This window comes from Dama dama, chromosome 21, assembly GCF_033118175.1.
Source record: "Dama dama isolate Ldn47 chromosome 21, ASM3311817v1, whole genome shotgun sequence".
NCBI classification, from domain to species: domain Eukaryota; kingdom Metazoa; phylum Chordata; class Mammalia; order Artiodactyla; family Cervidae; genus Dama; species Dama dama.
In genome coordinates, this window is record NC_083701.1 from 37,190,674 (window position 1) to 37,334,852 (window position 144,179).

The following is a 144,179-nucleotide window of genomic DNA, read 5'->3' on the forward strand; positions in this document are numbered from 1 at the left end:
ATCTCAATGTAGTTTTGTTGAGGGACCTGCTCTAATGAATAGGTAGAATAATTTGTGAGTGTATGTGTGTTAGTCACTCAGTCGTGTGCAACTCTGTGACCCCGCGGACTGTAATCCGCCAGGCTCTTCTGTTAATGAAATTCTCCAGGCAAGAATACTGGAGTGGGTAGCCATTCCCTTCTCCAGGGGATCTTCCCAACCCAGGAATCAAACCCACATCTCTTGCACAGTGGGCAGATTGTTTACCGTCTGAGCCACCAGGGAAGCCCTGAAAAATCTGTAAAGAGAAGAGCAAATAGTTGCATATCAGTGGGAGTCTTCTCTTTACACTCAGTCGGTAACTTGCTTACAGAGTGTTCTCTTGCACTTTGGACCTGTATACCCAATACCATCCTCTCCATTGGGTGCATCTTACCAACACCTCAGGTCTCAAACAAGTACCCCGTTGCTCTATCTTGAAACCTGGGTGTCATTCTTGGTTTTTTTTTTTTTGTAGAAATTTGCTAAGGGAATATTTATTAAGAACATACTTCCACTTTTGTCCATTTGTATTCTACTATACCACTATTTTTTCTCAGTTTTACATCATTTTAATGTTTTTTAATTCACATATTTAAGGTACATAATTTGATGAGTTTGGACATTGGTGTATACTGGGCTTATTCCTGAATCCAACTTTTCCCTTACCCTCCACACCCAATCAAACACCACTTCCAGTTAATTCTGTCTCCTCGGTGTTGCTCTGATCTGTCCAGTTCTCTTCACCTCCACAGTTGCCACTCTAAGGTATATAAGGAATCAGGAACTCTTCTCTTCTAAGGAGCTCCTAGCATTCATTCTGCTATCACTTATCGTAAATGTCTGAAAAACATTCAATGTGTTAAGATACAAATTGTTTTGTTGTGGTAAGACCACTTAAGATCTTCCCTCTTAATAGATTTTAAGTGTAAGATAAAGTATTGTTATCTCCAGGCAAAATGTTGTACAGCAGATTGTCTAGAACATCTTCTTTGTGTGTGTGATCATATTGTATTTTTTAAAAGAATAATTTATTTTTAATTGAAGGATAATTGCTTTACAATATTGTCTTGGTTTCTGCCATACATCAACATGCATCAGATATAGGTATACATTACATATGTACCCTCCCTCTCGAATCTCCCTCCCACCTCCCATTCTACTCCACCCCTCTAGATTGTCACAAAGTTGGGGTTTAAGTTTCCTGAGTCATCCAGCAAATTTCCACTGCTATCCATTTTACATACGGTAGTGTGTATGTTTCCATACTACTCTCTCCATTTATCCTACCCTCTGCTTCCTCTCCTGCGTCCATTCTGACGCAGTCTATTCTGAATGTCTGCATCTCCACTGCCGCCCTGCCAATAGATTCATCGGTACCTAGAAGGTCTTGTTTTACTGAAACTTCATACCTGTTGATTAGGAATCGTTTTCTTAACCAGGGTACATAATCTATTGGCTTTCTTGGATCCATCATCAAATTGCTTGGCAATTTTTACAAAGGCCCTAATTTTTGCCAAGTGAAAATGATTGATATCTAAGCTTCTAAAACTATTGAAAACTTCTTACTCTTCCACAAAATATTCACACCCCTAATTTGGCATAGTAATATTAACACTGTAAGACCCCTCAAAAAAAAATCGGGGGAGGTCATATCCTCATGGCAAGTTGTGGAAGATGGCTACCTTATATTAGTGAGTGATTTGACCAAGCGGGCAAGGTTATTTCAGTTTTATTAATTCACTCATTAATCTTACTGAACATATGTGTATACCAGGCACCATTGGGGTAGAGACATGGGACAAATACCCCACCAATGAGGAGCACACAGTCTTGTAGTGGAGACAGATTTGAAAACCAGATGATTTAGGCAGTGAACTGCTAAGAATCAAGCAAGGTGGTCTGGAGACACTGAGGAGGGACATTCTGTGGAGCCTGGGAAGTCTTCCCAGATCTGGAATGTAAAGAAGATCTGGATTTGAGATCCAGAGCTGCCTGCAAATCAAGCCCTTTTCCCATTTCAGCTAAGAATGTAATCAATGTGGCAGGCACTGGATTTTTAAAAATCTCCTTATTTTAATTTGCATTTCCCTGGCTGTCAGTCAGGTTGAGCACCTTTTTACATTTATTGACAATGTGTATTTTCTATGTATTATCTATTTTTACCATTTGTGAGAAATCTTAATGTTGAAAATAAACTCTGTGACAGATACAGGACTTGTCTGATGCTGATTGTAGGATGGATTTTGTAAGTCCTACACTCATCTCCTGACAAAAATTAGGATCAGGATGTTTTCCTAACCATCCCCCTTGCCGCTTCCTGCCAGCATCTGCCTTCTCTCTGATAACTAGGCTTCCTCTTCTAGCCTGGTGGCTGCTGAAGGTCAGCTGGACACGATGGAATCTGTACGTGCATACACTGTCGTCGTCTTTAACTGCACAGTTTCTGCTTCTTTCAAAACGAGGGGAGAAAGTCTATACAGATGGGCAGAGGGAGTTATGTGTAGGCTTGCAAATGTGAGCGCTGTCTGACAAAATGCATTTTTGAGTGTGCAAGTCTTAGAAAATGAGGTCCAATTTCATATCTGGTTTGTGAGAAATATCTATAGATAAAATACTGTATGGATTTTTAGAATGCTCTCATTCATGAATTAGAAAGTGCACTGCCTTCAACCTCAGAAGTCAGTGTTTCATCCCAATTAATCCTGAGGACTCAACCATCCTGTGGTCTTCTTGCCTGATGGCAGCCAGAAGGACTGTGTCTGGTGCTCTCACCTCTCGATGGCCAGAGGGCAAAGCTGCTGAGATGTAGGGGAAGGAATGTCCAGGACTTGGGAGTCAAAGGCTCTTGGGTGGGAGTCTTGGCTCTGCTCTCTATCAGCTGTGTTTTGTTAAACAATTCTCTTCAACCCTCTGGACCTTGGTTTTCTTATGTGCAAAATGTGGAGTACTTTGTAGGTTGTAGAGTTAGTTTAAGGATCAAATAACATGATTGCTGGGGCTTCCCTAGTGGCTAGTGGTAAAGAATCCACCTTCCAGTGTAGGAGATATGGGTTCTATCCGTGGATCAGGAAGATCCCCTGGAGAAGGAGATGGCAACCCACTCCAGTATTCTTGCCTGGAGAATCCCATGGACAGAGGAGCCATAGGGTCGCAGAGAATCGGACATGACTGAGTGACTGAACATGGGCAACACAGTTGCGTTACACGTTAAGTATGCAGGTATTCCTTTTCACTCTTCTTTCTTCTCTTGAGCACACCATACACGTAGCCAAGCAAAGGGCTTTGGCGGTGGTTGGTGCTTGATACTTGTGTACTGCTTGATCCATACAGTAGCAGTTCTCAAAGTATAGTCTCCTGGCCAGCAACATCCTACCACTTGTCAGACATGCAAAAACCTGGACCTACTCCATCAGAAACTGTTGTGGGCTCAGCAGTGTTTGACTAATGCTCATTAAAATTTGAGAACCACTGGAAGTCTCCTGCCTGCCGTGGTCATTAACAGTACAAGATTTGGGAAAAAGGAAAAAATAGTGTGTGTGTTTTAATAATACAAAAGCTATTTAAAGTCCTAGAAGGGGACTTTCATCTAATGTCAGATTGTCTTTAAAATAGTGAATAAAATGTTACAAGCAGGAGTGCTGTTTCCTGTTACCATTTGGTGGAAAGCACCCAGGTTTAGCTTAATGCAGGATTTGAGATAAGCTCTCTGGACTTGGATGATCACTTAACTTGAGCAGATAACTTCTTGCCCTCTTTTCTGTTCTTTTTCTGATAAATATTAATGACAGAACTTATAAACTAATGGTTGCTACACTAACTACTCAGCTCTGGGAGATGCAACATGGTATTTTGCCATGCTATTATTTCTGATTAAATATATTTTAATTTAAAGGCACATCCATTTGTCTGTGTTCCTAACCACAATGATTAAACATAATAGGCACATTAACATACTTCTGGGTATCAGTGAAAATCTTGATACTCTATATGCACCAGGAAGCTCACTCCTACAACTAACAGTGTAATCAAAGTGGCCAGCCTTTTTCAAGCTTGTTTCTCATACATCTTAATTGTACCTTTTTATTATATAATAGCAGACATTAATGAATAATTGTACCTACTGTATATAATGAGTGTTTTGTGTTATTAAATATTCCTAAGCTGCTTATGAGAAATGAGTCAGTACTCATCACTGTACCATCTGATGGTCATTATGAGCTTTGATTTTTGAGTGCCCTTTGCTTTTGGGAAGGAACTCTTTTAATTGTTTAAAGTACAACTGATTCTATATGCCAAATACATTCCTTAGGGCAGGACCTGATACTTAAGGATCAAAGAATTTCAACACACTTAAACATGAATGATCATTAAGAATAAAACAATTTAAGGGATACAAACTTCATTTTACACTTGAAGAAGTAGATAGCTTCCTTTTTAGAGAACTGCAAAATGGGACAGAAGGGAGGAGTCTTTGGTCAGTTAAAGAATAAAGAACAAGGAACAGAAAAATAGAAAATATCTAATTGGCTGGGGCCACAGAGTCACCCTTGTGAGAAGGGTGAGAAGACCCAGGTTGGCTTGGTGGTTGGTGGACTGAGTGTGTATATTCATTTATTTCTTCCTTTTGCTGTGCTGGGTCTTCGCTGCCGTGCAGGCCTTTCTCTAGCTGCAGGGAGCGGAGGCTGCTCTAGTTGCGATGCGCGGGCTTCTCGTTGCAGAGTGGGCTTCAGTATTTGTGGCACAAGGGCTCCGTGGTGTGGCTCCTGGGCTCTGGAGCACAGGCTCAATAGTTGTGGCACATGGGCTTAGTTGCTCTGCGGCATGTGGAATCTTCCCAAACTAGGGATCAAACCTGTGTCCCCTGCATTGGCAGACAGATTCTTAGCCACTAAGCCCCCAAGGAAGTCCTGGGATGAGTATATATTGCATTTCTGGTCAAATGGCACATTTGCAGGGACCAGAAAGTATCTGGTTTTGGTTTCCTGACTTAGTATTCCTGGCAGGAGGGGCTCCATCTTGGGCCAAGAAATTTATTGATGGAGTAAGTGCAAATTGCTAACAAAGGTGACACTATTAAGTTAGTATTACCTATTATACACTGAGTCTAGTAGGTGCTAGGGAGCTGACTGAAATCACCTACTTTGATTCATAGATAAACATTATGAGGCAGATTTTATTGTTCCCATTTTACAGATACCAAAACTATCCTTGAGGGTCCCAAATGGACATATGATATTTGGTGCTGGCATAGCCAATGAATATAGGGATGACCCAGAAGAAAGTGTGTGGCTGGTTTCATAAAACCGCATCTGAGGAAGTGGTGGGCCTAATGTAAAGCCTTCATAAGTTTTTCCTTCTGACTTCAAATCCTCGGTTACGCTGAGCTGTTTGCCACGCCTCACTGGTGCACTGTATGTGTCTAAGCTCGCCCCTGGGATGGGGAGACAGATAGGAAACCCTGCTGCGGTGAGCTGGAAAGGAGAGCTGGGGTTTCCCAGGGCACAGGGCACTGGTCAGTGTACTGAACACACAGGCAGCAGGAAAACTCCTGAGAGCTTGGAGTAGAAGAGCAAATATTAATAGTTTCAAGTGCTTCCTTTAGAATTTACTGAGGTAGTCTTTGGAAGTCAACACAAATATGGGTAGATTAATAGTCTGAGTGAAGCAATGAAGACTTAAAAATACCATCTGCTAGGATCTTTTCTGGTTAGTACTACCCCTTTTGTGAAGGAAAAAATGGACATGATTATTAGGGGGAAAAATGGAAAGATCTTAGAAATATTCAAAGCTGTGGTGGCTTAGATGGTAAAGAATCTGCCTGCCATGCAGGAGACCTGGGTTTGATCTCTGGGTCAGGAAGATGCCCCCGAGAAGGGAATGGCTACCCACTCCAGTAGTATTCTTGCCTGGAGAATCCCATGGACAGAAGAGCCTGGTGGAATGTGGTCCATGGGATCACAGAGTTGGACATGACTGAATGACTAACACTTTCAATGGAAGAAAGTCAAATTGTAAAAGTAAGGAAATGTTGGGGAATGTTCATAGTGCACACTGAGAAATAAAAAAAATGATTAATTCCTCACATTACTTGTATCCTGACAAAACCAGTTGGATGTATTTAACACCTGGGTCAGGAAGATTCCCCTGGAGAAGGGAATGGCAACGTAATCCAGTATTCTTGCCTGGGGAATCCTATGAACAGAGGAACCTGTGAACTATAGTCCATAGTGCCACAAAGAGTTGGACACAACTGAGCAACTAAAACCAAGCACCACCAAATCTTTTATTTGAAGTGCAAATATATTTCATTCTTTGGTGCTTTCCTGTGTTGAGATTTATTTTCCAAATTCTTGTTTGGTGTCAGTGGATCTATGAGTGATGATAGACGCAAGTGATCTGCGTTTTTCCTTTTGAATAATGTGCGGATTTGTAGGTGTCTAACCTCTCCTAACTTTTAAAAAATTATTTCATTTTGGCTGTGTCGGGTCTTAGTTGCAGCACGCAGGATCTTCATTGTGGTAGGCTTCTCTATAGTTGTGGTGTGTGGGTTCTGGAGCATGTGGGCTCTATAGTTGTGGGTTAGTTGCCCTGAGGCCTGTAGGATCCCAGTTCCCTGACCAGGGATCAAACCTGCGTTCCCTGAAGTGGAAGGTGGATTCTCGACCACTGGACCACTAGGGAAGTCCCAAATTATTAATTTTTTAAGGCCTCACTGGGCAGCATGTGGGATCTTAGTTAACCTATCCTAACTTTTATTTGGCCCAGTTATCTGATAAAACTGCTTTTCAAGTGCCACGTCTGGTTCTCAGGTAATGGGGCTGATCATCTGTTACCTCCACAAAGATGCTATGTTTGAACATCTTCTTGGCTTTTATCACCTTATAAGCAGCTACCTGATCTCTAGGCATTTGTTCTAGTGGTCAGAAGAGATTGTTAAGATGTGCTTAGAACATGAGACAGAGGATGAGATGGCTGGATGGTATCACCGACTCAATGGACATGAGTTTGAGCAAGCTCCAGTAGATGTTGAAAGACAGGGAAGCATGGGGTGCTGCAGTCCACGGGGTTGCAAAGAGTCAGACACGACTGAACGACTGAACAACAGAACATGAGAAAACTGGACTTTGGGCTTCTTCTCGCCTTTGCTTCTCCTTTTCCAGCACTAGGGTCATGACACTTACTTACCAGATTCTTTCCTTTCAAATACGTGCTCTAAGTGGCAGGACTGAACTAAAGCCCTTCATTGCTTTTCTGTAACCAAATAACATCATGAATTCCATTGAATATTCAGCATTGTTCTTGATATTTCATGAACGAATTTGCTTGGGGTAAGAAAAGACTTGTATTGGGTTGGCCACAAAGTTGACTTGGGTTTTTTTCTGTAAGATACGTAATGGAAAAAACCTGAAGGATATTTTTGGCCAACCCAACACATCATCACTGTAGTCCTCTTCCACTGAATTTATCTCTGCCAACACGTCTTCTCTCAAATCCTTCTCAAAGGTGGGGCTAATACTCTTCACCACAGTAAGTGAACAGCTTTATCAATCACTGGCTGACCAAATCTCAGGCCCTCATTTTTGTGTTAATTCTACTATATTCTCACCTCCTTTAGGTCAGTGTTAATTCTACTGACCTAAATCAGACTTGGGATTCAAGACAATACCAAGGCAATTTTATGGGATACTGAGATCAAGGGTCAAAAGAACATGATGATTTATATCTAAATCTTTTAGGCTTCTATTTGCGATTTCTGGGTTAATCCTAGAGATCAGGTTCAAACATACACCCACAGCAGCTTCATGTATAATGTGCCTCTTACTCCAAAATACCAAGCAAGTTTGCATTTAAAAGCTAAACATTTATTATTAATATTTAGTATTTTTTAGGATTCAAAAATAAACATGTAAATACCTTACTAAAAGTTATGAAATTTTACATACATTTAACATTTAGGATTTTAAGTACATTTTCCAGAACTTTTTTTTTAAAAATTGGGAGTATAGTTGCTTTACAATGTTGTATTAATTTCTGCTCTGAATCAGCTATATATATACATAAATCCCCTCCCTCTTAAGACCTCGCTCCCAACCCCCGACCCCAGCCCTCTGGATCATCACACAGCCCTGAGCTGAGCTCCCTGTGCTAGCTACACTTTACACATGGCAGCAGCAGCAGCAGCCGTCAATCCCAATCTCCCAATCTGTCCCACCCGCCCCCACCCCATCTGTGTCCACAAGTCCATTCTCTACATCTGCGTCTCTACTCCTGCCCTGGAAATAGGTGCACCATTTTCTAGAGTCCACATACATGCGTTAATATATTTATGTTTTTCTTTCTGACCGACTTAATTTTGTATGACAGACTCTAGGTCTATCCACAGCTCTACAAATGACCTTACTCCATTCCTTTTTATGGTTGCGTAATATTCCATTACACACACACACACACACACACACACACACACACACCCCATCTTCTTTATCCATTCATCTCTTGTTGGACATTCAGGTTGTCTCCATATCCTCGCTCTTGTAAGTAGTGCTACAAATGAACATTGAGGTGTATGTGTCCTTCTGAATGATGGTTTTCTCAGGGTATATATGGGATTGCTGGGTTATGTTGTAGTTCTATTTTTAGTTTTTTTTAAGGAACCCCCATGCTGTTTTCCATAGCGACTATATCAATTTACATTCCCACCAACAGTGCATGAGGGTTCCCTTTTCTCCACACCCTCTCCAGCATTTGTTTGTAGATTTTTTGATGATCGGCATTCTGACTGGTAAGAGTTGCATTTTTCTAATAATTAGGGATATTGAGCATGTTTTCATGTGCTTCTTCACCATCTCTATGTCTTCTTTGGAGAGATATTTATGTCTTCCACCTATTTTTCTGAGTGGGTTTTTTTTTTTTTTTTATATTGACCTGCATGAGCTGTTTATATATTTTGGAGATAAAGCCTTTGTCCACTGCTTTGTTTGCAAATGTTTTCTCCCATTCTGAGGGTTGTCTTTTCATCTTGTTTATGGTTTATTGTGGAAAAATCTTTTAATTAGGTCCCATTTATATTTTTATTTTCATCACTCTAGGGGGTGAGTTGAAAAAAGATCTTGCTGTGGTTTATGTCGGAGTGTTTTTCCTGTTTTCCTCTTAAGAGTTTTATAGTGTCCAGTCTTACATTTAGGTCTTTGATCCATTTTGAGTTTATTTTTGTGTATGGTGTTAGGTAGTGTTCTAGTTTCATCCTTTTACATGCAGCTCTCCCAGTCTCCCCAGCACCACTTATTGAAGAGGCTGTCTTTTCTCCATTGTATATTCTCACCTCCTTTATTATAGGTACATGGGCTTATCTCTGGGCTTCCGATCCTGCACCACTGATCTATATTTCTGTTTTTGTGCCAGTTACACTGTCTTGATTACTGTAGCTTTGTAGTATAGTTTGAAGTCAGGGTGCCTGATTTCCTCCAGTTCAGTTTTTCTTTCTCAAGATCCTTTTGGCTATTTGGGATCTTCTGTATTTCCATACAAATGGTAAAATTTTTTGTTCTAGTTCTTATGAAGGATGCCATTGGTAATTTGATAGGAATTGCATTGATTCTGTAGATTGCTTTGGGTGGTGGAGTCTTTTCACAATACCGATTCTCCCAATTCAAGAACACGGTATAAATAAATAATACTTAGTATTTTAACATTCAAAATAAATATATAAACACATTTCTAAAAGTTATGCAACTTTGAAATACATCTAACATTTAGGATTTTAAGTACATTATTCAGAACTTCTGATAGGCTTCCATAGTTGCATCTACTGAGTAGCACTCAGGAACTTATGGAAATGGGCTCACGGAACCCACACTGTTACCCTGAATTTCATCATATTTTCTGCCTTTTCATAGCTGATAAGTACGACAGTGTGGAATAATGCTAGTCAATATGCTGAAATGAAAAAGCATAATATGTAGAGTCATAGCTGGGACTCTCTTACAAATATTTACAACTTTTCGGCTACATAACCTTAGGCAAGTCAACCTGCAGGAAATCTTTCATAGGGACCTTATAAGACTCTAATGAGATAAAGAAGTTCTTTGTAAAGCAAATGTCACATTCTCTACTAAAAATCACATTTCAGTGTAGAGAAGGAGGTCCGTTAAGTGTGGCCTTTTATATTCACAGAGAGAGAGACTCAGTGATTACCACTGAAGAACAACCTATGACCTATGGCATAATTCCTTTATAAAGAGCCTTTAGTGGGATCTTACTGTATTTTTAAAATTTGAGACACACGAATTAAATTTTTTTCCCAGCTCCTCCAATTAGTAAAAGCTAACATGGCCAAAGCAGTTTCTCTGTGCCAGATACTATCCTAAGCACTTAAAGTAAATAAGTTCATTTCCTCCTTAGATCTGCCCTGTGAGGTTGGCGCTATGGTTCTGCCCATTTTACAGGGGGGCACAGATATAGCGAAGAATCCACAATCAATCACAACCACAGGCAAAATTTCATCCATACTATTGTGTTAATCAGTTTTCACTGCATTCTATACATTTTGATATTTTCTCTTACTCCCATATATCAGACCCCTATTGAGAGAATATCAGTCCCTACTCCGATATTTCAGACTCCTATGAGAGACTCCTAAGTACTTCTCCAGTACTTGGGGAAAGAAGGAAATGTTGGACACAGATAATTCATAAACCTGGGATAATCAAACACAGCCTGATGAATTGTTACACTCTCTTGGCAGATATGCCACGTCCACAGTGCCTGTGATATTGCAGACACGAGTCTACATATTCTTCCAAAGTCTGGAGTGGGTAGGTGGGGGCTGTGCGTGTAACCAGAAGCCCAGGGAGCTGCTCACCATGACTCTTGAAATAGTTATTGTGTGAAAAGGACACATTGAATATTTTCCAGATTTCCCAACCACACAGTCTTCACCCTAGCTTTTGGCTTCAGCCACCGTAATCTGTGGTTTGGACATGAATCTGGAGTCGGTAATTGTTCTAGCATTCTGTGCTAGTGTTCTGTTCTGTGTTCTGTTCCTGGGGGATTTGCTAGGAGAGGAATCATCTGAGTTGATAAATCTGTTAATACCTAGAGCCAATAACTCTGCGCATTAGGTTTGTGGGGGTCTTTGATACCTTAGCTCACAATAGGAGTGACCAATTTGGGATTTAAAGGCACTGTGGCAGCTTCCTGGGAAGCTGTTCTTCTAGAGAAGCCCTTTTTATTATTCCTCATAGGCTGCTTGCTGACGCATCAAGCCAGTGAGGCCAGCAGCCAGTATGGCTTCAAAGGCTGCAAGTTCTATTTGGATCAAGTTTGTTCAAGTATAAGTTTATTTAAGCTGCTTGTACCTAGGCCGGAGAAAGCAATGTCACCCCACTCCAGTACTCTTGCCTGGAGAGTCCCGTGGATGGAGGAGCCTTGTAGGCTGCAGTTCATGGGGTCGCTAAGAGTTGGACGTGACTGAGCAACTTCACTTTCACTTTTCACTTTCATGCATTGGAGAAGGAAATGGCAACCCACTCCAGTGTTCTTGCCTGGAGAATCCCAGGGACAGGGGAGTCTGGTGGGCTGCCGTCTATGGGGTCGCACAGAGTCGGACACGACTGAAGTGATTTAGCAGCAGCAGTACCTAAGCAGCAGGGGCTACAGTAACATACCGATTTCTCTGGCCCACAATGGTCAAAAAACTAACTGCAAAGTGCCCGTGCAGGAGATTTACTTCAACTTGACGTTTTCCTTGAAAACAGGAAGGGACTTAAAACCTGGGATAAGGCACTAATACAGTTAATGACACGGGTTGATCCCTGAGTCGGGAAGATCCCCTGGATAAGGAAATAATAGCAACCTGTCCCAGTATTCCTGCCTGGGAAATCCCATGGACAGAGGAGCCTGGCGGGCTACAGTCCATAGGGTTGCAAAGAGTTGGACATGACTGAGTGCATATACAATGAAGGCAATGAGCAGAGCCAAGAATCTTATTTTGCAAAATTACTTGAAAGGCCCAAGGTGAAAGAAACATAGAAAAAAATAATGGTGCAGCACTGTGTCCTTCTGCCAGGTGGATTCTTTGAGCACTGTGCTGTCCCCCGCCCATTTCTATTATTAATTTTTCATCAGATCTTTCAACACCATCACCATCAAAAAATTCCACATAACTCAAGACAGTAATTTACTCTTAAAGGAAACACACCTGCAACTTTATTAATAACCAACTTTTTTTTTTATTAGAGCAGATACAGTTGTGAAAACTGTACATTATACATTTTGGTTTCAAGGATTATAAATAACGGAACTCGCAGGTAGGGAGTTCTTTTTCACAGCAAGAAACTTTAAATAAACAAAGTCATGTTTTATTAAGTACATTGGCAGACTTCATGTGCTGTCCAAAATGTAGAGTACAGTATAACAACCCATTAGAAAGAGCCTTTCATGTAAAATACAGCTGTGCACATTTTAGAAAAATACCAACAATTTGAGCTTTGTTTTAAAAAAGCTTATAAATCATACATATATTTATAAATGGAACCAACATGCTCACTTTATAAACATATCCTTTATTATCTGTTACCCATTATTTCCAAAGCATTACACATTTGAAATAAACACTTAAGATTAAATATTTTATTTCATTTTTTTTAAAAAAAATCAGCTTTCCCAGCATCAAGAGCTATGGGGTTAGGAAGGAGCAGTGAGAGTGTGGAGACCGACACAGGAACTGAAACGTTTCTTGGGTAAAAATGTACTTCCTAGATTTAAAAGTCAAAGCAAAATGTAAAAAATAAATATACAAGTTGTAATTTTCATTTGCTCTCTTTCTGCTTTCTTCTTTATTCCATATTGGTCACACCCAGGAGTTTCAACATATTGTACTTCTGCAAAAAACACCACTGGGTTACTACCCTGCAGGTGACATTCAGCCCACATCTGTGCTAACATATGACTTCTCTCTTCTGCATCGAAACGGGAGCAAATAAGGTAAGAAAAATCTGATTAAACCATGCAGATCATGAAAATACTTAGGAATAGCTCCCTCTCCTTAATATTTTACCAAGATTGAATGGATAACTTTCCTCCCCTGATTTTCTTTTTAAATAATTATATAAAGCCCACATAGTTTCTCTAAATAAGCATGCTTCTGAGTAATAAAGAATAAATTATAAAACAGCAAAAAAATCCGTTTATGTCAGAACAACAAAGGACTGCAAAAGACAGATACTTAAAAATTGTCTACGCCTTTAAAGTGTGAAATAAAATTACAAAAGGACTTTGAAAAACACGAAAGGCATAAAATTGAGAAGCACTGATTGAACAAAGCTTTATGCTCTACCTGAATGTATTCAATGAAAATTTGTAAGTTGTGGGAAAAAAAAAAAGAGAAGAGCAGTTATTAATAGCATCTTGCTTAACTTTCATGGGAATTAACATAGCCACTGACAAGATTTTATTTGGTTGTTAAAGTACGTCAGCAATGAAACTGAATCCTTTGAACACTGATTACTGCAACCCATGCAACATTTTGACTATACTTCTTAGAATTCTGTTGTCTTTCAGCTTTTAAAATTTAGCACCTCTGAAGTGCATAAATAAATTCATCTCAGTAGTGTTAAAAATGTTTAAGTGATTTCTTAGGTATAATGCCTTCAAATTGCTAAATTTTAAATAGCCTTTTACAGGTTTAGGAAGACTAAACATGATACGAAGAATGATGTATTGCTATAAAATAAACACATTTTCTCTAGAGTTCTGTTGTTTTCTTTTCCTCGAGATGCGACACGTGTGCCTCCTCCGGCCAGGACCGCACGCTGTAGGTGACCACACATCAGATTTAAGTAAACAGCAGAAATGAACAGAACCGTGCACAAGCCGACAAAACCTTCTCTCCCGGGACGTTCCAGGAGATGAGAAAGCAGCAGGTCGTGGCATAAGACTGGTGAGTGATGCTGCTGCCTACTTCCTCTACTGAGACAGGAGTGAATGTTGGAACCATGGCCGCAGCAACACAATCCTCCAACCGCATTCCTAGGGCGGTCGTTTGTTTCCCCAGCTCCCTACTAGCAACGTCAGATGGTAAAATAGTAAGGCAGCTGTTGACTTCCGTCAAAAAAAAGAAAAAAAAAAAAAAAAAGCAGCTCCATATATCTCCAGTTTAGTCACACTCTGCTAGGACAGATGGAGTAGCCACTGCCAAGAACTTCGCCGGATGGGGCTGCTTCAGCAGATGTTAAGAAAGAATGATTATTAAGTTTTGCTCTCCAACATGGTTGACTGCTTCAGCTCCCAGAGGACCCCATAGCCACAACGCCTTCCCAGGGGGGACTGGACAGGTCCTCCGGCTGAATTTTCCATCTTTCTCTCTCTCTCTCTTGTGAGCCCATCCTAATTCCAAGCCTCCTTCCCTGTGTCTGAGTCTGCCTGGAGTGTGCCATTTAAAGGGCTGATGACACCACTGCAGAGGACCGTGGGCTCACACCACTAGTTGTCATGACTTCACCGAAGGGTCAAAACAGTGATATCATTAAGTAACTATGTTGAATCACATTCAGGCGCAGCCAAAATTAAATTGAAGGACAATGCACGGTTGTTAAAAAAAAAAAAAAAAAAAAAAAGTAAATCTGAATAGGGGAAAAGAATGTGATAGATTGCGATTTTATATAGAAATTAAGGCTATTCTTACCTTTCCTAATTCCAATCAAGTTAGAAAGTGAACAAAAAGAATGGCCAACCCGATATTCAACAGCATGACGAGGATGATCATGATTGAATTAGGGCCCTGGAAATGAAACAGAACAAAATAGAAAATTCTAAGTGTTACTTTCCCACGTTAACAGCAACAGTTAAATTAGCTCACAAAATCAATTACCAAAAATACTTAAAAAGACACAACACAGCTGCAGGTCCACATAGTCAAAGTTATGGTTTTTCTAGTAGTCATGTACAGGTGTGAGTTGGACCATAAAGAAGGCTGAGTGCCTAAGAATTGATGCTTTCAAACTGTGGTGCTGGAGAAAACTCTTGAGAGAGTCCCTTGGACAGCAAGGAGATCAAACCAGTCAATCCTAAAGGAAATCAGCCCTGAGTATTCATTGGAAGGACTGATGTTGAAGTTCCAATACTTTGGCCATCTGATGTGAAGAGGTGACTCATTAGAAAAGGCCCTCACGTTGGGAAAGATTGAGGACAGGAGGAGAAGAGGTTGGGAGAGGATGAGATGGTTAGATAGCATCACTAACTCAATGGACCTGAGTCTGAGCAAACTCCAGCAGACAGTGAAGGACAAGGAAGCCTGGCATGCTGCCATCCAAAGGGGTTGCAAAAAATTGGACATGACTTAGTGTGTGAACAACAACAACACAGTTGCAGTAAATAAAGCATGAATAATGACAACAGTTCTAAAAGATATAAACTAAAAATAGCTATGTTGTATTTAGATGGAGTCATCTCTGAACTTTCACAGAAAAATGAATCTAGTATTGATTAAACCTAAAAAATGACTTAAAAAATAATTGACTTCACCTTAAAACACTGGGCAACAGTCTGGGTGAGACAGCTCACCATAATGGGTTTAAAACTGATGGGAATTAAAGATGCATTTTTGTTAGGTAGGGTGTAATGATTTCTAGGAAGAAATCATTTCCTTATCAAGGCAGCTGGAAACAGGAGAGTGAAATCTGAAGGATGGTGAGGCTGCTCTGGCAAAGTTCAGGAAAAACTCAGGAGGAGGTTCTTTGACTCTTGTTTTCTCTGGTCTTCTTTTTGGATACCATCCCTTCCTTAAGGTAAAAACTACAAGTGGGAAATTGAACCCTTTCGTTAAATTACTGTGTAAGATCTTTTTTTAATTTCTCTGCTCACAGCCACAGTATTTCAGAAATCAAGTTATATTTTAACAAATCACAGAATCCTATTTTGGTAAGTACCACTATAATAAATACCACACAGTCTAAAGTGCCACAAATTTACTTTTTTAAAAATACAAAACAAAACCGTTGTATGACCCATCTGTTTAGATCTGGTTGTGCTTGGCTATCTTTACTATAAAGAGGCATTCTTGGTATTAACTATTAAAATAGTGTCTAATTCTTAAGTGGCATTGAAAGTGCTCTAAAACTTGCCTTATAAGGGAGGTGGGGTAGGTAGTTTTATTCTCATTTTACGGACGAGGAACCAGTTGTACTATAGTTGATTATCCTACAGTGAAACTGTGTCAGTCTTCAGATGCTGTAATGATGTGATTTGTGGAGGGTGGTGAGTAAGGGAGGCTGGAACTGCCAATGGTTAGTGCTCATCTCACGGGGTCCAGGGCTTGAGTCCCATGTCCTTCAAGGAGGCCTCTTTTCTGGATGAGGCCACATCCTCCCTGGTAGAGGTCAGAGTGTCTCCTCTTTCTGTGTCCTAACACTTCACACCTTACTGTCCTTTCTTGTTAACTGCCATCTTTTCCCCCAGACTGAGTCCCACAGGGGTCCTCCTTGTTCACCACTATGTACTCACACATAAGGGCTGTCCAGTTCATCCAGACAACCAGTATTTAATGAGAACCCACCTTCCACTTTTCCAATACTATGGATGTGGTGGCTGAACACTGTATTAAATGAAGAACAGGGTGATTCATAAAATCAGGGTGGCAGAGAAGAGGAATAAAAATGGGTGTTATAGAGGGATTCTTAGAAGAAAAAGCCTAGTTCCTACACTCCAAGCAAACGGGAGGAAAATAATTCTTCACAGTGATTATTAGTTCCATTTTACAAACCTCCAAAAAGGTAAGTGTCTTGCCCAAGGTTACTCAGCCAGTTTGAATAAATTAGAACTGAGATTAAGTAACTTTGGTCTGTTCACTTCAGAACTACATGTTCTTCATCTCTATTAAAGTCACAGGCCTTAGTTTAAAAATAATTTACCATCAACTTCTTTAAACTGGAATTTTCATCTATATCCTATAGTATCAGAAAAACATCAGTTCTTGATAATGACCAATGGGTCTTTTAGAATAGTTGTGTTCTAAATTAATAGCAGAGTACTAACCTGTGTAACTCCTCAATTATGGTTAGCTTACAACATATAAATAATGTAGGGAAACTCTTAGAAAATAATTGATGATCTTTCAACATTATTACTCAGGCCAGAGATTACGGAAATGCTATTAATATACATACTGAATAGACTTTGCTCACTGAATGTGTTTAGATTTTCTTAGGAATCTGTTAAGAATTCTGGGATCCTTTCACCTCTTTTGGATTAGTGGATTTCATTTCATAATTCCTCAAGATAGTGAGTGATAATGAAAGAAGACAAGGGAAAGTAACGTCAAACCAATATGATGCAAAGTTCAGTGACTTACAAGGGACCCTGAGAAAGCAGAATGATAGAGAAAGTACCTTCAGTAATGGTGTGCCTGGACCTTTCACTCCCACTCTGAGTCTTTAAAAGGTTCCATGAATTTATCTAACTTTTTGAATTCGTCAGTATTTTGGGTTTGTGTATATTTATACAGACATAATTTCTATTGAATAAGTATTTCTCCCATATATATTCTAATATACACATATATTTATCCTACCAGTATAGCTCCACTTATAAAGCTATTTTTAGAGATGACTCAGTTTAGATAAGAGTAAACAGGCAATAAAAGGCTCAAACAGCCAGGTAAAAAAATTAAATTCTGGGACACTATGTTTAACAGGTGGATATCAAGACATGACCTCTGTGCTCATCAGACACCTGGGCTGGGTACAGAGTGGAAAGCTTTAAGGTGAAGCCTCATAAATATGACTGCAGTGGCCAGTTGTAGCTTAAAATAGCAAAAAGAAAAAAAGTCAGCCTTGCTTTTGAAGACTGACTGAGACAGGTGTAATACAAGAAGCAGGGCAGAGTACAAGTCTTGATTAGAAGAAACTTTCAGGCAGTTAGAAACTAATGTACAGGAAGTCAAACTATGGAAAGAAGTTCTAACTCAAGAATTTTTTTCTTCAAGAGACTATCACTCATTTAAAATTATGAAGAATTTTCTGAAGAGTTAGTACAATTTGATAAACTTCAAGCTTCTCCAAAAACATGAAAAAAGCAAAAGTTAGTTACATGTGTTTACTGTGTGTGTGTGGTTCAAACCTGATCTAACATGGCTGCCTTAGGTTTTATAACAATTCAGAAAAAACATTGGTAAATCTCAAACTTGGAAGCTGATCAGTGTAACTGCTAAGAGAAAAGTGTGGGCTGTTTTCAGGAGTTGAGTCTCCTAACTAGAAGACCCCTCACTAGTCTCTTTGATCATAAGGTTCTCAAGGTATCTCCTTATTGCCTTCTACCCAAGTTGCCATATTGCAAAAATCCTACAAAAATCTTGGCATCACATAGAATGTACTTTCCTGGGACATGAGTCCTCGTGCAACCACTGCCCACAGGAGTCACAGACTGGAAGAAGGTTGTAAAGTAATCCCTGCTGTGGCTCCCCTTCTCCCACGTGTTAGCCTGTGTCCCCGAAGATTCTATTTCTAGGAATCAATACCCAGGGTGATCCTGAGGATGGATCAAAACCTACTGGAAAATATTTATGAACTGTTTATGCGCCAACTAGTGTTGAGGTGAACTTAATAACAGTCAGCGCTTTCTGAATATCTACCCTATGCGAGGCACTAAGACCTTTACAAGGATCAACTTACAACCACTGATATTAATCTTCACAACCCTTGATACAGGTACAGATGAAGAAACTAAGTCACAGAACAGGTTAAGAAACTTGCGTAAAAGTCAAAGAGCTGGTAAGTAACACAGCTGGGATTTGACCCTGTGTTGTCTGGCATAAGAGGCCACACCCTTAGCTAGTAGCCTACACTCTCAGGAAGCTGGCTGACTACAATTCTGAAAATTGTTTGGTGATTCTGACTCAAAGTGGACCTCTCACACTGTCTCACAAAGAGGAACTCAGTCTGGTTTCCCCTCTAAGGTCTGCTTTAGTGTGAGTGTTTCTGCGAGTTTCCAAGTTGTTATTTGTAAACTTCTAACTTACACACTGTCTTAATTTCAAAATTGTATGTAGTGCTCTTTTGTTTTAAAGGTCATTCACTGACTACCTTTAGGATGATTCTGTCACGTTCCTAACTCCCTGTGAAGAAAACAGTTACCAGGGGTGTGAAAGGCAGCTTTCTGTTATCAAGGAAGGGAAGGTTAATTGTTAAACTCTTTACAGAGTGAGAGAGTGAAGTTGCTCAGTCATGTCCGACTCTTTGCGACCCCATGGACTGTAGCGTACCAGGCTTCTCCGTCCATGGGATTTTCCAGGCAAGAGTACTGGAGGGGGTTGTCATTTCTTTCTCCAGAGGATGCTCCTGACCCACAGGGATCGAATCCCGGTCTCCCACATTGTAGGCAGACGCTTTACCGTCTGAGCCACCAGGTGCCAATTCAGCCCTGACTTCCAGCTCCTAACAGAGGTACAGAGCTGCTGGCCGCCTCCTATCCTGGGGTGTCCAAGGGAACCCTAGAGACCAGCCTGCAGAGCTACACGATGCCTGGCTAACTCCCAGAAGCCGAATGTTCTGCACATCCACGAAACAGATGCTGTTTCTAAACAAGAAGGCGCTAATTCACCAAACATACCAATCAGTAACAGTTTATTACAGGTAAGAACTAGGTAACTCACCTAATGTGAGGGACACTGGGGCATAAACTTTCCCTTAGGGAGTTCTTAAAATCAACTGAACCCCACTAATGGGTATCCAAAAGGTATAAACGATATAGCCTTGTATTGTCTGAATTTTCCTCTTGTAAATTAAGCAAACTAATGCCAATTTATATGGGAAGCTTGACTAACCCTATGGATAAATGCTGAAAGCCAAAAGAGAAGTTATCACATTTAACAAACTCAGTAGTGATAACATTAACACATATTTAGTATCAGAATACTGATATATCAATGTTAAAAAAATGCTTACTGAACAGTGAGTCTCAAAACTACTGTTTTGAAAACCACGTATCTATATAAAAGCTTGACTCTTGGAAAGTTAATCATGTTAATTTGATTAATTTAGATAATTAAAAAGGTGAGAATTTAAATAAGGTGGGAACCCATGTTAATAGATATTAGCAAAATAAACCTAAGAAATTTCAAACATAAAAGTTAGTTGAAAAATGAATTTCAATGTTAACCCTATGAGTAGACTGAACAGACAAAAGTAAACTGATGGTTATATTCTCATTGGCCAAAATATTAATCTACACCTTTACGCAAATATGTCTCAGAAATTACTAGTCAATACTGGGTCAACTGTGGCTTCTTCCCTAAATTACAATCTTTTCCAAAGCCATATGACCAGGTCAACAATTTAATAGAATTTTAAACCTTACTGAATAAGGATATTGATATCTATCAATGAGAGCTTTCTGGTTGAATTAATAGAAACAGTAAATGGTCAAGACTCATAATAAAACGAGCATCTATGAGAAAACTGAAATTTTAGGAAGATTTACTCTCTGAGGAATTAGAAAACCAAAGTAACTTTCTTAACCAATTGAAAATTTTCACTTATACAGGAGAGAAATAGTTCTTAAAAGCCTGGCTATTGAATAAAATCCAAACTAAACATTTATGAGAATAATTCACAATAGCCAGAAAAGACGTTTTGTTGAAAGATGCTGACTGTCGTTGGGGTGGAATCTAAAGGTAAATTAAGAACTTAGCAAACGGCAGTGGAACTCTCCTCCTGGTTAGAGCACAACGGCCGGCCTCTGGGCCAAGGTGCATGATTCGTTCCCAGCCCCAGTAGTCAGCTGCTGTTACAGGCTGCCCGTTTGTGTCCCCTGCCCCAAAATTCACACAATGAAGCCCTAAGCCCTGGAGGATGGACCTTGGGGAGGTGATCGGGTCGTGAGGTTGGAGCCCTTTGACGGTATTTGTTTCCCCTTTTTTAGCCCTGCGAGGACTCAGGGAGAAGGTGGCCCATGGTCCATGGACCAGGCAGCGGGTTCTCACCAGACCTCAGATCTGCTGGTGCCTTGATCTTGGGACCACTCAGCCTCCAGAACTGTGACAAATAAACGTTTGATTTTTAAACCACACAGTTCAAGGTATATAGTTTTTTGTTACCACAGCTGGAGCTGATAAGACAGCTCCCATGAAGCTTACCACCACATGCTGGTAAAGGCTTGTGAAAGTGGAGCTGGGACAAGGTGGTCACGTGAGCCCACCTGTAGGAAGCCTGAGGGAGGCCGCGTGAACATGGAGGAAATGCTGCGCGGAGAGCCCCTGGTGGCTAGGCCACTGGTGCTAATAAACGCTACCCTTCAGAGCCCTGGGCTCCTTGTCTTCAAGGCGCCGATCTCCCCTGATGCCACCCAGAAGAACCCAGAGGAGCAGAGGGACAGGGAACCACGTCTCGTACAACTTACTGAATTGGCTTCTTTTTCCAAAGCAGGGCGCGCATCACTGCTCGCTGGGTTCTTTGGTATAGCAAGTTCAGACTTCTTAGCTTTTGGCTCAGCTTTGCTTTCTTTGGCAACTGGTTTTGTCACAGATTTAGGGGGACTCCACTTGTTGGGTGACGGCTTGTGCACCAGTGCCGAGGAAGACTGGCTCGACCCCTCCTCCTCCGTGTCCTCCGGAGGGTGCTGGGGGGCGTTCAGTTTCACGTAGTAGCCGTGGTACTGAGTGTGCAGCTCCCCGTTACTGGGGTTGGGGATGTGGTGGCGGCCAGAGTACTTGGAGGAGGGCACGACCGCCCCCACCTCCTTCGGGGGCGCCTTGGAGGTCAAGGGCTTGTTGACAGCGGCCGTCACCTTCTCCTCAGCCGCGCTGCGTTTGTCCTGGTTGAGTCTCGCCCCTGAACTGGGGTTCTGCTTCCTTGCGGGCTTTGGGGAGGGAGAGCGGCCTTCTCTGGGACTTGGCTCAGGAGACTCTGGGGGTGTGGTGCCTTTGCGGTAGAAGTGAGGCGATTCCTTTGGTGTGGGGGGCTTTTCCGGGACCTTGTCTTCGGGCTTTTCTTTAGCATCTACACCTTCCTGAAATCTCTGTTTGATATAATCTGGGCCTGGGGAGAAAGTGGACAACAGAACGGGAGGTGATAAAATGAAAATAAGGCATAAAGGCTTATTCCTCTCATGGCTGCAAACATATATATATATTTGCTAAATCAACTTAGCCTTTCCTCTTTTTCTTTAAAATGTATTTATAGGGCTTTGACTACGCACAAGGTGGTTTCATGCCCTGGGAGAAAGATTAAGGTGATATGTACTTGCCTGGAGAATCCTATGAACAGAGGAGCCTGGCAGGCTACGGTCCACAAGGTCGCACAGATTCGGACACTACTTAGCACACGCACACACATATGTACCATTAATTTACACTATTTTGATAGCCATAAAAGTGAAACAGTCCTGATTTCCCATGTAATTGTACTGTTCCCTCCGGCTGGCAGAATTCATATGGATGGAGCGCTGCTGACAGCACCATAATTAATCTGCACATTCAAATTACATGGTATAACTAAAATACAAAGTATATGCTCATATACAAAAATAAACTGACTTGTATGCTTAATATTTAATATATTAGAACACTTAAATATATTAAAAGAATGTTTAATAAAGCATCAACACTGGAGGAGAACATGCAAATAACCATAATGACCCTTCATCAAAGGAGCATTTACACCGCCCAGTTAGAAACAAACACCGAAGTGTAGGTTACACTTCACAGGATAACTTACTCAGAGGCCCTTCAGAGTCTGGCTTTTCATCGGCCTTGTTTCTGCAGGCATCAGAGTTAAGACAAGCCAGTTGTCTTTGGCTCTGCAGTCTCAAGACTTTTTCCCTGAGTACTTTAGAATTGTTTAACAATCACATGTTATTTTTTATAAAAAGAGAATCCTGTTTTTAAAAAGGGACCCTGGTGCATTGTTATTTTATGGGCAGGTTTTGGGGGAGAGTAAGGAGAACTTGCACCACAAGACTGTCCCACCAGCTGTGAGCGCTTCAGGAGGCCAGCATCCAGAGAAGGGAGTCTCTGCAGACCTCAGATGTGCTCCAAGGCGACGCCCTTCTGCCAAGGCACTCTCCCCTTCCCCAGCAGCCTCCCCTGTACAGCCTTTGGCCACCGCTTCACCCAGCCACCATTTCTCATCAAAGGAAATCAAATCAAGGTCACCCAGTCCAACTGGCCTTCTTCTCTGCAAATGGGAGGTAGCTGACTGTATCACCTCTGGAGTATCCAAGGGAGAACTCACCCACCAACTTGCTTACAGGGACTGACCAGCTCTTGTCAACTCCAGAGCACTGCCTCTCTTAACTTCCCTTCCTGCCTCCATGCCCAGCCCTCACCCCAGGTGGGGCTGAAAGACAATTATCCTTGATTGTTAAAAGTGCATACTACTTCCATCAACAGATGAATGGATAAAGGAGAGGTTTAGACACACAAAACTGACAAAAGAATGAAATTTTGCCATTTATGGCCACATGGATGGACTCGGAGGGCATGATGCTAAGTGAAATAAGTCAGAGAAAGACAAATACCATATGTTATCCCTTATATGTGGAATAAAAAAATTTGACATATAAGGGATAGCATTTGTCTTTCTCTGACTAATTTCACTTAGCATCATGAATGTGGGAAACTAGCAGACTCACAGGTATAGAGAACAATCTTGTGGTTACCAGTGGGGAGGAAGGGACAGGCAGTGCAGGGGTGGGGGAGTGGGCGATACAAACTATAGGTGGTTAAGACAGGCTCAAGGATGTACTGTACACCAAGGAGAACATAGCTAATATCTTGGAATAACTGTAAATGGAAAATAACCTTTAAAAATTGTATAAAAATAAATTTAAAAAAATAAAAAACCTACTACCAACTAGTCACTGCTCTTCCTGTGACGATCTGAATAATTATTTATTGTGAGATGGCCATTTATTATACAAGGTGTTTTCCGAAGTGTTAAGCCTCACCAACATCCTAGCAAGTGGGCATTATCCTGATTTTACTGATATAGAAACAGCTGCAGTGGCTGAAAAACCCAAAGTCACACAGCTCCTGTGGATCCTTAATATATTATATTACATGTTGCGTGATATTTTGTCTTAAGCCCAGAAACGAGAATTCCCGAGGACCCACATTTATAGGTTGCACTAAGGGACAAAAGCATAAGAGTTCTATCTCATAGTCCATCCTGCAGAAGATAAAGCCGCCACTCAGCGTTCAAACTTCCCAAACAGGTCAAGATCACATGCCGACAGTCGAGATTTCCTTTCTAAACTTAAGGTTAAGTACCCTCTTTACAAAACTTGGCAATTTTCTTTTAAATCCACTAACTATGGCAGGATGAATTCTTGGCACAGAGAAAGGTATCCTGCTTGGCTAGCCCATCCCTTCTCCAGGCGAATCTTCCCGGCCCAGGAATTGAACCAGGGTCTCCTGCACTGCAGGCAGACTCTTTACCAACGGAGCTATCAGGGAAGCCCGAAGAAAAAGAGGCAACTGCAATTATTCAAAAGGTGCCGTTTTTCTTTCCAGCTCCTTCCTTGGGGCTCTGACTAGACCATTACCACCAAGAGAAAGATGTGTTAGCAGCAGCCCTGGAAGGAGATGTTTTTCAACAGGCTTGCCCTGACTTTCAAAAACCCACAAAGAGAATTTACCCTGGTTTTTGACGGAGAAGTCCCTCATCTACTGCAGATGAGGGACTTTAATTTTACACAACACCCCCTCCGCAGTATGATGGCATGTTTTCTCTCACCCTTCAATGCCACATTTCATCAGACTTTGGTTTCACTTGTGCTTCACTTTCATTCAATTTTAGAGCATGACTGAAATACCCATCTAGGCATAGTTGTAAGTGTTCCGTGCAAAGGTTAATTAGTGGTCAAGACACTTAAAGCCAATGGATTTTCCCTTTAAAGTCACCTAACTCTGAAACACAAATTATAAAGTACTTTCAATGTCTTCAATCTAAGGGGTAAGTGCAAAAGTTATTTTTGCAGATCTTTCTATCTTAAGGCATATGAAAAGCTAATGTCTGACTTAAATACACACACCAAAAAGAACAGGAACAAAATAGACTCTGGCAGACATGGCTAGTTATACATTCTTAAAGTTGGGAGAAGAGAGTCACAGAACCACAGGAAATAAAGCTGTCACAAAGCCCACATGCTTCAATTTGAAAATGTGAGACTGGAATGGCGACACTTAAAAGAGTTTAGGGTTTATCTGGGTAACCACTGGTCTCACCTGCGTCTACTGTGGAAAGCAGAGGAGAAGCTGAAATGGGGACTGCTTTGACAGGTCCCAGCAACGTGACAGCTGCCAGCAAAGGATGAGACTGCTTAAATGCTAACAGCGGCAAGAGGTGGTTTATTTTGGAGGAAACTCAGTCAATTCAGTGATAGTGGGTCCCAGGAAAAGAATTTTTGTAAAAAAAGTGATATGCTTTAGTTATCTGGAAAAAGAACAAAGACCTATAATACCTGAATACAAAGCCTAGTTTCAAATGTTCTTTGTAAAAAGTAAATAGATCTCCCCCTACCTCTTAATTTATGCCATTAAATAGGCCAGGCTGAGACTGATCTGGCTCTTGGAGGATTCTGTATCAATGGGCTTACAAAGCTATATTGTGGATTCCACTGAATGTATTTACTATGCTTATTAACTCTTAAATACCAATCTAGCCAACTTCTTTAGATCTGTAGACCTCTCATGCATTGCTTCTTATCTTAAATGTCTTCAGAAAGGCATTTTTTACTTGTGCCCATCTTCTCAGATATGGTTTTCAGGCGTATTCATTCAGTTTTATCTACAGGGCTTCTGACGATACTCAGAATCTGTTGAGCTCAAAGAATTTCCTAGCACCACCTTTCAGATTAAAAACAAACAAACAAAAACCTCCAAGCTTTACTACCCATTAAAAATTGGCTGGATGAGAGAATAAACGTACTTCAAAGCAGTGTTCCTCATGTGCTGCCTAGCAGAGGCATGTGAGGTGCGATTCCCAGAGAATTTAGTAAGTCCTAATTGAAGCCTAGAAATCTTGAGGTTTAATAAATGCTCCAGGTAACTCTAATGTAGCCAGAGCTGGCATTTAGAAGCATGGCAAGTTTGGGATGGACATGTACACACTGCTATATTTAAAGCAGATAACCAACAAGGAACTACTGTAGCACACAGGGAACTCTGCTCAATGTTCTGTAATAACGTACATGGGAAAATAATTTGAAAAAGAAGAGACACATGTATAACTGAATCACTTAGGTGTGCACTTGAAACTAATACACCGTTGATCAACTATACTCCAATATAAAATTAAAATAAAAATAAATGAGAAAAAGAGACATCAGGGTGAGAGACCCTGAAATAAAGACTTCTGATTCCACACACACACAAAAAAAATTTGAACAGTATGGCCAGAAGTATGCTGACGAGAGCCAGACCTAACTCCAGCCTTCCTCACCTGCATCCAGCTGGAAATGGTTCCAACATGGCATAGTCAACTGGGGACTGGCCAGCTAAATGAGGATATAGACATAGATTTTGCAGAGTAAGATGAAGTGCTTTTAAAACAAAATATTTAACATAACGTGGAGGGCAGAAGTTTTTCCTGGACAATTTTCTTGGAAGGCACATGGTGTGCCTGCTACTTGCTCTGTGTAGTAATGTGTGTCCGCGCTGTGATGCCAGCACCATAAAGCTGATTAGATGCAGCGGTTCATTAAAAAGATGGGTCAGAATATCGCCAGGGAGGAAATGATGACAAGTGTTAAGAGTTGTTGCAGTCAGCACTTTGGTCTGTTCTTATAGATGGTATTTCTGAGTCCTTAAGGGGTGTTTCTGGGAAGAAGTCAGAGACAGGTCACCTGCTAACTGACGTGCCACACAACACAAAACACCAACGCTGAGCACACGTCAGGCCCCCACACCACACTCACGAGAGGCTATGAGCTACAGTTGGCATGGAGGCTCTGAACAGATACAGCACGTGGAAAACAGCGGGGCGTTCAGCTAGTTCTTCACAGGTGAGCCTCGGTGACATGGTGGGGGGCACCACAAAGACCCCCCGGGGCAGTGCACATGCTTTGTAGCAACATCAGAAGTCACTACATGGAAATTAGATATTTTTGAGGAGGACTGTCAATCACTAAAAGAAGACCAGATTAAAAGGTTTTTAAAAAATTATACAACTGATGGCAGATCACTATTCTATGTGGAAAGAATGCCACTTTCCCACAGGACTTTAGGGTCCCATCCATTACTGTACTGCAACTACTGAGAACACAACCACAGCACTCTGGTCTGCAAGTCGTAGGACACTCAGCCCAGGGCTGTGCACATGGCGGGCTTTCAGTGCCCGTGTGTGTTGAATGGGATACAGTGGGATACACAGGTGGTAATAACCAGAAGTCCCATGCATTGCTAATTTTTCATCAACTAGTAGATTATTCCATTTCCCTTTCTCTATGAAAAAACATTATTCCAAATTTTGGGTCTGTAAAGTGAGTTTAGAAGTTATCTATCCCAGGAAACTTTTTTTTTTCTTAACAAAAAGTACATATTAATAATGTGTGTTAGTGTGTCTGGCTCTTTGTGACCCCATGGACTGTAGCCTGCCAGGCTCCTCTGTCAGTGGGATTCCACAGGCAAAAGAATATGGAATTGTTGCTATTTCCTACTCCAAGGCATAGACAATTCTTAGGATGTCTAATTCATACCAGAAGTGTGAGCTTAGTTGACACTGTCTCAAAATAACCTATACCAAAAGACTTCACTTGAAGCAATCAACATATTCTATGCATGTGTGTGTAACATACATGCTCTTATACCATGAGCGCTTGTGTTTCCTTGCCCTCACAAATTCAGATGTTGAGGCCCTAACCCCCAGTGTGATGTTACTTGGTGGTGGCGCCTTGGGGAGATAGTTTATCTCATAAGGGGAGACTCTCATGAGTCTCATGGACTTAATGTTCTTATAAAATCTGGAAGAGACACCAGAGTTCTCGTCCTCCAGGTTCATGGACTAGGGAAACGCTGTCTGCCAGCTGGGAAGAATCACCTGAACCCAATCATGTTAGCATCCAGATCTTGGAATTCCAGCTTCCAGAACTAAGAAAAATAAATGTCTGTTATGTAAGCCACCATGTCCATTGTATTTTGTTGTAGCAGCCCAAGTCGACTAATAAACATGCTTAAACCCAGGAAGATGAAGCTTGTGAGGCTGTTGCTTGGGTCACCTCCCAAGAGGGCTCTACATAATATAGTCACCTATACTATGTATATATAATATACTCTACGTAAGTATAGTCTACATAATATAGTCACATTCGATTTTTCCACCCATGACCAGTCACTCCCACAACTGATAAACATCACTTGAAATAAAAAACAAAATAAGGCATCTTGATGGAAAGGAAACTGAAACAGTGGGGGAAAAGAGCCATACACAGAGTTTCCCAATTACCCTTCGCCATGTCCAGCTCCCCACCACCTCCTCTGTGACCATCCCAAGTCCTGTCTCGGCTTTCCTGGCTCAGAAAGCCAGTTTCATCAGCCCTTTGAAGCCGCGCCATCCCTCAGGGCCGACTCCCATCGCCGAGGCTCACAAGACTGATGTGTGACACCAGAAGACCGATTCATCAGTTCACAATGAGCGAGGTAAATGTCACAAAGGCCGGGACCAGCACTGATGCCACCAGGGCATGCTCTCCCCACTGGCAGACCTCCATGAGAAGCTTGACCAAAATTAGAAGGTTACTGGTGACGGTGGAATCAAGACAGAGGCATGAGATGAATCAAGAATCCAATGGCATCAGGCTGAGCACGCCTGTTGCATCCATTTCCTCACTCGGATGATCTTGCCAATAGAGCCATACACGGCTGGCTACCTCTCCCTGCGTCCTTCCCCATAACAAAACGTCCCTGCCAGTGCAACAATACTCCAAGGTTCTGGCCACAGCATCGCTCTCCTCTGGATAGCGTTCGAATGGACACTGCCTATTTTTGCCTCTGTGACTTTTTGTTTTAATACTACTTTGGGTGACCAACTCTTGGTAAGTTCTAATACACTAAATCAGGTTACAAGGAAATCCTGCTGAACCACAGACATACTACCTATCACGAATGATCACTTTATACATTCCTGTGCTGTCTCAAGGGCTCATTTTAACCCTCAGTTGTTGCTGTTCAGTTGCTAAGTCATGGCCGACTCTGCTACCCCATGGACAGCAGCACGCCAAGCCTCCCTGTCCCTCAACCACCTCCCGGAGTTCGCCCAAGTTCATGTCCATTTAACTCTCAGAGGGCAATCTTATTTCTAAGTTCTGGGGTTATGACTCACTGTGTCACTCTTACTCATGGCAATTTAGATTTCTGTGTGTGAATGCAATTATCTACACACACGTTCACATGCATCCATCTGAATGCTTTTTATTGTTATAACCAAGCCCTTTGAATGATAAAGCTATCCCGCATGACCACATTTTAAAATATTTATTTATTTGCCTGCACCAGGTCTTAGTTGCCGGGATGTGGGATCTAGTTCCTCGACCAGGATCGAACCCAGGCCCCCTGCATTGGGAGCACAGAGTCTTAACCACTGGACCACCAGGGAAGTCCCTTTTCTGTAGTTTTTAATTGAACTGTAGAATAATAAAGATTTAAGCTAAAAAGTATAAAATTGAATTAAGATGGGAAACTTCTGAAAATACTGCCAGCTCCTGAAAAGAGGTAACTTACCATTAAAGTTCAAAATATTAGCTATAACAGACATCCTTTTTTCCAAGGGTTAACAACTTCTATGCACAACACATCCATTCCCAACAAAGGAAACATTTGTATCTGGGATATGTAAATGAAATGTGCAGTCTGACTCAGAAAAAGTACTTGAAAGCCCTTTCAGAAATGTCTATCCGATTTGATCACCCTGTGAAGAATGCACAGTGGAAAGCATGAGTTATGCTCCCTTGAGAAGATCAATAATACTCAGTAAAGAAAAGGCTTTTTATACAGTTGCCGAAGGTAGTGCTGGCTGTGGGTCAAAGGGGATTGCTGCCGACCCCCTTAGCTCCTGTCTCAAATAGACCCCTTGTCATCTCGTGCTACTCTGATGTATTCATTACTGAGGGACAACTGGCTTGTGTGACGCCGTTTTAGCTACCAAAGGGTGGAATGGCATTTTCTCACAATATTTCCCCCCCTCCTCCAATGCTTTCACGTCACAAAAGGCTTTTAAAAACCTCTTAGTCTGAAAAATTGAGATGACCTCCCCTATCACTTACCTTCTGTTAACACCTACTGGCAATCTCAGGGACCCCATCCCCAGTGAGGAGTGAACAAGGGAACCGAGAAATCACCATCTGCAGACAATAGCGAGTTTGTTTGCTTCCACAGCAGCTCAAGGCCAGGGCTGCTTCATGAAGCTGCTTTGTCTCCTGACTGCCCAGCTGCTCCCAAGAGCATCACTGCTGCAAAGGGACAAGGGGCCCCCCCTGGGTGGCTGAACCCCCTCTTCAGCTCTCACACCCTACAACAAGAAGTTCCCAACGTGCTTAGGTCCAGGGATGTGGGAATTTCCAGAGAAGCCTTTATTCCTACCCCCCAAAATGGAAAATTTCCCTTTCCTAATAAAACAAGTATGCATGAAATGATTTCAGTCGACCCACGGATGGGACACAAATGAAAATAAAACACAACAACAAAGGATGCACATGAAAGAAAACATCCATCGCCACTGGTTTCTCCCTTGAACCAAGTACAGAACTAGTTTCTCTATAGTAACTCAATCACTCTGCAACTGAACCCAGGCCTGTCCCAAAGCGCTCTCATAAAAACAGTCTTGTTAACAAGACTGTCTTTTACTGTCTTTTGCCTTTTACTGTCTTCACCCTTTACAGAAAAAAAAAATCCTGTCCTTTTTTCTCATTCACTCATGCAACTTTCTAGTCAACTTTCTAGCTTTCACATGGAAGCTTGCTCTTCTGTACACTGTGACTTACCTTGTTCATGTAGTCACACGGATGCCATGTGGGTTTCAGTATTTTATCACCCTCACTGGAACCAAACAGGTATTGGACCCACGTGTTGTGCAGGGTGCTAGTTATCCAGCTTGATTAACAGAAACCAATGTGGAAAAACTCTTCACCAAGAAAACAAATTTTGATACTTAGAAATTAAGAACATTTCTTTTAGTCTCTTTGCCTGGAAACCTGTTGATCCCTTGAATCAACAGGAAGTTGTTTCTAAAACAATGGAGAAACAACAAAATGGCAATAGCCACCTTTTCCTAGAACACATATTAAACATATCCCTATAACATCCTATATTAAAGAAAGGGATGGAAACAGTTTACTAGGAAAGCTCTAAGGAGTGATTAAATATTTAAACCTACTGTAAATTATCTCTTTACTGCTATGGTATAATGTTTGAGAGGCAGATGATCTGGGGTGATTTTGTGTGCGTGGTTGTCCCTTTCATTTCTTCTATCATGACATACATTCTCCTCTTAGTCTGTGCAGAGGCAACTATCTTTAAGTGGTGCATTTCTTTACATCCTTTGAGGTGTATTAAAAAAAATAGTACTTACTGGTTTCTTTGCTAATGTGATTGTTACAGATGCCTGATTTTGAGGTATTTGTTTTAGCACCTGTGATGGACCCGAACACACTAACACAATTTCTTAGATCCTTCTTTTAGATTCTCATCTTGTTTATGCTAGCAGTTGCAAGTTTGCTGCTCTGGGTGGGAGGGGAGAAGGCGAGGGAGACGCTCTGGGGAAGAACAAGCCAGAACTCCAGCACCAACACTCAAGACTTCAGACATGTGTTACTCTAACTTCCCAATTTTTCTGCAATCCTGCTGAAATTCAGGGGGCACAGATCTTCAGACTATAAAGAAAAGCAGGCGAAAGGAAACCAGAGGCCACGTTCCGAGCTCCCCACCCCCTCCTATCGCAGCAGGTCCTACCTGCTCCTACCCGCCCCCACCTCCCCACCCCCGACCAACAGCATCGCAGGTCCCACCTGGCTGGTAGAAGTCAGGCGACAGCTCTCGGGCCACAGCTCTCGCGATGTCACACTCCTGGCGGGCGGCCAGCGCGGCCTGGTCTGCGGCGTCGGCTTTGGCTCTCGCGTGGGCGGTCCTACGGGAGCACAGAGGGTGGGTCAGCAAGGGCGGCGCCCTGGTCATCACACAGGACCCGCCAATGGTCTACGGAGCAGGCGGGGCGGGGAAGCAATGCTCACGGTGACCCCGGCCCCACACCTGCCACAGGAAGTTCCGCACTCATTCCACTGTGGGACCTCAAGGATAAAAAGGGTGGATGAACACCTGCGAGTTGCCTTGATCTTTCTTGCAAGGCTGACGAATGTATATGGAAGTTATGCGCAGCTTAAGGCAAAGCTTGCTGTTCAAACCGTACAGGATCAAATCCCCTACTGACTTTGGCCGGGGGTGGGGTTCTCCTTTTCTGTCTCCCAACCATGGAGAACAGGACTGGATCATGCGAATTAGTATACAGCCCATGGATTTCATTTCTCTGGTAGAGTCAATATAATGATTTGAGCAAAAAAGATCTGCCCAGTGGTGTGCTAGTAAAGAAGCTCTCCTGGGGGGGCAAAATAGTAAAACTCTGATCTGTAGCATCGAATGACTGCTTGTTTTAAAAGTTTAAAAAAAAAATTTTTTTTTTTTTTTTTTGTCCATGCTACACACAATGTGGGATCTTAGCTCCTCCACCGGAGATTAAACTCCAGCCCCCTGCACTGGAAGTGAGGAGTCTTAACCACTGGACCACCAAGGAAGTGCCAGCGCTGATTGATTTCTGCGGTGTATTGAAGGACATGCTCCCAGCACGGCCAGGTCATGCTATCAGTGTGATTTGCTGAATGTGTAGTTGGGAGCAGATCTACACCGTGGGCTCCCCTCTGGGCCTGCCGGGACAACATGCCCAGGAGGGTTCCAAGAAGCCCATTTAGTTGCTTTTTAGGCACATTTCTTGTGTGAAACAAAAAAGGAGAGAAGTGGCACTGCAGAGGAGGAAAGGGGTCTACCGCTTTCAGTCTACTGCCTTCTCCCTGGCCTGATTCCTTACCCACTGAAACCTCTGCTCTTTCTAGAGGACTAGGGCTGGGAGGAAGGAAGCAGGGGTTCCTCCCAGCCCTAGTGGGCCTCCCTGTAGCAAGACACTTGGAGACTGACATCTGCCTGCCCAAGAAGAGGGGCTTGGAGGCTGAGATTGGGTCAGCCACTTCCAAAGGAGATCTTGTCCAATTGGTATTTAGATGACCCTGGGCACCTACTTCTTATAATTTTATAAACTTCCTATTTTCTTTTATTAGTGCTAGGCAGGGCTATAATAACTAGTAGTAAAAGCTTAAGAAGAGTCTAAAAGAGGTGACTGCACTCATTTCAGAGAGAGCAGGAGAGGAAATGTTGGGAAATGGCATTGTGTCCTAGCCGGGGAGGACAGGGTCTGACCTGAGGACCTGGGGCTAAACGCTGGAGGCCCCATTCTCCAATTCCCTTCTCTAACTCCCTGCTCTCAGGCAGGGGCCCATTTCACTCCTACTTAGGACCTAGCTGAGCTTGGAGGCTTGCTGTACTATAATGTTAAGTGTCATGGAGATTTTTATTTTAGGGATTTTTTTTTCTTAATTTTGGTCCTCTACTATATTCCTACCCCTTCGTGTATCACAGCCTTGTCGTGGGGAAAGGGCTTGCATAACTCAATGAAGCCACGGGCCATGCTGTGCAGAGTCACCCAGGATGGACGGGTCATAGTGAAGAGTTCTGACAACAGGTGGTCCACTGGAGGAGGAAATGGCAACCCACTCTAGTATTCTTGCCTGGAGAACGCCATGGACAGTAGGAAAATGCAAGAAGATAAGACCTTGAGCCTCCAGGTTAGAAAGTGTGCAATATGCTACAGGGGAAGAGTGGAGGGCAATTACTAATAGCTTCAGTAAGAATGAATCGGCTGGGCCAAAATGGAAATAACACTCAGATGTGGATAAGTCTGGTGCTGAAAGTAAAGTCCAATGCTGTAAAGAGCAATATCGCATAGGAACCGGGAATGGTAGGTCCATGAATCAAGGTAAATTGGGCATGGTCAAGCAGGATATGGCAAAGACTGAACATTGACATCTTAGGAATCAGTGAACTAAAATGGACAGGAATGGGTGAATTTAATTCAGATGACCATTGTATCTACTTCTGTGATCAAGAATTCCTTAGAAGAAATGGCTTCAAGCTAGGCTTCAGCAGTGTTTGAACAGAGAATTTCCAAATGTACAACCTGGTTTTCAAAGAGGCAGAGGAACCACAAAATCAAACTGCCAACTTTCAGTGGATCATGGAGAAAGCAAAGGCGTTTCAGAAAAAATCTATTTCTGTTTCATTGACTACACTAAAGGCTTTGAATGTGTGGACCACAACAAACTGCAGAAAATTCTTCAAGAGATGTGAGTACCACACGATCTTATCTGTCTCTTAACTTGTAAGCAGGTCAAAAAGCAACAGTAAGAACCAGACATGGAACAATGGACTAGTTCAAAATTGGGAAAGGAGTATGACAAGGCTGTATACTGTCATGTCACCCTGCTTATTAAACTTATATGCAGAGCATATCATGCAAAATGCCAAGCTGGATGAATCACAAGCTGGAATCCAGACTGCCAGGAGAAATATCAACAACCTCAGATATGCAGATGGTACCACTCTAATGGCAGAAAGTGAAGAGGAATTAAAGAACCTCCTGATGGGGGTGAAAAAAGAGACCACAAAAGCTGGTCTGAAGCTCACCATTAAAAGACCAAGATCCTGACATCAGGTCCCATCACTTCATGGCAAACAGAAGGAGAAAAAGTGGAAGCAGTGACAGATTTTCTTTTCTTGGGCTCCAAAATCACTGTGGACTGTGACTGCAGCCACGGAAGTAAAAGATGGTTGCTCCTTGGAAGGAAAGCTATGGCAAACCTAGACAGTGTATTATAAGGCAGAGATTATCACTTTGCGGACAGAGGTCTGTATAGTCAAAGCTATGGTTTTTCAGTAGTCGTGTACAGATGTGAGAGTTGGACCATAAAGAAAGCTGAGTGTCAAATTGATGCTTTAAACTGTGGTGCTGAAGAAGACTCTTGAGAGTCCTGTGGACTGTAAGGCGATCAAACCAGTCAACCCTGAATATTCACTGGAAAGACTATTGCTGAGGCTGAAGCGCCAATATTTTGGCCAACTGATGGGAAGAGCCGATTCATTGGAAAAGACCCAGATGCTGGGAAAGATTGAGGAAGAGGAGAAGGGGGCGGCAGAGAATGAAGATGGTTGGATAGCATCACCAACTCAATGGACATGAGTTTGAACAAACTCCAGCAGACAGTGGAGGACAGAGGAGAGCTATCGTTGTGCTATATAGCCCATGGGTTGCAAAGAGCTGGGCATGACTTAAGGACTAAATAACAGCAACACCATATTCCCAAGGCACAGAACACTGCTTGGCACATAGTATTTATTGAGGGATCATTTCATAAAGAAAAGAATGAAGGATATTTTCTTAGGAACAGCTGGGTAGTCACTTAAAAATGAACGGATTAACAAAACTACAGAGACAGTAAATAGGTCAGCAGTTTCCAAGGGTTCAGGGTGAAAGCAGGTGAGGGATGAACAAGTGGATCACACAGAATACTTAGGGGGCTGAAACTATTCTGGATAATCCTCTAATTGGGGGGGGGGGGAATACACGCATCATGCTCTTGTCATAACCCACTGAACTGTACAAAGAATGAACCCTAGCATACAGTACAGACTTTATAGTTAATATTAACATATCCGTATGGGTTCCTCAATTGTATCAAATGTACCCACTACTGTAAGATGTTAGTAACAAGGGGAATTGGGTGTGGATGTGGGCAGAGGAGGTATATAGAAACTCTGTAGTTCCTGCTCAATTTTTTCTGTATACTTAAAACTGCTCTAAAAAATAAAGTGTATGAATTAAAATTGAATAAATCAAATTCATCAGAATGATTATTTATGAATTACAGAGGGTATTTTAGATGATCCCTGTTGACAGGGAATGGCGACAAGATCAAGAAGGTTAGGACATATTCCTAAAAACCCCCATGAGGAAGCCAACACTGATGAGGCTTTAGGTCCATGTGTTGGGCCTGAGACTCAGTGGATGCCCTCTCTTATGCTCTTTCAGTTTCTCAGAACCTCAACTCTTTTTTGTCCCCAGAATTATTTTCCATTTTATCTGCTATAGTTAGCTCAAGCCTAATTATGTCTAGGTACCATAATTAATGAAGCCACAAGAGTACAGTTATCCTGCCCTATAATAAAATCTGCTAGCCTTTCAATGATAAACTTACAAAACTCAAGTAATATTTATTCTGACTCAATCACAACCCACCACCATGGAGTCAAATAAATGGTGGAAGTATTTCCACCACTTCTGACAGTACGCTAAACTGGAAAACAGACAAACACAGCTTAACCTTTCTGTAAATATATTTTGGAAGCACTGCATCAGCGAAGCCTTAACCCTTTACTACTAGTTCTTTCCTGTAAGACCAGACAAGGGTGGTGGTGGGGGGGGGGAGCTTTTCCACAGAGTGCCCCTCCCCGTGTCAGTGCTTCTGCATGACTGCTATGATGGTCAAAACCAGAGTCAAGCCTGAAACCAGGTGTGTGCCCAGGAGCTTCTGGTAATCCTGGACCTGATAACGAGAAATAGAAGAGAGGGACTTCCGTGGTGGTCCAGTGGTTAAGAATCCACCTGCCAATGCAGGGGACATGGGTTCAATCCCTGGTCAGGGAAGATCCTACATGCCATGAGCAACTAAGCCCATGCATCACAACTTCCGTGTGCCCGGAGCCCGTGCTCTGCAACAAAAGGAGCCACTGCACACTGCGCGGTAATGAAGAACAGCAACCCCCCCCTCCACCCGCCATCGCAACTAGAGAAAGACCACACACAGCAACGAAGACCCAGTTTAGCTAAAAATAAATAAGTAATTTTTCAAAAGTAGTAGAAGAGAACAGGAAGCCATCTGAGTTTGCGGCCACCAAAAGCACTGTGGGGTCAGGCCATTGATACATCTTGATTTTGTCCAGGGGAAAAATCTGGGCTTGACCCAAGTTCACGTGATTCATGTGTTCCAATCCCAGGCTCAGTTCTCGAGCAACACACGATCCCTTTAGTCAGTAAGACACGGCAAAATGCCATCGTTCGTGGGTTGGTGGTGGGGGGTTGGTGCTGGGAGAGAAGACAGGTGGAAACTACTCAAAGTGGATGCCCGGCTGCTCCCAGGTGGCTGTTCATGTGCAACACATACACAAAAAGAAGGAGCATGCACGCATGCCCAAGAAGCTTTTGTTTACTCCAAAGACTGCTGACACCCATCAATCTTCAGACCCTCAGGAATCTCCTAATACTATCACCATCATCTATACTTTCTCGTATCAAATGCAGCAAAAAGTAAGGGGAAAGACCATCTCTCAGGCATCAGCGGCTGACTTAGTTTTTGGGTCCTACTTTTACCAATAAACCAGTTTGAACATGTAGAGAGTTACTATTTTGGGGTGAAGAGCTACGGAGAGTTCTGGGTCACTGGCATACTGGTACAGCAGGTAAGTGACCCTCACCCAGACGTAAGCTCTGCAAAGGTCACTTGTGAGCAGCCCAAACAGTAACAGTGGAAGTTCTGAACGCCAGGCATCATTGCACTCAGACCTTCATGACAACTTGCTGCTTTCCAATCAGTAGCAGTGTTAGTCGCTCAGTCATGTCCGACTCTCAGTGACCCCATGGATTACAGCCAACCAGGCTCATGGAATTCTTTAGGCAATACTGGAGTGGGTTTCCATGTCCTTCTCCAGGGGATCTTCAGGGATTGAACCTGAGTCTCCTGCACTTGCAGGTGGGTTCTTTACCGTCTCAGCCACCGGGGAATTTGATGAGAATTTTTTTTTCTTTAGAGACTAAAATACGTGTTTCATGAACTTTCAAGTCATCTTACTCAGAACAAAACAATCTGGTTTTCTCAGTTTTTCTTAAACGTTATAATGTTTTTACAAAGAAAAAAAAAAAAAAAAAGAAAAGCACATAGACAATACATGGAACACGCCCAGCACATGCACCTACTACTAATAAGGTACATGCAGGTCCCTTAGACAACTGTTCCAACTTCGTTCCATCTTTTATACACCTATTCACTGATGTAGCAGATAAAGATTTTAATCTAGAATCAACCAGGATTTGGCTAAAGGTAAAACTGTATAAGGATTTCCCTGGTGGCTCAGAGGGTAAAGCATCTGCCTGCAATGCAGGAGACCCGGGTTCAATCCCTAGGTCAGGAAGATCCCCTGGAGAAGGAAATGGCAACCCACTCCAGCATTATTGCCTAGAGAATCCCATGGATGGAGGATTCTGGTAGGCTACAGTCCATGGGGTCGCAAAGAGTCAGAAACGACTGAGTGACTTCACTTCACTTCAAAACTGTATACAGTACTTATAGTTTTCTATTTCTACTGTTTACATTTTCTTCCCAACAATAAACTGCTTTGAAAAAAAAAATGCTGATTTTGATGTGTCTTAAAATTTGTGATGTTCAAAGTGAAGTTTCCTGATCTGACTCTGAAAATTTGATGGCGGAGGCTGTCATCTGATTGGTTCAGGAGCTACACATGTAATCTGCTTTGATTGCCACACACTTACAGAAAATTATTAGCAGTATTTAAAAACCAGAGTAATTGAGGGACTCCTCTGGTGGCCCAGTGGTTAGGAATCCAGCTACCAGTGCAGGAGACAGGGTTCGATCCCTGGTCTGGGAACTAAGATCCACATGCCGTGGGGCAACTAAGCCCATGCGCTGCAACTACCGAGCCCACGCACCCTAGAGCCCAAGCTCCGTGACAAGAGGAGCCGCTACAATGAGAAGCCCGCATGCCACTGCGAGTGAGCAGCCACCGCTCGCCACAACTAGAGAAAATCTGCAGCCATGAAGACCCTGTGCACCTCAACAAAGACCCGGTACAGCCCAAAATTTTTTTAAATGTTAAAAAAAAAAAAAAAGCAATTGTACATAAGACTCCAGATCTTAGTTAATGGCAACTCTATTTCTCCAGCTGCTCAAGCCCAGACCCTGTAAGTCATCCCTGTTGCCTCCCTTTCTCTCATGGGCCACATCCACGGTCAGCAAAGGCGGCTGGCAGGACCTTCAACACACGCCTGACCCCACCACGTCTACGTCTTGTCACTGCTCCTGGCTGGGTCGCATCTCACAGGTTCCTGCAAAGGCAGAACTGATCTCCCTGCGTCTGTCCCTGCAGTCCACCATTCCACTTCCCTTTTGGTTCCCTTGAAACTGCCTGACAACCACCACCAGTCTTTCCTGGGTTATAGCATCACGTGCAAGAAAATGCCAACAAATGACCAGTTAGCCTTCCTTTTGGGCTGTGACATTATTCACTTATGACAGCTAGCCTTGCAAAATCCAGTTATCCTGTGTATACAGTGTAGTCCTTCTAAAGAAGAAATCAGTGTGTTAAGCAAGGAATACTCTTGACATGAACAAGAAATCGGTGTTTCCACAGCTCTCAGCTGAAAAGCAAAGGCGTGATGTCTAAGTTCCTGTATCTGAAAGCACCTGTATTCTCAGTATCGATGTGCTTCTCCACTCAGACCAACTCGACGGGATGCAGCATATACGCCTGCTAAGGCACAGGTGGGGCCCTGAGCTGCCCCTCCTGACTTCTAACTTCCAGTCTTTCACACACAGACCTATTCACTGGCATAGCTGCTGATGGTTTTAATCTGCAATGGGCAGAGTCAGCAAAAGCGCCTCAGTAAATGTGGTTTGGAAAGACTTCTTCTGATGAGTCCAATCTTTACATCATTAGTTCTTGAATGTTAATTTTCTTCCAAAGTTGCCTTTTTCTTTTGTAAAAGGCAGGACCAGGAATAGTAACTTCAAGACTGTATTCTTAGGTCCTGGTTTAGAACAACTGACAGCATCAGCAAATAGTTCTCTCTTTTGCCAGGGCAGTTCATTCCTTCCTTTCCTAAAGGCATTATCAAGTTATATAGATAGAAAATGTAGCTTAAGGCATGTGCTATCGCCATTGAAATGTGGCATTTGATATTTCAAGGGCCCAAAGTCTTGCAGAGGTATGATGACACGGGCTTTGAAAGCGTGGGTAGCCAGAGACCAGGCTGAGGCCAATCTAGTCACAGATGGTTCCCGTACATGAGATCATAAGTTTTATACCACATTACATTAGTGGCCTTAGAGATGCCGCCACAGAAGCATAATTCATATCAAGCCCTTGGCTTTTATCAAGTGGAGATAGGAGGATGAACCAAGATACCCAAGATAGCCTATGAACCAAAATTCATATGAATAATGTGAAATGTTGTCCACTACGTGTATCACTATCATGTTCTTAAAGATCTAGGCAATGTATTTCCTCTTAAATTTAGTGCCAGGAAAAATCTGGTCTCTGATGCCATACTGGTGTGCTTCCTTGCATCATACAATGAGAACCACATTATCTATTGTTTCTCTTTTTGTTACAGCTACTGGGAAACCTGGAATAAAATTATCGTCAATCTATGTGTATGGTTATCTTCTCTAACGACATGGCTTAACATTCCCTGGTGTCAGGAATGCTCTTATATATGTGACTTATAAGGTGGTGAAGGTGAAGTCGCTCAGTCGTGTCTGACTCTTTGCGACCCCACGGACTAGCCTACCGTAATGCCCTGCAAATACTTTTTGGAGACTGGCCGGATATTGAAGAAAGATTACTGAATCAATAAGCTCTTATACTCAGTTTTCTGAACTCCAGTTCCTGACAGTGTGTGAATGCTTAGGGACATATGTGATTTACCTGGGGACAAAATAGCCAACCATGCAGTTTCTTTTACAGACTTTTTTCTATATCCAGAACATTTTCAAGCTTGGAAAATAAGTCCTCATTCTTAAGTACATTACAGGCTCTATTCCCTAACATTTTATCAAACTTAATAAGCTTAAAGGTTATATTCTCCAGACAGGCCAGGCCAAAAGCACATTTCTAATCCTCGGCTGGAATAAGCTAAATAGTTGGCTATCTTCTACTTTATTCTGGGATTTATAAAATTTATCCAAAATTTACCTTGCCGTGTAATTTACACATTAAGAAAAATCTGGTGTAAAAACAAATTTAAGGGATGTTTTATTCTTGAAATAATGTTTAGAGAAAAGTCCTTTTAATGAGTGTTATTCTACAGTTCAAACACATTACACTAAATAAGACTAAAACTTCATTTTATGGGAGAAAATATTTGCTAATCATTTATCTGATACTTGGATAGTATCCAGAATATATAAAGAACTCTTACCACTTATATAGTAAGAACAACAATTAAAAAATGGGCAAAGGACCTGAACAGACATTTCTGCAAAGATACACGAATGGCCAGTAAGCACATGAAAAGGTGTTCAACAACACTAATCATAAGGGAGATATAAATCAAAACCACAGTGAGATACTACCTCATACCCACTAGGATGGCTACTATTGAAAAAAAACCACTCAAGGTAGCAAGTATTGGCAAGTAAGCAGAGAACTTATAAAGCTGGTGCACTGTTGGTGGGGAGGCAAAGTGGTGCAACTGCTGAAGAAAAGAGTATGGTAGTTCCCCCCACAATGAAAAATATAATTGCCATATGATCCACCAATTCAACTTCTTGGTATATACCACCCCAAAATTGAAAGCGGGGTCTCAAAGAGATATCTGTACAGCCATATTCATAGGGGCATTATTCACAAGAGCCAAAAGGTAGAAACAACCCAAGTGTGCATCAATGAAAGAAGGGATAAATGAAACATAGCCTAATTGTATGTGGAGTGTAATGTGTGTGGGCTGAGGCATGTCCAACTCTTTGTGACCCCCTGGACTGCAGCCTGCCAGGACCCTCTGTCTATGGAATTTTCCAGCCAAGATTATTTGAGTGGGTTGCCACTTCAGACTCCAGGGGATCTTTCTGACCCAGGGATCAAACCTGAGTCTCCTGCCCTGGTAGGTGGATTCTTTACCACTGAGCCACCTGGGAAGCCCCACACGGAATGATGCTGTGTGTGTGTTAGTCACTCAGTCGTGTCTGACTCTCTGTGACCTCATGGACTGTAGCCTGCCAGGCTCCTCTGTCCATGGGATACTCCTGGCAAGAATACTGGAGTGGGCTGTCAGAATGTCAACCTTAAAAAGGAAGGAATTTCTGATGCGTGCCATATCATGGATGAACCTTCCATGGAACTTAGTGCTAAATGAAATAAGCTAGTCACAAGAGGACAAACTTTGTATGATTCCATTCCCAGGAGGAACCTAGAAGAGTCAACCTCCTAGAGTCACAAAGTAGAAGGGTGGTTGCCAGAGGCTGGAGGACGGAGAACGGGGAGTTGTTATTTAATGGGTATAAAGTTTAGTTCTGGAAAATGAAACAGTTCTGGAGATTGGCCGCATAGCACTGTGAATGCACTTAACACAGCTGAACTGTACATGCAAAAATGGTTAAGACAGTAAATTTTATGTTATCTGTATTCTACAATGAAAAAGCATCTAAAAAAAAAATCACCCATGAATAAGTATTTCCAGAACATTCTATGTATTCAGAGAAGAGAAGAAAAGACCAAAGGTTGGGTCATCAGACGAGACATTGCTTCACTAAGCCTGGCTGGGGTGAGCTGGAGAAGCTATGTCAAGCGAGGGGAATGGCGCTAAGAAAAGGAAGAGCCAAAGGCAAGAAGTGTCAGGAACTTTGAAATATGCAGGCAGCCTCCATATTTGTTTTGCTAGCTCTTACCATAAAGCCTGACACAGCGGCTATCCTCAAATACTGGTGGAATAAATAAATAGGCAAAGGGGCTTCCCTGGTGGTCTAGTGGTTAAAAATCTGCCCTGCAATGCAGATTGTAGGGGACGCGGGTTTGCTCCCTGGGCTTCGCTGGTGGCTCAGATGGTAAAGAATCTGCCTGCAATGCGGGAGACCTGGGTTTGATCCCTGGCTTGGGAAGATCCCCTGGAGAAGGAAATGGCAACCCATTCCAGTATTCTTGCCTGGAGAATCCTATGGACATTCATGTCAACGTATGGCAAAACCACTACAATATTGTAAAGTAATTAGCCTCCAATTAAAATTTAAAAAAAAGGATACTATAGACAGAGGAGCCTGGCGGGCCACAGTCCGTAAGGTCACGAAGAGTTGGACACACTTCCGACTAACACTTTCACTTTCACAGGGAACTAAGGTCCAACATGCCACAGAGCAACTAAGCCCACACACCAGAACTAGAGAGTCTGTGGGCTGCAGTGACAGATCCCACATGCTGCAACTAAGATCTGAGACAGCTAAATAAATATATAAATACTTTAAAAAATAAATAGGTAAGAAGGAGAGAAACCTAAAAGATAACCCCAAGGTTTCCAACTTGGTATGCAGATGAACAGCTTTACTACACAGAGACGTTGTATAGGTGGGAAGGACAGACAGTTTGAAAGGGGATACCTTCAAGCAGGATTTTACATGACCTAAGCATTTCAAGTTGGAAATGAAGGGCTGCAATGCAAAGTTGAGGGTCAAGGTGAGCAACAACAATGTGGGCCACATGATCACAGATGGTGGAGGAGTCCATCAAATGAGTAAGTCAAAAAGCAAAGAACCAAGGATGGAGACAAAATGTCCCAAGGACCTGCTGGAGTAAATGAAGTGAGAGGCAGTGGCGTATAGGTAGAAGGTGAACTTCCAACAGAACCCTTAAAATTTCCTGTTCTTGGGTAAGACCTGTGCTCCTCTTAGGAATGAAGTGGGCCACATCTGAATTTGTCTGAGGCAGCTGCACTGGCTGGCTGATTTGGAGGCAGCTGAAATGAGCCAGCATGGTTTAGAGTCTGAGCAAGGGGTCGTCTGTCAACCTTGCTCTGTGCTGGAGAAAGGTGACGGTAGGTTTGTTAAGAACCCCCAAGACGGCAGTTCTAACAGGAAGGCCAGGGGACATCCTGGGTGCCCCAGCAGTTAAGACTCTGAGCTTCCACTCCAAGTGGTGCAGGTTTGATCCCTGGTCAGGGAACCAAGATCCCACATGCTGAGCAGTGTGGTCAAAAAAATTTTAACAAGAAGACCACTGCAGAAACCAGTCCAAAGAGGGTCAGTGAGGAAGGAAGAGAGGAAGCAGGTGTGAGCCACATGCTGGTGACTTCTGACCCAGAAAGGAAGGAGGAAATTTGGACGGTAGCCAGGGGGATTAGCTAGGCTAAGGGAAAAGGCACTTTACTTGTATCCATGACAGCAGATCCTGTTGGAAGGTGGGAAGAAAGATGCTCAGAGAACAGGAGAAAATGAAGACGCTTTGAGAAGGTGACAACTGTTGGAGTCGGGTCTTAGATGAAGAAAAATAAAAGAAACAGGAAAAAAAATGATGGGTTGATTCAGTGTTTTAAAATTATTTAAAGGATCCTAAGCTTGCAGCCTGATCCAGTATTCCTGCCTAGAAAGTTCCATGGACAGAGGAGTCTACTGGCAAAGAGTCGGACACGACTGAGCGCACACACAGCACAGCAAGCCTGAAAGAGGCAGACAGTGTGGACTTGGGAAACCAGACAGACCTGGGTTTAAACCCGCTGATCACATCCTAGCTGCGTCACTTTCGCCTCACTTTCCTTACCTGTATAATGGCGATGATACTACCTGGTACAGTTGTTAGGGTCAAAACTGAGTTCTATAAAGTACTGAGGACTCATGCAGAGAGGGCATTTAGTTGATAAATGGCCATTATTAGTCTCTGGCTGAAATGCAAGGCTGGTAGGGAAAATCTGGGTGCTTAGAGAGGTGAAGATTTGGAATCAGCATTGTAAAAAAGTTCTAAGAAAGGAAAACTGGAATTGCGACATAGGACTGGGAGGATCTGATTTTAGGCTGACATGATTTTGCATCTCTCTCTCTGGCCGGGGTCTCTTTTCCAGGAGAAGCAGAGAAGGAAGAAGGGGGCCCTTGAGGCAGGGCAGAGACCTGAGCAAGGAGGATGGAGATGAACCCACCTCAGAGCTCTGGGAAGCGAGGAAGGGTACACTGCCAGTGGGAGACTCTGGACCACATGAAATACGGAGGGTTAAGTTAGGAACCACTGACCAATGTGAAGGCAATCAGAAAACTGTAAAGTCATATAAACGCACACTATTATTATAGTTTTAGGTGCTTTTCAGTTGCTTAAAATAAGGCTTCTTTCCTATGACCAATTTCATAGAAATGGCCTTGTTTTGACTAAATCTCACTTACTATTGAAAGGGGTGGGCTTCCCAGGGGACACTAGTGATAAAGAACCCATCTGCCAATGCAGGTAGACCTAAGAGACACAGGCTGGATCCCCGGATTGGGACGATCCCCTGGAGGAGGGCACAGCAACTCACTCCAGTATTCTTGCCTGGACAACCCCAGGGACGGAGGAGACTCATGGGCTACGGCTCCTAGGATCGCAGAGAGGTGTACATGACTGAAGTAACTTGGCATGAATGTACTGAAAGGTGTATCTCTTTAGTTCAAGTTATCAGGCTTTTAGTCACAAAAGGTGGGTCAAACGATTTCAAAATGGATGCATATTCGGTAAAATGAAATCAGATATAATCATGACCACATTTCTTTTTAGTGTTGTAATAGAAACATCTGGGTGTGCCTAAAAAGAACTTCAAAACCTTTGGGATCTGAGCAGACCCTGTGAGTAGTGATGAGAACCGTCAGGTCAAGGCTGTTTGTATTTCCATGTCAGGGTTGTTATGCTTTTTGCCCTTTACCAATAGTCACTGTGGTGATAGATTAAAAGTATGACTAAGAACTAGAGCAATGTAAGACTATCTAGTGGTCAAAACACATGCTGGCAGCTAGCAGAGTTCAGCCGAGTGACTAATGGACCCCAGTGAAGGGTCACGGGCAGACCTAATTTCCTCTTCATGGGGCAGACGCCCACTGGGTGTGCACGTACTGGTGCTAACATGGTCCCATTTCATAAATACTTAATCATGAAAGAAAAAAAGCAAACATTATTCATGCCTTTAAAATGACACAAACTAGAACTCTTAGTTGAAACACAGTCTCTTAAGTAGTAAGATACCCATTTTATAAATTACCTAAAATGGCTCTCTAAAGATAACCAAATCAACCAGTTACACTTTGATCTGTCTAGACCTGCCAAGATAGTAACCAGTAAAGGCATCAGTTCCTCTGTTGGGCATGGGGCGCTGAATATGAACTTGCTCGGAACTGGCTCTGCAAACCATTCTGCATCTGAAGTTCTGTCATATTCAAAATATGGGTTTGGAAGTTGTCGGGTTTAGGACACCACTGCTTTTCTTTTCCAGGAATGACAAAGTAACAGGAGTATAGTTATTCTCTCAGCAAACCAGTTTAACTCACTTAAGCTTTCCTAGCAGGAATGTTTCCTTGTAGGAACATTTGTAGGAACAGTAACTCAGCGACTCCACTGATTTCACACCTAATCTGCAGACAGGACACATTCCATAGTTCCATTTTTAAAAAGATACAAATGAACTTGTCTACAAAACAGAAACAGAGTTACAGATGTAGACAACAGGTGGAGGGTTACCCTAGTAAGGTGGAGGGAGGGATAAATTGGAAGACTATGGATATACACTACTATGTACAGAACAATAACCAGTAAGAACTTGCTGTACATAAGAAAGGTGTCCTCAGTCACTAAGTCGTGTCTGACTCTGTGACCCCATGCACTGTAGCCCATCAGGCTTCTCTGTCTATTGGAGAGGGTTTCCATTTTCTCCCCTAGGGATCTTCCCAACCCAGGGACCAAACCCAGGTCTCCTGCCTTGGCAGGTGGATTCTTTACCACTGAGCTGCCTGGGAAGCCACGGGGAACTCTCTATGATTCCCTGTAATGCCAAGATGGGAGAAGAATCTCAAAAAGAGTGGATGTATGTGTAACTGATTCACTGTGCTGCACATATGAAACTAACACAACATTATAAACCAACTATACTTCAATAAAAAAAATTTTTTTTTTAAAGAAAAATAAAATCCTTGACTGCCTTCACTTCAAATTTTCAGTCTTTTGTTGCAACAGATATTGGGGACACTAATGTAATGAGCACAAAGGATTTACTTGACTTACGTTAACCTTCTAGTTTTGAGGAGATGACTCTTGACAGTTCTGCTTTGCCAGACAGATTAAAAACCACAGTTAGAACTGGAAGGGCCTTGGAGAGACCATGAAGTCCTTCCCCTGTGGTCAGATGATGACTCTCCCTTCTGTAGGAATTTAAAACTCAGAGAGACCAAGCAACAAACTCAAAGTCACATAGCGATCCAGTGGGAGGAACGGGCAGAGACTGGGTCTCCAAAGGTTTAGGGCAAAGCTGGGTAGCTATGCTGTGGAGAGAGATTTCTGTACTGCTGTCTACAGATATTGTTGTAGCAAATGTCCATGATCTAGTTCATCTTCAAGTTATAAACTTTCCTTTCTGCTATAAATATTCCTTCATACCCACAGTTCTTATAGTCATGCTTTCTCTTTATTTGAGTCTACTGCCCTCCTTATTTCTCTATTATCTTTAATATTAATAGATTTTTGACTTGTACTGAAAAATGCAGATGAGGCGCTTTCTTCTCCTACATATTTTTTAAACCAGTTTTGGCTGACTTTCAAGTGAAATGCAGCTTAGAAAACATCTTACTAAAGACTAGGGGGGAAAATTGGCTTTCATCAAGGTTATTCTTCAGCAGGAACATTTAGGTGGTGTTAAAAATACTGCAGATTCATCTAACTCATAGTTGCCTTCCCCAAACCACCAACTTAGTAATTAACGCCTCCAAGTTTAAAAGGAAATATCAGAAGATCATCTAGCTCCTCCTGAATTCTTAAAAAGTTTTCTTCTTTTCCTTATTTTTCCTTGTGGGAATCTTAAAAAAAAATGTGATTTTATCTGTTTTTAAGCATCTGGCTGTGTTAAACCACGAACAGAAAACTTGCATCCCATACTCAATGGATAAGATAATAGCTTACTTACCCCAGGAAACTGGGAAAAATGGTGGCTGGAACAAATATATGAACCAGGATGGCTGCCTTTCTGCTCAGTACCTTTAAATAACACTTGGTGTAATTTGGACTGGGTTGGGGTGGGGTGGGGCAAGGGCGGTTTTGAAGATGAACACATGTATGTTGAGACAAACAAAACTGTGTGCTTCTCCTTCATTAGAGACAGTGGTGGAAATGCAAGGCAGAATTCAAACAAATTAAGGAAAAGGGTCATGTTACATTCTGGCTCAAATAATAGGAATCTTTTCCTTCATTCTTGACAGACTGTCAATGAGCTGCCTCAATAAAATATCCTTGTGGGACTTATAATACTTGGATTATTCTTGACCAAGAGTCTGCTGTTGGCTTGAGTTTCTGCTCTAGACACTTTCTGATGAACTTTTACCCTTTACTTTTCCTCACAGTGGAATTAATGGACTGCGGGGCCTGGGAGGCGATGCCATGCAGGCCGGTGGGATGGATGAACCGCTGCAGTCACTGGGGAATGTGGGGTTGCCTTCCTGGATCCATTCCTTAGTGACAGATGCACTGATCCCAACGGAAGCACCCCTCACCAGTCTGAAATTCAGACTGAGTCTCCAGAATGTTAAGAAGAATTCCAAGCACAGAGGGGACACTGCACATGCTAAGAACAAGGCAGAAAAATGAGGCTCTGAGCCCCAAACAGGGGCTTCCCTGGTGGCTCAGACGGTAAAGAATCTGCCTGCAATATGGGGGATCCAGGTTCCATCCCTGGGTTTAGGAAGATCTCCTGGAGAAGGGAAGGGTTACCTGTTCCAGTATTCTTGCCTGGAGAATTCTATGGACAGAGGAGCTTGGTGGGCTACGGTCCATGGGGTCTCACCGAGTCAGACGTGACTGAGCAACTTTCACTTCACTTGGCACTTAGGAAGGGGTTTTCTCTGAGGCCTAAGAATTCAGTCTACTGTCATCTTGTAAGGGAGAAAGCAGACTGAACTCGGGAGGGATAGGAAGAATTACCCACCAAACCCTAAAGTCTGCCCGCCCCCTGGCTGAGAGTGGCCCAGTGTCAGCACGAAGGTCCTGGGCCTTCCCCGCTGCTTCTCAGCTCTGACAGTTACTGTTTACCTCCCAGAATGGGCTACATTTTCCAGGTCAGATTTCCTGAATGTGCTAAGTATCAGGCAGTGGGAGGAGGACTGCAGACAGTTTTTTTTTTTTTTTCCCTTTCAGTAGTTTCAGCAGAATCACAGAATCTACTTAGAATGACAACAGACTTGATGACTGAAGGATGGGCCCTTGTCTTACCGGTGCTAGGCAGTAGAAGCATGAGAAATCCACTTTTACCTGACGGCCGAGAACCTTGGAGCCTTCAGAGACTCTGGAGGATTCTGGTGGAAACCCGTAAAGTATGTTTATAATTCTGGACCCCAATGGACTGAAATGGACACAGTGGGGGAAGAGGCTTCCCATTCTTCACTCTGCTCTGACATGAATGAGATGGGGCAGAAAAAAAATAAAAACCCTCTTTATAGCTTCATGTGCAAACCCTTTGGGTTGACCAGTTACCCTGAAAACGTACAGGACATCAAGGAAAGAGGAGGCTAATGAGAGCTGGTCATCAAGTCTAGAGCAAGCCCATCCCGAAAATGTCTCCATTCCTTAGAAGGATGTGGGGATGCCTCTGCCCTCAGTTTCTCCCAACGAAGAACTGGAATTGTCTGGAAAGTGTCATCTGTTCCAGAGTAAGGAGGAGAGGTAAGGATTAGCATCTTTCCATGCAAGATAAGGAAGCTTGAAGCTGGTGAGTGAATTGCTGCTCCGTGACTGTTCCTGGGAGCTTTTACTGACAACACTCATGTCCTGCTGTCCCATGTCTTTCTACTGACATGTCTCCAGGTTTCAGATCACGTGTGAATTTGTGCTCTCTAAAATAACCGCTCCTGGCCCGTCTCCTTTCAAGGCTGTCCAAATTCTCATTTCATGATCAGCTCCTAATGTCTGCTACAGCAAACAAAACCTCAATGTACTCAATGATCTACAAATGTCCAGAAATGCCTTCAAATTATTTGCCATTCCAGGCAACACCCCTAAGTCTACTTAACTCTAAATTCATTTTTCTTCTCCTACTTATTACATTGTCCATGTCACCATCCTGCTCTGACCCTTCTGTAACTCTGGTGGTGAAATGAAAGTTTTTTTTCCCCCTTCAATTTCTCTCTGGCAGGTGATCACTGCTGGCAACAGTTAATTGTAAATAGGAAACTTCTCTGCAATGTTTTTCTTAGACGTCACAACAGCAGCAGCTCAAACGGGTGAGCCTGTACAGTCAGACAAAATAAAAAAGGTTCTCATGCTCAGAGAACAGACTCTGTATGATTTCAATATCTTTAGACCATCAAATTTTTGCACCTGGTCTTAGGTCCCTGGATATGTTCTAGGGGTCTCCTAGTTTTAGTCTAGGGGAACTTGAGGAGAATTTCTATCCTGCTTGTTGTGTGAAAACTGTATAAATCTTAATTACGCTGAATTGGTTCACTGCGCTTTTCAGGTTTCTACTTCTACTTCTCCGTATGTTCATTCTATTAGTTTTTGAGAGTTTGATATTGAAACTCCAACTAAAAATCTTAACTTATCTACCTTAAAAAACTGTAATATATATAGTTGAACTATATATAACCTTGTTCTGTATTTTCCAAGTCTCATGTAAATGTGTTATCATATTTTCATAATTAAAATAATAATAATAAATTTTTACAAAGGTTCACATGCTCATCTGAGAGAGAAGGGTCTCTGTTACCCCCTGAACTCTGAGACACTACAGTAAGTCACCGCAGTCACACATTTTAACATGATAAATAACTTTTTGCTATTTAATTTTTAAAATATCTCTTCCATAGTGCTGGCATAATTTCAGAAACCAGCTTATCAACCATGGTTCTCAAGGTCTGAAATTTAGATGCTATCAGATGATGAATTCCTCATATCACTAAAAAAGTAGTGTTAAACGTCTGCTGGATAGGTTTAACGTGACAGTTAATTTGGGGGGAAGAATACAAAAATATAATATACATACATTTCAGTTATGTGTATACTGATTGCATGGGCTATGAAATGTCTATCCGCACCAGCAAACGTTAACCACTGTTGAGCATCTTTTTTGGCTTGTTCTCAAAGCAAGTATCTATCTAACTATACTTACTCTCCTATAATGAAATGTGTCTTTGGTGTTGTTCAATCTCAGGGAACATGACAGGTGGAATCAAGAAAGACTAAAAATCAATCAAACAAACAAAAAAATTCAGGAATGAATAACTGAACCAAAATATTTGCTAAAACACTTGTACTGACCACTATCACTGCTCTGGTAAACCAGTAAAGACAGGGCTGTTCATCATATTTTCAAGTTATAATTGCATTATGTGCAGCACCAGGCTCAAATAAGGCTTTATTATATAGTTATTATGTAATTCAATTCATGGGCTAAAATCATCTGTGCCTGGAAAACCTAGCTGCAATGGTTTTGTTCTTGACTTTCAATAAGATGTCACTATAGGGGAATTCAGGGACAAGATTTTAATTCTGAAATAATAATATAACACATTTGGAACAGCATTCTAGGCTGCTGAGTGTTTTCATCAGCCCTTTCTTTTGGACTCTGCACATTTACGCTGACCTGAAACTGAAGTTTTGAAGCAGGATCCCAGGGTGTCCTGTCTGCTGTTGTTATCTGAGCCTGCACAATCCATCTCAAAAGCCCATTTTCCCGTCCCTTAGCCATCTCCTGGCAGAGAGCCCCGTGCCCTGCCATTTGCCACTTGTTCTGGGCTATTTTAATTCTGGACAAGCTGTGGTAGTAGGCTATATTTAAATTGGCCTGCTCTGTGCAGAAACATGGCAAATTCACGTGGCACCTTTTCCCTTCTCGACATAATCCAACTGTGCTTTGGCTCCAAACTAGCTGCATGAGTCTGTGTCCTACACGCGGGCTTCACTCCCGCTCCCAGAGTCCAAGGTGTTTACCACCAGAAAGGTGCAGGTGAGGGGGGAGCTTCTGGGGGAAGGGAGGAGTTGGCTAGGACCCAAGGAGCAGTCACCCAAAACTCTTAATTGAGACACATGAACAATAATGAAAGAAAAAGGAAAGAGGCCTCCAGCTCCTGCCTGCATGCTCCTGGGATATTTGCAGAATGATTTCTCAAAGGCCAAGCTGCAGATACGAATTTTTATAAAACAAAATGGATCTACTCAACGAGCCTTAAGAGAAACCGCGTGCCCATAAAAAGCCAGCTTTCTCAGGTTTCTGAGCTTTTAGGGAAGCCCAGTGGACATTCTAAGAAACACTTGGTTCTAACCTGTCCCTCCTGACTGGCCCCATTCCCATCCTGTCCACGGTCTATGCACTTCTGCGCTAGACAGAAGGCATATGTCCTTACTAGAGTCAAGCTCTTGCTTCAGAGAAGAACAAGCCAGAAAAGCCCCCTTAAAATCACTGAAAATTAAATAAAATGTAAAACCTTTCCAGAGAACTGCTCTTGAGGTTCTGTAAACTTTCACAGCTCAAAACTACCCGAAAGCCAGAATCTACTATGAAGACTCTGAAGACAGTTAACTTTTAAGGGAATATTTTACAAGTCTAGGACATCTGCCTTGAGACCTTAATGGACCAATGCTGTACTAACATACTCATTTTGCTGACAGTGGAATTAAAATCTAGACTAGTTAAAAGAGCCCTTCATCTAGATGGCCTAGGGAGCTCAAGTACAGAAACCAGAATTTCTGCCTATTTACTTTTGAGATGTTTACTTTAACCACTTGGGCCATTAGACTTCACCTGTGGTCAGCTGAGATTTTACTTGCTTTTTTGCTGAACAAACTTGACTATCCAAGCAGGTAATAAATAAACAGACTTGGCCTCTCTTTTCTGGAATAAGCAAGAAAACCGTCTTAGAAATGTCATGTTAAAAAAGTATTCACCCACACAGACTTGTGAATTAATGGGAAACCATTTTTAAACGTCTCTAACAAAGGAGGGGCCCTCTGGTAGACTATTTGGTTATATACAGTCAGGGCTACAAGTTTTCAAATTTATCTACACAGTTGCAAAACAGAGAAGAAGAAAAGGGATCAAAACAAGAGATGCTTGTTTTTACTAGAAGGCACACAAGTGTTACTGAATACCATTATGCTCTGAATATCATGGAAACACAACTCAAAATAAATCCCATATTACCCTGAGCGCTCTAAGCTTCTGGAGAGCTAGTTCCCAATTACAATAGACAAAATGCCATTTTCTTTCTCAAAGGAATTCCCCCAGGCTCCCTAGTATTCTTTCAGGTAATAAAATAACCTAATATCTTCTTACTTTTTCCCTTTTCCTAAAATACTGTTCAAACTCATTCTTAAAGGCAATACAGCAATGGAAAAAAAAATGTGAGGGACTCTTCACCACAACTACACACAACTACTCAGAATAAATCATGCATTTATGAGTCAGGATCAAGGACCTGCCATGGAAACGCTGCCAAGGGGAGTATAATTTTGGCTACATCACAACAGATAATGGGAGCATAATGTCCCTAAAGGACCCTCAAAGCCTTTAATGTGATGGCTCTTACAGTCATTAAGACTTTCTTCACATAACCAGCTCTCCCTGCTCTGAGAACAGAGGGAAGCAAAAAAGCTCTTGATGAGATACCTTCTTAGGTCAGAATCGAGGCCAGAGAGACCAGTCTGGAATTAAAGAAATAGTGTAAATGATTATTAGCACTTCTGAAGACCTCTTTTTAATAACTTTCTAAATATTAATTAGTTATTTTAATAACTTTTATTATACTGTGTTTCTCTGGATTATTACCAACTAAAACACACGCATTTATCTCATATACTCCAAGATTACAGTGGTGGTGGTGGTTGAGTTGCTCAGTTGTGTCTGATTCTTTTGGGATCCCATGGACTACGGCCCTTCAGGCTTCTCTGTTCATGCTTCCCTGGTCGGCTCAGCAGCAAAGAATATGCCTTTGATGCAGGAGGCCTGGTTCGAACTCTGGGTTGGGAAGATTACAATATGGATACTTTATTTCTAGGAATGAGAGAGTAAAAGGCAAGTTGAGGGAAATTCTACCATATTTCTTAAGGAGCCTGCAAAAGGAATGAACATTAGCAGACAAAATCACAGGTTTGTGAGCTGAAAAAAAAAGCAGGGGTACACAGGCCAACGTCTGGGTTTGGAGGAGCAGCAGCGGGTGAATGAACAGGACACGTCCCACAAGTATACACCAGCCATGGGCATGCTTCACACCATCTGGGTGATGGGCTAAAACACTGAGGCTGGGAAGGTGTGAACAGGGTGGCGACCTGTGGACTCTGCCCTCTGTGGCCTGGAAGTCAGCCCCTGTCTTGGGTCATTACACAATTTGATAGGACAACATACAAAGTGTGGGCTCCTCTTAGTTGATTCAATGATTCATAAGCTACACAATATGACCACTGGGAAAATATAAACATCTGGGAGATATATACTATATTAAGTTAAGCCAGCCTAACTTACAGGTTTCCCTGGTGGCTCAGATGGTAAAGAATTCATCTGCAATGCAGGAGGCCTGGATTCAATCTCTGGGTTGGGAAGATACCCTGGAGGAGGGCATGGCAACCCACTCCAGTATTCTTGCCTGGAGAATCCCATGGATAGAGGAGCGTGGTGGGCTACAGTCCATGGGGTCACAAAGAGTCAGACACGACTGAGTGGCTTAGCCTAGCAAGTTAAGCCAACAGGTATCGGTATGATGAGGGTGATGATTACTGTTGACATTTACTGAGTGCTTTTTTATACTTCAGGTTCAACCTACATTATCTGTTCCAAGAACTTCCTGTGTAATAGCTCCTGCAATCCCCTGGGGATTACTAGTGAGTTAGTGCTGGGAGGCAATTTGCATCGAAGGCAAGAACTGTATCCCCTAACTCCATCTTAATTGAGCCGTAGACTTTTCCTATGATGGTCTTTCTTTTCATTCTCTCTCTGAACACGGGATTTTTTCTAGTCATCTGAGTTACTAAAAGATGAACGTTCTCTCCCAATTATGATTAAATTAATACATACATTTTTCATTTGCATGAGTGGATTCATGTAGCTCAGATGGTAAAGCGTCTGCCTACAATGTGGGAGACCTGGGTTCTATCCCTGGGTTGGGGAGATCCCCTGGAGAAGGAAATGGCAACTCACTCCAGTAATTTTGCCTGGAAAATTCCAAGGACAGAGGAGCCTGGTAGGCTACAGTTCATAGGATCACAAAGAGTCGGACATGACTGAGCAACTTCACTTAGTGATAAACAACTCTTGGTTTAAGTAAATGTAGAATCGACACTGTCAAGCAACAAGTGATTATTAGCTGCACTAGCTTTCCCTGTGATTTTGCTCCAAGATAAGGGATTTTTTTTTTTTCTAACAACATCTCCCTGGTAAGATGCTGAGGTGTTGCTGTCTTCCCTGGGATTTCAGCAGGTGACACACCCCAAACCCCTCAAAGTGGGCACCTTAGCCCCACGCTGATGCTATATGAAGCTCTCTGCCTGCCGGGCCACCATGAGGCCACCTTGTCATCCATCCTGGTCTCTGCTGTCTCCCTCCCCACCTACTACCCTCGACATTGTCCTTAGGTGTCTCAGCATTTGTGACAATCTGTTGGCACTGAAAGCCCGAGACCTCCATTGATAGCATATTGTTACAACCACAGCATAAATGTAATCCTTGGATTAAATGAGCATAATGGAAACTGCATGGTCTCCCTGGACTTGCTCTATAAATGTAGACATATTATTTAGGATTCACAGACTTCAAAAGTGCCAAACTAAAAATATCTCTTACATCACACTGGAACACCCTCAACGTTGAGTTTCTTGCTGTTTGTCTTAAGCCCTTCCTATAGTGGTTACGAGCATGAGTTCTCCAATCAGACTGCCTGGATATGAATCATCTCTCACTGCTTGCCAGCCTGGAATCCAGGGCAAGTTACCTACACCCCTGAGACATCTCTGTTTCTTCTTACATAAACCCAGAAGAGTGGTAGAACCAACCTTGCAGAGTTATCATGAGGACTACAGATGATACATGTAAAGTGCTAAAAACAGAAGACGCAGATAAAGCTGGGCATAGAATACTCAACACCATTATAGATAATGTCTATGCATTTAGTTAACTGAATAATTTAAAGGGATATTAAGTTTCCACATAAGCAACATATTCAAACGGATCAATAAAATATAATAAAACTAATAAAACCAGGGAAGTCTCCCTCTTCCCTTATTCCTTACTCACCCTGATGTTAATTCAGCAGAGCTAACTAGTGTTAGTGTTTTTTAAAAAGATTTTTCCACAGTTATTTTTAAAGATATACAAGAAAATAGGAATACAAGTTTCTGTTTTCTCCTTTTCTATAAAACAGGAAGCAATATATATGACACTTTCACTTTCATGAAATGTAACCAGAAAACTGTGACCAAAGCATTAGGTATACTGTGGCAAATTACTGCACCTGTGACCTTCGTGAGGGCTGACAGTGATTGTAGCTACCCAGGTGAAGCAGGGGGGCCAGGGGTTCTGGTCAGAAGACCTGTATTTGTGTCCTGGTCCCCCCTGTGCAATGCTGGGCAGCTTACTTAAAATTCCTGGAGAAATGGAAGTGGTTGTCAACATGTTTGTTGTGGGGCTATAATGAGGTATGAAAACTTAAGGACACACACACACACAGCATTATTACCAGTTAGAAGCTGCCAGAGCCCATAAGGCCACTCTTTCTACTCTGGAAACACCTGCAGGTCAATGTGGAGAGTACACATCCCTATTCCTGATCCAGTATCTGGCCAGCCCAATGACTCTTCTTGTCAAGGGTCACAAAGGTCTACTTCTCCTTGAGGAATCAAGAGCTGGCATGGCCTGTGCTCTGGGCCATAGGTCGGCCTAGTCCAACTTTCCCAACATGGACTGGGTTTCCAGAGTTGCTCTAAACTATGTCAACAAAAGTTTCTACCTGACATGAGGCTTAAGGTCTGGAGATAAGTGAGAGGTACACTGGGGAGGAGAAGATGACATCAGAGACTCTAGTGGTTTTCACATCCTCAGAAGCAACCAAACGTGTTCAGTCCTCTGAAGTGAAAGCGTTAGTCACTAAGTTGTGTCTGACTCTTTTTGACCTCACGGACCGTAGCCCGCCAGGAATTCTCCAGTCAAGAATACTGGAGTGGATTGCCATTTCCTTCTCCAGGAGACCTTCCCGATTCAGGGACTGAGCCCACGTCTCCTGTGTTTCCTGCATTGGCAGGTGGATTCTTTACCTTCTGAGTCACCAGTCCTCTCAGAGCAAGGCTAATGGTTTATAAATATGATCATAAAGCCCAAACATCTTCTAACTAAACCTGAATTATTAATCATGATATCAATATATTTCACAAAATCTGTCCCTTCTGTGCTCCTGACATGGTGGGCTGGAGCTTTGTTTTTTCATCTATAAAACAGAGGAGTTAGAATGAGAATTCTAATTCATTCTTGTATCAAAATTTGGCATACTTTTCCCCAACCATATGAAATCAGACAAACGTGCCTATGTTCTGGCTTGCAAGGACCTATCTCCATTTCCTCAGCTTTCCCCTGCCTCCTACTGATAGCCCTTCCATAAAACCCGAGAACTCCCAGGTCTGAAACTATAAGCTAAAGACCCCTGGGAAAGTAGAGAGTTCTAAAGTTCCCTTCTACCTGAATATTCAGTAACTGTGGAAGCTATACTTTTGTTTCTAGAGAAATTCCCTTATTATATATAAGTAAAATCTAGGTCTCTCTTTATTGCTTTTTAATTTTTCTTAAGAGTGGTAATAGTCTTGCTACTAAACCTGCTGCTAAATTTTCTTTGGTAAAGAAAGTTAGAGGTATCAGATTTAAGTAAGACAGGTGAGTATACCTTCTAACTAAAACTTCCCTATAACTTGAACAAATAAAGCACCTTAAGTAATGGCCTGTACACAGCAGTCAAATCATCTGTGCACAGTGACAAATGAAGTTGTATGTCTTTTACAATCACATAGACCAAAAAGCCTAACAATAGAGGTTTATACACATGATCATAAAGCCCAATCATCCTCCAGGATTGACGGGTGATTATTTTTGTAAGTGAATCTCTAACTCTAGGCACACTCTTCAAACATTCTGTAATCTTCTAATTAATCTGGAATTATTAATCATGAGATCAACATATGTCATAAAATCTGGACACTAAGAAAGACCTCAGAGATCATCCAGTTCTAACCAAATGATCTGTGCAGATCAGAAAGTTTCGGCCTAGAGCAGTTAAGGTGACAAGACACACACACACGTGTGTACACACACACACACACATACACACACACACCCTGCCCCCCCCCCCCAAGATGTACACATTATATGACCCCAGCCTTCCCAGCACCAGCACCTGTGGGGACAGCATGGCAGAGGCCATGAGAAACACGAGCTACACAGGATGCAAAATACTAACATTCCTAAGTAGTTGGGGAAATAGTATCACTCCACCGGCCATTAGGTGGTGAAATCTGGGGGCCATGCCATTCTCCTGGGACTCAGAATGCACTGTGTGCTGGAGTAGCTACTTGAAATTTGATTGCCAAGAACTGGGCTATTCTTCAGTAGACTATTAGATGTTGCCTAAGTATTTGCTTTTAGTTAATTATACTCCTATTGCATTCATCTTCCTTGCATGCATACATGCTATCGCTTCATAATTGTGTCTGGTTCTTTGTGACCCCCTGAAGGTCTCCAGGCTCCTCTGTCCATGGGATTCTCCAGGCAAGAATACTGCAGTGGATTGCCATGCCCACCTCCAGGGGATCTTCCCAATCCAGGGATCGAACCCTCATCTCTTATGTCTCCTGCATTGGCAGGCGGGTTCTTTACCGCTACCACCACCTGGGAAACCCATTCACTTTATTAATGATGAAATGGATGGGAGGAAGGAAGGAACAGTAGCAACAGCCCAGAGAAAGGTAGATGGACAGGGAAAGCGAGGAGGAAAGGAAAAGAACGGTGCTGGTGCCCTGGCTACTATGGGTTCCACACAGCAGAGGGTGACGAAGCAGGAAATATTCCAGAGCTACGCTCAGCACTGGCAAACTATCCTAAGTGCCCAAGAGAAATGTGAGAATTAAAATTTTAATATATACTAAAATGTATGCATTGATGCACACACACAAATGATAATAAATGTACAACACTACCCTGAAACTACTAAACATCCATATTCTAGGAACTCTGTGAAACACTTTATGAACAAAATTACTAGACTCTCCCTACAACCCTCCAGGGTTATTATTTTATTATGTATACGGAATCATGCTCTGAAAGGTGGTGGTCTGTCCAAGTAGACAGACCACAGCAGAATCAGAACTGAGCAAGTTTCATGAAAGAGCCTGTACTTTCTTCCACATCATGAAGGAAAATGTGTGTGTGGGGGATCTGCCAACTTGTGATAACTGTTTACTTAGTATATTGGTTTTTGTATTTAAGTCACACATAACCCTGATAAAATGAACTTTCACTAAGCTGACCATTCAGATAAAAAGATTCTCAACAATTCTGTGAGCTACAAACAAAAAACAGGGAATTAAATGGCATCTCCAAACCAATTCTGCTACCCCTGTCCTCCCAGGATCAGAATGTGACCAGTGGTCACTTGGGCATGTAAGGCTTGCCTTAATATAGTAGGAGCAAAACCCCTTCTGATCCGCCAGTGAGCCAATCTGGTGAAGAGAGCCGAAAATACTAAGTGGACACATGTGTTTACCCAATTATTTCAAGCGAACAGACCCAACCTAAGGACCGAACACACTGAAATAGCCCCATTCTTCTTTGGAAGCAAGTGTTTGTGGACAAGTTTCTCACTTAAGTTTGATAAGAACATTCTGTTTTCATGAGACTTTATCAAAGGCGTTCAGTGTTCTCTTGATCACCAGAATCCAAGTGCTCAGGCCTGGCTCCCCACGCCAGATTGCCTCCCCACGCCAGATTGCCTCCCCACGCCAGACTGCCTCCTGTCTATCCCGTGTGGCCAGTGGGACCAACCCCAAGCCTGACTTCACTCAGTCCACATTATCCCCTCACATTCCTCTTTTGATGATCTTATGTCGTAGGATAAATCTCCTTGAAGGCAGGTGGATTCCCCCTCCTACACCCTGTCCTTTTCTCATAACCCCGGGTGCTGCCCACTGCCAGCCTCCGCCCTCCCAGGGGTGCACTGCAACTGCCATCCTTGATCTCAGGATGGGCTGGAAGACAGGGAGAGTTGACACAGAAATGATCACGCTGGCTCTTAGAAACCCTCAGAAACACACCTGGGTGGCTGTCTAACCCAGGTAGAGGTGAGGACACTTTCCTGATGTTGGAGTTCCCACTTATGGAGGGCTCACGATGCGTCAGGCGTTACACAAATTCCATCTCATATGTTAGCTCATTTAATCCTTCTGATGTTCCTCTGGGAGGTCTCCATAATTACTCCTATTTTTACCGATGAAGAAAACAAGGCTGAGAGAGAGGTTAAATAACTTGCCCAAGGTGGAGTCAAGACTTTCCCTGACTCCAAAGCACGTGTTCTTCCCACCTGACAGGACCTTCAGTTACAGAGTGTGAATAAGTTCAGTCCCTCTGACCCATCTACCACCTTCTTCCAAGTTTTGCCTGCCAAAGACCCAAAGTATTATCAGGGAAAACATGTGAATATCTTATTCTCAAACAGAAGACCCAGTGGCTATCTGCCCAATGACGGAATGTATTCCAATCAGAAAGTTTTGATTTCATCTGGGTCTTTATTAGGACAGAGATGTCAAGAATACTCATGCTGTGGCAGTGCTCTAAACTGTAGAGAAACATTTTAAACAAAGAACTTTAGAAGAGATATGTCTGAATTTAAACAGATACTGTAAGATTTTACGAAAGGCAGTTTAATGAACTGCATCTTGGCTTTTTAAAAGCTAGTTGATTGTAACATTGCTTGTGATATGGGGTGTTTGAGGCAAGCTAAATGTCCATCATTAAGTCAGTCAACTGGTGAGTTAACTAAGGTGCAGGCAGAGACTGGCATGCATGAAAGTCAAAGTGTTGGCTGCTCAGTCGTGTCTGACTATTTGTGACCCCATGGGCTGTAGCTGCCAGGCTCCTCTGTCCATGGGATTCTCCAGGCAAGAATACTGAGTGTGTTGCTATGTCCACTTCCAGGGGATCTTCTCAATCCAGGGATTGAGCCTGGGTCTCCCGCATTGCAGGTAAACTCTTTACTCTCTGAGCCACCAGGGAAGCCCTGGAATACCATGCAACCCTAAAAACCGATAGCCCAAGGGTTCCTATGGCCAGTGGATAAACCTTAACACAGCATTCTCAAGGGGCAAAAATATAAACAAAACTTAAAGAGTTATATAGGAATGTTACTAATCTATTATGCCTAACTACAAATAAAATCCACCACCACCTACTTGGGCTTCCCTGGTGGCTCAGTTGGTAAAGAGTCTGCCGGCAATGCAGGAGACCCGGGTTTGATCCCTGAGTTGGGAAGATACCCTGGAGAAGGAAATGGCAACCCACTCTAGTATTCATGCCTGGGAAATGCCATGGACAGAGGACCTGGTGGACTACAGTCCATGGGTCACAAAGAGTTGGACACCACCAAGTGACTAAACCACCACCACAAATAAAATAAGCTGTGACTTGGTGCCATTCATATAAAGTAAAAAAAAAAAAAAAAAAAAAAAATTGAAGACGACACTTTTGCCATTATACAGAATCAATAACATGTGATGAAAACATCTATTACTGAGAATTTCTGGAGGGGAAGGGATGGGCCTGGGTAAACAGACAAAGGGGAAGAGGGGAGAGAAGGGGGACCCTGCATTCAGAAAGTCAGGACCTGAGAAGTGTGATTCCTTCAACCTTCTACACTAAGGGGTTCAGCAAAGAAGAGAGGAGGAGAGGGAGGGATGAGCGGAGGGGAAGGGGCGGGGCAGGAGCAGTGACACAGAAGGAGACAATCAGAGGTGCTGACCCCAGCTCACAGCTTTGCCTCCACTCCATCACTGTAGTCTTGAAGTTCTGTTTCCCGGTGGTATAATACCCTGTCAGTAGTTTGGGGAACCTCCAATGTGCTCACGTGTACACAGTCACTCCTCAACTCTGTACAAGCAAGCCTGGATTAGACCCTGTTTGCAGGCTTGAATACTAACAGGAACTGAAAATGGCATTTGCTGGCATTAGAATTGGACCCTTGGACTGATTCCTATAGAAAATGCTCTGTTTTCTTTTTATAAATACACAGACTGGTAGAGTATAAACATTGCAGAACACCGAGACCAAAGAAATGAAAAGAGAGGTGAGCCCAAGATCAGGTGATTGAAAAGTCCCTCCTTTCCCCTCCCCCTGCGCCCACTGACTCCAAGGGTGGCAGTGATGGTACCTCTCCTCCCCTGGAACCCCAGCCTCGGAGAGCCTGCCAGCCTCTCAGCCTCAGGCCAGGTGGGGAGGCGCTGGGGTGGTGGGGAAAAAGCTGCAGGGAGCCAGGGGTGGTGAATGAACTCCTAAACAAACTCTCCACTGACACACCACTAAAAATAAGTATGCTTACATGCATAACACATTTTGGGAACAGTGCCCTGAACTGTCTCTTTCCTCCTCTCCAGGGACTTAACATTTCATACTCAAGCTTTATAGGAAATCAAACGCAGGTGCAACAATGCTGAGCGCGGCAGGTAGGAGCTTCTGATGTCTGGGATCGATGCTCATCTGCCAAGAAGCTAAGGAACTGCAGGACACGGCCGGGCACCAGTATCAGCTGCTAGCCCGTATCCCGGTCAGACGCTGATAAGGCTTGCTGGGGCATTGCCTTATTTAGTCAGACTTCTGGGCCTGAACACCGGCGCCCGGTGACAACTGCGCATGCTATTCCCACTGCTCCTCCTCTCGGACATTGGTGCTAACACACCAGTTACAAAAAGTGTCGCCATTATTTAAACAGCCCCTTGCCTTCTCCGGCAGCAACTTTCTATGCAGAACAATGGTAATGTTATCACTGAGAAACCTGAACCTCTTCACTGGGTAAAGAATTCCCATAAGGAACACTGACAATTAAATTCTAATTCTTAAGGCCTTCCACCACCCTCGATCCCAACACTGAACCAATTATACATGAACACTCTTATTGGCTAAACAGCTTGTCTGTTGTAGCAAGGCATATTATGATTCTACTTGGCTAAACTGCCTTTTCCCCCATAAACTAGTATTATTACTATTTCTAACTAGATAATTCTTTTAAAAGTGGCTTAAGTGTAGAGTCTCATACTTAGAAGTCAATAATCTGATCTGGACCTACTGTGCTTGGGTTTCCCTGATGGCTCAGCTGGTAAAGAATCTCTCTACAATGCGGGAGACCTGGGTTCGACCCCTGGGTTTGGAAGATCCCCTAGAGAAGGGAACAGCGACCCACTCCAGTATTCTGGCCTGGAGAATTCCATGGACTCTATAGTCCATGGGGTCACAAAGAGTCGGACATGAGTGAGCAACTTTCACTTCACTTCACTTATTGTACTCTTAACTGTGCCAATAAATATGAATCTTGTTTCAGTAGCTCAGGTGTGTCCGACTCTTTGCGACCCCATGGACTGTAGCATGCCAGGCTTCCCTGTTCATCACCAACACTTGTTTATCTATATACAAACAGGTGTATGTGCATAAACCACTATATGTGTTTAAACTGCTTTCTGCAAGAAATCTAGTACACGGGCAGTTTTAATTGCTTTGATGATGAGGAAGCTCTTTCTATACTGAGAAGGAGAATTCCAATACATACTGTTAATTAAAAAAACACAGGGTAGGGAATAGTGGGGATTCCAGTTATAATCCTATATAATTCCTATATAAATTCTATATAATATATATATATAATTATATATATAATATGTATATAAATCCTATATAATCCTATATAATTCCAAGACCTAAAAACCTCTAAAAATCCTAATTTTGGAAGCTTAGTGTTGAAATGTATCTGACAGTAACACCTGAATGTGACTGACGTGAGGCTATTCGCGGTTTTTATTTACCCCACTTTGGTGTGAATATTCAGTTTCCCTGGAGAATTAATTTCTTTTATCACTTAGTGCTGCACAGATCCCCTGGGGGTGTTATGTCATTTATACTCTATGGACCATATTGCTTTTCTAAAATCCAATAAATTTTGAATTCTACAACCCATCTGCACCCAAAAGGTTTTGGAAAGCAGTTATGGACTTGTGGTATGTAACCATCTGTGTCAAAGGGAATAAAATGTATATCTGTGTGTATAAATTATCAGAAAAAGTTTATGAAGTACTAATAACACTGGTTATCTTCAGGGAGAAGTGGTTAGTGGGAGTCAAGTGTGTGAGGGAGTTTATCACTCAGTCTGTTCCATTTTGTAACTTGAAACATTTGAACTGTGAGCATGTATCACATATTAAAAAATAAAGAAAATTTAAAAAATTTTAAATCACCCATTATAAGCATACTACAAGAACCTGATCTATTTAAAATACATCCTATTGCTGACCTAACAAGTCTGGTCGGCAATGTTTCACACCCACTGTCAGTGGATCCCTTTGACCAAACTTCCTTGGTCACTGTGAACTCTGGTTTCTTTTTACACTCGTCTTGAACATACTTCCCACTTTTCCTCAAAATACTGTTTGCAGTTTGTTTCTTAAATGAAGCTTTTGTCTCCCTAACCCAGCTGTGGTTACTTCGCTTATGTCTGAACATCTCTAAAATTCATGTAGTTGGCCAGATATGTTTGCTTATTTGTCCTTTTTTTTTTTCCTGTTGTACTGGAATCTCATCAAAGTAGGGATAAAAAGCTTTAAAAACTTTACTTGGCAGTTTTTCTTAAATGAATGGTTAATTATACTGTGTATACATATAGGGTCTTCCTAATGAACCTTCGAGGGCCTGCCCAAATACTGATAAATATTAGCTAAACGGAATTAAGCCTAGAAAACAAAAAACTTCACAAGAAAGCTTTATAATGAAAATAAAATGGAAAACACAATCAAGGCAGGTTTCTGAAGGCTCAAATACCACCTGTAATGACAATTAGAGGTAGAGTTCTGGGATGACAGAGAACTATTCTGAATTTACAGTTTCCAAGAACTGATACATGCCCTGATGGTAAAGAAAACCCAGTTACATTTTGGTGCTCTTGCATGCAGAAGCAGTGATCTAATAATAAATGCTCTGAGTTGGGACTTCCCTGGTGGTCCAGTGGCTAAGACTACGTGCTCCCAATGCTGGGGGCCTGGGTTCAACCCCGGGTCAGGGAACTAGATCCCACATGTCACAACTAGCAGTTTGATTGCTGCAATGAAGACTTCACACAGTCAAATAAATAAATATATATTTTTAAAAAGTTCAGTTAAAGAAACAAGCTATCTACTGATCATGATAAGTCCTGAGGACCTAAACCAAGAGTCAAAATCTTTAAAAAACCATAGGCCATAAATATAGAAGCAACCCAAATCCTTATCTTAGAATCCTTGAAATCATTTTAAAATGATTTCTGAAAAGGTCACTAAATTGCATTCATGCACATACTCATTTTAACAATTAGTTCAGTTTCTCTCTTTTTTTAAGATGGAAAGCAGAGACTTTTGAAGAAGAGTAAATTTCATCCAGTGAAGCAAAATTTCCCTGTATGCATTTTATCCAAGTCCACTGTTCTGGCATTGGTTCTGGGCATACACACTGAGGAAACCAGATCTGAAAGAGACACGTGCACCCCAATGTTCATCGCAGCACTGTTTATAATAGCCAGGACATGGAAGCAACCTAGATGCCCATCAGCAGATGAATGGATAAGGAAGCTGTGGTACATATACACCATGGAATATTACCCAGCCATTAAAAAGAATTCATTTGAACCAGTCCTAATGAGATGGATGAAGCTGGAGCCCATTATACAGAGTGAAGTAAGCCAGAAAGATAAAGAACATTACAGCATACTAACACATATATGGAATTTAGAAAGGTGATAACGATAACCCTATATGCAAAACAGAAAAAGAGACACAGAAATACAGAAAAGACTTTTGAACTTTGTGGGAGAATGTGAGGGTGGGATATTTCAAAAGAAGAGCATGTATACTATCTATGGTGAAACAGATCACCAGCCCAGGTGGGATGCATGAGACAAGTGCTCCGGCCTGGTGCACTGGGAAGACCCAGAGCAATCGGGTGGAGAGGGAGGTGGGAGGGGGTATCGGGATTGGGAATACATGTAAATCAATGGCTGATTCATATCAATGTATGTCAAAACCCACTGGAAAAAAAAAATAATAATAATAAAAAAAATAAATAAATAAAAAATAAAATAAAAGCAATGACTTAAAAGTGAAAAAAAAAAAAGAAAAACCCACCCTGAATAAAAACTATATATTCTCTCCTTTTTATCCTTGGAAATTATTCCTACTACAGAAATTCACTTTCTCTTTTTAGGACAATTTTTAAAAATTTATTTATTTTTAATTGGAGGATAATTGCTTCACAATACTGTGTTGCTTTCTGCCATACGGCAACATGAATCAGCCACAGGCATATATATGTGCCCTCCCTTTTTAACACGGTTTTCTTTTTCTGGCTAAGCTGTGCAGCTTGTAGGATCTTAGTTCCCTGACCAGGGACGGTACCCAGGCCCATGGCAGTGAAAGTGCTAAGTCCTGACCACTGGATTGTCAGGGAACTCCCAAGAAATTTACTTTTAAGCCATGTTTATGTAGTCACAAAATAAAGACAGAATGTCTAAATAGTTTTCAATACAAATATACACTTGTTGTAACTGATAACCACTGAATTTTTTTAAGCCAGAAAAACCTTGGTAAGAATTCTAAGTCACCGTTCTCACCTTACAGATGAAAAAACCAAGTCCAGGGAAATCACAGTTTACTGGACGTGTTCGCTCTGCTACACACTGCCAGGTGTGCAACTATTAAGAACGAACTAGACTTAGAGAAACTCGTACACACCTATGGGCGTTCCAGGTGGTGCCAGTGGTAAGGAATCCGCCTGCCGGAGGAGGAGACACGAGAGACGTGTGTGATCCCTGGGTCAGGAAGATCCCCTGGAGGAGGGCATGGCAACCCACTCCAGCATTCTTGCCTGGAGAATCCCATGGACAGAGGAGCCTGGCAGGCCATCCATGGGGTCACAAAGGAGACACGACTGAGTGAACATGCACACACATACAATGCTTAGAGCCTATTAAGTACTGAAACAAGAGGTCTCCATCTAATGTCAAGGGCGGAGAGAGGAAGACTGAGGGAGCTAGAAAAGGCAGCTGGGAAGAGGGGAGAGGGAGAGAGACGAGGGCCTTGGCAAGGACAGGTTTCACTGCTGTCCCCCACCCCCTAAGCCTCCTGTCACCCTCCCCGGCAGAATTTCAGCTGCACCCACTCTAGTGTCCTGTAACCAGCTGTATACTTGTCTGTCTCACCCAAAGGGCAAGGGCTGCCTCTGAAAACCCATTTTGTGGCCATGTGTAAGGCTGGCGTGGAGTAGGCTCTGGGTCAGCACCCATCAACTGGACTGGATGGACACACGTGACTTTATGGTAAAAACAGGCCAAGCTAGGAGGATGGCGGATGCTGTCTCTGAGTGGAAAAGTAGGAGAAATGGGAAACAGGAGAAGGCAGGTGTGAGCAGAAGGCAAGAAAAAGCAAGAGGCGGAAGGCAAGAGATAATTAAGGAACACACAGGTGTTCAAGGAAATGCTTTATGAAGATGAAACAAAAAGAAAGTTAAGTTTGTGGACAATTCTCAACAGAGGTGAACGGGGGTGTTATTCTTAACCCGCCCTAAATAAACAAGTCAGGAAATGAGACACTCCTTAGGTTATTCGAATAATCTTTTGTTCCTACATTTCCGGTAATGCCTAGTAAATATTGTAACTGTGTAGAGCTGACTTGGCCTTAAAAAAATGACTTTCAAACCAGGCACTTCTTTTGTGCATGGAGTGGGAATGCTCCCTAAGAGTTTGTTCTGTGGCAAACACGGAGTTGCTCGGCAAAGGGAGTGGATGAGATACCGGAAAGGAGGCTGCTGTGTAAATTATGAAAGACACCCACCAACCAACCCAAAGAAATCCATCTACTCTAAAACCACAGGAACTATTAAACCAAGCAACCTTCAAGAAGTAGAAAATAGATTTTCTATAGAAATCTTATTTGAGAAGATGGTGCATTTGTTTAGTCAGATCTGATAGTCATTTCTTTCTGGGATTCAAAGGACAGAAAGGATCACCAGGGCCTCACATAATTGCAGTCACGGCCGTAGGCATCTGTATCCATCACAGGCATGCCACCACCCACAGCATGGTCCTCTTCAGAGAAAGATGCTAACATCCATCTGCTTAGCAAGAACAGTAAGATGGTGTAGCAGATTTATAATGGTAACCAGAGCTTTGGGTTTTAAAGAAGGTGATACCTCCAAAGGTATTTCATTGAAAGGTGCACAAGAGGGACTTTCCTGGAGGTCCAGGGGTTGAGAACCCACCCTGCGATGCAGGGGACCAAGGGCTCAGTCCCTGGTCAGGGAAGATCCCGCATGCTGCGGGACTGCTAAGCCACAGCTACTGAGGCCGCACACTCTAGAGCCCATGCTCCACAACGAGAGAAGCCCGAATGACACAGCCAAGACCCCGCGCAGCGCCCCTGCTCCAAAAAGAGGGCACAATAATCACCAACCTTCAGTGGCATTCCAGGAAGCAGGTACATGATAGGATGTTCCCCGTTGCCCTACTGTTGCCCTCACCTGCTTCTGCACCCTTTTCTCACACTCTTTGCTCTGCTTAGAACACATCCCCTCATTTCTGCTGCCCAAATCGTCCTAGTGGTTCAAGACCCAATCCCAACCCTCTGCCCGTAAAGCCTTTCCTGACGCTCCCCAAAGGCTAATCCACTTTGCTCTTTTAAAAATTATGCAGAACTGGAAAGATTCAGAAAATCTGCCGCTTCGATCAAGGCACAGACTCTCCACCTTGGATCATGGTGACCTGTCACACTCTACCACGGGAGCGTAAGCCGCTGGAGATGCAGGGTTATCCCGGGCTTCCGTGTGAACTCCTGGCAGTACACGCTCACAGAAGCACTGACAGTGTTCGCCGGGATAAAAGGGCGGGGGGAAGCTGGATCTTCCATGAATTTTCACAGTACACGTGACACATGGGTCTGTACTGACTTCTCCCAATTTTTTATTTTTCTGATGTCATTTTCCAAATGGCAAATGTACCCAACTTTATATGGATAGAAGAGGCTGGTTTCAGTTGTCCCTCTAAAGCCTAAGCAGACACACTCAACGGAGGCTATAACAAAGAGGTTTTAATAACAGACATTGCTTGTTTTTCAGACACTTGTTTTTCTTTGATTAAACAGAGAAGTAGTATAAAAAGAATTTTTCGACCTAACTTTAAAGTTATTTTCTCATACTTTCAAGTCTGGCTGGTTTCTCCTAAAGCAATATGAGGCTGGAATGCAGAGATGCAAGGCGAGTAGGTGGGCAACTGTGTTGGAAAGAGAAGTTCAATCAAATCCTGTTTAGCAAGGCGAGACCGGGACAAAGACACCAGGTGTTCTGCTCAATGCTGTTTCAACTTCCCCGGCAGACAAAACACAAAGGAGAGCCAGGCTGGTCTCAAAAAAAAACCTGCAAGACAAAAACCTGTCTTTGTGGCTCCAGCCCACACACACCCTGGGGCGGCGGCCTTCAGGCACCTCACCCAGAGGCCTGGTCACGTCCACCACAGGCTGGGGGCTTTCTTCACGGCTGTATGTGATGAATTAGGAGGAAATCCTTTGCCCTCTGGGAGAAGGATCTCCACAGACCTCTTTCTCAGAGACCAATGACTGCAATGCCTTTCCACTAAACCCAATAACTGAGCATGTCTATCACTTGAACTTCACATTAAAACCTTGGATAGTGCCTCGTGCATGCTAAGTTGCTTCAGTTGCGTCCGACTCTTTGGGACCCTCTGGACTGCAGCCTGCCAGGCTCCTCTGTCCATGGGATTCTCCAGGCAAGAATACTGGAGAGGGCTGCCATGAACTCCTCCCGGGGATCATCCTGACCCAGGGACTAAACCTGCATCTCCTGCATTGCAGGAGGATTCTTTAACAATGAGCCACTGGGGAAGCCTGGCTAGTGTCTCAAAAGGCATCATATCCTCAGATACGCCCAACAAGGCAGCAAGAGAACAACGTTACCGAAAACCTCACCCTGTGCCCCATGTTAAGAATAAAAGCACACACCTGCTTAGACTTGCTGGTGCCAGGAATCCTTCCAAACACCCCATCCCAACACATAGGAGTCGTCTCTCCAGCCCTGTGAGGAGGTGCTATTAAGCATCACGCCCAGTCCACAGATGAGAAAACTGTGGCTAGGAGAGGTAAAGATGTTTGCCTGAGACCAGTCGGCTGAAAAGTGACATCCAAGACTTACTGTTGCTCCTACTATACAGGGTGCTGTACTACTATGCCATGTTACAGAAAGAACACAGAAAAATTCTCTGGGTGAAAATCAGGCTGTCACGTCAAAAGATTCATGTGAATTGTTTCCCTCTTTCCTCCCTTCTGAAATTCCCCACAAGGCAGCCAGCTCACCTTCACCTCTCGCTTCATCTTCCAGCAATGATACCTGAATTAGAGTTGCCAGGTGAACTTTCTCTTCCCAGGCCCAGACTGACCCAAAGGAGGGAATGGCATTTTCTCAGAGCCTGAACTGCGGTTAGAGCCAGGCACACACCACCGCCCCGGCCTGAGATAATGCCGTCAGAAACAGGACAAAAGGGACCCAACTGCTGGGAGGGGGCAGCAGCCACTCATTCCCCATCACCCCACAAGGGACTGGCAGTCCCTGGAGACACAGGGACTCTACCGAAGGCTGGTCCCCACTGTAGGCAGGGGTTGACTTAACCTCTGTGCTCTAGCATACCTGGTTTCCCAGGCACAACGCAGGCCTGTCTGGTCCATCCTGGGGAAGCCATGGAGACAGCAATCTGCCAATCTTTTTTTTTTTTTTTGCCACACCAAGAGGCATGTGGGATCTTAGTTCCTCAACCAGGGATCAAACTCACGCCCCCTACAGTGAGAAGGCGGGCTCTTAACCACTGGGGAAGTCGTGGAACCTGCAAATTTGAGAAAGCTCCTCTGACCATGGGAGAAGGCTGAGTCCCTGGAACCGACAGCAACAAAGTAGGTGGAGCCAAGTGGCTGGGAGGGGAATCCAGCAATGGGCCCCAGAGTCTCACCGGAAGCTGACTTGTCACCACCAGAGAGGAAGGCTCCAGCCCTGGCTCTCTCTGCGCCTCTCTCAGGCCGACCACAGACACCTACCTGACTCACCTCTCCAGCTTCAGTTCCACCGGAAGCAGCTGAAGGCCATTCAGGTGGATGGGAGAGGAGCTGAGATGAAGTCGACCACAGGGAACGAAACGGGGCCAAGAGCAGCCTGGACGGATGCCCTGATTCCCACACCACCGAGTCACAGTGAGCCAAAGCGGGTGGCCAATGGAGACTCTTCACCTACCTCTCCTTCCCAAGAATCCCTCCTTTTTCGTGGAAAAACCCTGCTGTCGGGTGATGGTCCCACGCACTGCCTCCATCTCCACGGAGCTCTTATTTCATTTCCGGCCACATGGATAGTTGCCAATGTGTCCACCCCTGTCCCTTGGTGATGAATGTCCGGGAGGATGGGGTTCTGTCATTCTCATTTTGATCTCTCCTAGGGCACCAAATCTCCCTTGCTCTACAGAGAGCATGTATTCGAGAGACAGTCAAAATGAAAACAGAACTGACACTAACATGAAACTGTCATCATCCACTTTCCATTTAAACTGATGATCCTTGTTTAACCCTGGAGACAATCTTGGGAGAAGCCATCACACCCCATGTGCAGCTGGAGGGGTGTGAGGCCTGGAGAGGACCGGTGGCTTGCCCGTGACATGCCACTGGCAGCACCAGGACACGAACGTGGACTGCAGTTGCAGTGTCTGTTCTCAACCACTAACAGCTTGAAAGTGAAAGCGTTACCTGCTCAGTCATGTCCAACTCTCTGCAACCCTAAAGACTGTAGCCCGCCAGGCTCCCCTCTCCATGGGATTCTCCAGGCAAGAATACTAGAGTGGGTTGCCATGCCCTCCTCCAGGGGATCTTCCCAACCCAGGGATCCAACCTGAGTTTCCCTCATTGCAGGTGGACTCTCCACCATCTGAGCCACCAGGAAGGCCCACTAATAGCTTGGACTGCCTCTCTGTGCCCTGGGACCAGGTGGACATAAATGACAATAACATCTGAGCCGAAGAAACAAGAGAGACCTCTCCATCCTCCAGTCTTCACCCTGACCTCTGCCCTGTGGTTTCCTCGGCTCGGAAAGCCCGTCATCCCCTTTCTGTTCCTGGAAAGGCCTCTCCAACCTGCCCCTTGGTTCCCTGGGCTGTTAAGGACCCTCTGTTGGGCTCTTACACATTCTGTCCTTTGCTATATCACACTGAGTAATACCTGCTGGTTTTCTCTTCCGCCTTCTGCCCTAGCACATGAGGTTTCTCAGAGCAAGGGCTGCCTTTTCACAAAATTTCACGTGGACGTATTCAACAACTGTTGGCTGTATCAGTTTTACTAGCTGAGGCCTAGGAAAGCAGTGTCACGAACCATAAAGACCTTTTAGTAAATGAACTTCTATTAAACTGAACAATTTTTATACAGTAATCTGAGCATAAAGATTTAAAAAATACATGGATGTAGTATTGTGGAGAAGGTAATGGCAACTCACTCTAGTATTCTCTCCTGCAAAATCCCATGCAGAGAGGAGCCTGGCAGGCTACAGTTCACGGGGTTACAAACAGCTGGGCATGACTGAGCACACACACACACGACAGAGGAACTGTCAGAAACCTGACTGGGTCTTAGCCTTGTACTGAGGATTCTAAATCTCTAAGGAAGACTACCAACCTAAAGATGACAGAGCAATCAAAACCAAGTATTTAGAGTGGCAACATCTTGACACCTGTGCCAGGTTCCATACAAGATTTAAAAACTTAATTGTTTTTAGTAACTATATAGGAAATATTGTGCTAAGTCGCTTCAGTCGTGTCTGACTCTGTACGACCCCGTGGCTGTCGCCCACCAGGCTTCTCTGTCCATGGGATTCTCCAGGCAAGAATACTGGAGTGGGCTGCCATCTCCTCTTCTGGGTAAATATTTCTGACCCAGGGATCAAACCCACGTCTCCTGTGTCTCTTGAATGAAGGCTGATTCTTTACCAGCTGAGCCATAGGGGAAGCCCAGTGTATATATTAATAAGCATCAAATAGGCCTCTAAAGTCTAAAAAGGACCTGCTTATGAAGATTACTTTCTTTCCATGTATACAGGATAAAAAAATCCCGGGTATAACCCTCAGAGTTCTTACTGAAAATGTTTCTAGCTTGCTTTAGATTTGTGCTCAACTATGAGGAAAAGTATGGCTTTACAGCTCATTGGTTCAGTGTTTATTAATTCAGACTTCTAAAGATTATTTAGAATTTAAGTGAGAAGAATTTCACACTAATCAGAGATACAACAGATGGGAGAAAGGAGGAACAGAAAAATTGGGAGGAAAAAAGTCCTGAAAATGTCATGAGAAAATCTAGTTTTGCACAGACTACCTTAAGTTCCTAAACTTTACACCTATTCAGTGCAGAAACCATAAACATCTCAATTTGCCTAAAAATTTCATTTTTTTTCCCTACAAAGATATTCCTCCTTAATTTCTATGACTTGAAAAGCTTAAACTTTCACATCTCTGGCTAATTCAGAGTCCTCATAGAGACAAAAATTATAAAGCGTGATTCAATGTAGCCCTTAATGTTGAAAGAATAAATTATCTCTGAAGAGTTTATGATATAAACAACTTTATATTTTGATTCACTTAAATCATAGTTTAATTAGGAATATTTTTTCTTTTCATATCATCCTGTTGTATAAGCATTAAGAAAATCTGTTGACACAGTAGAAGCAGTACCCAGTTTCTTCTCAATGAAAAAACCAGACTGCTCGACAGTGACCCTGGCATCTCAGTAAGCACCTCTACACCAGCAGGAGATGTGATTTCTCAGCTGGTGGGTCAGATTCTGCTGAAGAGAAGGCCCTTCAAGCAGGGACTTGCTAAGGATATGCAGGAAGCCTGGACTGGACCCCTGGACACGTCAGCTCTTGAAGACGAGGTGGATTTTCTATTACAAGTCAGAGAGGCGATCAAACGAAACAAATCCACAGTGAGTTAAGAGTGGGGGCCAGAGAAAGAAAAGATGTTGCTGTTATCACTGTGTGTGTGTGTGCACATGCTTAGTTATTTCCAACTCTTCTGCAACCCCATGGACTGTAGCCGGCCAGGTTCGTCTGTCCATGGGATTTCCCAGGCAAGAATACTGGAGTGGGCTGCCATTTCCTCCTCGAGCGGATCTTCCCGATCCAGGGATTGAACCCATGTCTCTTTTGTTACCTGCATTGGCAGGCAAATTCTTTACCACTAGAGACACCTGGGGGCCCTAGATGGTATCATGGAACATTATTAACACAAAACGAACCTCTAGAGCACTCTCTTGGTTTGGATCCTAAGTTGAACACAAGTGCTCTTCCCAGGATTCCTAACTCACTCTCTGCTCTCTGTCCTCCCTACTGCACACAGGGAACATGTCTACTAATGTCCTTCTACAGGTAAACCCGGGACGATAAGGCTGGGGCCTGAAATTAGCCACTGCAGAGTTTTCACACTGTTAAGACATGTATCTTCATGTAAGTCATGTGCTTCTTTTCTTTATTTTGCATACTTATTTTTTTGTAACGCAGGTCACATTTTAACATAGTTTTAAAAACACTTCCAAATATAACTACAAATTTTAGCAGGAAAAGTGCCTGAAACATGTACGATAATTGGTTACTAGTGTGTGCTCTTTGCACGCACAGTCGTGTCCAACTCTTTGCAATCCCACACACTGCAGTCTACCAGGCTCCTCTGTTCATGGGATTTCCCAGGCAAGAACACTGGAGCGGCCTGCCATTCCCTTCTCCAGGGGATCTATCTGACAGGACTGAATCCATGTTTCCCACATTGGCAGGTGGATTCTTTACCGCTGAGCCACCTGGGAAACCTATAATTAGCCACTACTACATTATTTAAAAGAACTTTTTCTTGAATCCTTGGCTTACTTCACTGGATTTCTAAAGGTATAAGCAGATTTATTTTTCTGTTTGAGTATTTCATACTAAATGTAGTTTTCCCAGCTGATGATTATAAATAAATCCGTAGACAAAAGTCATGTTTCAAATAGGGAAAAAATGAAAGATGCCTTTTTCTAAGCATCTGGCAATGAAAATCATGGATATTAATTCCATTCTCTTCTATGGACTTAGTTAAAGACACCAGGCAGCATGAAAAGTTAATGAGAGCTATGACTAGGGTATAGCTAATCATCTAGATATTTTGATGACTAGTCTCTTAATAGAATAAAAATATGAGTGAAGTCAGTCAGAGAGAGGAGAAATATCATATGACACCCCTTATATGTGGAATCTAAGAAGAAATGATACAACTGAACGTATCTACAAAACAGAAAGAGACCCATAGACAGAAAAATGAACTTATGGTTGCCAGGGGGAAGGTGTAGTTAGGGACCTTGGGAAGGTCATGTACACACTGCTATATTTAAAATGGATAAGCAACAAAGACCTATTGTCTAGCACATGGAACTCTGCTCAATGCCACAGGCCATCCTGGGATGGGAGTGGGGTTTGGGGAAGAATGGATACCTGTCTATGTACGGCTGAGACCCTTCCCTGTTCATCTGAAACTACCACAACACTGTTAACTGGCTATACCTCAATACAAAATGTTTTTGGTGCTAAAAAAAAAGAAAAATTAAAAAATGAAACAGATTTGCTAATTTGATTTCTGACAGTGGAATTATGCAAATAGAGATGGTAGCTATAACCACAACCAAATCTTTTTCAGTATCTTATCTTAGTATAAAATTATTCCCTGCTTCCCAAACATGGGTCACTATTTCCGACACTTCCTAATAAATTTCTCTACCTCCGCCCTCTCTATTCATTTTCCTAATGACTTTGTTACAAATGACAACGCAAATCTTTGATTCTCACGCTGTCGTTTCCTTGGAAGCTCTTAAATGCACAAGGCTTCAAAGTGCCGTTCTTGGAGAAATCTCATCTGTTTCGTTCCTCCTTGAATGTCCATAAATTGAAAGCTCCTCCCCAGAGTGTCTCCATCATTGTTCACGGTCTAAGCTAACTCTGTGCTCTCAGCTAACTCTGCCAAGATCCTCAGAGCCTGAACTCCCTTCTACACAACCGCTTGTATACATGATGAGTTCTCCTCTATAAATTTCAAGGACCCGGTCCTTTACGCCTGTACTGACTTATTCATGTCCTGATGGTCCTGTCTCAACTTCTGCTGCTTGCAATCCACACTGGGCATGGCAGCTAGAATCACTCTCCTCACATGTTGTCTTGCTCATGTTACTGACTTCCTCAGAACTCTGAAACACTTTCCACTTGTGTGTTGCGTAACGCCTGATTGGTGCTTTCAGGCTCCTTTAACAGGCAGTGCTCCCCCCTTATCTAATTGCTCTCCTTTCTCTCCCACCGTGACTCAGCTGATCTCTACACCGCTGCAAAGCAAAACACTGCCATTAAATACGTCACAGGGTGGTGTGAGATCCAGAAGGGGCTTGAGTGCATTTTTTTGTACAAACATTTGTAAGATTTCTCAAAAGGGGATGAAGCTCTGGAGTCTGAATCTGACAGCAGGGATCTATCCAGCAGTTCCAGCCTCCCACTTTCCTAGTGTTTTTATTTTTTTCGACAAATCGGCAGCATTAATTTTTGAGGAATTTCAGGGCAACACCATGACTGCCCTCCCCAAATTTACTAACTTTCTGGATCACTGCTCCTGGCGGTAGGATGAGGGTGAAAGAGCCTTGTGTCAGGTTTTATTGACAATAGAAGTCGTTAGGGGACATGAACACAGAACATTAGATGATTAATAAGGCTATGAAAGATTACTCCAGCAAGCCACAGGGCAGTATTGCACACATAATGAGCACTGGTGATCTTCACTGCCTTTAAGCAGTTCTTGCTCTTCAGGCTGTGAATCATCAGATATGCTTTTCTTTCTCCAACTGGCAAAAATCTTTGTTTGCCTCTGTGACAAATCATGCCTTTGTGTTCCTTTAAAATGTTGCTCAGGGCTTCTCTGTGGTTCAGTGGTGAAGAATCTGCCTGCAGTGCAGGAGATGTGGGTTTGATCCCTGGGTCCGGAAGATTCCTGGAGAAAGGAATGGCAACCCACTCCAGTATTCTTGCCTGGAGAATCCCATGGACAGAGGAGCCTGGTGGGCTACAGTCCATGGGGTCTCAGAGGGTCAGACGCGACTTAACAACTAAACAGCAGCAACAATATGTTGCTCAAGGCTCAAATCCCTTATGAAATCACTCTAGACCAGTTCCATCTAGCACCAGACACACCAGTTATACCAAGAATCCCTACCTCTTTATTCAAGCTGCCTAATCTCTCCCCCTTTTCTCCTTACTGGGCCTTCCTTTAGGGCTGGCATTCCTATACATACATGTTTACATAGACACTTTATGGGGGATGTCTAAGACTTGTTTTCTTTATTTTGCTGGCTAATGCCTTGTACTTCCCTGGAAATATCTTTAAAGTCTTATTACTGGGCACCGGATACAGCAGCAGTCCTGTGCAATTACAAATATAGCAACTTTAATTTAAAGAAAATTTCTAAACAATAAAGTTTAGTGACTGAACTTCCACCCCACAAAGTGAACGCATTACTGAAGAGTCCAAAGCAAAAGAAAGGGAAAACCTTTAAACAAGCTCTTCTTCCCCTTGTTTTCATTTATAGAACTAAACATCACTGACTGCTCACTTTAGAACCACATTTTAATCATTCCAACAATGAGTTGAAGGTTATTCTAATTTAGTGAGGAGTAAGAAGAATGGCCAACTTTGGCCACCTCATGTGAAGAACTGACTCTTTGGAAAAGACCCTGATGCTGGGAGGGATTGGGGGCAGGAGGAGAAGGGGACGACAGAGGATGAGATGGCTGGATGGCATCACCGACTCAACGGGCATGAGTTTGCGTGAACTCCGGGAGTTTGTGATGGACAGGGAGGCCTGGCGTGCTGCGATTCATGGGGTCACAGAGTCGGACACGACTGAGCGACTGAACTGACTGACTAAGAAGAATGGCTTCTCTGGTGGCTACGGCAGTAAAGAATCTCCCTGCAATGAGGGTGCCCTGGGTTTGATCCTTGGTCGGGGAGCTCCCCTGGAGAAGGGAATGGCTACCCACTCCAGTATTCTTGCCTGGAGAATCCCATGAACAGAGGAGACTGGTGGGCTACGGCCCACGGGGTGACAAAGAGTCGGACAGGACTGAGCGAATGTTTCAGTTTCAAGAATAGCATAATTTTGAAAAGTGCTTTCACTGTCAAATTTATACAGTAACATTAAAAACAACAATAGCAACAAACTACCACTAGGATATGAGGCCAAGTAAAAAGTCTTTGTGACTGCTTTATGAACAGTCAATTTATTTCCTTTTGATACCTGTAAGAACCATTTAGAGATTTTAATCTACTTCAAAAACCTGTATGGAATGGAGGCAGGGTGCTAACAGCTGACCGAACGAATCACTCTGTGCTCCTACTTAACTACTTCCTATGAGTACAAGCTACCTCCCATCAACTCTAAGCGTGTGTGTGTGGCAGGAGGAGGGAAGGGTTAGATTCACATTTCCTCCTCCCCTTCAGGGCCAGTGCAGTGCTGAATGTGTGAGCATCTAACACGCCTCTGACATGACTGAGGTTCACTGGTATGCTAAGGGTGCTTCACAACAGCTTCGATTTTCGTTAGACACTCCTCACTACAGTTTTGTTTCTAACAATTTACACAGGTATGCATTTCCCCTTGCAATCCATCATCTTCTGACTGTGGACAAGTCTGGAGTTGGAAAAGCAAAACGTCACTGCTGTTTCACTAGGTTTACTCACGGGCTGAGTTCTATAAGAAGCACTGTTGGCAGAGTGATGGGGAATCAAGGCTCAAAAACAGGCAAAGGGAACTTCCCTGGTGGTCCAGTGGTTAAGAATTTCCCTGAAAATACAGGAGACGTGGGTTCAATCCCTGGCCTGGGAAGATCCCACATCCTGAGCGGCCACAACTACCGAAGCCCCAGAACCATGGAGCCTCAACAAGAGAAGGCACTGCAGTGAGAAGCCTCCGCTTTCCACAACTAGAGAAAGCCCCCACACAGCACCACACAGCACCAAAGGCCCAGAGCAGCCAAAGAAAAAAAAAAAAAAAAAGCTGCCTTTTATTGAAAATGAAACAAAAAACAGGCAAAGTAGGTAAATTCACACAATGGTGGAGACCCAGCCTGGGGCGTTCTGTGACGCTCTCGTCTTGTCTGCTTTCCCACTTCCTCACTCCCAGTGTACTGGTAAGAACAAGACCTGGAACAATTACTTGTTCTGTATGTTTGAAATAAATCACCCATACTCTGGGAATGAACGAACCTTTCTGCTAATGTGACTCAGGGGCATCAGAGCATCAGACGCACGTCTGAAGTCTGCCTCTGCCTCTCAGCCCCCACTTCCAGTTCTTCCACTTCTGCTCATTTTATCCCTTGCTTCGCTACTACCCCAACCCTTGACTGAGTTTTTGTCACCTCCACAGACCACGCCTCCAATCTTCACCCCACTTAAATCCATCTCAAAGGCAGACGGCTCCCTGCTCCAATTCCTTCAAAGACTCCCCAAGGCCAACAGTTGAAAACTCAGCTCTCAAACCTTTATGACCTCGTTCCTGTGACATCTTAATGTAGCACACGTGAGCAGGCTTGAGGATAACCTGGGCAGTCTGTGAAAGGCAGATCTCTGGGCTTCACCCAAAGGTGTGCTAATTCAGTTAAAACCAGATGCAGGGGTTTTTCAGCAGCCCTTGGCGTCTGCCCAGTGGTGGATGGAGCACACTCGGGGGAGCACTGCCCTTCCGTCCCACTGCCTGGAGGAACTCACCCTGGGCACGTTCCCTACACTCTGTCTTCCCCAAGATGCTCCAGGCAAAAGGAGCTTGCCAGCACCTGCTTCCTGCCTCATCTCCACAGCTCATGCTCAGTCCCACTCCCTGAAGACCCCACGTGTATTTGGTGTTCTTCCTCTTCTTCCATGTTTCCAGGTTTTTCTCAGAATTTATGATGTTATACTGACATTATCTGTTTATGCTTGTCTCCAACACAAGATTTGTGACTGCTGAATGAATAATATCTGTTAAATGAAACAGTGGCAAAATGCAGTACATGTCTGTGTGTTAAGTCGCTAAGTAGTATCTGACTCTGTGACCCTCTGGCCTGTAGCCCGCCAGGCTCCTCTGTCCATGGGATTCTCCAGGCAAGAATACTAGAGTGCGTTGCCATTTTCTACTCTAGGGGATCTTCCTGACCCAGGGATTGAAGCTACATCTCCTGCACTGGCAGGCAAGGTTCTTCACCACTGAGCCATCAGGGAAGACCAAAATGCAGTTCAGTTCAGTTCAATCACTCAGTTGTGTCCAACTCTTTGCGACTCCATGGACTGCAGCACGCCAGGCCTCCCTGTCCATCACCAACTCCCGGAGCTTACTCAAACTCATGTCCATTGAGTCGGTGATGCCATCCAACCATCTCATCCTCTGTCATCATCTTCTCCTCCCACCTTCAATCTTTCCCAGCATCGGGGTCTTTTCAAATGAGTCAGCTCTTCGCATCAGGTGGCCAAAGTATTGGAGTTTCACCTTCAGCATCAGTCCTTCCAATGAATATTTAGGACAGATATCCTTTAGGATGGACTGGTTGGATCTTCTTGCTGTCCAAGGGATTCTCAAGAGTCTTCTCCAACACCACAGTTTAAAAGCATCAATTCTTCGGCACTCAGCTTTCTTTATAGTCCAACTCTCACATCCATACATGACTACTGGAAAAACCAAAGCTTTGACTAAATGGACCTTTGTTGGCAAAGTAATGTCTCTGCTTTTTAATATGCTGTTTAGGTTGGTCATAGTTTTCCTTCTAAGAAGCAAGAGACTTTTAATTTCATGGCTGCAGTCATCATCTGCAGTGATTTATGACTATATAGTTCTGCTTCCAGACAGATCTTCCTTTAAGAGCCTATAGAGAGGATGTGGGTAAAGAAAAATTCCCACCCCAATCCACAAAGTCCAATGGAGGCTAAAGCCCTGGGTTCTGATGGTGATGCTGCCTGGGATCCTCCCTTGCTAGGATGTCTACTGGCCTTGTGACCTTCCTATGCCTTGGTTTCCCACATGCTCACAGTGTTGCCATGGGGATGAGAGGAGACGACTGATGACAAGGTCACGGCACAGGTCTAGGCTCCAGGTAACTACTCAAGACACACCTGTTTGCATGTGGCCAAAAGGTAGCACCCCAACTGCTATCTTCACACCAAAAGGGGAAGGGCGCTTGCACTGATGCATGATATATATGGGGGAACTGCTAAGGAGTGTCTACACTGCTTCCATACCTGGCAACATTGCTGAAAAATTCACTAACTGCTCAACAGCTACCTTTGGAGTCTCTGAATCCACATGCTGCTCATGAGATTTCTGCTACTGTCCAGAATCATACCTTATAGACACTAGGAAGAATTTTTAATTTAAATTAAAATGTGATTTAAAATATTAGAGTAGGTTGCCATTTCCTTCTCCAGGGGATCTTCCCAACCCAGGGATCAAACTCGCATCTCCTGTATTGGCAGGTGGGTTCTTTACCACTAGCACCACCTGGAAAGCCCCACTAAATATTTAAACATTCTGATATTTTTTAAAGAATGCACAGTCATCTTCCCTTCAGCACAATACAATTCTTACATACTCTAGCATATATACTGCTTGCATTCCTACTGTCATGTAAGATTACATGTTTGGAGAGACATTTGATCAAGTTTTTCTATCTTAGTCCAGGCCTGCTATGGATCTTGAGGGTGATCACAAAAGATGAATAGGGGCTAGGCAAAGCAAAGGGGCCTGGGATGGAAGGCATCTCAGGCGGACAAGAGTTGCTTGTGCAAACAGCACAGGAAACTGTCTACCATAAGTGGCTCCGGCTGAGTTGAGTGCTTCTGGTGGGTCCCTCCAATTTGCAGCCCTGCCTTGCTCCCAGCTCTTGTCCTGGTGCACAGAAATCTGCCAGTTTCCCTGATCTTCACAACAGGTTTTGTTTCTCACTCATCTCTCTATTCCTAGGGCCCAGTGCCACGCCTGGACAGAGCTGGCACCAAGTAAATGTTTGCCAAATGATGTTTCTGTAGCATAATTTCTGAGAGTGATATTTTGTTCCCATGTGTTGCCAAGACAGAAACAGGCCAACAGATCTTGCTCACTGGGTAGGTCCCTTGAGCGCAAATCTTAGAAAGCATAATTTCACAAATTCAGGAACAGACATTCTGATACCTGCATTGCATTAAGGCAAAAGGCTCCCAAGCACTTAACGTGAGAATTGCTTTACCACTACTTCTTAAAAAAAGAGCTGTGTCTAGTATCATGTACAAGGGATTCTTCTTTCACGGCAGGCCTCATCAATGTCTTTGCTCTTCAGGGCTAGTGTCTTGAGTTCTCCACATACAGTACAAACCTTTCTGAGTTCCAGGCCCATGTCCCCTTTTGTCTTCAGTGCCAGCACCTCAAAACTCAAGAAGTTAAAAAAATCCCATTTCTTCCTCCTCTCTCAATCTGAACTTTCCTCCCCTGTCCCTTATCTCCATAAACTGGACCGGCATCCATCCGGTTGGCCATGCCAGAAACCTGAGTCACTGACTAGTCCTTTTTTGTTCTCTGCACCATCAACCAACCATCAGGTGCTCCTGAGTCAGCCTGGGAGACTTTTGCCCGTACATTCACCTCTTCGCATCTTCACTGCCACGGCTCAGCTCAGCCCGTGGGTGCTTACCAGGATTACTAGTTAGCCGATTACTACTTAATCTGTCTCCAGTCTTATTTCCTGCCCCTTCTACCTTTCAATCTCTATACCACCTCCCAGCAAGGTGATCTTTCTAGAATTTGATCATGTAATTCTTTTGCCTAAACTATCAATAGCTCTCTCCTATCTTCAGGATAAGGTCCAAATTTCTCCTTAAAAGTCAGAGAGCCCTTGCTTACTTCTCCACCTCATCTCTCAACACCACACCTAGTACCCTCTTTTCCAACCTTACCAAACATTTTACAGCACCCCCAATACACTCTGCCACCGTCCTTTTGCACTATCCGCCATCATCTTCTGTAAAATGTCTCCACACCCTTTAGTTCCCAGCTGGATACCACCTGCAGAATCTTGCCTCCAGCCCCAACCTATGATTAAGCTCCTCCTCAATGGACATGGGTTTGGGTAAACTCCGGGAGTTGGTGATGGACAGGGAGGCCTGGCGTGCTGCGGTTTATGGCTGGAAGTTGGTGATGGACAGGGAGGCCTGGCGTGCTGCGGTTCATGGGGTTGCAAAGAGTCGGACACGATTGAGCGACTGAACTGAACTGAACTGATGTACTACCTGGACTTTCCTGGTGGCTCAGATGGTACAGAATCTGCCTGCAATGCAGGAGACCCGGGTATGATCCCTGGGTTGGGAAGATGCCCTGGAGAAGGGAATGGCAACCCACACCAGTATTCTTGCCTGGAGAGCTCTATGGACAGAGGAGCCTGGCGGGCTACAGTCCATGAGGTCACAGAAGAGTTGAACACAACTGAGTGACTCTCCCCCCTCCACCCCCCCTCCAACACACACACTACCTAAACTCATAGCAAGGTGCGAATCATCCAATAGGTAATTGCTTTTTAAAATCTATACCAACCAGACACTGTGACTGAATTAGGCCCTAATCATAATTTTATATTTACACAATAAGAAATCGGTGAATATTACAAAGAGCAATCAGAATTAGAATTTCAATGAGATAAGAACCAAACCTTATAAATGGGCTGGTAACCAAGTATCTGGGCTTCCCAAGTGGCTCAGTGGTAAAGAATCTCCCTGCAATGTAGGAGACACAGGGGACATGGATTCAGTCTCTGGGTTGGGAAAATCCACTGGAGGATGAAATGGCAACCCACTCCAGTATTCTTGCTGGGAAAATCACATGGACAGCGGAGTACAGTCCATGGGGTCACAAAGAATTGGATGCAACTGAGCAGCTGAACATACGTGCACATACAGAACCAAGTATCTTTTCTGGGACTCTAGGCCAGACTGTTACCTAACATGTTAACTGACAATGGATTGGGGTTAGAGGTACCACTCTTTCAGGGCATTTGAATCTTTTACAAGGCAACTTGTCAGTCCATAGATCAACTGACTCTGAAATCACTGGGATGAGCTGCAGGATGTGGGAACAAGTGACCAGGGCTGGTGGAGGGTGAATGAAGCTCCGTCGTCTGACATTCCACCATCCTCACTCTTGAATCCTAAAACCAAGCTCCCAGAGGATTTTTCATCATGTTTTGACTAGGAGGCTCCACCCCCATGAATCTCAAACCTTTCCCCTAACAGATGGAAGTAAACAGATGAAATCTTGAAATACTAATTCCAAAAAGCTTCCTCACCAATATTAAAAAAATGAAGCTGACAGAGATATCTAGACCAAACAACCGAGATCAAAATTTGATTGACCTGATACTGTAAAGAGGCTTCCCAGTGGCCCTAGTGGTAAAGAATCCATCTGCCAAGGCAGGAGTTGCAAGAGATGTGGGTTTGATCCCTGGGTTGGGAAGATCCCCTAGAGGAGGAAGTGACAACCTGCTTCAGTATTCTTACTTGGAAAATTCCATGGGCAGAGAAGCCTGGTGGCCCCATACAGTCCATGGGGCCAAAAAGAGCTGGACACAAATGAACAAAATTAACAAAAATTTCACCTCATTTAAAGTGTTTTTTTTTTTAAAAAAAAGACAACAACAAAAAATATAACAAATGATGTGTTATCTCTAGTATAATTGATTTGTTTAAAAAATACTAGAAAGTGGATTAATTGTATTTTACATGGTTTGAATAAGTTTCTTTGGGTGCATAGGGAAACTCTAAGAAGATTTGACTTCAAAGAGCTGTACTACTTTCAAGGCAACCTTGATTCCTCACACCTTAATTAAATTTCTGATAAAGCAGCTTATTCTGAGTTGAGCATATTATACGAATAAATATGAAACACCAACCGAAACAGAAGGGCAAAATTATTAAAAGCTGATTTGGTTGTCGTCTCAAGAGGCCATTGGACTAAAGCTGAGTGACTTACATAAATACCTTTGGCATTTGTTGGATCCTGTTCCTAAACACAATGTTCATATTTCATCTATAATAAGAAAAGCATCTCAAAGATTTGCAAGGCACTGGTCTTGCAAGCGTCCAGTTTGGTGTCTTGAGTAAAGTGAGATTGGCAGAGTCAGCTTAATCCATAATGGAAAGTTGTGAGCGGGGTGCTGGGGCCGCCTGGCAGCTGCGGCTCCCAGGCGTCTGCCCGCTAGGTTAGCATGTGCATAGAACCCTGCCACTGACCCCCTAAACAGAGCTTCTCCAGGGCAAAGGGAGGGTTCACACAGAGCCCATGGGATGGAACTCGAATGCAATCACACCTTCAGCCTTACAGTAAACAGTATAGTAGCGTGGTTTCCATCACAACCAAGTTGTACTAAAAAGTACCTGCTGCCTTCATTTTTCATATTGACTCAATCAGTCAAGTGTCATATTTCACAGTTCACTGAGATGGAATCTGTGAAATCTGGACTGTCTGCAGCAAATTCAGATGTCAGCAATTAAAACCAGGCCAACACGTGTCCCCAAAACCTAGCTTCTCATCACCCTGGATTGTTTTTTTCCCTCCGGTCCTCACAGCTGGTTTTCAGCAAATAGGTCTCTGCAGAATTGACTCCCACCTCACGTCCCACTCACATCACACACGGCACCCTTCTCCTCACCCTCCCCCTCAGTCACAGTGGAGAGCCGTGCCTACACCACTCAGGGTTTCAAGAGGAATGTTTCTAATGGATCTAGAGTGTGGGTAACTGTGCGGTCTTCCCAGGATGACAGCCCAAGACCGAGTTTCATTAAATCGGAATTACTTGGACCTACCTGTTCATCATGAAAACTCAGGCTCACCTCAATGCCCCAGGGTTTCTGAATGGGCCTGGCAGTGGCAGGGCTGGATGAAGCATTTTTTAAAGAGAGATCTTTAGAAACGAGATGGCCCAAGAACACTTTATAAGGTGCGGGAAACAGTGTGTTCCCATGTCACGTGTAATGACCTGTTAAGCCACCAAGTTGTGTAACGTCAGAGCTGAAGGAGAGGAGCGGGCGTGGGCCTGCTCTGTGTCCCTGAGTTTGGCCCCTAGACAAGCATTACAGCCAGGCTCGGCCCTCTGTCCGTGGGCACAAGAGGGCTGACGCCGAGGTCATCTGTGTGGTCTCAGTGGTCTCTCGGCACACCGCAGAATTCTCAGGGCCTGCCTGGGCCCCTTGAGAAGTCCTGGGCCTTGTGATAGGAAGAAGTGTGTCTTTCAACAGCCTGGAGAAGAATGTGAGGAAATCAGAGCAAGCACCTCACTTGCTCCCGCGGGAAACCGGCAATCTTTGGTAAAAAAGGAGAAACAAGTATTTAAAACTTTTCAAATGGGCAATCCAGGGACTTCCCTGGTGGGCCGGTGGCTAAGACTTCAAGCTGCCAAGGCAGGGGACCGGGGTTCCCTCCCTAGGCAGGGAACCAGCTCCCACATGCTGCAACTAAGAGTCAACATGCCACAATTAAGATCTGATGCAGCCAAGTAAAAAAATTAAAATAAAAAATAAAACTTTCATGTGCAATATGAAACCATAACACACATTAGGGGTAATGGTGACCTACATGAATATACCCAAACAATATGAAGTCCTTGCCCTCTCGTCTTCAGGATAGGACCTCGGTCTAGCCTAGCTTAATAGAAACACACATGCCATTTCTGTGTTCATCTTCTCTTTGGTCTCAAAAAATCTAATCTGTTGACAGCATGCTGACTCCAAACCGACTGAGGCTTCTGGGAAAAGGGTGGGTGTGGAGACAGACAGACAGACAGACACACGCAAATGTCTGCACACAGGTGGTCAAGCTTGGCAAACTTAATTCCTTCCCTTTTGCTTAGCCCTGTTGCTGCTTCCCAAGCCTGCCTTCCCTTCCTCCATCTCCTATCAACCTTCCCTTTTGGGAATGGCACCCGAAGGGGCAACACACTTTCTAAAATGTTAACTAGACACAGTGATGTACAGGTTAAAGTCCCATGACAGCCATTCTCTCATTCAACCCTTAAAATGACCCTCCCATATGGAAAAAGTCAAGCATCAATCCCCACTCATAGTAACTTTTCTGCACCTCAGGGCCTGCATGTTTTAATCAAGCCTCTGAAATTTGCTTGTAGGGGGCTGGTGAGAGTAGGTGGACAAAGGGTGACAGACAACAAAGGCAGATATGGAAGAACACAAGAGACACAACTAAAGAAAATGCCAATTCCCTCCTCTGTTGTAAATTCCCATATTTTAGGTGACTTCCCCACAAATTACTTTTTTTAACAGACTTTTCATTAAAATGACTTACGAGGCATTATAAGAAATTCAGCTTCCTATGAAAAAATCACTTTTTGCTAATAGTGGAAAATTAACCAGCGCCCCCATAGAAGAAAAAAAAAACTCATAGAAAAGGTACCTTAAAACTGTTTTTAAAGATATGATATGGCTACTAACATTACTGAAAATACATAAATACAGAAGATAAACTATAATAGTATCAATTTTCAAAAGAGAAAGAGAACCCTCTTGTCCAACAGAATTTAAGAATCTCAAACTCTTTGCCCTTCACAATCGCTTGGCAGAAACTGAGCTTTTTCCTATAACTGGTGGCAATAAATTTAATCTGGATCCATAACATGTACGGACTCATGGCTGATTTTGGGTTTTAATTACTAATAAGCGAAGCGTGAATCCAGTCAAGTAATCTTGTAAGAGACTGTTCCATTGATTTCGTATTCACTTATTTGAATGAATACAAAAAAATGACCCCAAAATCGCTGGACAAGAAAAACTTTCAAAAGGAAACAGCTGAATATTTAGCAAACTTAGATTTCTAAGAGACAATAAGCTCTATGTTCTGCCTCATCACAAGTTTTGGTGATGTCAACTATGAAGGATGAGCCAACATTATTGCAGTTAGTAAAAGCTGACTTCCTGGAAATTTCTCATCTGTTTAGGTAAGTGCTCACAGGTATTCCTGACCAGTTCATACCCAAAAGGAGTTAACAGTTCAGCTTAACCAGGAGCTCGTATTCCCTGGCTATGCTTTAGTTTTGACACTTTAATGATGTTGACCTAATTAGGGGAAAGGGCAGCTGTAACACACACCTTTGCATTTTTTGCACTTCCTTTATTGCCAGATTATACGATGATGAATTGTGAGAACGAGATTTCCTGCCTGAGAAGTGCGGTTTCAAAACGTCCGGCAAAATGGAATTAAAAGCACTAGCAGCGTTCAAACCCAAAGCAGTGAGGATTTAATTCACTCATTCATCAAATATTTACTAGAGCTCTTATAAAAGTGCCCTGATCTAAACTGGCTGCTGGGAATTACAGATCTGAGCCCAGCCGCCCTCAGACCTGGCTCTCCAGTCAAGTTAGGAGGAAAATACAACACAAATATACTGAAACACAATGACCATGCAGACTGATTGTAGGGAGGGGTGGTGGGGGGGTGTGGTCTGAGGGGGATGCAGTGGGGTGGGAGGGGGCGGGGTTAGGGAGACCCTCTGTGAAGAGGGTTTAAACCAGAGTTGGGAGCACCCCGAGCGGCTGGCCAGGGGAGCTGGGCAGGGGTGCCGGGCACGGGGAGGGATGAGTGAAGACTTTCCTGAAGGAAAACTGTCATAGCTGAGTCATCCTGGGCAATGAGGAAAGAGACAGTGGCAAGAAATTGTAAGGTATCTTTTTTCTAAAAGAAAAGTAGGGGAAATTGATTTTTCCTGTAGGATTAAAACAAAAATATTATGTCATTTTAATACGTAAGTTTGAAACTGCCAAGTAGGGACTCTGATCTCTGGTTCTGCATATGGACACAGCAAGCTCACCAGACCCCTTGATCCTGAGGTCGTCTGTGTGCTATCTGGATGCTTCCATGCCCCCCCAGGGTGACTCCTTTGACAAGCACAGCAGGACTAAGCAGGGGACAGCGCATGGGCAAGGTGCTGCCATTACCACCGGAAGTCGCACTGATGGTTGGGGAGAGGTTGAGAGCAGATGGTCCCACCCCACTAACGGATTGTCCCATCAGTGACACTTCAGAGCGGTCCTGGGGGCCTCCCAGCCCACCGCCCAACTAGCTGCAGTGACACTGGCCACAGAGTCAGTGGGTTATGGACACTCTCCCACTCAGCTCCATCCTCCCTTAGTTTTCTTTCTTCTGATCTGACACAATCAGACTACATAAACAAACACCTATGGTTCTCAATTGCTTTAGGCCTTTTCACCAAGCCTCTTTCACCCTTATAGCAGATAACTACTCTAAGGGGCTTCCCTGATGACTCAGGGATAAAGAATCCACCTGCCAATGCAGGAGACACAGGTTTGATCCCTGGGTCAGTAAATCCCCCAGAGAATGAAATGGCAACTCACTCCAGTATTCCTGCCCGGGAAATCCCATGGACAGAGGAGCCTGACAGGCTACAGTCCACGGGGTCACAAAAGAGTCGACAAAACTAAGGGACTAAATGATGACGACAACTTTCTCTAAGTCCCAGATGCTACAAAGCTGTTTTTTTGTCTATGCTGCTGCTAAGTCGCTTTGGTCGTGTCCGACTCTGTGCGACCCCAGAGATGGCAGCCCACCAGGCTCCCCCGTCCCTGGGATTCTCCAGGCAAGAACACTGGGGTGGGTTGCCATTTCCTTCTCCAATACATGAAAGTGAAAAGTGAAAGTAAAGTTGCTCAGTCGTGTCTGACTCTTAGCGACCCCATGGACCGCAGCCCACCAGGCTCCTCCATCCATGGGATTTTCCAGGCAAGGGTACTGGAGTAGGTTGCCATTGTCTATATCCTTTCCTAAATCATCTGTTTGTTTCCAGAGAAGTGTGGCTCTCCAAGGGTCACTTATTTGCTGTCTTTCAACCAGATGCCTCACGTTAAAATTCTTCCTTAAAATATTTTTCATTTGACAGTCATTTGAACGTCTCTCTTAGGGAATTATTGAAGTCAAGAGTTAGTGGAGTAAAAAAATGACCAAATGAGAAAAGTAAATGATATGATAGGGAGAGTGAGGTGATCCCAAGCAGTGCCTCAGTCTCTGTCTCCAGAAATGAGGAGCTTGAGATGTACAGGGCTGCTCCCCTTCCTCCCGAATGTTTCTTTAAAATCAAGGTTGAGACTCCATCTTAATGCCATGTGATGATTTTTACCCTCAAGACTAAGACAAGAGGGGAGCAAAACATTCTGTTAAATCTTATAAACATGGTACTTTTGGAATTAGAACAGAAAAGTTACAGGAGCCAGAGAATTATTAGCATCCCTTAAAGCTCTAACTCTAAATGCTAACCTGCAAGGAAACTCAGTATCTATAGACTGTTGCATCATTTCTATCATCTACTACCTCTTAGATGATCCTCATATTCCCTGATCTAGAAGGAATAAACAGGGGTCCATAATAAGACTTCAGAAATAAGCTTCTTGTGTTTCCTAGGACGATGCACCACTGCCTCTTCTTATAAGAAGTAAAGATCCAGAGATTTACCATGCTTTCCTGAATCTTTGGGCTGAAGTTGGTTGGTACCATGTCTCCTGATTTTCCTGAGCTGCCATTATTGGCGAGTACGATTGTTTTCCCTCAAAGGCTTTGCTACAAGCTAAAATAAGGTGATGGTACAAAGGTGGACCCATTTCCTTGGGATTTCAGAAACAAGCAACAATCTCTATAGCATAAGAAATAACAGCAATACAACAATAATTAACACTACCAGTCAGGCAAACTCAAGTGGTCAGTAACTATTAACCCATCATCTCCCTTTGCTGCTAATGGTGAACCAGTGATTTCAACAGGGGCCGCTGCCAGGAGTCTTACTTTCTAGTACTTATTGTGTCATCATTGGGGCAGAAAAAGGGGCAGGGAGAGGGAAGAGTGTCTTTATGTTCTTAAACCTTTGATTATTTTTTAAAGACAAAAACACATTAAGTAAATAACAACTGCTAGAGGGGCCAGGAAGGACTGAGCCAGTTGCAAGTCTCTGTATCTGGAGAAGTCATTAAAGCAAAATCTGGAAAGAGGCTAAAACAGTGAAAGTAAAATATAAAAGGTTAACAGGGTAGTAAACATTTTTTTTTTTTTTTGGCCTATTGTGTCATTGAAAGAGTAGTTTTTTTTAATTGTAGTAAGAATACTTAACATGAAATCTACCCTATTAAACATTACGTGCCCAATATTTAGACTGTAAAGAATCTCCCTACAATGCAGGAGACCCAGATTCAATCCCTGGGTTGGGAAAATCCACTGGAGAAGGGAATGGTTACCTGCTCCAGTATTCTTGTCTAGAGAATTCCATGGACAGAGAAGCCTGGTGGGCTACAGTCCATGGGGTCAGAATGAGTCGGGCACAACTTAGTGACTAGCACTTTCACTTATTTTTCACAGTATTATCTCCAGGCACAATGTGGTAGAAAGCTCTAGGACTTATTTTTGCTTAACGTGAAACTTTATACCTTGGAAGAGCACCTTGCAAGTGCTCCCTCAGCCCCTGGCAACCACCATTTCACTGCTTCTACGTGTTGGACCATTACAGATCCTTCCTATAAGTAGAATTATGCAATATATTTGTTCTGTCACTTAGCAAAATGAACTGAGCATTTTTTAAAAAGCCAAGTAAAATCTTAAGGAGTAGTTAACTAGCTAGTTAGTACAAGGTCTTAAGCTAGTTAGTACAAGGTCTTAAGATGTTCATTGATTTTAAACTATTATAACACAATACTTGCAGACTATGCAACACCCTCCTCCCCCAAAGACTTTCGACAGAGAGACTGTGGCTAGCTATGGCTTGGATAAGAGTTTTATGAAACTGTTATAATCAGCGATCTTTGCATCACAACCTTTCATTATGTAGGTTCCTCCAATTTAAACTAATCATAAAAGTCAATAATTAAAGCAAGCATAAGAAAGTCATTTGCTAGAATGTCCCGCATAGGTTCATTTTTCACCTGCCAGGATTGAATTACCTCTTGTATATCACTAGGTGACAATAAAAGGGAAGAAGCCAAGAGTGCATTTCAAATTAGAGGCTAAGAACTAACAAAGAGTATCTCTCTAGCTCTAAAAGTTAGCTGAGGGCCACAAAGGCTAGCAAGGTTACATGTGCCAAGTACCCTATCTACAAGCAACGTGAAAAACAAGTCAATGCAATGCTTGGTGATCACAGAAAACCATGATCTAAAATAAATGATGCCCAGCAGAGAAGAGAGGAAAGACCCTTCAGCAAAGTCTGTGCCTATTAACAGGCAATATTAACTTTAAAACAGGGTCAGTCTGGGATAGAGATGTAAATCTTGAGTACTTTTATATCTAAAAATATTGCAAAACACAAGACGGCCTCCAGTTTCCAGCATGTCAGACACTTAAAAGTAAACAGTAGCCATAAAACAGGAGCATTTTTAAAAAAGAAATTTCAGACGTTTGGAAATATTAAGTTGAACAATATGAAATGGCCATTTTTGTATATTAAAAGTCTGAACATCAGAAATTTCACGTGATTCCACCAAAGAAAAGGCAGGGCTTATTAATTTAATGTTAAGAATTAAAGTTTGAAGACATGCTACGAGTCTTTGGTTTCATAAAGAGGTTTACTTCAGTGGGAGAATACTACTAAAGCAAGAAAAGGATTTTCAATATTCTGTGCTACACGTATATCTGAAATCAGAACTGGGGCCAGTAAGTATTTGCTTAAACAAGCCTAAGAATAAAGTGTTCCATGTATAACCAGCCTGTTTTCATGTTTGTCTAACATATGACATCCATCCCTAATAAAATTTTCTATTCCCAATCAATTTCTCCATCCTTCTGGTTGAATGCTTGAATCCAGCTATTAATGGTAAAACTTTAGGCGCATGGACCTTCTGTGCCCACATATACCCCACTTCTCAATCTATTATTCACTGCTTTCTCCTACTCACTCCAGCCCTTCTCTACCGCTCTTTCTTTCAAACTTGGCACACTAACAGTCCCATCTGTCCGTGTCAGGCTCTCCCTACCCACTTCCTTTTAATACACCAGTGATCTAATCTTTCTTGCCTAGAATGGGGGGATTCTGCTGAGCCCCAGTCCCTCTGCCTTTCCCATGCAGGTGAGTTCTGTGGTTTAAAGAATGCTTGACGGATTTTGTCATATAATTCTCCATTTCTGCCTTATTTAGACCTTGATCACTTGCTCAAAACCAATTTCACCTAGAAGGCATCAATAAACAGAATGTGAATGTTATAAATGAGGATAATTTTCTAGGGAGGAGTTGTACACACCTGCAACTTTAATGTTAGAATAAAAAGGTTCACCTACACTGGGTAGGTTTCCATGTGGATGGATATTTTCTTTCCAGCACACGATGTACTATGTTCTCTCTGTAAGTATTTCAGGGGTACTTTTTTGTCTTTTTTAAAAAAGGTAACTTTCTGGACTCTGGGAAATGTACACAGGCCCTGAGTGAACTCCATCACGTTTCGTATTAAGGAAGTAAGAGGAAGGGGACTGCAATGCGCCTTCAACACTTTTTGAGGATGGAGAGTTTCAGAAGAGTTCCAGGTACATTTCTGCCTCATTCTATCGGGCTGAATCCTTTTCCACTTCTGGTTCTGGAACCTATGCCGCCAAAAGACTGACACACACAGATTATCTGATATCCTACCATTTCCAAAGACCCGGGCAGCACCACCCCTCCAGCGTTTACATACCTGGAGTTTGCTATTTCCACTTTGGTTCTTGCCATGGCGGCTGCCCGTTGTGCGCCTTCGATCGCTCTGTCCACCTTCTCCCTAGTTTTTGTATTTCTTATTGGTATCAGCTGCTTCCTTATTCCACGGACCAGAATATTATTTTTGTATTTTCCCTCTTCCTTGGAGCCGTCGGGAAAGACGGTGCAGCCGTAGCCGTGCCTCTTGTTGTTTGCCCACTCGCCTTCGTACTTCATGCCGTTGGAGCGCTCGCTGATGCCGAAGCCAGTGCGCTTGTCGTTCTTCCACTCGCCCATGTAGGTCTCCGTGGTGGTGGCGTCCACGTGGTCCTCCACGGGGCAGAAGTCACAGTCGACGTCGCCAAAGCTGATGGTGGAGTTGGCGTCGCTGGAGCTGATCCGGCTCATGGCTGCGTCGCTGCGGACCGAGCTGCGCTTGCTGGAGATGGACGACTTGGACTCGGACTTGCGCAGTTTCATGCTTCCCAGGAGGGAGCCCCGGCGGAAGAGGCCGCCCTTCTTCTTGCCTGAGAGCTCAGCGTCGGCGTGAAAGTTGAGCACGAAGCCGCCGCGGGTGCCGGCCGGGCTGTCGGCGGCGGCCGCGGCGTCGTGGAGCACGCTGCCGTTGCTCTGCTCGCTGCGCAGCGAGGCCAGCGACGTGCGCAGCGGCGAGCGGATCACCGTGGCCATGCCATAGGGCACGCTCTGGCGCACGCCGTAGCCGTGCCGCATGCCGCCGGCCCACTGGCCCTGGTAGGTACCTTCGAGAGAGCGCGAGAGAGCACAGCGTGAGTCCGGGGCCGGAGGGAGGCCGATGGGGCATGGGTGCGCACTTGGAGAGCCCTGCGCGCAGGCCCGGGGACTCAAGGCCCAACCCCGCACACTGCCTAGTCAACTCTAAGCCATGCTTCGGAAATTCCCTTTGTGAATCCCCACCATGAAGTGTCGTGTTGGGCCGTTTCTGTAATTGTATATCAGCTTTGGGGATACAGCTGTATCCCGAAACGAGCGTGCTGCTTACCTTTGGTAAAACTGAGAGGAAGCCAGAGGAAAATTTCCACTCTTAACCCTATGGAATTCATCTCAGGGCAAAGGTGGGCCTGACAGTGCCCGTTAAAACTTTGTTGACGCTATTTTTTGCAATGAATATTATGCCCTCTCAGGAATAGGATAATCTCTAATCTAAATCTACATAGGTTTTTCCGATAGGAGTTTTTTTTTTTTTTTTTGCCTTTCACTGAAAACATTTTACAAAGCACTGACTTCTAATACAAGAGAGTGATCATTAGAAAACTTTTCTACCCTGAAATTAACACATCAAAACTCCCTTTGAGGAAAGCAGTGCAGTAGCAGAGGAAGAAATGAGCTCTATTTGTGAGCTGTATTTTTACTAATTTAACTGAAAAATGAAAGACTTAAGGTCTGGCAGTTTGACATTCCAACAAGCTCAAAGACCTAAAATTATTAGTGATCTGAATGTTTGGAACATGAGTTGTCAAACAAGTTTTCTTACATTTTCTTTCTACCACATTCATCATGTTCTTTGAGGGCAGGGAAAACTATTTAATATTCAGGATTATTATTTAGTTTTGGGTGAACCTCTTTAAGCTGAGAGGGATTTGACAAATAGAATATATATTCTGATTAGAGTGAATCATTATGAAAAAATGGGCAATTTGTTTTAACATTTTGTACTTCCAAGTGAAAAGGTCAAGATTTGTCCCATATTTGCTAAATTTCTGCTTTCTTCTGGTCATTCTCCTCATGGTTTCCCTAGCTTCTGCCACTGTACTGTGAACCACATCATAAACTAGAAACATTCTGAGGGCAGGCATTACTTTATAGGCGAACACAAAATTTCCACACTCCTAGCTGTGTGTCCTATGGTATGTAGATGTTTGATGACTTAATAATAATAAATAGCTGTGGTGGCTAAAAAGCATGCACTATTTACCTTTGGGAAAACTAATATAAGGTCTGAGGAAAACTTCGACTCTTAACATTATGGAATTCATCTCAGAGGAAAGGTGTGTTTGACAGCGTACATTAAAACTTTGTCATCACCAGGTCATTTTTTTCAATGAATATTATGCCTTCTCAGGAATAGGATAATCTCTAATTTAAAGCATTTGTTTCCAGAAGTTTTTCTATTAAGTAAATTAGCAAAGACATTTAAAAATTAACCTGGAGCAACTTCCTAAATCATCTTAGGAGGAACTGGATGTTAAGATTAGGAACTTAGAATTTTCTCTTCTAAATTGAGTCCATTTCCTTTTAATTAAAGGCAAATTTTATATTAAACTAGCCCTCCAAAGAAGTTACATGGAAATGTTAAGACATAATTACCTCTGTATTCTTTCTAACTCACAGATATTATAGAAAGTAAATCATAACTGTCTTGACTTCTTTTAGTTTCTGGTTATATAGAGTTACTTTGCAGTATACTTTTCATTTCAGATTGCCATGAAAAAATTTCCATTGCATGGCATACATTTACTTTTAAAATACTGAGAAGTGCTGCTTACTGATTATTTCATGCACTTAAAAGTTAAAGCCATAGTGGCTCCCAAGTCAAAAGTTTTGATTAATTGCAAGACTTCCATCTCTCTCTCTGTTCATTCTGACATATTTTTGGTATATAAATAGATAGTAGCAGGGTGACAATAACATATTGGGTTGGTCAAAAAGTTCATTCGGGTTCTTCCCCTATATATCTGACAAAAAGCCCAAACGAACTTTCTGGCCAACTCAATACAAAGGGGGTCTGGTACTGTCAATGTCATACTCTGGGTAGGTCTTAACATCTTAACCTGACATCTCAGAACTTCTGAGGAGGAGGGTGGGCCATGACTTTCCCAGAAGGATAAACCCCAAAGGATAAGATAATCAAATACAACATTTCAGATCAAGAAGCTTTCTACTCAGTATTAGCCATCTCCCAAACCACCACTGTAACCCAGAAGGGAACTGAAATTATTAGAAAGTTGCAACTGACTTTCCCTTTGCCTAGAGAGATAAAAATTCAAGTTCTAAGATAAAAGTTATACAACCTGACTTATATGCACTAAAACAAACCACCTTATTTTAAAATATTTTGTTTAAATAAACAAGGAACACTATAATCATTCTCCTCTAACTTTTCTACAATTTTGCTAGAACAACTTCCAAACATACTGTTTAATATCAAGAAGTCCTTACACTTTTAAAACACAACCACACTATCTTAGGAAATGTTCAACACGGAGAGGAAATTAACAACTAGTTTCCTTAATCTGCTGTCTCCAAAATAAGATTAGTATTTAGAATTTCCAAAGACATATTGCTTGAAAATCTAAGTGGTTTAAGGCAACAGCAATAACTAGAAAGTTTAAGTTGTTACTTGACCGTAGTAGCAGAGAAAGCAGAACAATGGCATTGGCTGTATTCCCATCTTACCCTGTTGAGGAACAGTACATGGAAGAATTCCTCCATAGAATTGCTAGAAACTAATTTACAGTCAAAGTGTTAGTGATTCATCTGAAATTTAAAGTAGGTTTAGTTTAGTCAGTGAACCTAAGTGGGGGAAAAAGGGCCTCTTTTTCTTTATGAAGCAGGTGGGTTCCACCTGCTCCCTGCTGCTCAAAGTTCTAATTAGTTCCTCTCAATTTCTTACATATGGATGCATAGTTCATAAGTTTAAAAAATATTTTTATGGATGTTCCATGACTTGTCATCTGGGAGCTGATTTTCTAGATACAGCCATTTTCACTAAATAAGTTTGTAGTGGAAGACTTCCAATTCAGAGAGAATTCCAGTCAAATTTAGATTTAATGTGCCAAATTTAAATCTACATGCTATGAATAAAAATGTGCATGGACAGGAATGCATATAATTAACACAACAATGTGTCTTTCTAGATGTATTCTAATAGTTTCATGACAGGTGAAAAAAACGAACCACAGCAGGATCCGAATTTTTACCGAATATTCTGGGCACCTAGACTTGGATTTTAGGAGCACTGTACTAACTATTCTTACTTAATATTCAGGGGTTTCTATTCCAGCAACACTTCATACTCAGATCACTAGTAAAATAAACCGAGTGATAGTTGTCAGTGGAATTACAACTTCCTTCCTCCCGAGTTTAACGTCACCACAAAATACATGCAATCAGATTTTCCTTAAGTCTCACAGAGGCTGCTAGGGATGGACTTGTGGTGGTGCAGAGGCAAGAAGTAAAGCTTGTGGAAGTGATCTGTCTTATTGTGGCCAAAATCTTTGCAGGAAATAAGTTATAGCAATACACTTCCACTTAGACCCCCATTTTATGATTCAGGACTTTCTAATTAACTGATTGACATATGAAAGAAAGTAACAGTAAGAATTCAATAATGAGTTTTAGGAGTTCCCCCTGCCCCTTTCCTAATTGGTCGCACATTATAGTTTGTTTGTTTTTTGGTAGAAAAAGAAAACCGCTGTCCTGTGGTAGTGCCAAATTTTGAGGTTTTTAAAAACTTCTTTTAGAAGTTAGTTTTAAAACAGGAGGCCAATTATCCATAGTCACCCTAGACACTTATTTGAGCTTCTGCAACACATAAACAGAGGACCTTTACTGTGCTATATATATTTTTTGATTGCTAGGTATAATGAATACTTTAAACCAAGAGATTTTGTTTAATGAGTAGTAACTTTAAAAGAAGACTCATTTATTTTTAGCCTTCCAAATACTGAAGAACTATCCACCACCTTCTTGAAAGGTTGTAAAATAATGCACACGTTTGAAAGATAAGATTTGCATTCCACTTTTGAGCATGGAATTTAGTTATATTGTAGACCTGGGGCCTCTGATAAAATCCAGTCACAAGCTAACACATTTATATGGGTGTCAACTAAGGTGCTCTATGCCCATTGAGAACATTTAACGGCCCTAATTAACTACTGTGGAACTTGAAACTCATGCAGCCCATATACAGCCCATATTAGAGACATTTCCCCCCACCCCACTTTTAATCCATGAGAACTATATCCTTTATTTATACTGTAGGATGAAAAGATGTCCTTTTTAGCCAATCCTACCATGCTGCCGGTTTGCATTTGAAACATGGCCCAAGTGTTCTGAGTAAGTGAAGCGTACAAATTGTATAAGCTTTTATGTAAGCAGTTGCCTGACTGGGGTTGCACTGGGCTGGACAAACTTTTAATTGGACCCTTTTAATATCCTCCAGCTCTGAGCTGCAGAATTCTGAAATGTGACATTGCCTTCTACAACCCTTTTCGATTAATTATGATTATTATCAGAAAATGTGTTTTGCCAAAGCATAAGCCATTCGTCCTTCTCGGTTTATTACACAAGCAAATTCATCAGGTTTTGATACCTGTATCAATAATATATACTTTTCCTGGTTGGGGAAAAAAGTGTTGAGGGGGGACTCTGCCCTATTACATACAAAGTTTCTTTTGCAAGTATTGGTAAATATTAAAATTAGGTGAATTTTGCTCACAGCCAGCGTACTGTTTTGCGTCACACACCTTAGGGCAAACCAGCGATTGCCTACTGCTAGTGAAGTAGCTGTTAATTTAGCTATTATAGGAATACACCTTTCAATAGTATTTTTTAAAACACAGACTTCACTGTTCGTTTCTAAAATGTTTTCCTGGTAATTTTTCCAGATATCTCCAGATCAACAATGACTACCTTCTTTTGATAGAAAGCCGATACTTTAAGAAAGCGAAGAAAACCAGAAAGAAAACCCCGCATTCTTTGAACCCCCCCTGCATCAGGTGGCCTCTCCACTCCCATAACTACGATTACTTTCCAAATGCACCTCTGATAAGGAACAGTTCCCCAACATCCCAGTGCTGGGGTTCTGGCTTCTATCTTTAGGCCACTAGAAGACCAGAGGCGAAATACGACTCCACGTGAAACCAATCCCGGCAGCGGTGCGCCGCGAACGCCAGCCTCCAAGCCCAGGGCGCTCGCTCACTCCACGGGAGTGGCGATTTCAAACCCGGCCGGGAGAGGGAGGGATCAGGAACGTAATGTGACGGGCTCAAGTGACAGCGTCCTCTTCCCAGTCCAGCCCTCCCGGGCGCGCTCCCTCCCGGTGGCAGCGCGGCGCTGGCGCCGGCCAGGTGTCTTCACGCCTTGTTCCCCCGGGTCTGGACACACCGCCCGCCCCCAGAACCGGGTCAGATCCAACCCCCCGCGCACCCGCCGCGTCCTAACGCCCCCTCCCGGGGAGAGTGGCCGCGGGAGGAGGGTGGGAGGCTCCCCCAGGTGTTTTGGCGGGTTTCCGGACACGTGCGCCTCGCGTCCTCCCCGCGGCCCCGCAGTCAGGGGCAAAGCCCTCCCCCAGCGCCCAGCTCGCGGGGCAGCCGAGCCGCCAGCGACGCCGCTCACCTCCGTCCCCGTAGGTCTCCACGCCGTACCCGTCCTGCAGCCCGTTACTCCAGGTCCCCTCGTAGCGGGCGGGGGTGCACAGGCTCTGCCGGACCCCGTAGCGCCCCTTGAAGCCATGTGACCACTCCCCCCGGTACATCCACTTGCCCTTCGTCTCCACCCCCAGCCCGTGCCGCTTGCCCTGCGCCCAGTAGCCCTGGTAGGTGTTGCCGCTGGGCCAGGTGTAGCCTCCGACCACCTCGAAGCCGTGCGACCAGGAGCCCGAGTACTCGCCCTGGCCCTTGGGCCCCGTGCAGATGCCATGCCCGTGCGCCTTGCCCTCCTCCCAGCCGCCGCAGTAGGTGCCGCCATCGTCGAAGTCGAACCTTCCGCCCGTCATTCGGGGGGCAGCCCCGGCGCGCTCCCCGCGGGGGCACGGACGCGGGCAGAGCTGGGCACGGCAGGGTGTAGCTCGGGGGTGGGGGCCCGGCGGGCGAGCTCACGACAGCGCCCCGGGCAGCTCGTGCCGCCGCTCGGCTCCAGTCCGACGCCGCCCCCGTCCTCCCCTCTTCTTTCGCTGCCGCCACCGCCGCCTTTCTCCTCCAACTCCTCCTCCTCCTCCTTCGCCGCCGCCGCCGCCGCCGCCGCCGCCCGGGGCCAGCGCCGCGCGCGAGAGGACAGCCCGGGCTCCGGAGCGGACCTTCAGCTGCTCCTGCCCGCCCACGTGAGCCGGGCGCCGCCCCGCGCCCGCCCCTCGTCCCCTCCCCGGGCGCCGAGGCCCGGCCCCGCGGCGCTCCCCTCCCTCGCCAGCTCCCCCCCCCCCCCGCCCCCGGCCCTGCCCCCAGCCCGGGAGCCGCGGCTTCCCCGGCGGGCGGGTGGGGGGACGGGGGACCGCCCGGCGCTCCGGTGCCGCGTAGCGGGATGCGGGTGGGCGGCGAGTGTGCCCAGGGGCGCGCGCGAGTGCCCGCCTGCCTGGAGACCGAGGCGCGGGCGTGGAGGGCGGCGGAGGCTCCGAGGTGTGTGTGTGTGTCTGTGTGTGTGTGTGTCTGTGTGTGTGTGTGTGTGTGTGTGTGTGTGTGTGTGTGTGTGTGTGTGTTTGGGGTTTATCACCGTGCTGGAGCGCCTAGAAGTGCGGCCACGTGTGTGTGGAGGGAGAAAACTCTGAGGCGCGTTTGTCTGCATGGGCTTTTCGTAGTTGCCTGTTTTCCGGCATTCCAACTTGGGTACCGTGGCGTTTGTCATGCTCAGCTGTCACCGTGAATTAACATCCCCCGGATAGATGGTTGCATGTGAAAGAAGTCTGTGACAGCCTAGATATAATTGTGCAGAATGTTCTTTTACACCTACCCGTCTTGAAGCACATGTGTTTGCATTTCTTTAATGAAGATACGGGGGGAGGGCAGTGCAGTTTGAAAAAGCACAGAATACATGGGTTCGGTTTTTTGGTTTGTAATAGTAAAGAGGATGTTTTTAATCTGTCTTTGTAGGGATTTAGGTATTCGTGTCCACCTCAGAGCCTGCTCCCTCTGAAGTCTCCTGTGTTCTTCTAACAACCCTAGGAATTCTTCAGCCCGGAGGCTGTGTACTCAACAGGCAGACCGCTCAGTCTGTGTATGTTGTCTGAATTTCTGGAATCTACACCTGGTACCTCTCCACTGGCACCCACAATTTAAGAAAGTGAATAGAAGCTTTCAAGGAGGAACATGGTAAGTAAAACACTGCTCTAAACTTACGAAGTCTGTGACCTACAAAACCGGGGACAGGTGTCAGCTGGTCTGCTTTCCAGCTACAACACTGCTTGGTTGAATTCAGTGTACACAACTCTTTTAAACCTCTATTTCATCATCATCCAAATGGGAATGTCAAGATTTACCTTTCACTTTCTTTCTGTTAAGTAATAACTGAATTTATTGTGGGGGCAGTGTCCAGCCAAACATGAGAGATTTGTTAATAGGTGAGTTGAAACGTCAGCATTGCCTCTGGGTAAAAGCAGACACTAGTTTCAACCTCACCCTTAAAATCCCCATGGGAGACGCCTCTCTGTGGTGCATAGCCAGGGTCTTAGGTTGGCCTTTCAAGGACTCTGCTCTGCACAGTATTTATGTCCCTTAGACTTAGAGGCTTTTGCATGACAGAGTAAGCACCAGAGGCTGCCAAGGGTCCTCTCACTAGGTTCTGATAATCAGATAAAAATATAAGGACAGGTGTCAGGGAAGGCAGCAAGGAAAAAGGAATCTAAACTGCACAGAAAAGGAACTGAAACTGACCTTGACTGGCTCTAGCTCAGGATTGGAGCTGGCCTTTCCTGCTTATCTGGCTGAAATAGTGAAAGAAAAATCTCAGTTTACACAGAACCAAATCACCAAAGAGGATTAGAAACCCTCATCCATGGCGCTGCCTACAGAGTTGCCAGGAATAGTGCTTACCCTAGTGGCCTGAAATAATTACGCACCTTGCTCAGCATCTTGTCCCTGGACTGGGAATTGATTTAGGCCACTGGGAAAACGAGGGCCCAGGATTTCGCAGCTGAACCATAATTCCATTTTTCTGTTACAGGCACACCAGGATCAGGAGCTACTGTAGACATTTCCATCTATTTTGGGGTTCTGTTTGATTTGAGAAACTGTGATTGCTCAGGTCAACATACTTTTTTCCCCTCATTTTTGAACTGGCTCTCTTTGCAGAACAACCTTTGTTTCTTTCCCTTTTTGATTTTTTACCCACTCATGTGTGTTAGGATCTACATACATGAATATTTGAAGTTTAAACTTCTGTTTGCAAGCATGGTAGAACCATTTAATGCTGTGTGTGTGTTTGCATGTGTGCACTCAGTTGTGTCTGACTCTTTGCGACCCCATGGACTGTAGCCCGTCAGGCTCTTCTGTCCATGGGATTTTCCAGGCAAGAATACTGGAGTGGGTTGCCATTTCCTTCTCCAGGGGATCTTCTCCACCCAGGGATCGAACACGTGTCTCTTGCGTGTCTGGCATTGGTAGGCGGATTCTTTGCCACTGTGTCACCTACTCTTCCTAATTAGCTCTCAGGCAGATGTTGGACTTTCTGAAATATACAGCACAGAGTAAGTTTCTGGCTTATATAATAGATGTGAAGTCCATCTATGGTAGATGGACAAAGGGTGGTGGTATGGATACTTCCTGGGAGAATATGGAGATTTGAGGATGACAAAAGATATGACCATTTATCCCTTAATCTCTTCCTCTTGCTATCCCTAATAGATGTCTTCCTTGGAAAGACCCTTCATTAAAAGAAAGACTCCACCACCCGATGTCTGCTATTAAATTTCAACTAATCAGTCCTAACTCAACTCTGCCACTGACTCTCTTCGTGGGTGAAAATTAGTATCTAATTTTTGGTAGCTCACTGAGCAATTTTTGGCAAAGTAACCACTCCAGCCACGCTCCCATTTGCCTGCTGCCGTCCTGGTGGAATGTTTCTCCAGTTTCACTGATGTGTTCATTAATGTCAGTGTTCACGTTCGATGGTGGTGACTGGAGAAGACGGAACAAGAACCAGGAAGAGAAAGAGGTGCTGACAGTGATGGCACCGCTCATAGGAGCAGCAGAATAATGCTGCAGTTTACCAGCTGGGGTTAGTAATGTCCTCATTTTCCCTCTCACTCTGAATCTTTGCCCTGGATAAGGGGGAGTTGAATTTAGCTTTAAGAAGGGATTAGTAAGAAGAGAATGTGAATGTTGGTTTGACAGGTGGGGTGGGGGAGGCCACTAAAGCCCAGGGGCCAATAGCCACGCTAGCTCTTGGTTTTCCTCCATGTTCAAAACCCAGCGCTAGTAGGTTTCCATTCTAAAAAAGTTTATAACAAAAAGTGAGCCATTTGAGTGTGAATGTTACTAACAACATGATGGTGAGGATATTTGACTTAGAATCTTATCTTTTTTTTAAAGCTGAGGCTGTGTTTAAAATTTCATTGGTGATTTCCTTTTATTTACCCATTAGAATTATTGAGAATTTTTAATAAAACTACAAATGACAGAAAGCTGACCTGGAGGTGTATGTTGTCTAAAGTGTGTTTATTGATTCAAAGTGTAAGAGAGCAAATAGAATTAAAATTACTTGATTTATAAGTCACAGTTAGTATTACTACTGTAATATATAGGATGGATAAACAAGTTCCTACTGCATAGCACAGGGACCTATACTCAAGATCCTGTGATAAACCATAATGGAAAAGAATATGAAAAAGAATATATATATATATACATATGTATAATGGAATCTCTTTGCTGTACTGCAGAAATTAACACAGCATTGTTATTTGTAAATCAACTATACTTCAATAAAACAGAGGACTGCATGCATGCTCGGTTGTTGGAAGTTGTGTCTGACTCCTGAGACACAACAGACTGTAGCCCACCAGGCTCCTCTGTCCATGGGATTCTCCATGCAAGAATACTGGAGTGGGTTGCCATGCCCTTCTCAAAATAGAGGATTACTAGCATGTTTATAATAAAGCATTCATGAAAATTTAAGAAATTTTCCCACAGTAAATGCAGAAGTTAAGAAATGTAGCCAGAAACTTTGTAGACAACATGAAGTCAGAAGAAGCAGCAAATGACAAAATTAATGATTTTCAAAACTTTGAAGGAAATTATATTATGCTAGATTAGGTACTAAATTCTTTACATGCATTAATTCATTTAAATCTCATAATAACCCATTGGTTAGTACTAGTATTATTACCATTTTACAGAAGAAAATCTGGAAAAGGGAATGGCTTCCCACTCCAGTATCCTTGCCTGCAGAATCCCATGAAGAGAGGAGCCTGGCAGGCTACAATCCATGGGATTGCAAAGAGTTGGACACGACTGAGCAACTAACACGACGACAGAAGAAAATAAAGTTTAAGGACAGTTTTGTGCCCAGGATCATTCGAGGTAGAAATGGTTGAGCTGGAATTTAAATCAAATCTGTCTGACTCTATTACCAGTCTTTACTGGCGTGTGGGTGAGAGCTTCCAAATGGGGGAGGAGGCAGGTTAGGTGGAGACCGTAAGGGGTGGTAAAGATGGCCTTTTAATTTTTCAGAACAGCTACCTGGATAATAGTGATGCTGCCATCTAGAATTAAAGAAATGGTGGAAGAAGAGTAAATTATAGAGGTTGGGGAGATAGGTTCATAGCGGAACAGATGATCCAGAAATATATCTTAGAGATGTTCAGTAGGCAGTTGTTAATACAGGTCAAGAATGAAAAGTAAATTAGTCAATAAGTAAATATAGTTGTCCTCAGAATCTGTGGAATATTGGTTTCAGAACCATCCCTCTCAATACCAAAATCCACAGTGTTCAAGCCCCATATATAAGATGGCACCGTATTTGTATATAACCTATGCATATCCTCCCATATTCTTTAAATCCTATCTAGATTTACTTATAATCACCAATATAATGCAAATGCTATATAAATAGCTACCAGCATGCAGCAGAGTCAAGCTTTACTTTTTGAAACTTTCTAGAATTTTTTTTCCCCAAATATTTTTGATCTGTGATTGGTGGAATCTGTGTATGTTGAGTTTGATGCAGCATAAGGAGGGCCAACTGTGATCTGTGAGCTCTGCTTCTGAAAGCTGTTTTTCAGTAGCCCCTCCCTTTGAGACTTGTACTATTCATGTTAGTCCACTCTTTAGGAAGCCAGAAACTTGCTCTGTGCTGTGTATTTCAGAAAATATATCTCTAGATCAGTCTCCTTGTTCATCCAGGACCAGTGGCTTATCTGCTCTTCCCCCACCTCCTGTCACTTCCACTGTCTCAGGCTACCTCAACCTGGCCTCACCATCCATTGCCTTTTTCAGCATCATGGCCTTTATCTTAAAGCCCTCATACACAGCCTGGGACTTCCTCTGATTCAGACACAGGTCAGTGCTGAAGACTAGAACTTGACAATCTCACTCGTTGACAACGCTCGCTGGTCCTTCCCATTCTAAACAAGCATGGACTCTTAGCAAAGTCTTCATACCTTTTATGCCCTTCATGTCTTCCTGGCCCTTCCCTATCCTGCCTGAGGAACCCTATTGCATCTTTTCCACTGCATTTTCCTTTCCATAGTGACCTCCTGGTTCATCTGCCTGCCCAGCCCTCAAGCCTGAGTCAGTTTCTCCTCCCTTGCTGATAGGAAGCTTCTTCTGGGGATAATCACAACATATACCAGTTGCTATTGCAAATCATGGGTGGCAAACCTCAGACCAACCCCTCCACACCACATGGCAGATCTCTTCCCAGGAAACTTCTAGAAGCCCGTTACTGTCCTCAAGCCCTTCTCAGCTCCAGTTGTTTCCTACTTGTCTTCTTCCTCCTGGAGAAAAAGTGGTAACCCATGGGAACACCTTCCCTCTCTTAAACCTTCCACTGGTTCTCATTTTCTTCCTTTCACTGCCACTTCATCCCAGAGGCAAAGATGTCCTTTTTCCTCTCCAAGTTTTGGGCCAATTCCTTCTCTTTTGAATATACTTTAATTTCTTTCCTTCCATCCAGGAGAGGTACTCGTATGTCTACCATGTTAAGACAGCCCTTATTTCCTGGTCCCGCTTTCACCTCAAGTCTCCTGTCCTCAAAACTTCACACCTCCTTGAATGAGTAGGTTATGTTCTTCCCCACCTCTCCTCACGCCACTTGATGTGGGTTCTACCCCCACCAGTCTAGGGCAGCTTGTCCAGACATTAGTGAGTCACTCAAGTCATGTCTGACTCTACAACCCCATGGACCGTAACCCACCAGGCTCCTCTGTCTATAAAATTCTCCAGGCAAGAATACTGGAGTTGGTTGCCATTCTCTTCTCCAGGGGATCTTCCTGACCCAGGGATTGAACTCATATATCCTGCATTGCAGGTGAGTTCTTTTCTGTCTGAGCCGTTTAGGGACCTCCCCGTTGACAGCTACAACGGCACCTCTTCCATTCTTCTCCTGCTAGGAGTGGCAGCTGCAAATTTGATACTGGTGAACACTTACCTCCTTGGCTTCTGTAAAACCCACATCTCTTAGCTTATATCTCCTCTTCCACCCTCTCTCCTCCCACTTCAGCTGTCTCATTCCCTGTGTGTTTTTCTTCTGATCCCTTTCTAGTCTCCTTAGGCTATCTTTTGTGTCCAAAACACTAGCTTCATGGTGTCCAAATTTCGCGTAATTACTGGATACTTGTTGGCTTATTTTATACAACTAGGTAATCCTGCCCTAGGGGCTAAGAGTCTAATTTAGAAATAGTCTAATTCTGATACAAAAACATCAGCTGAGCCTTATTTAAGTCTCAAGGGCAGTTCTTCGGTTCTTCCCATGATTTGTCCCTTGTGGTCTCTGCCTGTTTTTCCTAGTGGGCAGAGGTCCACTGGACTTAGACAGCATATGTGTCCAATGATGAGGCTCACAGGGGGTTCAGGAAAGGTCTAACAATGAAAAAGGTAATAACAGATTAAAGAGAGACTTAAAATGCATAGTGGGCTTCCCTGATGGCTTAGATGGTAAAGAATCTGCCTGCAGTGCAGGAGACCTGGGTTCAATCCCTGGGTCTGAAAGATCCCATGAAGAAGGAAATTGAGGGTGATTTAAAGTAATGGAAAGTTTTCCCATACTCTTAGATTGGAAGAATTAATATTGTTAAAATGGCCACACTACCCAAAGCAGTCTACAGATTTAACGTGATCCCTATCAAACTACCCATGATATTTTTCACAGAACCAGAACAAATAATCGTAAATTTTATATGGAATCACAAAAGGCCCAGAATTGTGAAAGCAGTCCTGGGGGGGTGGGGCACGGCGGCAGGGAAGCTGGAGGCACAACCCTCCCAGATTTCAGACAATACCATAAAGCTACAGTAATCAAAGCAGCATGGAATTGGCACAGAAACAGACATCTGGGTCAGTGGAACAGAATACAGAGCCCAGAAATAAACCCAGACACCTAGGGTCAATTAATCTTTGACAAAGGAAGCAAGACTATATAGTGGAGAAAAGACAATCTCTTCAGCAAGTGGTGTTGGAAAAACGAGACAGTCACATGTAAATCAGTGAAGTTGGAACACTTCCTCACACTGTATGCAAAAATAAACTCAAAATGGCTTAAAGGCTTAAATATAAAAGGATACCATAAAACATTTAGAAGAGAACATAGGCAAAACATTCTCTGATGTAGCAATGTTTTCTTAGGTCAGTCTCCCATAGCAATAGAAATAAAAGCAAAAACAAACAATTGGGACTGAATCAAACTTGAAAGCATTTTCACACAAAGGAAACCATAAACAAAATGAAAAGACAACCTATGGACTAGGAGAAAAATATTTGCAAATGATGCAATCGACAAGGGCTTACTTTCCAAAATATACAAATAGTTCATACAACTCAATAACAGAAACCCAAACAGCCCAATCAAAATGGTCAGATGATCTAATTAGACATTTCTTCAAGGAAGACATACAGATGACTATTAGGCACATGAAAAGATGCCCACATCACTAATTATTAGAGAAATGTAAATCAAAACCACAATGAGGTATCACCTTACAGTAGTCAGAATGGCCATCATTAAAAAGTCCACAAACAATAAAAATGCTGGAGAGGGTGTGGAGAAAAGCCCTTGTACACTGCTGGTGGGAATGTAAATTGGTGCAGTCACTATGGAGAAAGGAATGGAGTTTCTTTAGAAAACTAAAAATAGAGTTACTGTATGATCCACCAGTCCCACTCCTAGTATGTATCTGGACAAAACCCTAATTTGAAAAGATACAGGTACCTCAATGTTCATAGCAGCACTTTTTACAATAGCCAAGACATGGAAGCAACCTAAATGTCCATTGACAGATGAATGGATAAATATGTGTTACATATATACAATGGAATAATACTCAGCCATAAAAAAGAATGAAATAATGCCATTTGCAGCAGCATGGATGGACCTAGCGATTATCATACTAAATGAAGTAAATCAGACATAAAAGGGCAAATATATCATTTGCATGTGGAATCTAAAATATGATACTAATGAACTTATGTACAAAATAGAAATCAGGCTTACAGACATAGAAAACAAACCTCCCAAAGGAGGAGGGGTAAATTAGGAGTCTGGGATTGGCAGGTACAAACTGCTATACATAAAATAGATAAACAACAGGGTCCTACCATAAAGCACAGGGAACTATATTCAATATCTGAAAATAACCTATAATGAAAAAGAATATGAGAATGTATATATGTATAACTGAATAACTGCTGTACACCAGAATCTAACACAGCATTATACATCAACTATACCGCAATTTAAAAAATTGTTTAAAAAAAGAAGGGAGGTGAACAATGTTGCTGAAAGCACAACTAAGGAGTAAGTAGTTGCCACGTGACTGATCGTTAAAGGAGAGAAAAAAACAAAATCCATTATTAGACAGGAAAGAGATGTATAATATAATTAGGGAATGAATGGTTCCAAGAGATCTGAGATGGGATTTGAAACAATGGCTGTTAACAGAAGAGGCAGCCCTCTGACTGAGCGCCACTGGGGAAGGCCGCATCCTTGCCAAGTGCTGCAGTCCCAGCCCACATACCACCTCGGCACGCACACCTCAGAGACCTGGTGGATTCTTTAGATACTGCCTGCATTCTAGATAAAACTTCAATTCCTCTTTCTTGCTTTAAACACACTCTAGAATGTTTGTCATCACTTGCATCTCACTTATCACTTTCACATGGCAAGCACTTTTTAAAGCTTACTCAGAAGGAGGAACGCTTCCGGGGCGGGGGGTGCCTTGGGGGTGCACAGCTCAGATCTCCCTCCCAGAGAACCTGTAGCCCAGAGGGAACTTGGCAGACAGCCTCCAGCTGCTGCAAGTTCAGATCTGCTGTGGTGTTCACACCAAGTCCATGCTCTGCCCGGGACAACCCCTTCAATGTAAAGGCAGGGCTTCCCTGGTGGCTCAGTGGTGAAGAATCCGCCTGCCAAGGTGGGAGACACCGGTTCCATCCCTGATCTGGGAAGATCCCACGTGCTGCAGAGCAATTAAGCCCATGCGCCACAACTACTGAACCTGTGTTCTAAAGCCCGGGAACTGCGACTGCTGAATCCATGTGCCGCCTACTGAGCCCGTGCTCTTAGACCCCGAGCTCTGCAACAAGAGAAGCCGCCACAGTGAAAAGCTGTCTACTGCAGCTGGGGAGTAGTCCCCATTCTCTGCAACTAGAAGAAAGCTTACACAACAACAATGACCCAGCACAGCCAAAAGTAAATAAACACATATTAAAAAAGTAAAAGGCAAAATCAGATCTCATAAACTCTGATATATAACTCCCCCCTGACCCCAGCCCACCCCCCAGAAAAAGACAGAGAGGAAAAAAATAAAGCAGAGCACCTTGTAGGCCTCCTGGGTTCTGGGAGCAATACCACACTTAGAAACAGCTCCAGTCTACATGCTGAATGACATGGAATGAAGGCTGCCAGTTTCGAGAGGGCTCAGAGAAGGAAAGCATTTTACAGGAGGCCGGGGTTGTGGTACTAGCAGCCCTGCCTCTTGGGCCATATCATCAGGCAGATCCTTTGGTGCTAGTGTTTGGTGTAGGTGGTGAGAAAAGATGCAATGTGAAGATTGTGGCAAGGCGCAGTGGAGACATCACAATGCAGGTCTATGGAGCTCAGATGCAAGGTCATAGAATCTGCAGAAGAGAATTATAGAATTTTTGAGGAAGTTACTTGACTTTAGCAAAATTTTTAAAAAAAAGGAAAAAAAAAAAAAAAAGAAGGAATGCTTGACTGTGGGATAGAAAGTGACTATTACTTTAGAATTTCCCACTGTGAGCTGGGTCCTGTTGAACCTGCCAAGACAAAGTTGGATGAAACCATAGCACACATAAAGGGTAATGGTGACCTGCAGAAAAATACCTGAACAATATGAAGATGGACAAATCCAGTTGCCATCTGTTGTAAGATGAACATGGTATATCCAGGATCAAGATGAGCAGAACCAGAGGACACAAGAAAGCTGCAGGAACAGGTTGCCCAGAGCCCCATGTGCCCTAAGATTTCACTAAATCCCTTACCCACCATCACCTATGGGAAGACTGGGGTTCCATTCGACCAGTTGAAGGAGGAAGAGAAGCCACACTTGGTTTATCGATGGACAGGCTATTATGTGAATGAAGCTGAAAATGAATGAAGGCTGCATTATAACTCCACTCAAGAGGGGTCTTGAAAATATTCAGAGAGGGAAAATCTTTGCAAGGGACAGAGCCGTGAGTGCTGAACTTGGTCATCTATTTTATAGGAAAGGAAAAGTGGCCTGAGGTGGGGACACATGTAGATTTCTGAGCAATGGCCAACAACCTGGCCATCTGTTCAGAGGTCTGGAAGGGAGAGGACTGGAAGGTGGTAGAGCAGACATGGGGATGAACATGTGGGAATGGGCACTGAGTGTGAAGAGTTTTGTGCTACATGTCAATGGCCTTCAGGAAAGGGACACTGAAAACCCAGGACTCTACTTAGACTTTCTCCAGCCAATACCTTATCTCAGTGACTGCTTGAGCTGGGCCATTCTTTCTCAACACAGGCCTCCTCTGCCAGGCTTATATTTTCTGTGCTCCCCACTGACCTGGCTGAAATGTTCCCCACTGACATTGACCTGGCTAGGCTACACAGCAGTTTGAGTTCCCCTTACTGAATCATGCTTTCTTCCCTCTTTCCTTTCATAGGTTTCAGACCTGTGTTGTGACCCAAAGACTCTGCCTACCTACTCCTCATTCCTTTGGTCTTATTCCTCATGTATGTTCACCCTAGTATATCTCTTGTATGTCTAATTCCATCCTGACATCTGCTTGTTGGAGGCTCTAAACTGATACACCCAGTGATCTTTCAAAAATAAGCACATACATAAACATGTTTACATTTACAGGTGGGCCATGGTCAAAGAGAGATGAAAGTGTGCTGTATTATTTGAAAAGGTACATGCACCCCTATGTTCATAGCAGTACTATTCACAAGAGCCAAAATATTAAACAACCTAAATGTCCATCAACAGATGCATTCATAAAGAAGATGTGGTACATATACACAATGGAATACTACTCAGTCATAAAAAGAATGAAATAATGTCATTTGCACCAACGTAGATACAACCAGAGATTATCATACTAAGTGAAATAAGTCAGAGAAAGCCTGATACCATATGACATCATGTATATGCGGAATCTAAAATATGTCTACCAAACAGAAACAGACTCATAGAGATAGCGAACAGACTTGTGGCTGTCAAGGAAAAGATGGTGTAGGGGAGAGGATGGGCTGGGTGTTTGGGATTGGTAGGAGCAAACTCTTAACAACAAGGTCCTAATGTATAGCATAGGGAAATATATTCAATATCCTGAGATAAACCATAATGGAAAAGAATATGAAAAAATAATGTATAGGTTTGTATAACTGACTCATTTTGTAGTTTAGCAGAGATTGGCACAACATTGTAAATCAACTATACTTCACTAAAAAAAAAAAATAAAGTCTGCTTTAGAACTTAACAAAATTGAATTGAAAATCAGATTTTTATGGTTCTTAAAAAAGAATGAAGAAGCTCTCTGTGTATTGATATGGAAAAATCCCCAAGATCTATTAAGTGGGTAAAAGCAATATACAGAATAGTGTATGTAACCTGTTGAATTTCTCGGCACTTCAGTTCAGTTCAGTCACTCAGTCGTGTCTGATTCTTTGCGACCCCATGAATCGCAGCACGCCAGGCCTTCCTGTCCATCACCAACTCCCAGAGTTTACTCAAACTCATGTCCATCGAATCAGTGATGCCATCCAGCCATCTCATCCTCTGTCGTCCCCTTCTCCTCCTGCCCCCAATCCCTCCCAGCATCAGGGTCTTTTCCAATGAGTCAACTCTTTGCATGAGATGGCCAAAGTATTGGAGTTTCAGCTTCAGCATCAATCCTTCCAGTGAACACCCAGGACTGATCTCCTTTAGGATGGACTGGTTGGATCTCCTTGCAGTCCAATGGACTCTCAAGAGTCTTCTCCAACACCACAGTTCAAAAGCATCAATTTTTCGACACTCAGCTTTCTTCATAGTCCAACTCTCACATCCATACATGACCACTGGAAAAACCATAGCCTTGACTAGACGGACCTTTGTTGGCAAAGTGATGTCTTTGCTTTTTAAAATGCTATCTAGATTGGTCATAACTTTCCTTCCAAAGAGTAAGTGTCTTTTAATTTCATGGCTGCAGTCACCATCTGCAGTGATTTTGGAGCCCCCAAAAAATAAAGTCTGACACTGTTTCCACTGTTTCCCCATCTATTTCCCATGAAGTGATGGGACCAGATGCCATGATCTTAGTTTTCTGAATGTTGAGCTTTAAGCCAACTTTTTCACTCTCCTGTTTCACTTTCATCAAGAGGCGTTTTAGTTCCTCTTCACTTTCTGCCATAAGGGTGGTGTCATCTGCATATCTGAGGTTATTGATATTTCTCCCGGCAATCTTGATTCCAGCTTGTGCTTCTTCCAGACCAGCATTTTCTCATGATGTACTCTGCATATAAGTTAAATAAGCAGAGTGACAATATACAGCCTTGACGTACTCCTTTTCCTATTTGGAACCAGTCTGTTGGTCCATGTCCAGTTCTAACTGTTGCTTCCTGACCTGCATTCAGGTTTCTCAAGAGGCAGGTCAGGTGGTCTGGTATTCCCATCTCTTTCAGAATTCTCCACAGTTTATTGTGATCCACACAGTCAAAGGCCTTGGCATAGTCAATAAAGCAGAAATAGATGTTTTTCTGGAACTCTCTTGCTTTTTCAATGATCCGGCGGATGTTGGCAATTTGATCTCTGGTTCCTCTGCCTTTTCTAAAACCAGCTTGAACATCTGGAAGTTCACGGTTCACGTATTGCTGAAGCCTGGCTTGGAGAATTTTGAGCATTACTTTACTAGCGTGTGAGATGAGTGCAATTGTGCAGTAGTTTGAGCTTTCTTTGGCATTGCCTTTCTTTGGGATTGGAATGAAAACTGACCTTTTCCAGTCCTGTGGCCACTGCTGAGTTTTCCAAATTTGCTGGCATACTGAGTGCAGCACTTTCACAGCATCATCTTTCAGGATTTGAAATAGCTCAACTGGAATTCCATCACCTCCTCTAGCTTTGTTCATAGTAATGCTTTCTAAGGCCCACCTGACTTCACATTCCAGGATGTCTGGCTCTAGGTGTGATCACACCATCGTGATTATCTGGGTCATGAAGATCTTTTTTGTACAGTCCTTCTGTGTATTCTTGCCACCTCTTCTTAATATCTTCTGCTTCTGTTAGGTCCATACCATTTCTGTCCTTTATGGAACCCATCTTTGCATGAACTCTTCCCTTCTGCACTTGTATCTATGTAAAAACCTGTAGGGGAGGATGGGCTGGGGGAGAACCCTCTAAAGATACAAATTAAGGGGATGGGAATGGCCATGCTCATTAAAGAACATTTTCATTTGTTTTTATCTTGCACCTTGAAATTGTGCTACCTATTAATAACTACATTGAAATGTCAATTTTCAACATTTTTGCATGTTACTATTTTAAAAGTCAATCCTTTATATGTTATTGAACATAACTTCCCTTTGTCATATGAAATAGTAACGTATTTACAGCAGTGAGTGGACCTGATAAACCTAGAAAGAAGAAAGAAAGATAGTGCTAAGTCATGTCTGGCTCTTGGGATCCCATGAGCTAAAGCCTGCCAGGCTCCTCTACCCATGGGATTCTCCAGGCAAGAATACTGGAGTGGGTTGCCATTTCCTTCTCCAGGGGAACTTCCTGACCCAGGAATTGAACCCAGGTGTCCCGCATTGCGGGCTTATGCTTTACCAACTGAGCTACATGGGCACCTAATAAACTTAAGGACTCTCTAAAACTTAGTCTCCCATATGGTAAAAGACTGCATGATCCAGATGGCTGGAGCAATTTCTGACTCACCAACTGATGGAATAATTCATAGCTTCTCTGTATGAGTGTGACAGAATGGACATTTAGAGACTTCCAACTGTATACTGAAAACTAAGATCATGTCTTAGGCATGTCTAAGGCAGTCCCATCACTTCATGGCAAATAGATGGGGAAACAAGGGAAACCATGAGAGCTTTTATTTTGGGGGGCTTCAAAATGACTGCGGATGGTGACTGCAGCCATGAAATTAAAAGACTCTTGCTCCTTGGAAGGAAAGCTATGACTACCCTAGAAAGCATATTAAAAAGCAGAGACATTACTTTGCTAACAAACATCCATCTAGTCAAAGCTATGGTTTTTCCAGTAGTCATGTATGGATGTGAGAGTTGGACTATAAAGAAAGCTGAGCACTAAAGAATTGATGCTTTTGAACTGTGGTGTTGGAGGAGACTCTTGAGAGTCCCTTGGACTGCAAGGAGATCCAACCAGTCCATCCTAAAGGAAATCACTTCTGAATATTCATTGGAAGGACTGATGGTGAAGCTGAAGCTCCGATACTTTGGCCACCTGATGTGAAGAACTAACTCATTTGAAAAGGCCTTGATACTGGGAAAGATTGAAGGCAGGAGGAGAAGGGAATGACAGAAGATGAGATGGTTGGATGGCATCACCGCCTCGATGGACATGAGTTTGAATAAGCTCCGGGAGTTGGTGATGTACAGGGAAACCTGGTGTGCTGTAGTCTATGGGGTCACAAAGAGTTGGACACAACTGAATGACTGAACTGAACTGTATGCTGTTGTATCAGTCCCGGCATGGTTGCTGAGCTAAATGTGTTGCTACTTCTGTAAAGAAGTATGCACCTCCATTTCCTTCCTGAATGTTACAGCCCACGCTAAATTATGCCTCATTTCCACCTCCGATCCATACTAAATATTCCTTCATTACAGATACTTCATTAAAGTGCAGGTAAGAGTTCCTTGGCGAGCATTTTCATTGCTTGTCCAGGCTCCACTCTTCCCTGGCAAAAATCTCTTGAAGAGGCTCAGTCACATACATTCTGAGAGCTTCCCCTACATCCTAATGTATTTCTGATGAAGAATCATGTCTGTAGGACAATTTTCCAAACTCCCCTGATGTCAGTCATCAGGGGGCACTTGTTAAATAAACACATGCCCAGGTCTCTCCCTTGGTGAATTCTGCTTCAGTGGGTTTGAGCTGGAATCTGTGATTTTAGTGAATACTCTAAGTCTTCAGGGAAACATTACTGTAGGGTCATGTAGCCTCATGTAGGCTACCTTAGATTCCATAAACTGATAAAACAAATTCAAAGTTTCCTGATACTAGTGATCCTAATATTAGTTTCTCATATGAATTCTTCCTCAAAGTGCTTTGATAATTGTAAACAATATCCTCCACATTGTTTAAAAGGCAAAATTTAAAAGTCCTATGTAAGTGAATGCTTGCTAAGGGTAAATGTACAATAGACAGTGAATCATTATCAGTAAAAGAAGTCATTAATTAGGTGACCTTGAAACCCAGAACTTAACAAAAATCTGATAATTCTAAACCAAAGCAGTTGGTGGACTTGCGGTCTCCATTCCTTTCCCAGTGACTTTAGAGTATAATCCTGTATTGGTCATATCATTTGTAATTATTTTCTTCTATAGGTTGTCTTTTTGTTTTAGCAATGATTTTCTTTGCTGTGCAGAAGCTTTTTAGGCTTTTTAGCTTTTATTAGGCCCCATTTGTTTATTTTTGCTTTTATTTACTTTAGCAGACAGGTCCAAAGAATTACTGCTGAGATTTATGTCAAAGAATGTTCTGCCTGTGTTTTCCTCAAGGAATTTTATAGTGTCTCCTCTTACATTTAAGTCTTTAATCCTTTTTGAGTTTATTTTTGTATGTGGTATTAATGTTCTCATTTCATTCATTTATATGTATCTGTTCCAGTTTTCCCAACATCATTTGGTGAAGAGATTTTTTTTCTTCGTTGTATATTCCTGCCTCTTTTGCCATAGAATAACGGACTATCGGTGTGTGGGTTTATTTCTGGGCTGTCTGTTCTGTTGCACTGATCTATGTGTCTGGGTTTGTGCCGGTCCCATGCTGTTTTGATTACTGTGTCTTTGTCGTATGGTCTGAAGTCAGGGAACATGATGCCTACAGCTCTGTTCTTTTTTCTCAAGATTACTTTGGCAATTGGACATCTTCTGTGGTTCCATGTACATTTTAGGATTAGTTACAATAAAGTGACATGTTAGCTGAGCTCTGAAGGATGAGGAGGAGATGGCCTGGAAATTAAGTCGGAGATCAGCTGGAGAAGAGGAAACAACTCTGGGGTAGAAAGATCTTGGCGCACTGAAGTAACTGGAAACAGGACAGTGTGTTTGGACTCATTGAGCAAGGGAGAGGATCGTGGTAAGAGATGGTAGAGAGGGCGGCAGCCACCAGGGCCTTGTGATCTAAGAGCTTAGTAAGAAAGGATGACTGTCTAGCCACTTCCCCCATAGCTCAGGGTGGGGCAGAGAAAGGAAATGAGGAAGAAGGGTAGTATTGGAAAGAAAATATGAAAAGGGTATTAAAACCAGCCCCTCATTACTGATTCCCTGAAGCAAGATGTGACCCACCCCCGCCACCACTGCTGCTACAGAACAGTGTTTTTCAAACTTGAGAAATGCATCAATAATTTTTGAAGACAAGCAAAAATTTATCCAGACCTCTTGCCCATGCTGGTTTCAATAATTTTATAGGTATTTATACATTCATTATATACATGTACTTAAATATATAAACCATCAGATAAGGTATACCTCTGTGTGCTTATAATTTATTTACAACATAAAACCAACATAAATTAAGAACAAGTAATTTTGAAATTAGCAACCTGAATTTTATGCGACAGATGATGTTTTGATGAAAAAGATTACTGCTTGCATTAAAAAAAATTTTTTTTTATAGCATTGTCCAAGGAGTCATAGTTTCTCCTGATTCAATAAAGGCATCCTGCCAGATGCTGTTGAGGACTCGTCTATAGGATTTCTTAGGAAGTCTTTCTTTGTACAGAGTACTGGCACACCATTTGGCTATTACTTGATGGATATACATCATTTACATATGAGGTCTGTCTCTCTACTCAGAAACAATTAAAGTAGAAAGAGTCAATGGCAATGTCTGCCTGAGCATAAACACAAGCTTAACCGCCAAAACCAAGTGATTGTCCAAAGAGATGAAAAATCTAGAGAAAATTACCAGACCCCTTAGGATACATGAGTGAACTCCCATAGGAGTTGGAAAACAGTTTCAAATATGAGAGCCAATTATTCCCAGAGACTTCCTAGAGGAGGGGGAAAAAAGGACACTATTCATCCTCACATTGAGCCATGGAGACAGAATAAATTGTTCCTTCCAACATTCTAAAAAGGGATCAGTGGAATCCAAGGTTTGGTAGGGTCAAGAGGGATCATTAAGATTTGAGTGTAAGGAGAGACCAACCTGGGTGCGGTCACAAGTCCCCATGGTTCCCGCTATGGTACTCAGGACAGACAAGATTAGAAAGAGGCGTCTGAGATGTCTCTGCCTCCTGGCCAGTTGGCTGAAAAAGGCTTAGAGCATTAGCCTCCCAAGTCAGGTGCACAAACCTAGCCAATGGGGTGTGGGAAGAAATTATTAAGAGCCCTGGGAGACCTAAGCCCCAATCTCTGAGCCTCTCTTTACCAAAATCTGTGTAAAATAAATCAGGTTTTTCTGTTGGAACTAGAAAAAGCAATCTAGGCTTCACGAAATGAAAATATCCCTATGTTTAGGAAGGCAGACTTGGCTGAGATGCATCATTCTGGTTCTCATGGTTCATCACTGGGTTTCTGGATCTAGTGTGCAAGTGGAAGAAAGGTTTCCTTGCCAAGCTGGTTCTTAGAACTTGAAACAACAGCTTCCACTTTGGCAACGCTGTTGTAGCACTAGAGCCCTTTGTGTGGAAGACAGGGAGGGGTGCAGCGTGTCAAAGAAAACACTGATGTGTTACTGTCACATTGGAATCTGGGGATAGTTAAGACTGGGTTTTTTTTTGTTTGTTTGTTTGTTTATTTTTATAGAAGTGTGTAAAAATATTCAAAGTTGAAAAATTGCATTTGAAGTTATGATCATTTCATGTATTCATATTACCAAAACAATTGTACTGAAAGTGATTTCTTTCTGTGTTATAAAGTTTTAATTTCACATAAGTCAGTTACTCAAAGTAATTTTTAACCCTTAAAAAAAAAAGGTGGGGTGCTCAGTTGCTTTAGTTGTGCCTGACTCTTTGCAACCCTATAGACTGTAGCCTGCCAGGCTCCTCTGTCTATGGGATTCTCCAGGCAAGAGTACTGGAGTGGTTGTCATGCCCTCCTCCAGGAGATCTTCCCAACCCAGGGATCCAACCCACGTCTCCTGCATTGCAGGCAGATTTTTTACCCACTGAGCCACCTGGGAAGCCCCCCAAAAGGTGGAAATGTATACAGTTATTAACAATGCCATGGTAGTATTTCCTTTCTCCTAAGGAAAAGTAAATTTCTTATCAGAATATCTGGTTGGACTTGTAATTTAAATTAGATGGACAAAAAAAAAAAAAAAAAAGAGTAGCTCCCAAAGAAATTTGAGTAGGGGCTCTGTAAAGCTGAGAGCTCTCAACAGTTTGTGTAGTTTACCAAATGCAAAGAGCAGCCAATAAAAGAAATGTGCATTTTCTGATAAGGTAGAAAATCTGGTAGTGTATCACTGTAAGTTGATTAGGTTAATATATATGAAATGTCAACCAAAGTTTTACTGTTTCAGGGTGTTAAAGTCTTTCACCTATCAATAATATCCATTGCTTCAGAGAGAGGGGTGGGCACGGTATGAAGAACTAAACTTGAAACTCAGCTTGAAATCAAATTTTAACTTAAGAAAAAGATGCCAAGCCTAATATGGGTACTATTCAGGCTTTGCTGAGAAAAAGAAGTCATTTGTGGGGTTCCCCAAAGTTATCCACTGGGGGCTTGAACACAAGGTATTTACTGTGAAACGTGGATTAGAGAGGATGTAGGCTATGATATCACCCCCTAGTGGCTCAGACGATAAAGAATCTGCCTGCAGTTTAGGAGACCCAGGTTCGATCCCTGGGTTGGGAAGATCTCCTGCAGAAGGAAATAGCAACCCACTCCAGTATTCTTGCCTGGAGAAGTCCATGGACAGAGGAGCTTGGCAGGCTACAGTTCATGGGGTCGCAAAGAGTTGGACATGACTAACACTTTCACTTTCAGGCCATGATATCAGAGCAGTTTGGAGAAGTCTGGGAGAGGATGAATGGGAGTGAAAATTCTAAGACATATCCCCAGGTATACAGAGACTCAGAGGCAGAAGGTTTGCATATTCTACTTCTCTCCTGGATGTCTGGGGAGAGGGGTGGCAGCACCTCATCAGAGAGTTGGAAGAAACTCTGGACAGGCATGTTAGGACAGAGGCATGTTAGCCTTCAGTGGACACTGATGTGGACCAGGTACTTTTTCCTCAGCTGCTGTGAATCCTGGCAGCTGAAGCCTCACATCTGGCTGGTATTGTTGTTTAGTTGCTAAACTGTGTCTGCTCTTTTGTGACCCCATGAACTATAGCCCACCAGGCTCCTCTGTCCCTGGGATTTCCAAGGCAAGAGTACTGAAGTGGGTTGCCATTTCCTTCTCCAGGGGATCTTCCCGACCCAAGGTTCAAACCCACATCTCCTGCACTGGCAGGCATATTTACTACCACTGAGCCACCAGGGAAGCCCTCTCCACTCACTGCCCTTAGCCGAAGAAGGCCCCTTAGCTCAAGGTCAGGTGAGCTCACTGAGCAGCACATATCCAATGACTAGTCCACCGTGGGCATGTAAAGTTCTAGACCCCATGTCTCAATTGGAACAACTATTAGAGTCCCTCCCAGCTCAGAGATGCCAGCAAAATCAGTTTCTTTCCAAGTCCCTGGCAATCCTCACTTCTCTTTCTGCTCAACCCAGCTTCCCGCACTCTCTTACGTGTTGTTCTGGAGAACATTTGCCAATAAATCTTTTCTAGGCGAATCCCAAAGTCTGTTTCCTGGAGAACCTTAACTACAACAGGTCTCCTAGGTCTCTCTAGCTCTGCTGCTTGGGGGTTGAAATATGGAGGAAGCCACAGATGAGTTCCCCTGACTCAGTGCTGGTGAGAATTACGAGCAAGTGGATTGCTCATGGATTTCCTTCGTATGGTGAGAGTTAAGGTTTTAGGTGGATGTCACAAAGACAGGGACTGGATGGAAGATATGGTTGAATGTCAGAGGATCAGTTAGAGGCCAGACAGAGTCAGCATTGTGGGGGAGGGCTGGGGTGGCCACACATTGCCGGTGCCTGACCATGCTGGAAGGACTGGCCAGTTACGAACCCTTCAGCACATGCAGCAAGGCCAGAGGTCAAGTCTCAAAGATCCAGCTGCACAAGACACCTTGTGAGAGACCAGTGAGGACCAGGGGATAGTTTTCAAACCAGATGCCCTTCTCTTGAGGTCAAGCGAACTGTACACCAACAGAAAATGAGAGCCATTCCCCACCCTCCCTACCACCACCAGAGAGAGGGGGAAGAGTGACTGGATATTTCTCCAGAGATCTGTATTCTATGAGAAGGACTGAGTTACACCAAAAGGGACAAAATTAAGAGTATTTTCCACTATCAGTGGTAATGAGTCTTCAGAACTGTTAAGTGGTCCTAGAGAAATAAAGCAGTTCCATTTTTACATAGCTGAGGTGTGATGGTCCAGAAATATGCAACTAGAAAGAGGGAAGAAAGACCAAAATCATATTAGGGCAAAAAAGCCATAATTGTGATATGTGTATGTATATAAGTGAAAGTGAAAGTGTTAGTCGCTCAGTTGTCTGACTGCAATCCCATAGACTGGCAGCCCGCCAGGCTTCTCTGTCCATGGAATTCTCCATAGATACACGTGTGTCTGTGTGTATGTGTGTGTTCATCGCTTAGATCTGTGTCTGACCCTTTGTGACCCCATGGACTGTAGCCAGTCAAGCTCCTCTGTCCATGGAGTTCTCCAAAAAAGAATACTGGAGTGGGTTGCCATTCCCTTCTCCAGGGGATCTTCCTGACCCAGTGATGGAACCCAGGTCTCCTGCACTGCAGGCAGATTCTCTACCATCTGAGCTACAGGGAATGTACCTGTCACTTTGTTAAGAAGAAGAACCAGGCCTTGTGAGGGCTTTTACTGAAATACTCCTATAGTTTATGGACATTTCAGGTGAAAATTAGCTGAGCTGCCAGCTGAGAGTGCACTTTAGATACTACCCTGGCTATTGGAAAGGCATTTCGCAGGGAAACAGCCAGAAACCTCCCAATCTGGAGCACAATTGCATACTGTGATTTTGAGAGTGAACAGACAGTTTGAAGACCAGCTACAGTTGAGCCAAAGGAAATGTGCTAGAGAGAGGTTAAATTTCCCTGCAGGTAAATGACAGCACAGCTCCTGTCCTCAGGCTTTTAGTTTTTCTGTGTTTACATATGTATTTTTCTCCTATTTAATTCTCACCACAGCTCTGGAAGGCGATTACTGCTATCATCCTAATTTTACAGAGGAAGTGGAGGCTTAACGAGGTCCCACAGCAGCTAGCCAGGGCTCAAACCCAGGCAGCTGGCTCCAGGACCCATGCACCTACCTCGGCAACCCACTGCCTCCCCTAGAATGTTCTGCTGCCTTGTATGTGACAGAGTGGAATTGCAGCAGAGCACATGAATCCAAAGAGTCATTTTAGCAAAGCCAGCGATAGAACTGTTGCCAAGGGCAGACGATGGATCAGCCAGGTGAGCCCAAACACAGAGTGATCACGAGTTACAGTGGAAGATTTGACCCATCGGTAATGAATAGGGGTCAGTGGTAAAGACAGACTCCCTCTCATTTGGTGCAGCGTGTAACACATGCGGTAATTAGTTATTTATGTACCTAAGTTCTTCATTTAGAAAGTCTGTATATAGTTACTTTCTAGGAGCCCTGTCACCTGTGCCCTGCACCATTGTATCCTTAATAGGAGTTCTGTGGCTTGTCAATTAGTCCCTTTCGCGTCACAAAAGAGGAGTGGCTTAGTAAGGAAGAGTCTGAGGCAAGCAGAAAGCTTCAAGTGTTCTGGTAACATGTGGACACTCCTAAGACTCAACAGTGGAAAATTCAACATTTGCCAAATTTCCAAGCCATGTTTATCAGCCAGATCATCTCCCCACCACCTTTATTCATGTTTTCTTTCTTTAGCAAAGTTACCATCAGTAGCAGCTTATGGTAACAATGGGATACTAGTAGTACACGTTTAAAATACAGAACCGCAGAATTTATAACTTTTCATGCCATAAAGCAAATAGGTTCAGGAATACTTCAGAACTTCTCGTTTTAACTTTCCTCCTGATAGAATCTATTTGTATCCCTGGTTTTAGCCTCGCAGACTTGGAGGGAGTGGTGAAAGATGAACGGGCTCAGCCACAAGGGGAGAAGAACGTCACCCAGCCCCTAGAATAGCAACAGCAATAAATATGGTCATGTCGCTCTTCTGCTGAGGCCGAAACGACAGACGGGATCACATTTGCGGCACCCAGCGCCTGCTGGCTCTGTGGAGCTGGCTGAGGGCTTTGGAGGAAACATGCACAGAAGTTGATGCTGACCGAGCGGCTTGATTTTGGAGCTGTGACTTAGCATACAAAGAAAAGGGGTGGGTGGTGGGGGTGTACAGAGCCCACCGCAGAGCTAGGGGGACTCAGCACCCTTCTGGTCATAGGTTCGTTCTAAATCGGCTTTCCGGACAGCTGGCTCAGGGCTCTGGAGAACTGAGCCCAGACCTTCCCCGCATGTCTGCCTGAGAGCTCGCTGTTATCTGCAGCTGCCGTGGCCGTCAAGGCACATGCGTAACGAGGAAGGTGAATAAGAGGGCTCTCGTTGGTCATCAGTTATTTAAAGTGCGCCCATCGGATTTCAGCCACTTCATTGTACAGAATCAGCACCTTTGCCCCAGCAGGTCTTGGAGGAAGCAGCATATCCTTGCCTTCAAACCTCCCTGGTCTCTCTTTGCAGTCTGGGCACTGGGTTCTCACCATTTTTGCAACTCTGAGTGCTACATCTTACCATGTCCCTTTTCATGTATATTTGTTTCATATAATATATGGCCATGTCTCTGGGTGGTTGTGGTTTTGCCATCTTTACATTCTTTGGCCACGTGGATTTGGTCAAATTGGGCTTTTCCATTTTCGTAACTTGCATACAGCAATAGTTTTTTTTAGGCTGAAAACAGTTTAAGCTAATATATGGTCCTGACTTTTTTCCATGTGTTTTAAAAACTAAAGCATCACCTGAATTTGATGAGTTTTCCTTTTTCTGTTAAACTTTCTTGCTCTAAAAGGATTTCATTTCTTATATAAAGCCCAGCTCCTTCTCTCTGGATCTTTCATTTGGTCTCTCCAACCAGTCCCGAATGTCATGCAATAAGTCCCTGGAAACAGGTTCACGGTGTCACCTGTCTCCCTCATGTAGCTTTTTTTTCTAATGTTTAATTTTAATTTATTTATTTGACTATTCCAGGTCTTAGCTGTGGCATGCAGGATCTTCAGTTGCGGCCTGCGAACTCTTAGTTGCAGCATGTGGGGTCTAGTTCCGTGCATGCTCAGTCGCTCAGTTATGTCTCTCTCTTTTCAAGTCCATGGACTGTAGCCCGCCAGGCTCCTCTGTCCATGGGATTTTTCCAGGCCAGAATACTGGAGTGGCTTGCCATTTCCTCCTCCAGGGGATCTTCCCAACCCAGGGACTGAACCTGAGTCTCATGCGTTTACTGCATGGGCAGGCGGATTCTTTACCACTGAGCCATCACACCTGGGCCCCCAGCACAGCATTGGGAGCACAGAGTCTTAACCACTGGACCACCAGGGAAGTCCCTCCTCATGTAACTTCATAAACACAGATTCGGTTCCATGCTTTCATCTGTTTCAGTTACTCTACGTGCTTAGGATTTAAATGAATCTTTCTCCATGGATCACAATATTGCTTTTATTCAGAAAATACAGTATGTAAAAAATGAAAGGAAATGTTGCTTTAGACTTTGGTGTCTGATTGTAAACTTCAGTGCTGTGTTTTATTGTCACTATTATCTCATGCTTCTTCAGGATCTTACTAAGACTAAAGAGATAAATGAAGTAGCTTTTATAGCACTAGCTGTCATGTTTGTTCTCTCAACGTCCCTGGTGACGTTGGGTGGTTAAGAAAAAAGAACCATGCTAGTGTGTTGAAGTCGGTGCCAAAGGAACAGAGATGACAATTTGGTGCCTGGGATCTGCTGCTGCCCAGAACCTTATCTGGTCCTATTTATACATTCACAAAGCAAAATCCGACTTAGAGCAATCTTTGTAACTTAAGCTTTTCTTTCTTTAAAGCTCATATCTCTGAGCTTTAATGCCATTTTTCTCATGTGGCCAGGGACAATGGGGGCATAAATTAACTTCTCTGCTTATTATTTAGTGACTAAAAGAACACAAAAGCAAGGACACTGGAAAAAGAAATTTCAATGTATTATTAAATATTCTGATTTGAATTACCAGGATAAATGCCAAATGATCATAAATGCTTGGAAAGAGTCCTTTAAACGTACAAAGAAAGTGACAGAAGGAGGTGTCCTGGAAGACAACTTGAATCATTTATTGAGAAACAGGAAGAAAAGTATCTTCCACTGTGTATGAGCTTAATTTCTCAGTCATATCTGACTGTTTGTGATCCCTTGGACTGTAGCCTGCCAGTCTCCTCTGTCCATGGGATTCTCCAGGCAAGAATACTGGAGTGAGTTGCCATGTCCTCCTCCACAGGATCTTCCCAACCCAGAGATCAAACCCAGATCTCCAGCACTGCAGGCAGATTCTTTACCATCTGATCCACCAGGAATGCCCATCTTCCATTTTGAAGAAGGCAATTGGTTAGGATGAAAGGATGATCAGTACCTAAGCCCACTGTAAATTAGTAAGAAAACATTAACTTCAGGAAACATAACTAATCAAAATGCAATTTCAGCCATAAGCAGTAAGTATCCCCTATGGAATATGCTTGTTTTTTTCACATCTAAATATCCTTGAGGCTTTCATCACTGCAAACATTTATGAATAGATCTTTCTATTACTGTAACATTAATGAAAGAACTGTTGGTGATACTATTCAAATACCAGTGAAGAAAGCTGCTAAGTGACTCCTTTTTGTTTTCTCTTTGATTTCTTTACCCTCATGAGTGACATTCACTAATACTAATGTAATCACCAAAGTACTTTTTTAGCGATGTACTCCAGTGAGCACGTGAAGTCCAGAAATGAACATGGCGGTGTGGGGAAGCTAAGTTGCAGTTTTGGTGCTTTCTTATTTATGTGAGTTTGAAAAATTTCCTGACTTCTCTGTGCTCATTTAAAACACAGGGAGGATATCTCCCCTACTCTAGGGGAGTTTGCAAGTGTTACAATAGAGTCCACATACAAAGTCTTCAACATAGGTCCTGTTGCACAATAAACACGTCAAAAAATACTAGCAACCATATAGTGCAAATGTATCTTTGTTTTAACTGTATATGTGCATGCTCAGTCGCTTCAGTTGTGTCCAACTCCTTGGGACCCTATGGACTGTAGCCCACCAGGCTCCTCTGTCCGTGGGGATTCTCTAGGCAAGAATACTGGAGCGGGTTACTGTACCCTCTTCCAAGGGATCTTCCTGACGCAGGGATTGAACCATCGTCTCTTGTATCTCCTGCATTGGCAGACAGGTTCTTTACCATTTCAGAAGCCCTTTAACTGTATACTGGTCCATGTTCTTGTACATTTATTCTGAAATGTACACCATTCATCACAACAGAGATGGGTGAGATAGGGTGGACAGATCTGTCAAATCCTTTCCATGAGAATTACGGCTCAAAACAAATTTTCTACTAAAAAATAAAGAATTTAGTGCATTGTTAACATTAGTAGTGTTTCTTTGAGAAATTAGGAAAGTAATGAATATAAATTTACAGTAACCTCATGGTGAGATCCTCCTGAATTAGTAAGTTGCACTTGGTATTAATTATGACTCTTTGCTCTGGGATGCAGAGAGAGCCAGAGGAAGCATTTTGGAGTTTCAGAAGATGGCCTGGTCTATTCTAAGTCCATTGAGGCTTTCGTCTAGAAGCACACAGGGGGTGATCTACATTTTTGGAGGGGAAAGCAAAGGAGTCTTGACATCTTGCACCTGTAAACTCTAACTGGTGGCTTGGCTTCCTGGGATTTTTATCAGGCTGTTTTGTAGGAGTGGTTCCAAATTATTTTTTTCTTCCAGATACCATAAGACAGCCTTTGACATACAGGCACTATTTGGGTCTACAAATTTTACCAATGGGGCAAACTGGGGGCTAAGAACTAAGATGGCTCATCAGTTATACATTAAACTGGTAGTTCTCAGACTTAACGTGCATCAGAAAAGCCTGGAGGGCCTTTAAAAACACTCTGGGTTCCACCTTCAGAGTAGAATGGGCAGTTCTAACAAGTTTCCAGATGATACTGATCTGCTTGTCAAGGGACCATACTTCAAGAAGGACAATAAGTATAGGAGCTGATTAGTGCTTTGATAAACTAGTTGGAGCCATTGCAATTACATGATCAAATCAGTGTATTTTTGAGGAGCCAACTTTTATCTCATTCAATTAGATAATTAGTTTTGTAGATGCTTGAGAATATCAGTTAACAGGAATTGTTCACACTTGAGATAAAAATTCTTGAAAATAATGTCTAAATAAGGACTTCTACCCCTTTTTCTTATTGTAGTTGTAATATATCAGTTACAAATCCTGTGCTGTTCACATGGGTCAGAAAACTGGCGGGGGTCAGACAGGGCAGGCAAAATAGATTGTGGGTGCTTAGTAGCTATTGTCAGGAGAAAGTGGAGATATTCTATTTTTTACATATGTATAAAATATTTTTTCCCCTAATTTTGGAAAATTTCATTTTGAATTAGATAGCTTAATTAGTCATATATATTCTCTGAAGAATATCGCCATTTCAGTTTTCTTATTTGTCAAGAAAAAAAAAAAAAAAAAAAACAATGGCAAGGGATTGATTATTCTTAAAAAGATAGAGACCTCTTGTGGTCATTCATAAAAGTACTTTAAAAAGCAGAAACCTGGAGTAGTTCAGTTTGTCAGAAGGTCTCAAGATCTCTGGTTTAGTTGACATATATTAAAAAATGTTTACAAATATGTATGAATTGCCTAATACCTGTCAAAATAGGTAATGTCAGTAGTAGAATTTTACATAATGACAACTGCATAAATATATATACATCATTCAGCTATAATACTTCTATATGATAATTTAAAAATTGACTGAAGCATAAGACATAAAGGAAAGTGCACAAATCATTAATTGTTTAGCTCAAGGAATTTTTCCAAATTGAGTAGATCTGTGTATCCAGCATATCATGTAGATTTTCATCATAATTATAGGTAAGGTGACTCAGGTTCAGAGAGAGTAAGTGAACTGTTTTTCATAGTACCAATTAAATCCATTTTAACTTCAATCTCTCAGAAATATCTAAATGAATGACGAATTTCAATAAATATTAACGTAGGACTTCCCTGGTATTCCAGTGGTTGAGAATCTGCCAGCCAGTGCGGGGTGTATGGTTCGATACCTGCTCTGGGAAGACTCCACACACTGAGGGGGACCTAAGCCTGTGTGCCACACCAACTGAGCCCTCGTTCCAGAGCCCGTGTACCAAGACGACTGAAGCCCCCGCGCCTGGAGCCTGTGCCTCAGCAAGAGAGCCACCGCGACGAGAAGCCCTCACACTGCAGCGAAGAGGGGCTCCTGCTTGTCGCAACTAGAGAAAGCTCTCGTGCAGCAATGAAGACCCTGTGTAGCCAAGAATAAATACGTAAAAATTTTAAAAGTTAACATAAAAAACAGTCAGTTTACTGAGCCATGATCCACAGTCCAGATTTGTAAGTACTGAATTTTGTCGAATGAAATTACCTTTACACAGAATTTTTAGAGCAGTCGATAGGCTACACTTTATTATTGTCTGTCATTGTTCACCGCTGCTACTGGTGACGGTGGTTAGCTACTCTTTTTCTCAATTAATAAGCAGTTTGGGAGCATCTTTTATGTACAAAGCACTATTTTGGATTCTTGGGGATACTAAAATGAATAATACTGGGTCTTTGACCTTCTGAGACTCAAAGTCGAATGCACAAGAAAGACATGTGAGCAGTAGTTTGATATGGTAGTTTGTGTTCTAATAGACATGTATATACCTATATATCTGTGGGGACTACTTTTCAAGAAAGTGGCTGTATTTTCCCTAATGTCTACTCCAGCTGTGTAAAGCTTGAAAGTCTACAACTTCTTTGGTGTAAAGCTAGCATAGTATTGTAGAAAGCAGTACTTGCCTAGTAGTCAAAAAGTCATGTTTGAATTGTAGCTCTCTCAGTGACTAGTGAAAACATTTTGAGGCCTAAAGAGAGAAGAGCAAGTATGATGTCTTCTTAACATCATGAAGGGGCTTTTCCAAAAATTCTTTTATCAACTGCTGTTTTGCAGGCAACATGCTAAGTGCTCTTGAAATGGAGCAGGATCCTATGATCCTTGCCCCCCATGTCCTCTGCCTGCCTTTTGTCTGTGGAATAACTTGAGCCAAGGAAAAAGTTTAATCAGAGAAGTGAGAACATGTAGAAACAAAGGAAAACAGTCAAAGGAAACCAAATAATAATAATAGTTTAGCCATTAAGCATAGTCAAGGACCTTTAGTTCTTGCTCAAGGGCTATAGATAATATTCTGAGCCATATCCTGGGAGCTGTCTTATACATACTGAAACCCCTACCAGGTGGAAGGAGTTAACTACATGATGACCAGACTATAACCATGACATAAGCTGCCACGATTCTGAGAACTGGGCAAGGAAGTGGGAACAAACCAACCCTGAAACTGAAGATTAACTGTACTTAAAACAATCAAGATGATGTTGGTCAGACCACTGCATGACCAATTTCAAGATGACTATCAGAGATGACTGTGTTGTTTTGGCATGTAGCCACCCCTCCCCACCCCTGCCCTTCTGTCTATAAAAGCTCTTGCCCCCTAAAAGTCCTTGCCCCTTGATAGTCTGGGGTGGGAGGAGGGGGGGGAAGTTGGCCTTTGGACAGGTGGGCCCCTGTTTCCCACTCTCCCAACTGTTGCAAGCATCAAAAATAAAACTTTCCTTCCCACCAACCTGGCCTCTTTATTGGCTTTTGAGTGGCAAGCAGCTGGACCCCACTTTTGGCTACTCTTTATACACAGTCTCTCAGCGAATGCCATGGCACTCATAGATGCTCATATTTTGCACATGATGAAGTGAAGGTGCAGGAGAGCTCAGGGTAAGAGTGGAGCTGGAGTTTAAACCCCACTCTGATTGATGTCACAGTTTTGCTTTTTCTTCTGCTCTGAAGTGTGAATGGATAAACAAATTTGGTAAGGATCACTTTTGCTGTAGCATTTGAATTCACTTAAGGGTATAAAGGGGCTTCCCCTGTGGCTCAGATGGTAAAGAATCTGCCTGCAATGTCAGCGACCTGTGTTCAATTCCTGGGTTGGGAAGATCCCCTGGAGAAGAGAACAGCTATCCACTACAGTATTCTGGCCTGGAGAATTCCATGGACAGAGGAGCCTGGCAGGCTACAGAGTGACTTTCACATAAAAAGGGACTTCCTAGGTGGTGCTAGTGGTAAGGAACCTGCCTGCCAACAAGAGATATAAGAGACTTGAGTTGGATCCTGGGTCGGGAATCCCCCTGGAGGAGGAAATGGCAACCCATTCCAGTATTCTTGCCTGGAGAATCCCCATGGATAGAGGAGGCTGGCAGACTACAGTCCATAAGGTCCCAAAGAGTTGGATATGACTGAAGCAACTTAGCATGCATGCAAGGGTATAAAGAGATACTATAAAAATCTTTAAGCAATAATTACAGAGACCGACAAATAAAGTGTTGTAAAGGAGAGGAAGGACCTCATGAGATTTCTGTCTCTTCTAGGGGCCTTTTTTAGACCTTTCATTTCTCTAAGTATTTGTGTTTCCTGTTAAGACTGATAGATCTCATCTCCACTGTGGTCATCTATTTATTTTGTTGTCCCTGCCAACAGACTTATATCTTGGGTGTCATGTATGAGGAACTATACATCTTTGTATTTCCAGTACCCCGTACAATGCTTGGAACACAGTAGATACTCAATAAATATTTGCTGGATGAATTATAACAAGCATTCATTTCATGGTCACATTAATACATATTCACTAAAAGAGAAATTCTGCTGATTTACTATTGTGCTGAATTTTGAGACGTGTATAATAATGACTAGATTATCATAAAATTATGATTTTGACGATGGTTATAAAGAGAATGTTTATAAGGCAACTGAAATTGTACATAATATTTAGAGTCTACAACATGCTAGCCTGTTTTGAGTGTTTAACATTGTATTTAGTTATTTAATTCTCACAAAAACCTTATGGGGAAAATAGAATTATCACTACTTCATAAATTGGGAAAATTGAAAAACTAGGAAACAAACCCAAGTAATTCTGCTCTAAAAATTGTGTGTTAATTAGCAGGTGTTAAACTATTGTATATAGAAGGGGTAGACAGCAAGATCCTATTGCATAGCAGAGGGAACTATATTTGATCCTGTAATAAACATCATAATGGAAAGAAATATGAACAAGAATACACACACACACACACACATATGACTGAATCACTTTACTGTGCAGCAGAAACACACACAACATTGTAAACCAACAATACTCAAATAAAATGAATTTTAAAAATTTTTAATTAATTAATTAATTTTACTTTACAACATTGTGTTGGTTTTGCCACACACTGACTTGAATCCACCGTGGGTGTACATGTGTTCCCCATCCTGAGCCCCCCTCCCACCTCCCTCCCCATCCCATCCCTCTGGGTCATCCCAGTGCACCAGCCCTGAGCATCCTGTATCATGCATCGAACCTGGACTGGCAATTTGTTTCACATATGATAATTTACATGTTTCAAAGTCATTCTCCCATATCATCCCGCCCTCGCCCTCTCCCACAAAGTCCAAAAGATTGTTCGATACATCTGTGTCTCTCTTGCTGTCTCGCATACAGGGTTATCTTTACCATCTTTCTAAATTCCAATTTGGAAAGATGGTAAAAAAATTTTTTTAGTGGACAAAAAATTTCTGTATTTAACAACTAGACTTTTAATTCGCTTTGTTAATGAGATTTATTGTTGTTGTTACATGACCTCATAGTAGCATCTTCTAATGAAAACTCATAAATCTTTTGTCTATCAATCTTCCACCAAAGGCACAGCCTCTACATGAGGAATCCTAAGTATCTTCGGAAACTGATGCTTTTGTATCTGAGCCATCTCTACTCCATTTACAAAACCCATGAGTAATTTGCAATTGACACGTTTCATTACTCATCTTAAAGAATCAGGAACTCATATTTTCGATCACTTCCCCTAAAAAACGTCCAATTGCACCTTCCAGGTGACTTCCGCGCGCAGAGACCCCGCCCCGGGTCTTTGCGGACTGGCCCCGCAACTTTCTCGCCGGCGAAACTACACTTCCCAGTGATCTGTTCGTCCGTCAGCGCGAACGCAACTTTCCCGGCTCCGGGTGGCACCCGGAAAAGCCAAACGGCTCTTTGCAAGGCAGTGTGGCTGGAGGAAGTAAAGGACCGACAGGCGAGGCCCTCCCGCGCTCGCGCACCCCGAAATGGCTCGGAGGCAGGACGAGCAGAGAGGGGGCGCGCCCTTGATGGCGGAAGGCAAGTCGGACGCAGAGGTTAAGCTCATTCTGTACCACTGGACGCATTCCTTCAGCTCTCAAAAGGTAAAGGCCTCGGCCGGGCGGGCGGCGCGGATCGGGTTTCAGCACCTGGACAGCTCCCGCTGGGTGCCGCCCGGGGAAGCCCGCCCACCTAGACCTCCAAGGCCTCAACCCCTGCGGGCGGGTGGCCCTGTGGGGCAGGGCTGCGCCTTCTATGGAGGAGCAGGGAGAATCAGTCTGAGATGGAAAGGCCGTGACTCAGGCACTGCCACTCATGAAATGCGACAGAAAACATCACTTTCGGCGTTGGGGCGGGAGGCCTCGTTTCCGGGGCCTTTGGAGAGTGAAGCGGAGGGAAGCGCCTTCCGGCAACCGCCTCATCCAGGGTTCCTTCTTTTACTCTTGGTTGATTCACTCCCTTCAACAGGCCTAGTGTATCTGTTTCAGGTTCTTACTATGGGGAGACACATTATAAGGTTTAGGACACAAAGAAAAGTCGTAGTGATGAAGAGGGTGACCGTGGACTGAATATTGCCAGAACCATTCTCATTACTTATCTTTTCTAACTTGTAAGATTGAGCTGCGAGAATATGTCTCGCTTGTTATTTCCAGGAATAGATTTGAAAGGAGTGTTGAAAACATTAATAACTCAGGGAAGCACAAAAAGGCTGCTTGCTGGTATCCGGGGATGTCATTTAATTAAAAAGCCTACCTGCGTTGTGGTAACCAATGTGAACTCTTCCAGGTGCGCTTGGTAATTGCTGAAAAGGCATTGAAGTGCGAGGAACATGATGTAAGTCTGCCCCTGAGTGAGCACAATGAGCCTTGGTTTATGCGTTTGAACTCAACTGGAGAAGTGCCCGTCCTTATCCACGGGGAAAACATTATTTGTGAGGCCACTCAGATCATTGATTATCTTGAACAGACTTTCCTGGATGGTAATGTTAAGGCTATTTGTGATTTCTTGGATTTACTTTCAACACAAATATATGTCTTCCCTCCTTCCTCCCTTCCATCCCTCCTCCCCTCCTTCTCTGCTTCCTATTTCCTCCCTTCCTCTCCTCCTTCCTCCCTTCCTTTTGGTTTCATGATGGTGGTTTAGTGCCAACAACCTTTTCCATTTCCATAAGCACACAAATAAAAATGGGTCAATCGCATAATTTGTATAAGCCAGTGTGACTCCTTTGAAATGACTTCATATAAACTACCAATTTTAATGTTGGAATTTCCCTTTTAAATTCATTGCAAGAAACCTTGCAGGTGTATGATTTGTGGTGGTGATTAATTAGCCTTGAAGTCAGATTCATATTATTGACAACCTATTCTATGTCAGACATTTTGTAATTTTTGTTCTAGTCGGTCTTAAAAAAAAAAAAAACAAACACCTGAGATAGGCATGGTAGATTAATTATTCCCATTTTGTACATGAGGAAAGAGAAACAGAGAGGTTGCCAAAGGTAACATAGCTGTTTTATAGCAGAACGGGCTGGAGTGTAAGCCTTTCAAATCCAAACCTTCCTATTACATGGATTGTCTCTCATAGTCATTGGCACTTACACATTGTCTTTGCTTCTTCCCTAATAACAAACCTTTCAGGTAAATGTAGCTTCAATATTTGCCCAAGATTACACAGCCGATCACCGACAGAACTGAGAACAGAACAGAGGGCTCTTAGCTTTCAGCCTAATAACTCTTCTGAAAAAGGAACTGCATGATAAGATCCAATTACTCTTCATCTGCTACCAGTTATGTGAATGTTAATTAGGCAGGATAAAACCAGAATATAACCCCAAATTACTGGAAGCTGAGAAAGGAAATTTTAAGGCACACACACACACACACACAAAGAAGTCTGAAGTACTTAGAAGATAGGTATAGGACCTAAATAGGGGTGGGGTTTGCCCCAGGGAATTAGATTAGCAATGGCCTGCCCTTATTCTTAATCTAAGTGTTTAGTTCCCTAGGATTTTGATTGGAATTGGCCATCTATCTAAACCAAGGAGTTTAACTTGGTGTAATGAACTTCTTTTCCATCCATCATTATTTGCTAGCCCTTATAAGTCTAAATTCTGGGGACTGTACAGAAAATGGGGGCTAACTGATTTAAGACAAACTTTCTCAATCTTGAGCTTTTTGGAAATGGACAAGTCTGTTAAATAATAATTTGTATTTCTTGGGAGAAGCGATTATAATAATGTGAATAAGACAAAATAATTGCATAAGAATTTTACTTTAAGTCATCAAAAACTTAAAAAAGATACAGCAAATGAAAATCATATTTAAATATTTTGTTTAGCACCCCTTGAATTACTATTACTAGCATTTTCCTCCTCCTCTTCCTTACATTGTTTCTACTCTCAAATGTTCAGTAATGTACAATGTTACTTCACAGTATAGTCATGTTAATGATGATTAAGCTTTATTAAATTTTTCTTTAGGCTCTTTCTTTTTCTTTGACTATTTCATAGCAAAACTGGAATGCATTCTGAGTACTGCTCAAGGTGAATACTAAGTTCTTACTACAGTTTGTTGAATCAGAGGAGAAGGCATTGTGGGCTAAACATTAAGATGAAAATATGGAAACTAAGAACTTAATTCTGGTTGTACTGATAGAGTAAACAGACAATCAAGAATCTTAGCTCTTAGTTGAAACTTGATTTTTCTTTTTGTTCTCTTGGGAACTAGGTGACATAGTTTTATCAGTTGCAGAGATAAAGCAATCCAAACAACTCTTATTTCACTCTTTGCTGTTTCCCAAAGAGAAGAGTCATTCAGTTGGGAAGGGTTAAACAAAGGTTAAGATTAAGGGAACTGAAACCTATAGTAGATGTGAAGGCAGTAAGAAAACAATTACTTTATATAAATGAAGGCTACTCGAGTTTCTAGATGAAGTTTATTTAAAATAAAAAACATGTAAGCATTATCACAATGATCATTAACATAATTTATATTTATTATTAAGAATTCATGGAGGTTAGGAAAAGTGCCAGATAAGAGAGACAAATGTTATTCATTGATAACATGTTATTTAACATGTACTCTATTGACCAGCAGCATTGGTATCACCTAGGAGCCTGTTAGCTACTGCAAGTCTCTTGAATCAGAATCTGTATTTTAATAAGATTCCCAAGTGACTCATATATACATAGAAGTTTGAGAAGCAGTACTACAAATTATTTTGCATTAAGTAATTGCTTAAGCTTTAAGCAGTGCTGTTTAAGCTTTAAACTACTTCTTTAAGTATGGCAGAGTTCTAGAATGTATTGTCAAAAATTAAAAACAATATTTTTGAGTATCTTGATTAAAAGGAATCAGCATAAGTTTTACATTACTGGAGAATGTCTCTAACACTTTAAAAAGTGGATCTGTTGTGTGCTGGGCATAGTTCTTGGTATAGTGTTTCTTGATTTAAGTAGAGCATTTCAGATTATGTCATGTGATAGCCCTGTGGAATGAAGGAGCACCTATGGCTAGATAAGAATAATGCATATTTTCCGATGAATAAACCATCATTCTGAAGAATATTCATTTATAAATTTCTTATACCATGTTGCTTATTTAGCTATATTCTCTCATTTCACTTATCCTATGATAATTCTATCACACTTTAATTATTTCATTTACTGGCAGACCCTGTATGCACTGGGAAGTCAAAGACAGTGTCTGTTTCATTAACAACTATATTTCCAGTGCCTCATATGGTGAATGGTCTCTAATGGGAGCTTAATAAATACTTTTGAATGATTAAAATGAATGAAATATTGAAAATAGATATCAACCTGGACAGGGATCTCTACTGGTATTCTTTTAGGCTTCTGTTCTCTGATTTGAGTCTAACAATTCCATAAATGATTGGAATAAAGGCATAGAAGAAATACTGTTACACTTGTGGATGTATAAACTGCAATAATTAAAATGATGAGTAGCTTATGAAATGCTTCGCATGGAACAATAACTAAGATAAAGTTTAACAAGGCTAAAAGTAGTATATGAATTTTGTTTGAAAAAATCAGCTTCGTTAATGAAGGATGGGAGCCCTGGTTTGCTAGTAAGTTACCAAAAACAGCCAACAGTGAAATAAAAGACAAGTGTGATCTTGAGTTGTTTCAGAAGTGTAGGTTCTATCCAGAGCACGGCTAATTGTGACCTACTACATTTGAACTCGATGGAACATGCAGCATTTTGGTCAATTATGGATGGAACTTTGAGGAAAGTTGACAAATTAGAATGATAATACATGAATGAATTTCATGAGGTGTGTAGTTGCCCATGGTTGGAATGAGAGGCTTTAAGTGTATCCATTCATCTCCAGAACAGAGTGTAGTAGTCACCAGGCATCACTTTTGCTGTTATTTGCTATCTTTCATTAGTCTACCAACTGAGACTGTACTAAAAATGATGGCTTGCTGGCCTGTACACTTTTCTCAACCTTTCTGTGTAATCAGTATTTACATATTTACATCCTTATGCTTTTGGTATATTGTAATCTCTTTTAGTGAACTTTAACATGCCCACTAGATAATTAAAAAAAAGGTGAGCATTAAATAAGTACAAAATACTAGAATATATACTATTTATTATTGTCAAATAACTCACTGGTAACCTGGAATCAAGGGTGTCCTATGGTAAATATTGAATTTGGGTAACTTAATATGTTATATAACAGTTCTCTGAAGATCATGTCCCATGTCTTATGTCCATATATGTCATTTTGAATATTCTTAGGAAAAGAATTTGGTTTGGAAAGAATCCAAGTATCCTGGTAAAGGATCTCATATTAGGAAAAAAAAAAAAAAAGACCAATTAGGAAATGTAAATTTATTTTATAAATAGAGTTTTATCAATAGAAAATTAATTCAGATTTAAAAAATAATATTAATTCTGAAATTACTGTTACTTTAAATAATATAGTTCTTTATGTAAAGGAATTTCCAATTATTGTTAAGGTCATAGAAAAAATGCTTTTATGTCTATTAATAAAAGGCTCTCATATATAATTGAGTAACATTACATACTTTTTAGCACATCTACTGAAATTGCAAATTAGCTCAAAGTGTGTAACTGAATGCAGAGAAAATATGGTTTATGGTAAGGAAAAGAAAAGGAGTCTTTAAAACACCTGATTATACCAATAAAAGTGGTTTTAAAAAGTAATTTAAAAAACTTCCTGTGATTTGTTCAATTTTAGTGGATGCTAGGCTCCTCTGTCCATGGGATTCTCTAGGCAAGAATACTGGAGTGGGTTCCATGCTCTCCTCCAGGGGATCTTCCTGACCCAGGGATCAAACTTGCATTTCCTATGTTGCCTGCATTGGCAGGCGGGTTCTTTACCACTAGTGCCACCTGGGAAGCTAAACTCTTTATTGTTTGCTCTTGGGGAAACTGAATGTAATTTTTTAAAAGATTGCGCAGGGCCATTCTTAGTCTACTTAGCGATACAGGGACTTGAGGATATATGGAGCTGATGTCCCCATTAAATGGATTGCAATATGATTTTATCCTTTCTTTCTGATTTCAAATTTTGTGCTTATGTTTTCTCTCCTTGTTTATCGCATCTTTCTGCTTTGTGTCTATCTGCTTGTTTCTAATTTGCTGCCTAAATTTAGCCTTGCCTTTGTCCCTACGCGGTGCTTCTACAAAATCAGGTCTTATGCTAATATGTTTATTTGTTTTTGTTAATTCTTTCAGCTTAGTCACTAATCCTGGCTTCCACTACTGCAACCCTCCTCCCCAGTGCTGGAAACTTCCTTTATTGCCTTTTCTTTAAAATCTTCTGACTCTCTCTCCTGCCTCTGTAACCCTTCTATTGTTTTCTCACTCCTGACCAAGGTAGAATACCCAGAATAGATTTTCTAAGTATCATAACAAAAGTGCTTTACAATAGGACTGGAAAATAAAAGAAGATGAGAATGAGAGGGAAGATTATCTGTATCAGTCAAAGGAAATTCCCAATTGTCTTTTGAAAAACACAGGCAGCTGTCTGTTGCTGATTTGTTGCTGGTGTCAGGAAGATACTGGTAGAACATCGTCATGTGGACAGGGTGTCCTTGAAGAGAGAAAGTGAACTTGGAAAAGAACATGGGTTCAGCGGGTATCTGAGCCTCTGTCTGACAAAGTTGTCTTAGGAGATAGTTTATATAGTTCATGGTGCACTGGTAGAAGATTATTTTCAGTCGTTCAAACATTTGGATGCAGACTTGGCCAGATGGACCTTTCCCAGAAAGCAATTAGACATTATTTTTCCTGCTCTCATTCTTTTTCCAGGAAGGAAGTGGTATGCTTTTCTGAAGTCAAGCCCCCAGCCTGGCCTCACAAAGCAGCCAGAGCCAGTAGCCATAAATTTAACAACCTGAGAAGCATTTTAAAATGCTGCATCGTTTATGGTTATTAACTTGTGGTTCTTGAGCCCCCCAGAGCAGTGGTTCTTAAACTTTTAGGTTTCAAGGCCCCTTTGTTTTGGAAGTTAATGAGGACATTTGAGAGAGATTTTGTTTATGTTGGCTATCTATCAATACTTATCAAATTAGAAATTAAAATTGAGAAAAGTTTAAAATACAAGAACATACAAGCCTCATATCCTGTTAACTGTCAGAGTGATGGAGTTTTTACAAATTGTGTAACCTCTGGAAAATACCATTGTACACTCAAGAGAGATTAAGAATGAAAGAGCAATGAACATCTTAGTATTACTATAAAAAAAGCTTTGATTTGGAGACCCTCTGAGGGTGTCTTCAGGAAGCCCAGGGATTTTCAGACCATACTTTGTGAACTGTTACCCCTAGTGGTCTGTGAACAAAATTCAGGAGATTTACTATGTTAGAGGAGAAACAAATTACGTCTTTGTTTTTCACTAATTTCCAAAAGAAATGGATCATTCCTAGTGTAGGCAGAATTCAAAGCAGTATCAGAAGTGCCTATGATTTTGTTCATATGTTCACAAGACTGTGATGTGTTAATAGCATTATTGTTATTGCAGACGTCTTAAAATATCACTTATGCCCCTCACTACATTGAAATTATTATAGTTATTAGATTTGCTGCTAGATCTTGTTAATGTGTTAATAAAAGACACCCATATTACTATGTTATCATTTAAATTTACTCTGATGACATACTTTAATACAATCAATTTTTTTTTGCAATCCTATGTATTTTATGCATTTAAGAACATTATTTTGAGAAGAGGTCAGTGGCAAACAAAAAGTTAAGAACTCGTCAGACTTTCAAGCACCTTAGAAAGCCTCCAGTCTGTTATTCTCATGGGAATGTCTACTGTACGTTACTGGGGGTACTGGTGACATTGTGAGATCCTGAAATGTCAGTAAGGAAGTATGATCTAGTTGGGCAAACCCACAGTTGATGAGCAGTTTGCAGCTGACATGTGATCCTTGGTCATTCTAATGCAGACCTCAGAATTGGAGTTGCTAGCAGGGAATTAGACACTTGACCACTGAGGAGTAATCCATCTTCTTTTTTTCTTAGAGAGTCAGAAATAGCCTATTGGCTTAAAAGCTTGTTCTTGGTCTGGCATGATGAGATCTTGCCTGAAATGCTCTGCAACCAATTCTGAATTGTCAATGCTTATGAATGAGTGTGGGATGCTCAGAAGGATTCTAAATTAAATTAATAACCCAAACTAAATAAGTGAATAAGCAAAAAGGAATGTATGGAGTAGAGGCTGTTCTTTTCAACTGTTGGATTAATAAGTTTTTTGGCACTTTTTTAGAGGCAGTTTGAGAGTTAAAAGTGGGAATTGGTTCTGCAGGAACTTAGCCCTGGCCTCTGGATCACGTGGTTTATTTTTCTTGGATAGTCTCTGAAAAGTATACCCTTCGAAGATGTTATGATGATGTAATACAACAGAGCACTGCATTAGGAGTTCATGACTTTGGTTCTTGTTCTGCCTCTAATTAGCTGTGGGCTCTTGGGAGAATGTCTCATCATTAACTGCTCCAGAGCTTCTCCAGCTCAAGTATTCCTATAGCTAGCAATTTGGGGTGGAGAAGGCAATGGCACCCCACTCCAGTACTCTTGCCTGGAAAATCCCATGGACGGAGGAGCCTGGTGGGCTATAGTCCACGGGGTCGCTAAGATTCAGACACGACTGAAGCAACTTAGTAGCAGTAGCAGCAGCAGCAATTTAGGGATATATTCATTAATTCACTTATTAATTGAAATTTATTGAACATCCGCTATCAGCCAAACATTATATTAGGCAATTGGGGTTTCAACAAATAATAGTACATGATCCCTGCCTTTAGGAGTCTATAGTCTAGAGTTTAACCAACAAATGAAGATTTATGTGAAACCCACTTTCTAGAGATAAAATACCAGAATTTCCCAGTGAATTCCATGAAGACTAGCCATTCACATTCACATAGCATCAACAGGATCACTCTTTTTTTAAAAAAAAATTTTTTTTAATTGGAGGATAATTGCTTTACACTATTCTATTGGTTTCTGCCATATACATCAACAGGATCACTCTTGGTCTATACTGGAACCTCGGAAGGTGTGGGCCCTGATCATCTTTCCATGATGAGCCTTGATTCACTTAACCAACATTTACCAACGGCCTAAAATGAGATCTCGGTTTGAATCCTGGGTTGGGAAGTTCCTCTGGAGAAGGGATAGGCTACCCACTCCAGTATTCTTGAGCTTCCCTGGTGGCTCAGACAATAAAGAATCCACCTACAATGCAGAAAACCTGGGTTCGATCCCTGGGTTGGGAAGATTCCCTGGAGAAGGAAATGGCTACCCACTCCAGTATTCTGGCCTGGAAAATCCCCATGGACAGAGTAGCCTGGTGGGTTACAGTCCATGGGGTCGCAAAGAGTTGGACATAACTGAGCGACTAAGCACACATGAAATGTATGAGACACTATGCTGGACTCTGGGTCATGTTCTTTGCCCTGAAGGAGTTCATGGGGCAAAAAGATACAATAACTAATTAAGGTGATGAGGGTTATAATGGAGTTTATACCAACTACTTTTTGTGTACAGAGGAAGGCACACTTGATCTAGTCAGATGTTAGTAGTTGTGGGAGGTTGGAGAAGATTTCACAGGAGAGTTGGCATGAAAATCTGGACTTTGAAAACAGTGATTTGTGAGTTGGAGAAGTCTGATTATGGTTTGGAATCTGGTCTAGGACATCAGTTCAAGTTTTGAATGTTGAGGCTGGGAAAATGTCATCCATTATCTCCCTTCATATAATATTGAAAATGTTAATGATGAGGGGGCTTGTATTTTTGTTTTTTGCTTTTGGATGTAATGTCTCATTTGTAACTTTTTCTTCAATGTTTGTGTGTGTGTTTTTATGTATATTTTAGAAAAAACACCCAGATTAATGCCCGATAAAGGAAGCATGTATTACCCACGGGTCCAGCATTATCGAGAACTACTTGACTCTTTGCCCATGGATGCCTATACACACGGCTGCATTTTACATCCTGAGCTAACCGTGGACTCCATGATCCCAGCTTATGCAACAACAAGGATTCGCAGTATGTAGAAATCTTAAAGACCTGCAATTCTGCCTCACGTTTCTTTTCATTCATTTTTTGACACCCAGCACATCTCAGGAAGATGTGAGGGCGGGATTGTCGAGTTTGCTTCGTGGACATGCATGTTACACATCGATCCATGTACCAGGCAGATTAATCTGTGCTTCACCTGTTTGGCTGGACATTTATTGTCTTCAGGATCTGATTTTCCAGCTCTTGGCCTTGAGGACCAAGCATAGATAAAACTCAGAAGAGTGGCCTGTGGAAGAGTAAAGAACGTAACGTGTTTGCAGGGACAGACAGATTAGGAATCAGAAAAGCTGGGGTCTGCAGGCAGTTATGCGCAATGGAGTTCACATTTCTGGTCCTTTAGTTTTGTTTCATTATGTGAAGGAGGTCTCATCATTACTCTGCCTCTAAATTCAGTGACTGGCGATCCCCTGAGGTTGAGCTGTGACCACGAGCTTTCTCTTTCCTCCCGTCCTGAGGGTAGGGATGGGTCAGTGTATGGGATGAGGAGCAGGAGGTGTGCTCCATGGTCCAGGGGTGGGGAGGGAAGGGGTCGTGGTCAGACTGAGGAGTGACGAGGAACACCCACACTCAGATCTCCGATTCCACCAAGCCCTTCTTTTCATGACATCATACCTCGTTTTTAGGGTTCTCTTACTTAGGCTGTTTTCCTTTCTTTTTGATACCCTGCTCCTCAGTCCTCTCCCGTCCCCAGCTCTCCCTCCCTCCATCTTCCTCGTCTCCTGGCCTCTCACCTTCCTCTGGTTCCTCCTTCTCCTCATAAATACCCATCATATGATTTGAAGCAAGTATTCTGACCATAGTTCTGTCATCCAGAATAAATATTTCTCTAAATAATGCTTTTTCCTTCCCTTCACAAAAAAAGCTTTATTACGGAAGACTTGAAAGTTACTGAAAAGTAGGACAACTAGTGTGCACTTAGTACTCACGGTGTGCTGGACTTTGCTCTAAGCACTTTCCAAGGTGCCTCTTATTTCATCCTCAGCCTGCGTGGCAGATAACATAGCTCCAATTTAAAGGTGAGGAAACTGAGGCACAGAGAGGGGGAAGTCTGGGGCTGAGAGAGGGCGTGCCCCCCCCCCCCCCCGCCCCCGCCCAGCGCTTAATGCTCTTACCATCAAGTTTCCCTACTTCTCCTTGTTTCTTACATGGAAGGGAGGAAATAATTTTCTTTTTCAAAACTGATTTCATCATCAGGCCAAATTGGTAACACGGAGTCTGAACTGAAAAAGCTTGCTGAAGAAAACCCGGATTTACAAGAGGCGTACATTGCAAAACAGAAGCGACTTAAAGTAAGTAAACCAGGCTGTCCTCAATTGACATCTGCTATTTG

At 42.8% G+C, this 144,179-nt stretch overlaps 2 protein-coding genes and 1 long non-coding RNA gene across 11 annotated transcripts in view; 2 read left to right on the forward strand and 1 right to left on the reverse strand.

The window, feature by feature from the left end:
• Positions 1-12,246: 12,246 nt before the first annotated feature.
• JPH1 (junctophilin 1) lies at positions 12,247-101,035 on the reverse strand. 6 transcript variants are annotated; one of them, XM_061123509.1, is made up of 6 exons: positions 100,557-101,035; positions 94,180-94,939; positions 32,011-32,129; positions 21,412-22,049; positions 14,705-14,800; positions 12,247-12,902 (listed from the first exon to the last, which is right to left on the reverse strand). In XM_061123509.1, exons 1-5 carry the CDS (start codon positions 100,933-100,935, stop codon positions 14,720-14,722), a joined length of 1,977 nt encoding a protein of 658 aa, XP_060979492.1. In that variant the 5' UTR covers positions 100,936-101,035; the 3' UTR covers positions 12,247-12,902; positions 14,705-14,719. The 6 variants fall into 6 exon arrangements, with proteins under 6 accessions (XP_060979492.1, XP_060979490.1, XP_060979491.1 ...); XM_061123507.1 differs by having other exon boundaries at positions 12,247-14,236; XM_061123508.1 differs by having other exon boundaries at positions 12,247-14,239.
• A 428-nt stretch (positions 101,036-101,463) lies between these two features.
• LOC133042667 (uncharacterized) lies at positions 101,464-104,873 on the forward strand. 2 transcript variants are annotated; one of them, XR_009689552.1, is made up of 4 exons: positions 101,464-101,551; positions 102,023-102,241; positions 103,092-103,614; positions 103,772-104,873. It is a non-coding gene; the product is annotated as an uncharacterized LOC133042667 (long non-coding RNA). The 2 variants fall into 2 exon arrangements; XR_009689551.1 differs by lacking the exon at positions 103,092-103,614.
• Positions 104,874-133,167: 28,294 nt separating this feature from the next.
• The window catches only part of GDAP1 (ganglioside induced differentiation associated protein 1), a 19,254-nt gene continuing 8,242 nt past the window's right edge, over positions 133,168-144,179 (forward strand). For 2 of the 3 annotated variants that reach the window (XM_061123511.1, XM_061123512.1), the window contains exons 1-4: positions 133,168-133,375; positions 134,058-134,250; positions 142,643-142,816; positions 144,044-144,138. In XM_061123511.1, coding sequence (XP_060979494.1) covers positions 133,259-133,375; positions 134,058-134,250; positions 142,643-142,816; positions 144,044-144,138 — 579 coding nt within the window. In that variant the 5' untranslated portion in view covers positions 133,168-133,258. The remainder of the gene's footprint in view (positions 133,376-134,057; positions 134,251-142,642; positions 142,817-144,043; positions 144,139-144,179) is intronic. The other variant, XM_061123513.1, reaches the window with a different exon arrangement.

Coding starts and splice junctions, on each gene's coding strand:
- JPH1 (XM_061123509.1), bottom strand. CDS start 100,935: ATGACGGGCGGAAGGTTCGACTTCGACGATGGCGGCACCTACTGCGGC. Junction 94,940..100,556: donor GGAGACCTACGGGGACGGAG/GTGAGCGGCGTC, acceptor GCTCTCTCGAAG/GTACCTACCAGGGCCAGTGG. Junction 32,130..94,179: donor GTGGAAATAGCAAACTCCAG/GTATGTAAACGC, acceptor GTGCTCCCGTAG/GACCGCCCACGCGAGAGCCA.